We start from the raw sequence: 122,762 nt of genomic DNA, 5'->3' as shown, positions 1-122,762 counted from the left end.
ATCTCCAAGGGCCTTCTTTTGTCAATGTGAAATGTCAAGACCGTATTTCAGAACCCAGAGAGTAATAGGGACATCCTAGGTCCTTTCTTGATTTCTTGGTCAGTGTTGGCATTGCGGTAGCAAGAAGGGACTGCTTATCTTTCGGACATAAGATGCACTTTCCAGTTTGGCAGACAGTCAGACAACTTAGATTTTAGTCTTAGCTCAGTGAATCATCTGGAACAAATCGTATACCTCCCCTGCATCTAAACCTATCAGAAAGAGGTCACTGCAGCCTGGCTGGCTTCTTAAACAACAGCATTACTGTGAAGCCTACGTAAATGACAGGAAGTCTGGTGATTGTAAAAGAACAAAAGCTCCCTCAAATCAGACATACCTGAGTTCAAATCCTGCCTGACATTGTGTCTCCTTTGGGAAGTCAGATCACATAAGCTCAGTCTTTTCTGTAAAAGGCAGTAAGAATCTCACAAGATTATTGAAAGGATTAAATACGGTGATATAAGTAAAATGTTTAGCACATAGACCCTCAATTAATGTAACCATATTTGCCTGTGCCCAACATACTTTTGCCCACATGTATGTAAACATTACCCTGTTTCTATATACCCCTATTATGACAGGAAGCCAAGAGAAGATGTAAAATAATGGACTGACTTAACTGCAAACAGAAGTTCATATTATCTCACTGCTGCTCCAGGATTCAATATTTACATGAATGAAATAATTTTTGCCTCTGAAAACTTTCAAACTACTTTTAAACCAGTTTTAAAATAAGTACGATGAGTACAGACTTTTCCCCACAAAAATTTCACTGTGTAATGGAGGTGGTATCATTGTCTTGTGCATTTAACACATTGTCAAATGTGGGTAGTTTAGCTCATTGGTCCTTCTCTCAGCCCTGCCTGCCCCCTTCACACTTTTGGATGATGACAGGTATTAGTCCCACTTTCTAAAATGGAGAAATAAAAGCAAAAGAAGTGCCTGATCTGAGGTCATAAGAGTATGTGACTAGGGGAGCTGGGAGTAATGGGGAGATGATGAAAGAATTGAAGGGACTAGAGATGTCTAGTTTGAAATGCAGAATATTCATGGACTACAGTAGCTGTATTTTGGCAACCACTGTCCCGGGTCACTATTTTCTGCAGAGCCTCTTCTTCTAGGCCTCTATACAGGAACTCTATAGGGCAAACTGCTTCTTCTAGACCTTTAAGGGAGGAGAGAGGGGACCAATAGGCAGAGGCACTCTAGCTTCCCTACCAAGAAACACAGGCATCACTCTCTGCCTAGGCCTTGATTCCATCACAGAGACAGGCCCTAAGCCAGAAAATACCATCTAATCCTAAAACTACAACCTATAGTCCAGACGATGGACTGGAAAGCCCGTGACAAAAACTCAGCACAGTCTGAGAAACTTGTTCCTATGGATAGAATGCACTTGTGGTTCTCAATCCTGCCTGAGCAACAGTATCACATAGGGATTAAAAACAGGGGTTTCCTGGGCCCCACTCCAGAATCTGTATTTTAAACAAATGCCTCAGGTGTGCAGCCAGAGATCAGAAGCCCTTAATCCAGTAGTTCTCAAGTTTGAACATGAGTCTGAATCACCTGAAAGGCATTTCAAAATATAGATTGCTGGGCCCCACCGCCAGAGTTTTAGATTCATTTGGTCTGGAGAGGGGCCCAAGAATTTAAATTTTTCCCAAGTTCCTAGGTAGTGTTTATGTTACTGGTCCAGGGACCACAGTCTGTGAACAACTGTCATTGCCTGCTTATCTGAGTTTGGCCTCTATATCAAAAAATTCCCATGGCCTCTTCCTCAGTTTACCCCTGCACCAAATAATTGCTGAGGAAAATGGAACCAGCCCCAACCTGCAGTTATCAAGTCAATCTCTACTTATCCTGTGTATCACTGCAGAAACAATCAGCTCACAACCCTGCCAAGGTCTCCTAGGCTAAGAAGAGAATGACACACATGCACGCACCTCAAGCCACCTGCTTCATAATGTAAAATTTCCCCCCAACGACGCCTGGACCCTGAAAGGCAGGACTGGCCCAGCAGGGAACAGCAGTCTCGGACGTCGCTGTCTTGTGGGGGTCCACCTAATACAGAGTGCAACTTGGGGACCTGAGACTCAGTGCAAATATGTCAGCGCCCAAATCAAGACATTTCCCAGCAGGAGATATGTGTAACTCCGAGAACAGAAGACAAATCTTGTCACATTTACAAGGGTTATCATACCTCAGGAGGACCCTTGAGGTTCTTTTCCAAGGCTGATGACCACATTGTGTTTCACCACCGTGTCCTTCAGAGACATTCCTAAGCTTGTATAAGGGGGTAGGGACTAAAGGACATTTCCCTGTAACATGTGGAGAAAGTCCTGGTGAGGGTTTTTAGAAAACACGGTTTCATGACTCACACAGAACCTGAGAGTATGACACTCCTTCAAATAACACTCCACATCATCTGCAAAAAGGCACTTTAACAGTCTTGGTTGAAAGTTTGCCACAAATTAAAGTGTTCATAGCTTGTTATTACTATTATTTTGTTAATATTCTATGCTTTCTCTGTGAAATTGGGAAGAGTGGATGTTTTTATTTCTACTCTTGGAAGTTTCTTGACAGTGCTATTATTTGAAAATTCAGCTGAGGATAGGGGAGATGAGAGAGGAGGTGATCCACAGTGCATGCTCTAGTCTGAGGGGTCTTTGGGCTTGATGCCCAGAAAAGACACCTTGGAATTACTTAGCACTTTCCAATTTACTATCCTGTCACATAATTCTCTGTGAAGTTTTACAGAAGAGGAAGGAGGCCCAGACAAGTAGCATGACTTTGCACTCAGCTAGTAAATGGTTATGTATGATTGAGATTCAAATCCAGGCCTCTTGGTGTGGAGAAAAGAGAACCCTCCTTCCTACACTGTTGGGAATGTAAATTGGTGCAGCCACTATGGAGAACAGTATGGAGGTTCCTTTAAAAAGCTGAACTAGAATTACCATATGATCCTGCAATCCCACTCCTGGGCATATATCTGGAGAAAACTCTAATTCAAAAATATACATGCACCCCAATGTTCATAGCAGCACTATTCACAATAGCCAAGACATGGAAACAACCTAAATGTCCATCAACAGATGAATGGATGAAGAAGATGTGAGATATATATATATTATATATATATAATATATATATACATATATTATATATATATAATATATATATATATATACATATACAATGAAATACTAGTCAGCCATAAAAAAGAATGAAATAATGTCATTTGCAGCAACATGGATGGACCTAGAGATTATCATACTAAGTGAAGTAAGTCAGACAGAGAAAGACAAATATCATATGATATCACTTATATGTGGAATCTAAAAAAATGATACAAATGAACTTATTTACGAAACAGAAAGAAACTCACAGACATAGAAAGCAACCTTAGGGTGATCAAAGGGGAAGGGGGGAGGGATAAATTAGGAGTTTGGGATTAGCAGATACAAACTACTATATATAAAATAGATAAACAACAAGGTTCTACTGTATAGCACAGGGAACTATATTCAATATCTTGTAATAACCTGTAATGGAAGAGAATATTAAAAAGAATATATATATATATATATATATATATATATATATATACATGTATAACTGACTCCCTTTGCTGTACTCCAGAAACTAACACAATGATATAAATCAACTATACTTCAATAAATAAATAAATAAAACAAATCCAGGTCTCTTCACCTCCAATCCAGTGCTGTTACCACCTCAGCACAGGTGATGCAAACAGAGATCTTGACGTCTTCTCCCCAAGTGCTACTGCAGGGACTGTGGGTAATGTGGGCTCAGAGTGCTATCTAGGATTCTCCTCCGTCCTTCTAACTGCTTATTCTTGGTACTTCTGAGGTGTGGTGAAACCCAATCAAGAATCACTGCGGGATGTACAGAATGGACCTGAGGACACAGTGGGGCAAGGGGAAGTGGGACAGAGTGAGAGAGTAGCATTGACATATATACACTACCAAATGTAAAATGGATGGCTAGTGGGAAGCTGATGCATAGCACAGGGAGATCAGCTCGGTGCTTTGTGACCACCTAGAGGGGTGGGATAAGGAGGGTGGGAGGGAGGCTCAAGAGGGAGGGGATATGGGGATATATGTATACATAGAGCTGATTCACTTTGTTGTACAGCAGAAACTAACACAATGTTATAAAGCAATTATGTGCCAATAAAGATACTAAAAGAAAAAAAAAAGAATCACTGCGGGGCTTCCCTGGTGGCACAGTGGTTAAGAATCCACCTGCCAATGTAGGGGACACGGGTTCGAGCCCTGGTCTGGGAAGATCCCACATGCCGCGGAGCAGCTAAGCTCGTGCACCACAACTACTGAGCCCGCGTGTCACAATTACTGAAGCCCGTGCACCCAGAACCCGTGCTCCGCAATGAAGAGTAACCCCCGCTCACCACAACTAGAGAAAGCCTGCACGCAGCAACAAAGATCCAATGCAGCAAAAAAAAAATTTTTTTTAATTAAAAAAAATATCCAACTTGCTATAAAGAAATGGAAACAAACATACAATAAATGCTTTAAAAAAAAAAAAGAATCACTGCGGTGGTCAAAATGAAAATTAGCTCTAAACTTAAATATGTTATCTTAGAGAGTTTATTAGACTGAGAGCAGAAGTGCATTTTTAAAGCACTATGATACTTTGCACAGCATATTCTGCCCAGCAGTCATAGCAGCACCTAATTTAGGATGTACTTGGGGATCCCAAATTCTTTTCTTTTTCCAGTTTTATTGTGATATAATTGACATATAACATTGTGTAAGATTAAGGTGTACAACACAATGATGTGATATTTGTCTATGCTGCAAAATGATTACCACAATAAATTTAGCTAACATCCATCACCTCACATAGTTACAAATTTTTTTTTCCTTGTGATGAGAACTGTTCAGACCTCTCTCTTAGCAACTTTCAAATATACAAAACAGTACTTTTAGCTATAGTCACCATGCTGTACATTAGATCCCCAGAACTTATAACTGGAAGCTTGTACCTTTTGACCACCTTCGCCCAATTCCTCTCCCCCACCCCCTGCCCCTGGCAACCACAAATCTGATCTCTGTTTCTATTAGTTTGTTTTTGTTAGATTCCACATATAAGCGAGCTCATACAGTACTTGTCTGTCTCTGTCTGACTTAGTCCACTTAGCATAAAGCCCTCAATGTCTATCCATGTTGTTGCAAGTGGCAAGATCTCCCTATTATTTATGGCTGAGTTTTATTCCATGCGTATACATACCGCATTTTCTTTAACCATTCATCTGCTGTTGGACACTTAGGTTATTTCTAGATCTTGGCTATTGTGAATAGTGCTGCAATGAACATGGGGGTGCAGATATTTCTTCAGATCCCAAATTCTTAGAGGCTCTTAGGTCATTGGGTACAGGTAGAAAGGTGTAAGCAGTAGGGAATAAGGCTTGTTGGGTGATATGAAAAGAAATGCTATGCCACCTCCACGTAATAATACCACTGTCTATGGTGGAATTTGTGAATGAATTACTTTAAGAAAACATTATTTTCTTGAGCCCTCAGTCTCTAATAATGCCGTCTATCTCTTGCTACCATTCTGGGAAAGGATTTCTTCCCATAATTCCTTGTATATTGCTGGGATACAAAAAAAAAAAAAAAAAAAGAGAGATGAGATCCGAAGAGGAAGAAAATGTTTTCTGCTTTTGGTCACATGTCCTAAGATCTCAGTAATCATCTTGAGGTTTTTATTTATTTATTTATTTATTTGCGGTTCGCGGGCCTCTCACTGTTGTGGCCTCTCCCTTTACGGAGCACAGGCTCCGGACGTGCAGGCTCAAAGGCCACGGCTCATGGGCCTAGCCGCTCCGCGGCATGTGGGATCTTCCCGGACCGGGGCACGAACCCGTGTCCCCTGCATCGGCAGGGGGACTCTCAACCACTGCACCACCAGGGAAGCCCCATCTTGAGGTTTTTAAGATTCACAAGAGAGCAGTTTTTTTTTATTTTAGAGAAATCGACTACAGAAAGATGAGCAGCAGGAACATGTACCAAGAGCTTCTCACAGGTATGTTGTTTCCTTTGACCCTTGACTGCATCCCAGCAATATACAAGGAATTATGGGAAGAAATATATGCACCCCCACGTTCATTGCAGCACTATTCACAATAGCCAAGATCTAGAAATAACTGAGGGAGTTTCAAATCCTGCTTGGCATGTGTTGTGAAACAAACAGGTTTTCAGTGAGAAGATTTCACCTTTTTCCCATCACAAGCTCCTCCAGATTTCTTTGCTCCCTGGGAGCTCTTGGGGCTGCTCAGCTGGTTCCAGCCCTTTGTTGGCAGCAACTCCAGTCAATGCCTGGAATTGCATGTGTGGATTGGTAGGGAGCCCTCTCTTCCCCATTTTCCTCACTGGAACTGGTGCGCTTCCTCTTCATCTAGATCCTAGCTGTGTCTGAGCACTGTGGTCAGATGTAGAGAACAAACGTTTGGACACCAAGGGGGGAAAGTGGTGGCGGGGTGGTGGTGGTGGTGGTGTGATGAAGTGGGAGATTGGGATTGACATATATACACTAATGTGTATAAAATGGATAACTAAAAAGAACCTGCTGTATAAAAAAATAAATTAAATAACATTCAAAAATTTAAAAAATAATAAATAAACCTTGACCTTTGGGGAAAAAAATGAAAAATAAGATCTAGCTGAAAATAAGTATGCATTTAGTTACATATTCCATATTTCTTCTCTCAACATTGGTATGATACTTTGATGTGTAATCACCACGCTAAACTCAATGCTATGATCATATATGCTGCCGCATCCATGATTGCTGGACACTAAGCCAATCAGTCTGCTGTTGCTTCCTTGATATCTACAAATAGCCCTAATAGTTCGAAATTATAGTCAAGAAGTTTGGGGGTACTCTTGTTGCAATTGCCCTACTTAAACCCATAGTACCAAAGCTGCTTTGGGATCTTTTCCTGCGATATATTTTGCCTAATGGAACTGTGTCATGATAAACAAATGATGCTATTATTACTTTGTAGATTGTAGACATACCTCTATTGTTATATGAGGCTGGAAGAATGACCTTCCACCTCTTCCTATCAATGGTTAATAGGCACTGTAAGATTCTATAGGAAAAATTAGTGCAACTCTTTCCATAGCAATTGAAACACACATCTCAAGAAGGGATCACCCATCTAGAGACTGTCATACAAAGTGAAGTAAGTCAGAAAGAGAAAAACAAATATCGTATATTAACGCATATATGTGGAACCTAGAAAAATGGTAGAGATGAACCGGTTTGCAGGGCAGAAATTGAGACACACATGTAGAGAACAAACATATGGACACCAAGGGGGGAAAGCAGCGGGTGGTGGTGGTGGTGGTGTGATGAATTGGGAGATTGGGATTGACATATATACACTAATATGTATAAAATGGATAACTAATAAGAACCTGCTGTATAAAAAATAAATAAAATTCAAAAATAAAAAAGAATTAGTTAGCATAGCTGGAAGGAGTTTATATTAACTGGAGTTTAAACCAATATATAACATATAATGTATGTGTGTGTGTATATAATATGCAAACATCTATGTGTATATGTACATATGCAAACAACTGAAAAATTCTTTAAAATCTTAAGTTGTTTTTATCAGCCCGATACTTACATACTGATAAAAAAAAAGAATGAAATAATGCCATTTGCAGCAACATCGATGGGCCTAGAGATTATCATACTGAGTGGAGTAAACCAGACAGAGAAGGATAAGTATCATATGATATCACTTATATGTGGAATCTTAAAAAAATGATACAAATGAACTTATTTACAAAACAGAAACAGACCCACAGACATAGAAAACCAATTTTTGGTTACCAAAGAGGAAAGGGCAGGGGAGACATAGAAAACAAATTTATGGTTACCAAAGAGGAAAGGGCAGGGGAGGGATAAATCAGGAATATGAGATTAACATATACACATTACTACATATAAAACAGATAACCAACAAGGCCCTACTGTATACCACAGAAAAATATACTTAATACTCTGTAATAACTTACAATGGAAAAGAATCTTAAAAGGAATGGATACATGTATATGTGTAACTGAATCACTTTACTGTACACCTGAAACTAATACAACACTGTAAACCAACTATACTCCAATATAAAATAAAAATTAAATTTAAGAAAAGGATATGAAGTTTGTTGTAATCTGTTACAGCAGCAATAGGAAACTAATATAGTCACCAGCTGGTATGTGGCAGAACTGGAATTTTGCAGATAGGTCTGGTGGGCTCCAAAATCATTGCTCTTTCCATCACTATGGAGATGCGGTGCTTTTAAAGAAATGGTGGATGCGACAGTGGAAGGTAAAAAGCTGCAAGGAAGAGCTTAGGAGGGCTGATCCTGGGCTCTACCAAATAACCTCTTCCACATGGCCTGTTGTTTTTCATTTCAATAGTTATAAAGTTATTTGGATTTAAAAAATAATCTTTTCAAGTAATTGCTAGTACTTCTGGCTAGATCTAAAGGTCACTGGTACTTTAGGATGGATTAATCTCAGTTTTTTATTATGTGGTGATAATAACTGCAATGAAGAAATTGAAGTTTTGATTGGGTGAGGGTGAAGCAAGTAATGTTGAAGTAATGGCAGCACTTCAGTTTACAGACAGGCCTGGGGGCTGGGGGAAGGGTGCTGACAATGAAAAGCTGGGGGCCATTCGAGGACAACAGGTACAATATGCCAAAGACGACTCAGCCTATTTCAAACTTCTCCACGGAGAGAACTGCCTGCATGGAAGTTTTCAGATTTCTTAAATTGCATGAGATCCTATTTATACTAGCAATTTCACTTAAACCTTGTCCTTAAGAGCCTTGCCTTTCATACCTTACTCATAACTCATTTCCACAACTGGTGGTCACATCTATGAAAATGAAGCTGTTAAGCAAGTAGGGCTGGCTGGCCTGAGGTGAAATTTGTGAAAGAGGCAGCCTCACCTCTCTCATCTCTATTTGAATCTTAGCAAGGCCTTTAAAGCCTTCCCCAACTGGAAGGTTTCTGGCTTTTTGTTTAGTTTTTGTCTGGAAGGTTTTGAAACCTCACCTGGGATGTCACCATCACTGTACGTCCTTCTCAGAGGTTAGTCAAGGCGCCAATAGGAAAGGGAGGCTGGCCAGCTAAGTGGATACCTCAGTGATTTTACTATTATATTTCCATTTCTAATCCTATTTCAATACTCTGAATAATCCCGAAGTTTGGGAGGGAAGTAAAACTTCGTTTTTCCTTACAAATAGGTTTAAAACCCTTTCCTTAACTTGAAGCAGTGTTTGGGCACGGGGATGCATTTTGGGTGGGATCCTCATACACACTGTATATGGCTCCCCAAAGGCAAGAAAAGCTCTTGCCTCCATTTAGTTCATTTGGGGTAGACAATCTATAAAGAACGTATTATAGACTATAAAGGAAAGGAGGACAATTATATTCCTTTGTTTCTCATCCGCACTAAAAGATCCAGCAGGTGAAGTCTGAAGGAAAATAGATTTCTTCCCTCCCACTCTTACTGAATGTGTGGTGCTGCCTCCAATCCTGCCCCACCCTTGATTTAAAAAAAAAAACAAAATAAAACAGAACACAACACCTAAAAACACAGGGTAGTTTGGAACTGCTGGTAGAGGAGTTGGATGATTTAACAAAAGAGACACTGACAAAAAAAATCATTTTTTTTACAATACTATAATTATAAAGTTGAAGGCACATCCTTGGCAAATATATGTTCAATTACATGCTTATGGAAAAACAAACTACTGAATATCTTGACTATAGTAGATGATTATTGCACAACATCGTCCACTGCTGTTTTGGATATCAAACAATCAATGTTCAACAGTGGTTAGTTAAACACTTCTTTAACTAAAAGCATAAGTTTGAGACGCCTGGTTTTGGCTACAAAAGGCATTTACTATCAGTGCCATTAGAGAAGCTCTTTTAATTGAAGAACAAGAATTCATGCTTTTGTGCTTTATCTGGTTACTCATACCAGATAAACTTTCAGAAGGACTACAGAAAGTTAGCGTAAAAATAGCTAATAATTTGGCACGAATCTGCATTTTTTTATATTTGGTAAAATAATATTTTTAAAATAGAGAAAAGAAACAAAAATATCCAAAAGGAGTGATTCCAGGAATGTTTTTACCTTATTAAAACAACCAGTAACCAGATGCCTCAGCCAAAGAAAATAATAAAATAGAGTAAAATAAATACTAAGAAAAATAATTTTAAAGCAAGATCCATAAGTAGTGGAAAAAATTCTCAATGAACATACATTCTTGATTTTCAGCTGTGTACATAAAAGATACGCACACTTAAATGTTTGGAAACATCTTGCCTACAATGCTATTTAAGCATTTTGAACAAAGAATACATTCAATAAAAGAATAACTTAAAAATTTGAAGCACAATATAAAATTATTTGTTCACAAGGCATCAAATCTAACACCTAAAACGTTGATACTAAACTATGAAAAATAACATTTCTATTTTCACAACTGACAACCATACTTCTTTAGACTATAACACTAAACAGTTATGTTTTAACCGTTGAAATTTAAAAGGCATCTTTGGATATTTAAGATAAAAGGTGCCCCTTAGTTGAGTCTGAACCAGCACTGGATATTAAAACATCCTTGTTATCTTCAGACTGAGGGCGTGGTTGCTGAGTGAATACAAAAGAGTGACAAAGGAACAACAAATAAAGAACTTCAAATATTCTAATATCAAATTCAAATATAAATCCATTTTCCTTCTATATGGGTAATATATGTATATGTGTATTATATGAATAAACACAGATGCATACACACACATTTATAAAATTTGTTCTCACTAGTAACTAATTACTTAAAGCTAGTTACTAACTGAAAGCAGTGTTTTTGATCTCCTCCATATGTCTCTCTCCCAGTGACTACAGCTGCTCTATGAAGCTAATGGGAGTTCAGAATTGCAAGAGACTTGTGGTAGAGAATTCAAAGATGGCTATAGATATTTAAAGCAGGATTCTTTATAAACAGCATGTTTTCTGTTCCTGTACTAAGGGCTGAAATTACATCCTTGATTTTTCCCAGATTATATAGGCTGCTCTTCTCATTGCCCTATGACATGTGGATCCCTTGGCATGTGAGGCCAAGTGGACAACTCTAACACACACAGAATAATAAAAGTAGTAACTGGCTATGTTCAAGTGCTTCAGAGAGATAGAAGAGTGAAAGTGAGGGGAAGGGGGAGGGGGAGGAAGGGAGGGAGGGAGAGAGAGAGACACAGAGAAAAGTGTTTCTTTTTCAAAAGTCTATATTATACCTTTGCCATATTAGCTATTTCTTCTAGAAGAAACAAGTTGTGGTATGACGGGCCACTGGAATTAAAATAAAAAACAAATATTAAAATTCAAATTGAAAGCATGGAAGATGGCACAGGCATTGGTCTAAAAAAGAGCCTAGACCTACAAACTCATTCATATTTCATTAAAATTGGTTTGCTTTTCTAGATTAATAGCACCTTCATCAAGTTTCAGCTCTGTCTTTAAGATAGCTGAGATAAAAATGAAATCTTTTCCAAATCTGAAAAGTCAGCATGGAATTATGTTGTAAACTTTTTTGAGTGCATATGAAAGAACAAGAGAAAAAGGAAGTTGGAAAGGAGGGAAGAACGCCATCCCCCACTCCCACCTGATTTTAGACTCTGCTCTGTAAAAGCGATTTTTGATATTTATCACTGACCTCAAGGGGAAATAAGAACTAACATTTACTGAGCACAAATCCTATGTGCTAGGAATTGTGCTAGCAGCTTTACATATGACAATGGGAATAGATGTTAGGAATTTACGTATGAGTTTTCTTCACTTACATATTCTGCATCTGAAATCCACCTTGCAGTTAACAAGTTAATTTAAATAGTGATACAAGTACCAGATCTCTGACCAGTGTATTAACTCCCAGGCACTCACAGGGGGATTTCTAAATTTATATGTTGATGAGAACAAGCCCGTGAATATGCCAACCACACTAACTAGCAAGTGCAAATGTTTTAAACTAGAGAAAAATATAGATTTAGCTAAAAGGTATCACAACCTAGGGAAATTCTCATTTCTGTATTACAATTTACTGTATTTCTTGGTAAAAGTGGCTTTGTGTAATAGCATTATTTTAAAGTCATTTTGAGAGATTATCTAAAACAATAAAAGACAATTAAAATCTATTAAATTATAAATATCAGCTAATGTCTTGCATTCTCTCCAGAAAAGGACAAATTTAGTGAATCCAGGTAATTTTATATGACCGGTACATGTTAAACATGGTAGTGTCAATCTTTGGAAAAAAATCAATTGTAGAAGTGGCTCAAAATCTTAAGTTTCTGAACTGAGGCTGATAGATGATACTAAGAACAACTTATAGCTGAACCCAGCAGGAGTGAACTGAAAGCTTGCACAGAGCTAGGGAGTCACTGAAGGAGGAATCTGATATATTTTTTACAACAATGGAAAGGTGGGAAGCAGGGAACCATATAGGTCCTGAAAGTCTTTTGAGCTACAAGATAAAGAAACAAACAAGTTACTGGAAAAGTTGTCAGTTATTTTTGTCAATGAGAAATCACCTACACTTAGCTCACTTGAAAGAACCTAATAAAAGAAAACACATTGGGGCATCTAAGAAAGCGACGGCTTTGTGACCACCTAGAGGGGTGGGATAGGGAGGGTGGGAGGGAGGGAGACGCAAGAGGGAAGAGATATGGGAACATATGTATACGTATAACTGATTCACTTTGTTATAAAGCAGAAACTAACACACCATTGTAAAGCAATTATACTCCAATAAAGCTGTAAAAAAAAAAAAAAAAGAAAGCAACGGCAAAGACAAAGATGCAGGGAGAAGAAGGGGGAAAGAAAGCCTGTAATAAATAGGCCTGTCTATTTTTAAACAGTTTCTACTATTTTGCTTCTAAAACAGGATTCTTTATACAGTGCTTTGAAAGCCATTACTCCCCAATCTAGCAGGGAGGAGGGCTCGAGAATCTCCTCAAGATTATGCGCTCAAATCTTCAAATTTTCAATGATCTTTTCTTGAACTTTTTTTTTTGGGTCAAATAAAAATTATCTATGACCTTAGCAGCAATTCAGTAATCTTCAGTTGTAGGACTTGTAAACCTCCCTGGTCTACCTTATCTGTTGCTAGTGAAAACAAAAAATACTGGAAATTCATTTTCAATAAAGCTAGGTTCCAAGCTGATGCCCTGAAAAAGATATTTTTGCCATTAGACAAATGCAATTCAAATAGATTCCCTAACATAAGAGCATGAGACCAACATAAAGCCCTGCAATATTTTAAAAAGCTAAGGTGACCATGAATGCTGTGTCAGTGCAGAACAACATCATCTAGCAGCACTCTCTGTGGCCTGTTACAACGCACTGTCGTCATCTTCCCTGCAGTCTCCCACCAGGAGTGAGTGCTTGTCAGGTTCACTAGTACCAACACTGTTCAGTGATCGTTTATCAGACAGCAGTGAGTTTATGGAGGCTCTGCTGTAATTAACAATCCGGTCCAGCAAACCCAGTTTAGGAGAATTTCTTGAGGTATCATCTATTCCAACATGAACACTTATTTCTGAAGGACTTTTCTGTCCCATCTGGCCTCGGGCATGTAGTTCATAATTCTCATAAGTTGGTTTCCTGTAACTGAAAAGATGCAAAAGTATACTAGTTTGAAATAATCAAACGCGAACTATCCGCTTGTTACATTCAAAAATGAAAAGAGATTAACCTGGTTTGAAATGTATAAAGGTGGTCAAAAGGAGTTGTGTGAGGTCACATGATCAGAAATCCTACTTCTGAGAGCCAGTGTACTAGATTTTACCCCACTCAGTGCTTGTGGTTGCTCTGTATATACTACATAAGGTGATAATTATGTAGTTAACATTTATTATTAAGAACAGTTTGGGCTTATCATTGACCAATACAAGAATAAAACCTAGCAAGACTGACTGTGGGTGAGAAGCGTGAGCGAGCTATCATACTTACAGTTTAAGGAGGAGTGAAGAAAGTACTACTGAAACAGATGAAGCAGCCATTGCAGCAGATCCCATCCAGGGCTGCAAAACCAAACCAATGGGCATAAAAACTCCTAGAAAACAATTTTGGATTAGTTAGACCAAACAGTACTAAACAGATTACCACTGTGTTCCTAATACATATATACAAATAATTTCCTTCTTTGATATTTATTCAGCAATTTATCCTCCTGTTGGTAGAGATTTATGTCGTTGCCAATTTTTCACTAATAGAGTGTTGCTGTGAACATTCTTGTACATGCCGCCCTGTGCATGTGCTTGAGAATTTCCCTAGGGTATATACCTAGAGGTGAAACAGCTAGATTATAACATAGGCACACCTTCAACTTTAGGTAGATATTTCTCAGTTGCTCTCCAAAGTGGCTGTACCAGATCACAAACCCTCCAATAGTGTATGAGAGTTCATATTCTACAAACTCATCCACACTTGGTTTTGACAGACATTTTAAAATTTGTGCATATGATGGGGATGAGACAGACTTACTGTACTTGTAATTTTTATGTGCTTATCTGTATTTTTTCTACTTTTTATACAGTGACCGTATATTACTTGTATAATTTTTAAAAAATAACTTGTTCCATGAATTAATCTCTCTGGACTTTGTTCTTTTACTCTTTGTCTCTCCATCTGTGTGTCCCTGTTGATAAACAGTTTTGTAATTGTTCTCATGTTATCTCATGTCCTTCTTTGGCTCTAAAACCAGAGAGAACAAGAAGAAAGTGATAACTATTTTTCTTATGTTATTACTAATACTAACATCTACCAAGCCCCTAAGTAATGGGGATGATCGGATGCTTATTAAATAATTCTAAACTGCCTTTTCTTGGTCGTATTCCTTTGTTCAATTTCTCTCTCTGTCTTTCTCACATCTGGTTCCCAAACTTTAAAAAAAACTGTTGGCTATTAGAACATTAAGAAAATTCTCTGCATGCTATAATTACAACAATGAAACAAGACAAAAACCAATACAGACTAAAAAAGATCAGAAAGATGTATACTAAAATACCAACAGTAGTTGTATTCGGGTAGTGAGATTAAAGCTAAATTTATTCTCTTCAGCAAAAACTAAATGAGTAAGCAAATAAGTACGTACGTGTGTGAGAGTATATGGAGAAAAAGATGAAGCAATGTGGCAAAATATTATTAACTGGTGAATTTCGGTGAAGGGTATTTTGTTTTATTGTATCATTTTTCTCCTTGTTTATGTACATTTGAAAATTTCAAAATACAAAGTTGAAGGTAAAAATAAGGTAAAAATAAAATAAACCTATCAGAAGGCTTATACATTCTAGGCCATAATGAACATGCTGAAAATTTAAATTATTGATTTTAATATTACCTCTCACCATACCAGCAGGCTACATACAAAACTGAGCTCAAAACTAATAATAAGAAGACTAAAACTTCCAATACGGTAGGCCTCTAATGACTTCATGAAAAAAGCAATACAAGTTAACTGTCACATACCAGCAGCTATGGGAATTCCAATCAGATTATAAATTAGAGCAAAGACAAAATTTATCCGAATCCTCTTGACTGTCTTCCTTGATAAATCAATACTTGCCACTACATCCAGAAGATCATTCTGAGAACAGAAATATTTGTGATATTAGCAAGAGACTGTAACTTGACCAGTAACTTGTATTTGATACTGTGTATACCGAAGATGATGTGTACCTTACGGTAATATGTGAATTAACTACAAATCTGAGATATTGCTAAAAATTTGAGGCTGTCTTGGAAGGGGGTTTTCAGGAATTTTTCTCAGGGTTCTGAAAATACTTTTAGGGTTGTATGCTGGTACAGGGACTAAATCCCACTAAAATAACCTCAGCAAGTATTTGTTGAAGATAAGAGTATCATACGTATATTCCCAAATCTAATGCTTCACTTTAGAAGCTTGTCATTCTCATTTGCTTCGCTGAAATGAGAAAGTCTGGAAGTAATTACTAAGACTTCTCATACTTCCATCTTGAACTCTCCCAGTCTCAATGGCTAGGAGCATGGGAATTCGAAGGGCACAATCATTTTGTTCAATATACAACACTATCCCTGACCATGTAGAGCAGTCTCACACTCCTCAAAGGTCAGACCATAGGACTTACCCGTATCAAAACCACATCGGCTGCTTCAATGGCTACATCTGTGCCTGTGCCAATGGCAATTCCAACATTAGCCATCGCCAGAGCTGGGGAGTCATTGATTCCATCTCCTACCATTGCTACCCGGTTCCCCTCCTCTTGGAGTTGCTTCACCTTAGCAACCTTGTGGGAAGGTAGAACTTCAGCAAACACCTTAGTAATGCCAACCTACATGGGCAAAAATAAACTCCATTCATTTCAAGAAATATTACTGAGTACCTGAAATATAACTCGGCAATGATGAGCCATCAGTTTCCACCTACCAAATGTCCAAATTGTAAGAGACTAATAATATCCAGGGATAGTAAGGATATGGGGAAATGAGCTCTCTTATATACTGTTGGTGGGTGTGTAAGTTGGTACTGTCTTTTTGGAGGGTACTTGGCAGCATCTATCAAAGTGTGCATGTCATTTGGTTCAGCAATTCCACCCCTAGCTATATTTTGGACATACCTGTACATGTATAAAAATAAGTATGTCCAAGGATGTATATTACTGCCTTATTTGTAAAACAAAATTTTCAAAACCACATAAATTATTTTTTTTATTAGAGGAATGGTTAAGTACATTGTGACGCATCCGTACTATGGAATTCAATGCAATGATGTAGAAAGAATGAAATAAGTTTATATGTTCAGACATGGACAAAGCTCCAAGGCATATATATATTGCTATCTGAAAGAAAGCAAACTGCTGAACAAGTTGTACAAAAATGATCCAATTTATGTTCAAAGTACCAGAACTATACATCTGTATATGAACATATAACCATATGAAAAAGTGTAAGGGCGTAGGGCTGGACAGGGAGGCTTGGGAAAATGGTGACTTAAACGTTCTACTTTACAGCCTTCTGTATTTTTTATACAAGAATGTATTTATATATTATCTTTATTATTTAATAGAAGATGGGAGAAGGCATTGCAAAATAGAAAAGCCTAATATGAGAAAAGTTTTAGAGGGAAGGCAAATGTGGGGGTGAGTAGCAGAAGAATGCTATGGAAGATGGTTCTATCAGTGGTATCCAGGATGGACTAGAGAGGAACGTGCGTGGAGCTACTGCTGTACTTTAGGCATGAGAGGATGAGAGCCTGGCTTAGGCTGGCAGCACCGGTGGAGACTATCAGCAACATTTCAAAGGAAGCATCAACAGAAACTGTGTACAATGTCACTCAAGCATCCCATGAACTAAGCAAATAGCTTTTTACTTATAACAGTTCCAGACAAAACCCAAAGTCCTTCCTGCATAGTATGCCAATTTTTCTTTAAGGAACCAGATATGGCTACTCGGGGATAATGAAAATAATAGTTAAATTACTTCTTTAGCAGCTGAAGGCAAGAAAGGAAATGTATGTGAAGAATGAGAAGTTACCACATACTCCCACCCCAACAACTAAGTAAACCCATTACCTGAGAAGCAATAGATCTAGCTGTTTTACTGTTGTCTCCAGTCATCAGAACTACTTCTAAGCCCATAGATTTCAGAATATGGACTGCCAATTCTGCTTCAGGCTTCACTGTATCAGCAATAGCTACCAAGCCGCACAGCTCATCTAATATAGGAGCACCAGAAGATAGAATTTGGAATATGGTGAAAGCAGAATAATATTCTGACTTAAAATTTCAGAAAGAAATGAATTTTGTTAAGTGAAGTTGTTCAGGACTTGGCTTAACTCAAAATATCTCCAAGACCACATAGACTTTATACCACAAACCCTGCAACAAGCCTCCATACTTGGTTGTGAAAATTTCAGAGTGAGGTAGGACTTACTAATGAAGGTAATGATAGGAAACTGAAGAGACTTTACTGGATACTAAAATACTTATTTTCTTTCTTTAGAGAAGTATTGGCCAATAGCCCCAAACACTTTAGCTAATTTAAAGGCAAATGAAACTGAAAACTCATACTTCACCCTTTTCAAGGTGAAGGGGTGGATGGAAACAAAACTGGCATTTTATACTGGGAAAAAATCACTACAAGTAGCTATTTTAAAAACAAAAATAAATGGTATTTTCTGCTTCTTCCTGGGCCTAAAAAGGCCATAGTAAGATAATGCCTTCATACTTAGCAAGGATTATAAATGTTGACTAATTAATCTCACAGCTAGAAATGTACCCTAAGAAATAATTTAACAAAATACCTAAAACCTCAAAGATGTTTACTGTGGTGTTACTTACAACAATAAAATATTAGGAGTAGCTTAAATTTCCAACAGGGGAATGATTAAGTTAGTCATAGTGTATAAGTATGACAAATGGTGCCACATTAAACTACGATTGGAAATATTTACTATTAAATAAAATAAGACAAAATAAAACAGTATGTGTACAAGGAATTTTAAATTTTTATTCAACTTTGAGGTAAAATTTACATACAATAAAATGCACCCATTTATAAACAGTATATGTACTAATATTGTAATTCTGTGTGATGTGTATGAATATATATCCAGAAATGTCAATTAAAACTGACATTGTGTTTAGATGATGAGATTATGAATATTCTTTTACTTTGCTATAATGTTATTTTTAGGTTTAAAAAAAAATCCTTGATTAGCTTTTTTTAAAACCACAGGCTACGGAGGAAAATAACAAAGCCAGGCAAATGCAAGAGAATTTTAAATTAATCAGTAACAATTATGTATTGCTGACATTTTTACTTTGCATTCAGGCTGCTTTTGAATAACCCTCATAGTTCAGATGTCTCTCAAAAATACACAGAAAACAAGTGAAATCATGACACTGAGTCATAGTGTACTTAAGGAAAACCTTACCATCAACTGCTACCAATACAGCAGTCCGACCTTTTCTCTCATGTTCAGTCATGGAATCGTTTACATCGTTATTAATGACAAGACCATTTCTAATCATCCACTCCCGGTTACCAATAAGAACTTTGTACTGCTGAGCATTAAGAGCATCTGAAGAAAGTACAGAAATGACATTTAGTGAACTTGTTTAATATTTATAACAACCCTTTAGGGACAGTCTTCCTCTCTAATCTTGCACAGTCACTACGTTGGTTTTTTGGTAGAAAACAGCCTACAACAGTGATTTCCAAATGTTCAAGGAACATACTCTGCTCTTCCATGCCTCTGGGCCTTTGCACATGAGGAGTGAGGACCACCTGGAGGTCCTCATCCCCCCTCTTCAAATACCAAACTGCATCATATATATTCTTTAAGAGCCATTTCAAACGTTACTTTCTTGGTGACGCTTTCCATGTGACCCTTCCTTATGATCTTCCATAGCAACTGAATTAAATTAAAAATATTTATTGTGCATCAGTACAACCATCAGTGTTGGACAAGAACACACAACCAACCATACTGATGTCTCATTTTAAACGTGTGACCACTAACTTTAAGTGGGCCCTTAGTGATGCCTGGCTATTCTACTACATTTCCCTAGTCCATTCATTCTCCATTCCTTCTAGATGGCTACTTTATACCTTCTCTTCTCCCATTCTCATACCAGATAATGACTCTGCTTCTTACTTCAGGAAGAAAATAAAAGCAATCAGAAGAGAACTTCCACAAGCTCTTATTGCCACATCTATCCAACTGCCTGTGCCTGTGTACATACTGATCTAGCCTCTCTTCTGTTATTATAAATGGCCCCTACTCCTATTTAAGGGCAACTTCTCCACTTGTGTACTAGATCCCCCTCCTTTGTCTATTTTATATTTATTTATTCGGCTGTGCCGGGTCTTAGTTGCAGCACACAGGATCTTCGTTGCAGCACGCAGAATCTTTAGTTGCAGCATGCGGGATCTAGTTCCCTGACCAGGGATCGAGCCCAGGCCCCCTGCATCGGGAGTGCGGAGTCTTAACCACTGGCCCACCAGGGAAGTCCCCCTTTGCCTATTTTAGAACGTCTCTCCAACAATTCTCCCCTCTCTCTCTTGCATAATCATATTTTCTACTTCTGCTGTACATAGTCCTATCTTTAAAAAAGAAAATGAAACAACCCTCTCTTGATCTCATTTACCTCTCTAGCTACTACCCCATTTCTCTGCTTCTGTTCATAGCAAAACTTCTCAAAAGTGTTGTCTCTATCGGCTGCCCTCCAATTCATACCTTCCCATTCTCTTGTGAACCCACTCAAATACAGCTTTTGTCTCTGTTACTCCAAAGAATTGTTCATACAGTACACCAGTGATCTTTAATAAATCTAATGGGTAATTCTTCATCCTCATCTTACTTGCCCTATTAGTAGCATTTTAACACAGTTGATCATTCCCGCCTTGAAATACTTTCTTCATTTGGCTTCTAGATCACCACATTCTTATGAGCTACCTCCTCACTCACCACTTCTTCTGTCTTCTTTGCTGATCCTTCCTCATCTCCCTGACCTCTTAATTTGTAGTGTTGCAGGGCTCAGTCCTTAAACCTCTTCAGGTTTAATCTCATTCCCCCTCTATCTACTCTCACTCCTTGATGATTTTTTTTCTTTTGGCCACACCTCGCGGCTTGTGGTAGCTTAGTTCCTCGACCAGGGATGGAACCCAGGCCCATGGCAGTGAAAGCGCCAAGCCCTAACCACTGGACCACAAGGGAATTCCCAACTCCTTGATGATTTTATCCAGTCTCATGGCTTTAAATACCATCTATATCAGCGCTGTCCAACAGAACTTTCTGTGATGATGGAAATGTTGTACATCTGCTCTGTTTAATACAGCAGCCACTAACAACATGAGGCTATTGAGCACTGAAATGTGACTAGTATGGCTGAAGGGCTGAATTTTAAATTAAATTAAATTTTAATTAATTTAAATTTAAATAGTCACACGTAACTAGTGGCTACCATATTGGCCAGCACAGATCTATAAGTGGATGACTCCCAAGTCTACATCTCCAACCCAGTTTGTTTCCTTGGAACTCCAGACTTGTGCAGCCACCTGCCTCCTTGATAGTTCCATTTATACGACATCTCCACTTGAATACCTAACAGGCACTCAAACTTAACATATCAAAAACTGATCTCTTGATCACTTTTCCTCAATATTGCCCCTCCTGTGATCTTCTCCATCTTGTTTAAATGGTAACTCCATCCTCCTAAATTGCTTAGGCCACAAACTTTGGCCTAATTCCCCATTTCCAATCTGTGAGATCTGTCAGCCAGCTCACATCCAGGGGAATTCCCTGGTGGTCCAGTGGTTAGGACTCCAAGTTTCTGTTGCAGGGAGCACGGGTTCGATTCCTGGTCAGGGACTAAAATCCCACAAGACATGTCACGCAGCCAAAAAAAAAAAAAGATATGTCCAGAATTTGACCACTTCTTAACGGCTTCTACTGTTATTATACTGGTCCAAGCCACCATTATCTTTCACCTGGATTATGGCAATAGCCCACTAACTTATCTCCCTGCTTCTGCCCTTCCCCCTACCCCCAGCAACAGTGTATTTTTCCCAGAGCAGCCCAAATAATACTTTTTAAACGTTAAGTCAGATTCTGTCATTCCTATGCTCAAAACTCTCCAACGGCTTTCCATCTCAGGGTAAAAACCAAAGTCCTTTCAATGTCCTTACCTCATCCCTTACGTCCTTCCCATTCATTTACTCTGTTCTGGCCACTTTGTTCCTTAAACTAGTCAAGCACACTCCTGACTCAAGGCTTTTGTACTTAACATTCCTCCTTCCTGGAATGCTCTCATCACAGATATTCACATAACTTTTTCCCTCCCCCTCCTCAGGTTTCTGCTCAAACACCATCTTCTCAATGAGGCCTACCCTGACCAGCCTATATCAACAGGACCTGCTACTCCCAGCATTCCTTATATCTCTTGCCCTTCTTCATTTTCTTCACAGCACTATCTCCATCAGACAGACTATATTTGCTTATTTATTTGCTCACTGTCTTGTGTTCTCCCACCAGGAATGTAAACTCCATGACATAGGGACTTCGTCTATTCTGCTCACTGCTCATTCTTTAGTGTCTTGAACAGTGCTTAATAAAACCTGTCAGGTGAATGAAATTACTGTGTGTCAGTGTGCTTGATACTGTGAGTTCACAGACAGATAATAAAAAAATCACAGTTTAGTAGAAACAGGCAGGCAAATAAAGAATTCTCATGCAGCGTGCCTAGCACATCTAGAGATTAAGTACAGTTATGACTAAAAAAGAAGAGCAAATATCTCTGCCTATGTATGTCAGTCAGTGAAGGCTTCACTAAAGAGAGATGTGAGCTAAGTCTTCAAAGATGAGAAAATAGCAAATGAGGTGATCTAATGAGCATGAAATGACACGATGTAAGGAGAAACTCTAAGTAGTTCCATATGGACAAAACACAGTGTACGTGGGTGACAGTGGAAAAAGACAAGATGGGTGGTGCAGGCAGGCAGGAGATGTATCATGGGGAACAGATCTTGAACAAAATCCACAGAGACTGGACTCTGTCCTGTCAGAGATGGAGAGCCTGTAAAGCCAGGGTCCTTAACAGATTTCCATGGAGGGGCTTTTGGATACATACAAACGTCCAAAACAGAAGTTTTCTGAGTGGTGGGCATAGCTTTTACCACCTTCCTCCAAAGGTTCATGATTCAAAAATAGGTTATAAACCACTGCAATAAAAGCTATTAGTCAGAAAGTGATATACTCAGGTTTGCATGTTAGAAAAATTACTCAAGCACAGATGGGTAGGGGGGGCTCCTGGCACACTTAGGTATGTATAGCATATTTTTGGTCAGATGGATAGACCAACAGGAAACTCGGGAAACTGGCCTTGGCTGCAGATATGGATTTTAGAGGAGCAGTGGAAACCTACAGGTGGTAGAATAAGTGATAAGCATGAACAAGACTGTACAGAGAGGACTTCCCTGGTGGCGCAGTGGTTGGGAATCTGCCTGCCAATGCAGGGGACATGGGTTCGAGCCGTGGTCCGGGAAGATCCCACAGGCCATGGAGCAACTAAGCCCGTGCGCCATAACTACTGAGCCTGCCCTCTGGAGCCCGCGAGCCACAACTACTGAAGCTCACATGCCTAGAGCCCGTGCTCTGCAGCAAAGAGAAGCCACCGCAATGAGAAGCCTGTGTACCACAACAAAGAGTAGCCCCCTGTTGCTGCAACTAGAGAAAGCCAGTGCACAGCAACGAAGACCCAACACAGCCAAAAAATAAATAAAATTTTTAAAAAAAGACTGTACAGAGAGAGTATGTAAAATGAACAAAAGACAAAGAACAAAACTCTGAGGACACCCAACATGTGAGAGCCAGGAGAAAAGAGGAATCAGAAGAGGATTAGAAAGAACAGCCAGGTAGGTGAGAGGAGAATCTAGAGAAAGCAGGGTCACGGAATCAAGGGAGAAAAACATTTTAGGAAAGAAGAAATGGTCAACATTGTCAAATGCCTTAGCGAGGTCATACAGCAATGAAGACTGAAAAGTGACCACTGGAGGGCTTCCCTGGTGGCGCAGTGGTTGAGAGTCCACCTGCCGATGCAGGGGACACGGGTTCATGCCCCAGTCCGGGAAGATCCCACATGCCGCGGAGCAGCTAGGCTCATGAGCCACCGTTGAGCCTGCGCGTCCGGAGCCTGTGCTCCGCAACAGGAGAGGCCAGAACAGTGAAAGGCCCACTTATCGCAAAAAAAAAAAAAAAAAAAAAAAGACCACTGGAGAGGGGACTAAATGAGATCACCAGTGGACTTAAAACAGTTTCACTAGTATGGATGGGGCAGAAGCCAAACTGTGCAGTGAAGAAGTGAATTCAGCCAGCCTAGACTACTCTTTCTAGAAGTCTGGATATTAAGGAAAAGAAAGGTAGGATAAAATCTAGATGGGAATACAGTGATTTTGATGGAAGAAATGTTTATATGTTTAGGAGAAGGAGCTACGACAGTGTGTTGGAAAAAAAAGAAACAAGGGGACATAACAGAGCATGAGGTTCCTGAGGAATCAAGAGAGGGTGGGATCTAGGGCAAAGATGAGGGGATTCATTAGGCAAGATGAGGGATACTTCTTTCCCTGAAAAAGGAAACATTCTGAGCAAAAAAACCTGAAAGAACACATGTCTGAGAACCTTAAATTTCTGTGTGAAAAATAAGCAGGACAATTTACTTAGGGAACTAGGGGGAAGGCCACAGGAGCTTGTGAAGGATACAAAAGGTTTGGAGCAGCTGTGGTGAGAAATAAAAGAAAGAAAGCTGAACTAAAAGATGGAAGATCAGCTAAGGCTAGACTTTATCACCCTCTACTGTAATCAAGGAGCACAGCTGAAAAATGTTCTTGAGTAACTGAGTAAAATAATTAGAAGGCCTACAGTGAAACTGATTTACAAAAATGAAACCATGACACCAATCTTGTTTCTTATATAACAGTTCAGATTATAAAGTTAGACATCTGTTAATAACTGTCCCATAATTGGTACTACAAAGAAAATTAGCTTACTTGAGAGCTGGGCATCAATAATCATGGAAGATGAAGTTGATGACTGTTCATTACTTGTATCTATTTGAACCAGGGATGCATTTTTAATATTATTTTCCTCTATCTTCCAGTTATCCTTGTGTAGCAAGCCTTCGATATTGGTGACTTTACAGCTAATACCACAGCCTGGCACAACCTGGAAATCTATGCAGGTACCCAAGGTTTCAGTGTCCAGCTCCTAACGGATAGAAACAGAAGGATTTCCTCTGCTGTTCTAATAATCCAAGGTCCTCATTAGCAAGATCAAAGATTACTGCTGGTTAATTCTAAATGTTTAGACACAATCTACATGCCTGGTTAATTCTGAATGTTTAGAATAAAACTATCACTTATCATTGCCTATTTGACAGTGGGTTTTTGATAAGGACGAAGGAACAGAGCATTGCGTATAATGTTCAAAGTTAGAGGAGAACCTCACAATACTTATTTTAAACCCCACTTTATAAGATTTATACCAACTTTAAGGAAAGAAAATGTGGAAGGTTTATCAATTTTCTCTGTCCTTTCCAGTAGAGAATTACAAGTTACATATTTAATTCTATTTTCAAGTCAGATTTTCTATTCGGTACAGGGAAAAGGGTAACAAAGAACAGGGCCTTCAGTTACCAGAGGGTCTCTCTAGTATGATTCTGTGTCCTTAGTGAGCCAAAGAATTCTGGTGACCATCACTGTTTCCTGTCTCTTTATATCTTCATCCTCTCTGTTATTTGATTTGGGTGTAAAGAAGCCAGGTCAGTAATAGTTAATAGGTAAAAAGGAAAGAACAAATAAAGAAATGGCAACACCAATGGTGAAACTGCCATGTTCTAACTGAAAAACTATGTGAGATAATTTACAAAGAACTTATACAAATCAATGAGAAAAAGGTAAACAATCTTATGAAAAAATAGGCAAAGGATACAAGCAAACAGGGTATAGAAAAAGAAATTCAAATGGCCAATACACATGTGAAAAGATGCTCAACCTTATTCATAATTAAAAAATGCAAAGTAAACCATCAATGAATAAATATTTTTTACTTATTGAATTGGAAAAAATAAACTGTTGGTGAGAATGTGGGGAAATGGGCATTCAACTTCTCGTGAAAATATAAACTGGTACACCTTTTTGTGTGGGTGTTGATAATATTTGTCATTTGAGCATTGGTAATATTCATCAGAATTTAACAGCATGTATCCTTTGATCTAGCAGTTGCATTGATAGGCATTGAACATTAGAGATAAATGTGCAAAAGCTGACAAGGATGTTAACTGTACACGGTAAGGGCCAAAAAACCAATCATACAATAGAATACAATATAGTCATTAAAAACAATGAGGCAGATCTATATGTCCTGATATGGAAAAATCATTTAATAAAGTCTTTTTAAAAGGTACCAAAGATTGGTCATTGTATCACCTTTCTATGTAAAGTTTAAAAAATAATAAATGCTGGTATATGAACTAAAAATGGTTAACAGATGCACACTTTTGTGAATATACTAAAAATTATTGAATTGTAACTTTACAAGGGTGAACTTTATGGTATGTGAATTTTACCTCAATAAAGCTGTTATTTAAAAAGACTGTTAACAGGTTAATACTTGTTAAACTTTGGAGAGAGGAATTATGGAAGGGGGCAGGGAATGAGGTTTTCCTTTTTCGTTATGTAATGCTGGACTATCTGAATTTTCCTACCATAAATATGTATTACTTCTATATTAAGTTTTTAGTTGACTGGGGTTATCTGTGTGGTAGGGTTATAGTTAATTTTTGGTTTTATCTTTATACTTTCCTGCATGAAGAAATTAAGACATACAAAATAAAATGAGAAAACATGAGTCTCTCTAGCTTCATACCAACTATATATATGTAAATCATGAATAAACAAGGGAAAAATTGTACCTGCTTGCAGTATTTGGTTATTGCTGCTCCTAGAGGGTGTTCACTGTTACTTTCAGCAGTTCCCACAATGGCCAGGATCTTATTGCATGACATTCTGTTACTTTCCACTAGAACCTTTACTTGATTCACTACTGGGGTTCCATGGGTTATGGTTCCAGTTTTATCAAATACCACTACCTTTACCTGTAAGAAAATCAAAATACAATGCACCTATATGGCTTGATAATTCTTAGTATCAGCTTTCCAGAAATGAGAAAAAGGTTTACTTTGACAAACACATTACTATCTTGTTTCATAATAAGCTGACCTCTGATTTAATTGGACTAAATAAACTGTCTTTGGGAGAATAAAAAGAAGGGAGAAAAAGGGAAGAAATATCCTTAGTTACACCTAATAGCCCTCCCTTGCAAATGTTCAACGTACTGTGGACATATGTTAAATAACTAGAACTACTTGTTAAGAGTTGACTGTTAATAGGTAATTAAGAGATGCCTCTAGTGCTTCTAGGGAAAGAGAAAGGCTTTCAGTACTAATGAATAGATCTGTAGGGGAAATCTGGGCAGTAGGCAAATGATTATAAGTAAGTAATTAAGTTGAAGTGTGCACCAGATAAGACCTTCTGGGTTGCTTTGACTTTATTGGGTCTAGATGAGAAGCCTGCCCTGAGAAGAGACAGCTCAGGGAACCAACGAGGGAAACTCAGACCAGGTAGGAAAAAGGAAGAGTCTGGAACTAAAGAACAGTCACCTCACAGTAAACTCGGATAATGAAACTTGAGAAATGAATAGCTTGAGGAACTGAGATGAAAAGAGATATGACAATTAAGTACAAAGCATGATTCTGGATGAAATTAAAAACAGCTATAAAGGATTATGGAGTCAGCTGAGGAAACTGGAATATGGACAACAGATTAAACAAGAGTATTATATCAATATCAACTTCTTGATTTTGATCTTTGTACTGTGGTATGTAAGAGACTGCCCTTGTTCTTAGGAAAGGGGCTTCATATCTGCAGTAAAGGGTATATGGGAGTTCTTTATACTATTCTTTCAACTTTTATTTAAGTTTGAAATCATATCAAAATTTAAAATTACTATAAAAATTAGTAGCCTGTATTCACTGGCTAGATGAGGTTCCAAATCTGTTCTAAGTTGTGTTCTGTGTTTACTACATGCATCTCTTTATAGTTTATATCCTCATAATAAGAACATACTAGAAGGAACATGGTTTTAGTTTAAGTCAAATAGCCTTGATTGAGATTGTGATGGAAATTCTAATAGGAGAGAGATCAGGGACAGGATTATATTCCTCAAGTCATAGTTGCAAACTGTCAGCTGGTGGCAGCAAAGGCAGAGGAACAGCAAGCCCTATCTAACGGCGAACAGCACAAACATGGAGCCACACACAAACGGGTTAGAAGCCTGATAGACTTGGGTAAATTGCCTGAGCAAATATCTATGGTGTCTTCCTGCCCTAAAGACCAGTCTAATCTGAGCTGGGATAGGACTCCAGGTTTTCCACACCAGGGTCTACTCTAAAGAGAGTAGGTCTGGAGTAGTTTTAGAAGTCTCATATAACTAAGGCCAATCCAGAGCAGAACCAAACTGACACCTTTCCTACCTCAACCCTCACGACAGTGCCAGAAGAGGCTCAGCTTATGGGCTATGTAGAAATAATTTAAGACTCTATTTTTCAATACGGGTGCTATTGCCAGTTTGAATGAGACAACTCTTAGTTCTGGGGAGTATCTTACCTTATGAGCCATCTCCAATGGCTCACCACCTTTGATTAGTATGCCATTTTGAGCGCCTACTCCTGTACCCACCATCACGGCAGTTGGAGTGGCCAATCCCAGTGAACAGGGGCATGCAATGCACAGAACTGTGATTGAGGCTTGGAAAGCAAAGCGTATTATTGTTTCTGTTCGGGAGATACTTCTGTTGTAGCCCTTGAGAAGAAATGCATGAATTTTGATTACTGATTCAGAGCTGGATAAAACAAAAGCAACAAAGCTTAACTCTATTTAAATAAAACCAAAATTTTGGAGTCACACATAATCCTGCTTAGCTACCAACATATGTTTTAGCTATTAGTAAGAAAACACTTTTTTTCTTTTATGAATATAAGATATTGTTGACATAACTGGTAAACAAGTTACAGTCCTAAAATCAAGATTTCAATTTTGCTGATTCCAGAGTTACAAACTATGGAGTGAATATAAGGAACAACTCCCCCCCCCATATTGATATAAGTCAACTCCCCCCCCCATATTGAGAGAATAAGTGTTTTATTAGGGACTTTCAAATATAGCTGCAAACATACGACCCAATTCTCAACATATTTGATCCTGAACAAAAATAATTCTGTACTTTTGTATACTAACACCATAAAGCTGTCTTTCACACTATTCTTTAAAGACAATGAAAAAAATCACCCAGTTTGCAAAGGTTGCTTCACCACATTTCAATAAAATTCTTTTGGACAAAACAACGTGAACTGAGTATATCTGGTAGTATAGCTCTTAGTGACATTGAGTATTTGCTTCTGTGGTTAAGTATGATCGATAGTATTAGGAGAAATCTCCTAAGGACTCCCTGAACTCATGAGAAAAATTCCTGAAGGAGACACGTTCCAAAATACTTCCCAGCAATCCTCTTGTTCAATGAGTACTCAACCAATATGAATCATTTAAAGAAACTTTTTAATATTATACTAATGACCATATCATGTAATAGATACATAGATGTTATGATTCTACCTGTTCTTTAATTGAAGGGAAAAACAGCATGAAACAGTGTACAGCATGGCATTTTTAAAAGAAACACAACAAAGTAAGACTTTCTTAGTAATAATGGTTTTACAGTGCTATGTTCTTACTAAGTTCTCAAATACTTAAACTAAGTGATCATCTAAGAGTTATATATATAGAGAGAGACAGAGTTGGAAGGGATTTTCATAGACATCTAAGCTTATGCTTTCATATATGTCATAAGTGTATGTTTTCACCTACACTAATTCCAACCCTGAAATTTAGGTATTATTATCACTATATTACAGATGACAAAACTGAAGATAAGAGAAATTCAGTGACTTAAAGGTTTTATCTCTAACATGAGGTACAGTCCAGCTCTACTTTACCACTTTATGACACCATACGTCAGAGAACATCATAGAACTAGAGAAAAGCAGACACTAATATTATATTTATAAAGCACTTAATAAATTACAAAGTGTGTCTAATATATATCATCTTATCTAACTTTTACAACTGCAAGTTATGTTGGATGAGCATTATTAAAATCTCACTTGAGAGATGAGGAAACCGAAGCTCAAAGAGAAATCAAGTTGACCTAAGATCACACTGATGGTATGTGGCAGAGCTAAGATCCCAAGATTTTCCTCAATATATCCATTGTCCTTTATGAAAGCAAAATCATGCTGGGACTCAGACTAAGTATAAAATGTGAAAGGTCACTATAGGCATACCTCGGAGATATTGTGGGTTCAGTTCTAGACCACCGAAATAAAGTGAGTCACAAGAATTCTTTGGTTTCCCAATGAATGTAAAAGTTATGTTTACACTATACCGTAGTCTACTAAATGTGCAACATCATTATGTCTCAAGAAACATGTACATACCTTAATTAAAAAATAATGCTGTTGGAAAAATGGCGTCGATAGACTTGCTCGACGCAGAGTTGCCACAAACCTTCAATTTGTAAAAAACACAATATCTGCAAAGCACGATAAAGCAAAGTGCAATAAAACGAGGTATGCCTGTACTTGCTTTTGGAAAATCACAAGTCATAATGAAAAAAACCTTTTATGTTTTCTTTTATATTTACAGAAATGCAAATGTTATTCTTATCACCCTCTCACTCCAGTCTGTTAAAGATACCAGTAATTATTATTTTCCAATTACTTACTTATGCAAAAGATTCACACAGTTTTACATATGAAAAAAGGTGTTATAAGTCACTCACAGGAAAGTAGGTTTCCACGATTTCAAAATTCAGAAATCCAATTATAATCCAAACCAAAAGGGTAGCAATGGAAACAATGACAATAAAAGGAACAAAGTAGCCACTGAGTTTGTCTGCAAACTGCTGGATAGGAGCCTAGAATTAAAAAAATAATAATGATATGTATATCAAAGTCTCCTTTTTTGATAATGAATACAGAGCATATTTGGTATTGAGCACAAATATTTTAATAAACTCCATATTAATACAGCTAGAATTAATCAAAGGAACACATAAAAACTAGATCAAGATTTATACTGAGTGGGCTTTCATGAAAATACTTTGTTTCTCCTAGGGAGTTAATTTACCTTTGATGTTTGTGCCTCCTCTACAAGTCTGACAATTTGAGAAAGGGTTGTGTCTGCTCCAACATGGGTTGCACGGATAAGGAGTGACCCATTCTGGTTAATGGAACCAGCAATCACTGTGCTGCCAGACTTCTTAGCCACAGGCATTGCCTCCCCTATATAAGGAGTAAAGATACATTTAGGGAGCATAAATAAATACTATCTTGAAATATACAGTTATTTGTCAATTGTCAATATCTAGAAAGGAGATTCTTATTTCCTGAAATAGAATCTGGACAAATGCCTAGCTGAAGGTTGCCCTCTCTTTTTCTTTATGTCAGTTCTGGGCCAAACCCAGGGATATATAATTTAAACTGGAAAAACCTACTGTGTTAACTCTTATTGGCAGGTACTTTTGGACTTCCACCCTAGTCTTAGATCATTGCTTCTCAACCTGTTCCCAAGGAGCCTTTATAAATGTAGGAGAGAGTTCTTGCCTGTAATAACTACAGGTGGAGCATGGGGTACTGCTACTCCAATTTAGTAGGTCAGGGTCACGGATATTAAATGTACCATGTGTAGGATAGTCAGTCAGAACTAAGAACTGTCCCATCCAAACTAGCAATAGCACCCCTACTGAGAAACACAGAATCCTAAATTATTTCCACACAATTCATAAACTGAGCCACTATCGTAAGGACTGAGGTAGGAAAGGTGTTATTTTGGTTCTGCTCTGTATTGGCCTTAGTTATCTAAGATCTCTAAAATTACTCCAGGCTTATTCTCTTTAGAGCTGACCCTGATGTGGAAAACCTGGAGTCCTATCCCAGCCCAGACTAGACCAGTCTTTAGGGCAGGAAGACCCAATAGGTATTTGCTCAGGAAACTTTGCCAAAGTCTACTGGGCTCTACAGCAGAATGTGACAACTTCCTCTGGTTATACATTCTAGTAATTAACAATCCTCAGTGAAAAGAGCCTTCAGTAGCATAAATAAAACCACAAAGAAAATCTGCAGAAACTGATTTAATACATTCTTTAAAAAACTCATATTCTCTTCGCTCATTATTTACTCGGTCCATAGTTTCTACAAAAAGTTCTTCACCTTTAATGTCTATTTTTTTAAACATCTTTATTGGAGTATAATTGCTTTACAGTGTTGTGTTAGTTTCTGCTGTATAACAAAATGAATCAGCTATAAGCATATGTATATCCCCATATTCCCTCCCTCTTGCATCTCCCTCCTGCCCTCCTTATCCCACATCTCTAGGTGTTCACAAAGCACTGAGTTGATCTCCCTGTGCCATGCAGCTGCTTCACACTAGCTATCTACCTTACATTTGGTAGTGTATATATGTCAATGCTATTCTCTCACTTCGTCCCAGCCTACCCTTCCCCTTCCCCGTGTTCTCATGTCCATTCTCTATGTCTGTGTCTTTCTTCCTGTCCTGCCCCTAGGTTCATCAGAACCTTTTGGGTTTTTTTTAGATTCCATATATATGTGTTAGCATATGTATTTGTTTTGCATTTTCTGACTTACTTCACTCTGTATGACAGACTCTAGGTCCATCCACCTCACTACAAATAACTCAATTTTGTTTCTTTTTATGGCTGAGTAATATCCCATTGTATATATGTGCCACATCTTCTTTATCCATTCATCCATCGATGGACACTTAGGTTGCTTCCATGTCCTGGCTATTGTAAATAGTGCTGCAATGAACATTATGGTACATGACTTTTTGAATTATGGTTTTCTGAGGTATATGCCCAGTAGTGGGATTGCTGGGTCATATGGTAGTTCTCTTTTTAGTTTTTTAAGGAACCTCCATACTGTTCTCCACAGTAGCTGTATCAATTTACATTCCCACCAACAGTGCAAGAGGGTTCCCTTTCCTCCACACCCTCTCCAGCATTTATTGTTTGCAGATTTTTTGATGATGGCCATTCTGACCGGTATGAGGTGATACCTCATTGTAGTTTTTTTTCTTTTTAACATCTTTATTGGAGTATAATTGCTTTACAATGGTGTGTTAGTTTCTGCTTTATAACAAAGTGAATCAGTTATACATATACATATGTTCCCATATCTCTTCCCTCTTGCATCTCCCTCCCTCCCACCCTCTCTATCCCACCCCTCTAGGTGCCACAAACCACCAAGCTGATCTCCCTGTGCTATGCGGCTGCTTCCCACTAGCTATCTATTTTACGTTTGATAGTGTATATATGTCCATGCCACTCTCTCACTTTGTCACAGCTTATCCTTCCCCCTCCCCATATCCTCAAGTCCATTCTCTAGTAGGTCTGTGTCTTTATTCCTGTCTTACCCCTAGGTTCTTCATGACCTTTTATTTTTTTTCCTTACATTTCAAATATATGTGTTAGCATACAGTATTTGTTTTTCTCTTTCTGACTTACTTCACTCTGTATGACAGACTCTAGGTCCATCCACCTCACTACAAATATCTCAATTTCGTTTCTTTTTATGGCTGAGTAATATTCCATTGTATATATGTGCCACATCTTCTTTATCCATTCATCTGATGATGGACACTTAGGTTGCTTCCATGTCCTGGCTATTGTAAATAGAGCTGCAATGAACATTGTGGTACATGACTCTTTATGAAATATAGTTTTCTCAGGGTATATGCCCAGTAGTGGGATTTCTGGGTCGTATGATACTTGTATTTGTAGTTTTTAAAGAAACCTCCATACTGTTCTCCATAGTGGCTGTATCAATTTACATTCCCACCAACAGTGCAAGAGTGTTCCCTTTTTTCCACACCCTCTCCAGCATTTATTGTTTCTAAATTTTTTGATGATGGCCATTCTGACTGGTGTGAGATGATATCTCACTTTAGTTTTGATCAGCAATTCTCTAAATATTAGTGATGTTGAGCATCCTTTCATGTGTTTGTTGGCAATCTGTATATCTTCTTTAGAGAAATGTCTATTTAGGTCTTCTGCCCATTTTTGGATTGGGTTCTTTGTTTTTTTGATATTGAGCTGCTTGTATATTTTGGAGATTAATCCTTTGTCGGTTGCTTCGTTGCAAATATTTTTTCCATTCCGAGGGTTGTCTTTTCGTCTTGTTTATGGTTTCCTTTGCTGTGCAAAAGCTTTTAAGTTTCATTAGGTCCCATTTTTAAATTTTTGTTTTTAATTCCATTTCTCTAGGAGGTGGGTCAAAAAGGATATTGATGTGACTTATGTGACAGAGTGTTCTGCCTCTGTTTTCCTCTAAGAGTTTAATAGTGTCTGGCCTTACATTTAGGTCTTTAATCCATTTTCAGTTTATTTTTTGTGTATGGTGTTAGGGAATGTTGTAATTTCATTCTTTTACATGTAGCTGTCCAGTTTTCTCAGCACCACTTATTGAAGAGGCTGTCCTTTCTCCATTGTATATTCTTGCATCCTTTATCAAAGATAAGGTGACCATAGGTGTGTGGGTTTATATCTGGGATTTCTATCCTGTTCCATTGATCTATCTTTCTGTTTTTGTGCCAGTACCATACTGCCTTGATTCCTGTAGCTTTGTAACATAGTCTGAAGTCCGGGAGCCTGATTCCTCCAGCTCCGTTTTTCTTTCTCGAGATTGTTTTGGCTATTCAGGGTCTTTTGTGTTTCTATACAAATTGGGCAATTTTTTGTTCTAGTTCTGTGAAAAATTTCATTGGTAGTTTGATAGGGATGACACTGAATCTGTAGATTGCTTTGGGCAGTATAGTCATTTTCACAATGTTGATTCTTCCTATCCAAGAACATAGTATATCTTTCCATATGTTTGTATCATCTTTAATTTCTTTAATCAGTGTCTCATAGTTTTCTGTATACAGGTCTTTTGTCTCCTTAGGTAGGTTTATTCCTGATATGTTATTCTCTTTGTTGCAATGGTAAATGGGAGTGTTTCCTTAACTTCTCTTTCAGATTTTTCATCATTAGTGTATAGGAATGCAAGAGATTTCTGGGCATTAATTTTATATCATGCAACTCTACCAAATTCATTGATTAGCTCTAGTAGTTTTCTGGTAGCATCTTTAGGGTTCTCTACGTAGAGTATCATGTCATCAGCAAACAGGGACAGTTTTACTTCTTCTCCAATTTATATTTCTTTTATTTCTTTTTCTTCTCTGATTGCCGTGGCTAAAACTTCCAAAACTTTGTTGAATGATAGTGGTGAGAGTGGACAACTTTTTCTTGTTCCTATCTTAGGGGTAATGGTTTCAGTTTTTCACAACTGAGAATGATGTTGGCTGTGGGTTTGTCATATATGGCCTTTATTATGTTGAGGTAGGTTCCCTATATGCCTACATTCTGGAGAGTTTCTATCATAAACGGGTGTTGAATCTTGTCAAAAGTTTTTTCTGCATCTATTGAAATGATCATATGGTTTTTCTCCTTCAATTTGTTAATATGGTGTATCACAATGATTGATATGTGTATATTGAAGAATCCGTGCATTCCTGGGATAAACCCCACTTGATCATGGTGTATGATCCTTTTAATGTGCAGTTGGATTCTGTTTGGTAGTATTTTGTTGAGGATTTTTGCATCTATGTTCATCAGAGATATCGGGCTGTAGTTTCTTTTGTGACATCCTTGTCTGGTTTTGCTATCAGGGTGACAGTGGCCTCATAGAATGAGTTTGGGAGTCTTCCTCCCTCTGTTGTATTTTGGAAGAGTTTGAGAAGGATAGGTGTTAGCTCTTCCCTAAATGCTTGACAGAATTCACCTGTGAAGCCACCTGGCCCTGGGCTTTTGCTTGTTGGAAGATTTTTTATCATAGTTTCAATTTCAGTGCTTGTGATGGGTCTGTTTATATTTTCTGCTTCTTCCTGGTTCAGTGTCAGAAGGTTGTGCTTTTCTAAGAATGTGTCCATTTCTTCCAGGTTGCCCATTTTATTGGCATAGACTTGCTTGTGGTAATCTCTCATGATCCACTGTATTTTTGCAGTATCAGTTTTTACTTCTCCTTTTTCATTTCTAATTCTGTTGATTTGAGTCTTCTCCCTTTTTTTCTTGATGAGTCTGGCTAATGATTTATCAATTTTGTTTATCTTCTCAAAGAACCAGCTTTTAGTTTTACTGATCTTTGCTACTGTTTCCTTCATTTCTTTTTCATTTATTTCTGATCTGATATTTAAGATTTATTTCCTTCTACTAACTTACAGGGTTTTTTTGTTCTTCTTTCTCTAATTGCTTTAGATGGAAGGTTAGTTTGTTTATTTGAGATTTTTCTTTTTTTTTGAGGTAGGACTGTATTGCTATAAACTTCCCTCTTAGAACTGCTTTTGCTGCATCCCATAGATTTTGGGTTGTTGTGTTTTCATTGTCATTTGTTTCCAGGTATTTTTTGATTTCCTCTTTGATTTCTTCAGTGATCTCTTCGTTATTTACTAGTGTATTGTTTAGCCTCCATGTGTTTGTATTTTTTACATTTTTTTCCCTGTAATTGATATCTAGTCTCACAGCACTGTGGTCAGAAAAGGTACTTGATACGATTTCAATTTTCTTCAATTTACCAAGGCTTGATTTGTTACCCAAGATATGATCTATCCTGGAGAATGTTCCATGAGCACTTGAGAAGAAAGTGAATTCTGTTGTTTTTGGATGGAATGTCCTATAAATATCAATTAAGTCCATCTTGTTTAATGTATCATTTGAAGCTTGTGTTTCCTTATTTATTTTCATTTTGGATGATGTGTCCATTGGTGAAAGTGGGGTGTTGAAGTCCCCTACTATGATTGTGTTACTGTCGATTTCCCCTTTTATGGCTGTTAGCATTTGCCTTATGCATTGAGGTGCTCCTATGTTGGGTGCATAAATATTTACAATTGTTATATATTCTTCTTGGATTGATTCCTTGATCATTATGTAGTGTCCTTCTTTGTCTCTTGTAATAGTCTTTATTATAAAGTCTATTTTGTCTGATATGAGAATTGCTACTCCAGCTTTCTTTTGATTTCCATTTGCATGGAATATCTTTTTCCATCCCCTCACTTTCAGTCTGTATGTGTCACTAGGTCTGAAGTGGGTCTCTTGTAGACAGCATATATATGGGTCCTGTTTTTGTATCCATTCAGCCAGTCTATGTCTTTTGGTTGGTGCGTTTAATCCATTTACATTTAAGGAAATTACTGATATGTATGTTCCTATTCCCATTTCTTAATTGTTTTGGGTTTGTTTTTGTAGGTCTTTTCCTTCTCTTTTTTTGCCTGCCTAGAGAAGTTCCTTTAGCATTTGTTGTAAAGCTGGTTTGGTGGTGCTGAATTCTCTGTACTTTTGCTTATGTGTAAAGGTTTTAATTAATCCATCAAAACTGAATGAGGGGGCTTCCCTGGTGGCACAGTGGTTTGAGAGTCCGCCTGCCGATGCAGGGGACACGCTTCGTGCCCTGGTCTGGGAAGGTCCCACATGCCGTGGAGCGGCTGGGCCCGTGAGCCATGGTCGCTGAGTCTGTGTGTCCGGAGCCTGTGCTCCACAAGAGGAGAGGCCACAACAGTGAGACGCCTGCGTACCACAAAAACAAAAGAAAAAAAAATGAATGAGATCTTTGCTGGGTAGAGTAATCTTGGTTGTAGTATTTTCCCTTTCATCACTTTGAATATGTCCTGCCACTCCCTTGTGGCTTGCAGAGTTTCTGCCAAAAAATCAGCTGTAAACCTTATGGAGATTCCCTCATATGTTATTTGTTGCTTTTTCCTTGCTGCTTTTAACATTTTTCTTTGTATTTAATTTTTGATAGTTATTTAATGTGTCTCAGCATGTTTCTCTTTGTGTTTATCCTGCATGGTACTCTCTGTGCTTCCTGGACTTGATTGACTATTTCCTTTCCCATGTTAGGGAAGTTTTCGACTATAATCTCTTCAAATATTTTCTAAGATCCTTTCTTTATCTCTTCTTCTTCAGGGACCCCTGTAATCCAAATGTTAGTGCATTTAATGTTGTCCCCAAAGTCTCTGAGACTGTCCTCAATTATTTTTATTCTGTTTTCTTCATTCTGCTCCCTGTCAGTTATTTCCACCATTTTATCTTCCAGGTCACTTATCCGTTCTGCTGCCTCAGTTATTCTGTTACTGATTCCTTCTAGAGTATTTTTAATTTCAGTAACTGTGTTGTTCATCACTGTTTGTTTCCTCTTTAGCTCCTCTTGATCCTTGTTAAATGTTTCTTGTATTTTCTTCATTCTGTTTCCAAGATTTTGGATCATCTTTACTATCATTTGTCTGAATTCTTTTCCAGGTAGGTTGCCTATTTCATCTTCATTTATTTGGTCTTGTAGTTTTTTACCTTGCTCCTTCATCTGTAACATATTTTTTTGTCATTTCATTTTTTTTTCTTTGATGGGTGGTGGTGTATTCCTGTCTTACTGGTAGTTTGGCCTGAGACATCCAGCACTGGAGTTTGCAGGCAGTTGGATAGAGCTGGGTCTTGGTGCTGATATGAGGACCTCCGGGAGGCCTCACTCCAATTGATATTCCCTGGGGTCTGAGGTTGTCTGTTAGTCCAGTGGCTTGGACTCTGAGCTCCCACCACAGGAGCTCAGGCCAAACCTCCAGCCTCGGAACCAAGATCCCGCAAGTTTTGTGGTGTGGTAAAAAAAGAAAAAAAAGGTAGAAAGAAAGAAAAAAGGAGCAGTACAATATCAACGAATAAAAAATAAAATAAAATTAGAAAGATAAAAATTGTATTAGGAAAAATAAAATTATAATTGAAACAACTGCAACAAGGTAAAATAAAACCACAACAGAAAAAAGAAAAAAAAACAAGGTGGGGGGCAGGGAAGAAGCCAAAAGGAGAGATCACTAACAAAGTATAAAGAATAAAATAAAATTACAAAAATAAAAGAAAAAAATAAAAAAGACTTGGCTATGGGGGTGGAGTTAAGGGGGGTGGAACTTAGGCAGGTGCAGGGTTTAGGGTGCGGCAGGACCTAGGCGGGTGGGGAAGTGACATTTGAGCGTGGGGTGGGGCCTAGACGGGGAGACATTCAAGCATGGGGAGGGGCCTCTGCTTAGGACCTGCGCTAAAGGGGACAGGCAGCACGTGGAAATGAGGGCCTCTGGAGTGTGGAGTTCCCGAGTTTGGAGGTAGGGCCCTGGGTGAGGGTGTGTGGGTGGGGTTTAGGCCCAGCTCATTGGAGGGGGTCTCCGAGTGTAGAGGTAGGGCCCTGGGTGGGGGTGGGGGGGCAGGGCTTGGGCTCTGTGTGGCAGGAGGGAGGCTCCAAGGGCAGAGGATTAGGCCTGGGAGCCCAACAGATGCCCCGGTGCCTAAGTGGACAGGGAAAGCACTGGCCCCTTCCCTTCCGTTCCTTCTTGCCCCTCCCCCACTGCCTCCCCCAGGGTCTCCCCTGTTCCTGATGGACTCCTAACGTGGGTGGGTCCCACTGGGTGTAGGAACGCCTCCCCTCCCCCAGCCACCCCTCAGGGGTGCCAGTCCCAGAGGTCCGGACTTTACTTTTGCTCCCCCTTCCCTCCCACTCCCTCAGGACCTGCACGGCTGGAGGGGGCCTAGGTGGGCAGAGAATCAGGCCCGGGATCTCAGGAGGTTCCAGGGCCCAAGTGAGCAGGGGAAGCCTGGCCATGCTCCTTTTTGATCCTCTGTCCTCCCAGTGGTTCCCTAATTTCCTCCTTCGGGTGTGGGATCCCTGCCCCTCAGGGGTGCCAGTCCCATCCCACCTCCACTTCTCCTCCCCCTTCACTCCCCCTATGCCCCATGTCCTACCCGGTGGCTGGGGGTTCCTCCCATCCCGTTAGGTGTCTGTGGTTCCCCACTGGTGCCTGGTAGGTGCCCTAGTTGTGAGGAGATGCGAATTCTGCATCCTCCTAGTATGCCATCTTTTGGACTTCTTTCATGCCTATTTTTAATTAACACTTTGGATTCACTTCACTTTCATGTCATGATCCTCTGAAAGAACATACCTGTGATGAGGGACTCATCTACCATAGAATGCCCTTCAATAACACGCCCATCCACTGGAAATTTGCCTCCTGGAACCACTTTAATGATGTCTCCACGTTGTACAAGCTCCACATCCACTTGCTCTTCACTGGATATGAGTTAAAATAAAAAGCACCATGACAGTATGCTTCTCCCCCTGATCTTTCCATGCAAGCTTTTTAGTTGACATCAAGCTTGTGGCCCCATAATTGCTACCAATGGAAGTTAAAACCAACATTTAAGTTAGGAACTACAGTGTCAGTCTTTTTCACTGTTGGAGAATAGCTCAGTAGCTAGCACAAAGAAGCACTCTAAATATTTGTTGAATAGTCATTGAACTAATAAATGAAAGCTTTAGAAAGAATGTAATGGGTTTTACTGAACAAAAGAACTAATTTATTGTATGCATTTGCCTAAATAATTTTATGAGGAAAGGAATGAGAAATACAAAAGAATGAAATCTAATCAAGTCTTTAGCTCTAACTTCCAGTTTACAGGTAATATAGGAGTTATAGAACAAGTTAAATGATTCCAGACAGAAACAGAGACAAATTTGGACTGTGGGATTTTCTAAAGGACTACTGATAGATGTTTCTTTACCAAGTCAAATGTATGGAGAGGGAGGAGCAGGGAGGAACAAGGGAGGGAGAACTGGAGAGAGGAGCTATTCTACATTAAAACAAACATGTCAGGAGAAAGACAAATACTGTATGATGTCACTTATATGTGCAATCTAAAAAATACAACAAACTAGTAAGTACAACAAAAAAGAAGCAGACTCACAGATGTAGAGAAATAACTAGTGGTTACCAGTGGGAAAAGGGAACGGTGAAGAACAATATAGGGTAGAGGATTAAGAGGTACAAACTACTATGTATAAAATAAATAAGTGACAAGGATATATTGTACAACATGGGGAATATGGCCAATATTTTATAATAGCTATAAATGGAGTATAATCTTTAAAAATTGTGAATCACTACATTGTACACTTGTAACTTATATACTATTGTACATGAACTACAACTCAATTAAAAAATCAAAAAAAACCCAAACAGGGGCTTCCCTGGTGGCGCAGTGGTTAAGAATCTGCCTGACAATGCAGGGGACACGGGTTCGATCCCTGGTCCGGGAAGATTGCACATGCTGTGGAGCAACTAGGCCCGTGCGCCACAACTACTGAGCCTGCGAGCCACAACTACCGAGCCCATGCACCACAACTACTGAAGCCTGTGCACCTAGAGCCCGTGCTCTGCAACAAGAGAAGCCACCACCATGAGAAGCCCGTGCACTGTAGCGAAGAGTAGCCCCTGCTCGCTGAAACCAGAGACAGCCCGCACACAGCAATGAAGACCCAACACAGCCAAAACAAAACAAAACAAAACAAAAAACTCAAAACTTAAAACAAACAAACATATCAGTCAAATGCAGTGACACATGGACCTTTTCTGAATTCCATTTCAAACAAAGAAACTTAAAACAGTTTGGAGACAACAGGAGAAATGTTAATATGGACTGTGTATTAGATCACATTAAAGAATAATTGTTCATTTTGTTAGATGCAGTATGGGCATTATGATTATATAAGACTATGTCCTTTTTTAGAAATACAACAGGAATATCTGCAGTAAAACCATATAACCATATAACCATATAACTGGGATTTACTTTAAAATTCTCCTGCAACAACAGAAAGAAAAATAGATTGTATAGACGAAGTAAAGTGTGGCAAAATGTGAATAATTGTTAAATCTGGGAGATAGATTATGTGAGTTCATTATACCTTTCTCTCTACTTCTGTGTATATTTGATATTTTTCCTAAGAAGTTAAAAAGAGAAGGAAGAATAATGAAGGTAAATACCTCAAGACGATATTATCAGAGTCGAGAGTTACAATAGTTGCTTCTGTAGCTTGTAGTGAAATTAGTTTGGCAAGAGCCTCTGATGTTTTGCCCTATAAATTAAAACACATACGTTAACAATGCTAAGGAAGAAAAAAGTCTTATGTAAAATAAAGGCATAATCTTTAACATTTACTTAAAAGACAGCTTTAGGAATGTTAATTAATTCAAATCAGAAAATGTTTCACTTTGAAAATATGAAGTACACAAAATATAAAATGTATTATTAGGTATAATTTATAAATAAATAATGTAAATTAATAAGAAAAACATCAGAACCCAATAGGTACATGAGCAAAGGACATAAATAGGCAATTCATTTAAGAAGAAATATAATACCTGCTGTGTAGAAAATGTTTACCTCTGCTATTAATGGAAGAAATGCAAACTAAAGCAACTCTATGATACCATTTAATGCCTACTAACTTAGCAAAAATTTAGATAGGAGTCAGTGCTGATGAAGTTGTAGTAAAACTACTTCATTAACATACCCTTGATGGCAAAAATTGTTAAGATTAGTAGCATGAGCCATAGAAAGATTTATGCCCTTTAATCATATCCTTTGTAATTTATCCTAAGATAGTAATTCAGTAGAAATAACTATTAACCATGTTTAATGCAGGATTACCTAAAATTAAACTCTGGAAACAATCTAATTGAGAATAAAATCAGAATGGTTTAGTAAATTATAGCACATTGATTTAAGAGAATATTATTCAGAAACACTGAGTAATTATCTAGACTGCAAAAATGGGGAAAAAACTTTAAAGTGTTAAGGGCACAAAGTGGTATGGATACCACGTTTGCCACACCGTAAAATATAAACGTATGTAGAACAGGATTAGAAAGTGATTTCCGTTATACCATGGGATTGTGGGTGAATTTTTTTCCATCATTATTTTAAATCTGTGGTCGCATCAATTTTTCCATTAATAATGTGATATAAGTAAAATAAGTACTCTTAAATGTCTCTTAAAATAAACAAGGACACACTATATTATCTAAAGTATTAATTCCATAAATTTGGTAAATCTTCTAAAGGAATATTTAACCTAAAATACTGCCAAAACAAAAATACTTCTTTTAGTACATCGTTAACTACATAAATCAATGTATATTTCCAATAATTGGTCTAGAAAATATTATGGTCATTTACCCACCCAAGATTTTAATAAATGTCACCCTTTCTTACTTTACCTTTGCTACATGTTCCAGCCACCGGCCTAGTGCAATAAACACAAATAGCATAGGAGGTGTGTCAAAGAAAGTAACAGGGTTCACTGTGGCTCTCTCATACATTGCAACCAGAAGAATAACCAAAGAATAAGCAAATGCAATGGTAGTTGCCAGCACAATCAGTACGTCCATATTTGCAGTTTTATGTTTCAGTGCTTTGTAGGCCTGAATGTAGAAGTGCCAGCCTCCAAAAAACTGTAATATAGAAACAGTGATTAGTGCTTTTACAAAAAGCTGAAATTCACATATATACCTCAATAACTAAGATATAGTATCAATGTTAATTTCCTTTGGCTTTTATTTAATCCATAAACAACTAAGGAGAGATTATTTTTTTTGGCTGCACCATGCGGCCTGCAGGATCTTAGTTCCTCAACCAGGGATCGAACCTGGGCCATGGGAAATTCCCCTAAGGAGAGTTTTTTTTTTTTTTTTTAAGCTGAAACAATAGTGCTTGTATTTTAGCAGATACGTGTGTGTGTGCGTGTGGGGGGGTGGATTCAAATTGCTGTACAAGCCCTTGGCAGCTCTCTGCTATGATCCAATGGATATTCCATAATATAAAGAAAGTCAAGTGGTTCTCGGATTCTTCTTTTTGAAGCCAACAAAAACAAGAACCAGGAAAAGAATTACATTCTTTTGAGAATGATTTTTTATATAAAACTCACCTCCCTCTTTTCAAATTCAACCTATCACAAGCTATTGGATCTGTCCACTGTTTTCGTTAGGAAACATAACCGAAAAGCTTATTGTTCATTAGTATAGAGAAACATACTAAGATGTTTTAAAAATACTTATTGCTTTTTATAAGGATCAGAAAAAGGAATAGATCTATTAGATGGAAGTGTTCCACAGTAAAAGTTTATCTCAAAAGAAGAGTTGAAAAGTCCAAAGAAGACATACAGATGGCCAAGAAACACATGAAAAGATTTTCAACATCACTAATTACTTGAGAAATGCAAATCAAAACTACAATGAGGTATCACCTCACAGCGGTCAGAATAGCCATCATCAGAAAATCTACAAACAATAAATGCTGGAGTGGCTGTGGAGAAAAGGGAACCCTCTTGCACTGCTGGTGGGAATGTAAATTGATACAGCCTCTACGGAGAACAGTATTGAGGTTCCTCAAGAAACAAAATAGAATTACCATATGACCCAGCAATCCCACTACTGGGCATATACCCAGAGAAAACCATAATTCAAAAAGACACATGCACCCAATGTTCATTGCAGCACTATTTACAATAGCCAGGTCATGGAAGCAACCTAAATGGCCACTGACAGACGAATGGGTAAAGAAGATGTGGTACATATATACAATGGAATATTACTCAGCCATAAAAGAGAATGAAATTGGATTATTTGTAGAGACATGGATGGACCTAGAGACTGTCAAACAGAGTAAAGTAAGTCATAAAAAGAAAAACAAATATCGTATATTAACGCATATATGTGGAATCTAGAAAAATGGTACAGATGAACCGGTTTGCAAGGCAGAAACGGAGACACAGATGTAGAGAACAAACGTATGGACACCAAGGGGGAAAGTGGGGGCCAGGGGAGGATGATGAATTGGGAGATTGGGATTGACATATATACACTAATATGTATAAAATGGATAACTAATAAGAACCTGCTGTACAAAAAAAAGAAATAAAATAAAATTAAAAAAAAAACATACAGAGAGTAATGAACTTAAGTGCCATGGAGAAATAATATAACTATTATGATTATTTTACAGAATAAATTAATAATAAATATATTAAAATAAAATATATTTAATATAATTTATATAAAGAGAATTTTAATGCATTTAATATAAAATATAAATATAAAGAAATAAAATACAACATTTTATCAATTCTTTTCCAACTTAGGTTGTTACAGAATATTGAGCAGACAATGTTATGTGGCAGCCTGGATGGAAGGGGAATCTGGGGGAGAATGGATACATGTATATGTATGGCTGAGTCACTTTGCTGTGCACCTGAAACTATCACAACGTTGTTTATCGGCTACACTCCAATATAAAATAAAAAGTTAAAAAAAAAAGAATATTGAGCAGTTCCCTGTGCTATACAGTAGGTCCTTGTTGGCCATTATCCATTTTAAATATAGCAGCATGTACATGTCAATCCCAGACTTCCTACATGCATATGTATAACTGAATCACTTTGTTGTACACCTGAAACTAACACAACATTATTAATCTATTGTACTCCAATATAAAATAAAAAGTTAAAAAAAGACAATAAAAATAAAATAAAGTATAACATTTTATTATTATAATAACTTTAAATATAAAGTTACATACAATAGCAGATATGAATACCAAATTCATAACTGAAGATGAATTGAACTCTTATTCTCTGCTTTGTCATTAAACAGTATCCTTCAGGGTTAAAATGGAATTTATTATTATCTACTTTAACCACTCAGTTTAAGATTATTTTTGTAAAACATCCAGCATAAAATGATCGTACTTCTGGCCAATATTTGTTGTACGATTGAAAATAGCCTCACCTATCACATTTTGGCTATTTTTCATTATTAACAAATATACTTGCTAACATTTCACTTGCCTGTACAGGTACACACAATAAAAAAGATAGCAAATTCATAATGGACAATCCTGGCAGGATCTGGCGCTCCAGGAACGTAGAAGAATGAATGCTAATCATTTCTTCTTGGCTCATGTTCTGATTATGGTGAAGAGTTGCAAGGTGGTGGTCCATAACCATCATATATATCATCAGCCCCATTACAGGAATACAGAAAAACAGGCTCACAAGAAAGGCCCGTCGCCATCTAATATAGAAGAGAAAAATCATTTGAGTAAATAGGTAATGGTTAAAGATTCTATGCACTATAAGGAAATGTAACTTGTGACCAATTCCCACCCAGTGTAAGGATGATATTGAAAAAACTGACATGCTAACAGTTTATTAAATTTGTAAAGAGGAATCAAAATCTGTTTTTCACTGACATTCCAAAAGTACTTACTGTCTTATCTCTCGCTTATGGTCTAGGTGGCTTGCTGACCGGTCCTTCTTGACCAAAGAAGCTTCAAAACCTAAGCTCTAAGGAAATTCATGAGAAAACAATTATTTCACTGAATGTATAAATATTACCTACAGAAATTCTAAGCTGTGGTATTGTCATTAAGAACAACTCAATTCAATTACTAAGTGCAAGTCATTCTGGGGAATATAAAGATGAAGATGTGCTTCCTTCTCTTAATTACCTTTGTTTCTAATCTTTCATCAAAGAAATGAGTATTTTCTCAATTCTATTTGATGTCTATCCTACTGTTCTCAAACTACTGATTTAACTCAAGTGCAGTTGTCCTCAGTAGAGGTTCTTATATCAAGAAGTCAACTAAAGCCTCCAATAAGTAATTTTGGAAAAAAGCAGAATCTATTACTTGGTCAGGCCGACAGAGTGTATGATGACCTAATAAAGACAGAATTGAGATATATACACTACTATGTATAAAATAGATAACTAATAAGAACCTACTGTATAGCACAGGGAACTCTACTCAATATTCTGTAATGATCTATATGGGAATAGAATCTAAAAAAGAGTGGAGGGCTTCCCTGGTGGCGCAGTGGTTGAGAGTCTGCCTGCCGATGCAGGGGACATGGGTTCGTGCCCTGGTCCAGGAAGATCCCACATGCCGCGGAGCGGCTAGGCCCATGAGCCATGGCCACTGAGCCTGCGCATCCGGAGCCTGTGCTCCGCAATGGGAGAGGCCACAACAGTGAGAGGCCCGCGTACCGCAAAAAAAAAAAAAGAGAGTGGATATATGTATAACTGATTCACTTTGCTGTACAGCAGAAACTAACACAACATTGTAAAGCAACTATACTCCAATAAAAAGAAGAGAATTCAGCAGTAAAATCATAAATCGTACACTTAGACAAGCATCTACTAGTACTGATGTATATTAATCACTTTATTTTTAATTTTAGCTTTGACATCTATCAAGTCATTGATCCATCCATCCCCTGAAAGTACAGAAAACTGAATAATAGGCCACAAAAGCTAGCACCATACTAAACATATTATTCAAGGGTTTGCATATGCAGTCTTTATTCTTGTTGTACCCGAAAAAAGAACACGAACGAAAATTTTCCGCAATAAAATAAAGTACTGAAAGAAAATTACACCTAAGTAAGACTCATATGAACATAGACAGTAACATACACTATATTTCGAACTGCTAGGGAAAATGCTGCCATCTTACATTTCTTGGCAGTATAACACAGTGAAAAGAGCAAGCATGAGCATTGGAGTCAGAAAGATTAGGCTCAAATCCCAGCTATGACACTTACTACCTATGTGACTTTGAGGAAGTAACATCTCATAACCTGAGTTTCCTCACTTCCAAAATGAAGATGACAGCACTGTTGTGAGAATTAAATCAAGAGTTGAAGCTTTGCAATTTTGGTAACTGGCACATAGTAGATACTCAATAATGCTAGCTTCACAAAGATGTTAATGGTGTTACTATCTACATTAACAGGATCTTACCTGAATGATTAATATGCTTTTTAGATCATTAGAACACCAATGCTAGACCACAGTGAAACTTCTAAAGCACTTTAACATGTATTACCACTTAAGATTTACTGAAGACTGCAGGATGAATTTGTCACAGAGAAAAAGGTTTGGTCTTTTAAATTTCTTACTTTAACTATGATATCATTTGCTTTGACCTAACAAACAATACAGCATCTAGCAAGATGCTTCACTTTCTTAGTGATTAACATGAATTTTACTCATAACAAATTGTACTTTGCTTACATTTTCTAAATATTTTTAAATGATCTATGGTTCTGCCTTAAGTCTGCTCCTGATTAATAGTGCCAATGTGCCTTTACCTAATTCTTCCTGACGAAGACCAAAAAAAAAAAAAGAAAGAAAAAGGCAGACACTCTTACATTAAATTTTGAGACAGACGTTGTCTATAGAGGTAAACAAAGAAATCAGATTTTTCTCATCATCTCTATCTGATACAAACCAGAAGTGATTCAAGGTAGTGCTGACTAACTAGATAGGTAAGAACACAGAAATGCAAAGTCTTGGCACTTACTTCAATTGTATGAATAATATCTCTGGGACCAATAATTTCTGGATCATATTTAATATGTGCTTTGTTGGTTGCCAGGGCCACAGAGCAGTAGAAGATCCCTCCATGTTTTGTGAGGGTAGACTCTATTTTATGTACACAGGAGGCACATGTCATTCCTCTCACCTGTTAAAGACAAAGGCTTTGTTATTCAGAAATATACTTTTTTCCTCCATTAAATGTGTGTTGTTACTTTAAACTAAAAGAACTCTTGTAACAAGAGATTAACACACAAGATCCTATCTGCACTATTAATATGTTTTAGATTATGATCATTAGATCACTGTCTTTATATCACATTGAACAAAGATATGGTCCCAGCTGCAACATTAAGGATCTCATTAAGTCTCCGGTCTTCCTGTTATTACTCAGTGATAGAGGATTTGACAACTATCATTGCTTCTTGTATTCAATGTCTTGCTTCCCTCTAGATTTTTTTCACCCTGCTAATGTATATAAGTATGTATGTGTGTATATATATATCCTTTAGTATTACTTCTAGTGAAGGTTAATGGATAACAAAAGTGTTCTACCTTTGTCCAAAAATGTATTTTGCCCTATGTCTTGAGTGAGGTTATACTTTAGTTGGGTATTAAATTCTAAAATGGAGGGGCAGGACTTCTGGAATGACTGTGTGAGAAGCTCAGCAAATCCTTTCCCCAAAGAGCAATGATATAACTGGACAAAAGTTTCAAAAACCAACCACTGAAAGATTATGGGAAGTAACCAAAAAGAGTACACAACAAATTACAAAGTACTTATTCAAGAATATCCACCAAAAGAATATCATTAATAGTGGAGTGAGGATTTCTGAAAATTCTCTCCTCCACAAAAGCAATTAGAAAACTGGCAAAAGTTGGAACCACCTTTTTCAGAAAAGTTGGAAAAAAGGGAACCCTTGTATACTGTTGGTGGGAATGTAAATTGCTGCAGCCACTATAGAAAATGGTATGGGTGTTCCTCAAAAAACTGAAAATAGAACTACCATATGACCCAGCAATTCCACTCCTGTGTATATATCCAAAGAAAGCAAAAACACTAATTAAAACGATACATGTACCTTAATGCTCATAGCAGCATTATTTATAATAGCCAAGATATGGAAGCAACCTAAGTTCCATCAATAGATGAATGGATAAAGTAGATGTGATACACACACACACACACACACACACACACACACACACACGATGGAATACTACTCAGCTATAAAAAAGAATGAAATTTGCAACAACATGGATAGACTTGGAGGGTATTATACTTAGTGAAATAAGTCAGACAGAGAAAGACAAATACTGTATCTTATCATCTATATGTGGAATCTAAACAATATAACAAAGAAATGAATATAATAAACAGAAACCTACACATAGAGAACAAGCTAGTGGTTACCAATGGGGAAAGGGAAAGGGGTTGGGGCAAGATAGGGGTAGGGATTAAAAGGTACAAACTACTTTGTACAAAATAAATAAGCTATGAGGATATATTGTACAGAACAGGATATACAGCCAATATTTTACAATAACTTTAAATGGAGTATATATAATCTGTAAGAATTTTGAATCACTATGCTGTACACCTGAAACTAATATTGTAAATCATCTAAACCTCAATTTAAAAAACTGATTAAAAAAGAAATCTGAAAATTAAACAAAAGCTTACAGCAATGCAGGAAGCATTTATTCAAGAAAATCAGATAAATTCCAATAAAACGTCAAGCTATATGGCATTACAGTTTGCCATATTCCCATCCCCTCTCCTCCAGCTCTGGGGTAGCCATGAAGACCGATAGGCCACAATCATGGTGAAAAACAGCATCAGGAAAGCTACCAGAGAGGACAGAAAAGGATTGGAGTACCTTCAAAGCCTCCTTCCCAGACAACTGTCATTATTTGGCCTGTCTGATGGTTCTCTGAAATATCCCACTTGCAAAGATGTCTGTTTTTCCTGATGACCCAGTGAATATAAAAAGCCTTTTCCCCAGGAGAATTTGTCAGAAACAATTAGAGGAAATTATTTAACCTTGTGGCTGCCTGAGCCAATGGATAACAGTTGGAGCAAACAACAGACTAACAAAAAAGCCTAAAAAGGAAAGCCAGGAAGCAAGACATCCATAAGCGCTGCATCTAGAAGGCCATGCACATGCATAGGGTTATGCATATGTCCAGGGCTGTGTTATGCACATGCACATGCATATGCACATGCATAGGGTTATGCATATGTCCAGGGCTGTGTGTATGTTCAAAAAAGAACTGAAAAGGCCCTAACTTCTCACCTCAGGCTGACCTTTAGGCTCCATAGAAGCAGGAGTCGAAGGGTAAGGCAAAACTGACAGCTGCATGGCTAAGTGTTCAAGGCATGCCCCAACATTTACAAAGAGCTCTTTAGCAAAGACTGGGAGACTTATTGATTCCAGATATTTAAGGCAATCACTGTCTGATCATTAGCTGACAACTGCGCTAACCAAACAGAGATTTCAGTGGCCACACACAACAAAGAACACAGACTTTATAGAATTAGTTCAGAAGTCACTGAACAAACAATAACAATGACAAACAGCAACAAATAACAAACCCTGAGGAGAGGGGAAGAATCTTATTTCCAGAGTTACTACATTATATTTTCAACAAAAACTGTCAGACATACAATGAAACAAGAAAGTATGGCCTATACACAGGAAAAAACTTTCCCTGATGAAGCCCAGACATTGGATTTACTAGGCAAAGATCTTGAATCAGCTATTTTAAATATATTCACTGAACTAAAGGAAATGATGTCTAAAAAATTAAAGGAAAGTATAAGACAATATCCCACCAAACAGAGTGTATCAATAAAGACAGAGATTATTAGAAAGGCCCAATGGAAGTTTGGAGTTGAAAAGTACAATAACTGAAATGAAATCAGTGCCTATAGTGAAATTTGTAAGTGCCAATATTTTAAAGTAAGAAAGATCTCAAATAAATAACCTAACTTTCTACCTTAAGACACTAGAAAAAGTAAAACAAACTAAACCTAAAGCAAACAGATGGAAGGAAATAACAAAGGTTAGAGTGAAAATTAACAAAAGAGAGAATAGAGAAAATCAACAAAACCAAAAGTTGGTTACTTGAAAAGATTGACAAAATTGACAAACTTTTGGCTGGAGTGATGAAGGAAAAAAAAAAAGGAAGACTCAAATGATTAATATCAAGAATGAGGACTGACTGCTAATAGGTATGGGGTTTCTTTTTTGGGGTGATGAAAATGTTTTGAAATTTGATAGTGGTGATTAGTTGTACAACTCTGAGAATATATTAAAAACCACTGAATTGTACACTTTAAAAGGGTGAGTTTTATGGTATGTAAATTATATTTCGATAAAGCTATTAATTTTTAGAAGTCTTTAAAAAGTACAAACCAACCCATTCTTTGTAATAGCTGCTTAGTATCCCATGGTATGGATGTATGTATCAGTCTCCAATGACCGACATTTAGTTTGTTTCCTATCTTTTGCTATTATAAAAATACTATAATAGGACTTCCCTGGTGGTCCAGTGGTTAAGACTCTGTGCTTCCAATGCAGGGGGTGCAGGTTCGATTCCTGGTCAGGGAACTAAGATCCCACATGCCACGTGTGGCATAGGCAAAAAAAGAAAATACTATAATGAACACCTTTGCGCACATATCATTTCATACATATCCAAATATGTCTGCTGGATAATTTCCTACAAGTGGAGCTTCTGAGGCAAAGGCTATGCGCAATTTTACTTTTGATAGATATTGCCAAATTCTTCTGTTGAGTCCTTGTCTCAATTGACATTCCACCAGCAATATATGAGAGATCAAACACAGTGTTAACAAAATTGCTTTTTATCTTTACCAATCTCACAGGTGGAAAATGGCATTTCAGTGCAGTTTTAATTTGCTTTACTCTTATTAAAAGTGACATCGAACATTTTTTCATTTAAAGAGGTATTGTTTTGGTTTTTCTGTGAACTGTTAGTTCATATCCTTTACCATCTTTCTTTTGGTTTGATGGCTCTTATTGATTTACAACACTTCTTCATATATTAAGGAAATTAACCTTCATTTATGATATGAATTACAATTATTTTACTTGCCTTTAGACTTTGTTTATGGTGTTTTTCTCCCAAGAAGAAATTTTTATGTACCTGAAGTTATCAACCTTGTCTTTTATGGATTTTGTATGATATTTAGAAAGACTCTTCCTACTCTAATATTATTTTTTAAATGATAGATTGGATGTTATCACTGGGAAAAGCTAGGTAGAGGCTACAGGGAAATCCTCTGTACTATTTTAGCAATTTCTTTGTGAGTTTAAAATTATTTCCACAATGGACTGATGGACTGATGTATGATAAAACAAATATAGTAAAATGTTAATTGTAGAATCTATGCAGTGTGTGTAAGAATGTTCAACTGTACAATTCTTTTGACTTTCCTGATGTCTGAAATTTTTAAAATAGAATATTGAAAAAAGCTCCAAATATTTCTTCTAGTAATTTCATGTAGGAATCATACTATATTTTAGAAGTTGATTTTCATTTATTCATTCAAACCCAATTCTTGTTTATTGGTTCTTAATAGAGATGATTATCTTTTTTTTTTTTTTTTTTTGGTGGTACGCGGGCCTCTCACTGTTGTGGCCTCTCCCATTGCAGAGCACAGGCTCCAGATGCACAGGCACAGCAGCCATGGCTCACGGGCCTAACCGCTCCACGGCATGTGGGATCTTCCCGGACCAGGGCACGAACCTGTGTCCCCTGCATTGGCAGGCGGACTCTCAACCACTGTGCCACCAGGGAAGCCTGAGATGATTATCTTTTACATTCTATGCTTGAAGGCCACCATTGTCATATCTTTCCAGTTTCCTTAATTTTCATTTTATGTTTTATTGTCCCCACATTTTAATTATTTTTCAAACTCTTTTCTGAATTCTTGCCAAGTTTTTCCTGCAAATTCTATTAACCACACAAAATGTCTTACTTACAACAAGTTCCAAAACACCATCCCCTTCATCAGCATTTTCTATCACAGTGGCTCCAAATCCAAGCTCTCGGATTAACTCGGCTATCATCGGGGGTTGTATGACAGCAGGGTTATATCTTACTTCTGCCTTCCCAGCCATCAGAGCCACAAGTACAGAATATATTCCTAGGAATATTGATAAGAAAAACAATTCAGATAACATTTCTCATAAAAATAATAATCTTATAATAGTTTTTTTTTCATTTAACTGTGAAAGGATTAAGTGAATCTGGAGAAATTTATTTCTTAACTTTTATACAGTATTGAGCCAAAATCAAACCTATTTTAAAAGAAGGCTTCATTTTAAAAAACTTTTTAGTATGGAAATTTTCAAATACATACACACACACACAAAAGAGAAAACATAATAAACTTGATGTACCCATCTCTCAGCTTCAGTAATTATCAGTAACACTGGGCTGCTCTTGTTTCATATATATTCCTACCCACTCACTCTCTGCCCTTTACCCTGATTATTTTGAAGCAAATCCCAGATGTCGTATCATATGTAAATATTTAAATACATATAACTAAAAGATAAGACTCTTTTCTTTAAAAAAGAACCATAATACCATTATCAAACCTAAAATAATTCCTCAATATCATCAAATATCCAGGCAATGTTCACATTTCCACAACTGTCTTATAACTGTTTAACACTCTTTGTTTGTTTGCTTGAATTGGGATCCAAATAATGCCCATGAATTGTAATCCATTAAGACCTTATCATGTAAATATAAAGTATTTTTAGAAACTCGTAAGACAGAGTCCTAGAGAAAGGAATTCGTGTACTTAGGAAATGACTGCAGTTGTAGCAAAGAACCCAAGAATATACCAACATACACATTACAATATTGCCAAATAACAGTAATTTCTTTCTCAAGTTTTATTGTCTGACATACACTAATCTAAAATGCTCTTATTCCTAAGAAAAAAAAAGTGCCACACAACTTAACAAAGAAGTTCATTTTATGGCAGTCATGCTGTTCTCTGGTGTAAGCATTTTGTTAACAACCATCCCACTTCTCTAGACCAGCTATTGCTGTAACTGCCAGGAAGAAAATTAATAACGTGAAGTAGAAACGGCAGTTCTTTCTAGGAATCAGCAACCCTTGGTGGCTACCAGACAGGGAATAGGGATCAACAGTCCATAGGTTAGATCTGGGTTTTGAAAAAAAGAAAAAATATCCAAATATTAATTTAATAATAGTTTTTAATAAGAAGACAAAGTATCTAATATAATCTAAGTTTTCTGTATAAAAGTGGTTAAAAAATAAAATACTATTCTTTTCTTTGGAAAAAATAATGGTTACACACTGGGTTTTGTGGGTACCAAATAATTCAGAAGATCAGATCACAGGAAAGTATCAGTAATAAGAGAAGGGTGTAGAGAAAGTAGGAAAAAAATTTTCTTGCTTCAGTTGAATGTAATCTACAGCCAAAGAGAAAGAGAAAATCTGGTTTTTCAAGTTTCAAAAACATGTTTCATACTTATATAAATTATGGAAAATTTTTAAAATTCTTACTTCAAAATATAATTAGAACTCTATCAATTCATTTTTAAAAATATAATGCAGATGAAACTGAGGGAAGACCAGTGTCACTTAATTAAAAAAACAAAAGTGAATGTAGTGACCCCAGCTAGGGCAACGGTATGCCTAACTGGGTTAGGAGGAAGTAAAGGGGTAGTAGAAGGTAACTGGAAGTATCAGCTTAATGGATTAAAGAAGAAAAAAGATCTGTAACTGTAATTTGTAACAGGCATTGCTTGTCTCATGAGAAAGGCTATTTCTGAACTGCCCCAAAAGAGTTTGTTCTAAAATTAAACAGACCCCTTGAAAAATTCTTTTTGCTTTCATTTGCTTGCAACTTCCCTCCTGTTCTTTTTTAATCACTCAAAGTGTAATTTAGCCCTGACTGCATTATAATTAGATATAATGGAGGCTGAAATGAAGGACGCAGAAATGAAAGAATGCAAACAAGATAATATTGAACTGAAGATGACTCTAGTGTATAACATACATTTTGTTACAATAATGTTCTGGCCTTTACATATAAGGTGATTCCACTGGCTACAGAATTCTATTATTACAGTGTATACTTTGAGTTATTTCCCCAATAGTGGGGATAAGCTTATAATAATCATATTTATTCAGCCCTTCTGAGTAACAGCATGTATCATTAAGACATCTTGGGCGAGGGCTGTTTGAGTACCAAACCTATGACTTCAGGCTCATTAAACATACTCATGTATCTCTACGGTTAACAAATCTACTATGCATACTGCGAAGTCCATTAATGTGAGTGCAAAATTTTAAGCTAAAACATCTGAGTGTGACTGATTAAAAACCAATATTGTAGAATGGCTTGAAGATGGTGGACAAGAAGGACCTGCCCTCACTCCCTCCTGTGAAAGCACCAGAATCACAACTAACTGCTGAACAATCATCAACAGGAAGACACGGGAACTCACCAAAAAGATACCCCACATCCAAAGACAAAGGAGAATCCACAATGAGACAGTAGGAGGGGAGCAATCACAATAAAATCAAATCCCATAACTGCTGCGTGGGTGACTCACAAACTGGAGAACACTTATACCACAGAAGTCCATCCACTGGAGTGAAGGTTCTGAGCCCCATGTCAGGCTTCCCATCCTGGGGGTCCGGCAGTGGGAAGAGGAATTCCTTGAGAATCAGACTTTGAAGGCTGGCGGGATTTGATTGCAGGACTTTGACAGGACTGGGGGAAACAGAGACTCCACCCTTGGAGGGCACACATAAAATAGTGTATGCATCGGGACTCGGGGGAAGGAGCAGTGAACCCATAGGAGACTGAACCAGACCTATCTGCTACTGTTGAAGGGTCTCCTGCAGAGGCAGGGGGTAGCTGTGTCTCACAGCGAGGACAAGGACACTGGCAGCAGAAGTTCTGGGAAGTGCTGCTTGGTGTGAGCCCTAGCAGAGTCCGCCATTGCTCCCACCAAAGAGCCCAGTAGACTCAAGGGTTGGGTCGCCTCAGGCCAAACAACCAACAGGGAGGGAACGAAGCCCCACCCATCAGCAGACAAGGGAATTAAAGTTTAACTGAGCTCTGCCCACCAGAGCAGCACCCAGCTCTACCCACCACCACTCCCTCCCATCAGAAAACTTGCTCAAGCCTCTTAGATAGCCTCATCCACCAGAGGGCAGACAACAGAAGCAAGAAGAACTACAATCCTGCAGCCTGTGGAACAAAAACCACATTCACAGAAACACAGACAAGATGAAAAGGCAGAGGACTATGTACTAGATGAAGGAACAAGATAAAATCCCAGAAAAACAACTAAATGAAGTGGAGATAGGCAACCTTCCAGAAACAGAATTCAGAATAATGATAGTGAAGATGATCCAGGATCTTGGAAAAAGAATGGAGGCACAGATCGAGAAGACACAAGAAATGTTTAACATACACCGAGAAGAATTAAAGAACAAACACCTAGAAGAATTAAAGAACAAACAAACAAAGATGAACAATACAATAACTGAAATGAAAATTACACTAGAAGGAATCAATAGCAGAATAACTGAGGCAGAAGAACAGATAAGTGACCTGGAGGACAGAATGATGGAAATCACTGCCATGGAACAGAATAAAGAAAAAAGAATGAAAAGAAATGAAGACAGCCTAAGAGACCTCTGGGACAACATTAAGCTCAACAACATTTGCATTAAACGGGTCCCAGAAGGAGAAGAAAGAGAGAAGGACCCAAGAAAATATTTGAAGAGATTGTAGTCAAAAACATTCCTAACATGGGAAAGGAAAGAGCCACCCAAGTCCAGGAAGCACAGACAGTCCCATATAGGATAAACCCAAAGAGAAACACGCCGAGACACATAGTAATCAAACTATCAAAAATTAAAGACAAAGAAAAATTATTGAAAGCAGCAAGGGGAAAATGACAAATAACATACAAGGGAACTCCCATAAGGATAACAGCTGATTTCTCAGCAGAAACTCTACAAGCCAGAAGGGAATGGCATGATATACTTAAAGTGATGAAAGGGAAAAACCTACAACCAAGATTACTCTACCCAGCAAGGATCTCATTCAGATTGGATGGAGAAATCAAAAGCTTTACAGACAACCAAAAGCTAAGAGAATTCAGCACCACCAAACCAGCTCTACAACAAATGCTAAAGGAAATTCTCTAAGTGGGAACCATAAGAGAAGAAAAGGACCTACAAAAACAAACCCAGAACGATTAAGAAAATGGTAAAAGGAACATACATATTGATAATTACCTTAAACGTGAATGGATTAAATGCTCCAACCAAAAGACACAGGCTCATTGAATGGATACAAAAACAAGACCCATACATATGCTGTCTACAAGAGACCCACTTAAGACCTAGGGACACATACAGACTGAGAGTGAGGGGATGGAAAAAGATATTCCATGCAAATGGAAATCAAAAGAAAGCTGGAGTAGCAATACTCATATCACATAAAATAGACTTTAAAGTAAAGAAATGTTACAAGAGACAAGGAAGGACACTACATAATGATCAAGAAATCAAACCAAGGAGAAGAAAACAATTATAAATATATATGCACCCAACATAGGAACACCTCAATACATAAGGCAACTGCTAACAGCCAAAAAAGAGGAAATTGACAGTAACATACTAATAGTGGGGGAATTTAACACCTCACTTACACCAATGGACAGATCATCCAAACAGAAAATTAAAAAGGAAACAGAAACTTTAAATGACACAATAGACCAGATATATTTAATTGATATTTATAGGACATTGCCTCCAAAAACAGCAGATTACACTTCCTTCTCAAGTGCACATGGAACATACTCCAGGATTGATCACATCTCGGATCACAAATCAAGCCTCAGTAAATTTAAGAAAACTGAAATCATATCAAGCATCTTTTCTGACCACCACCCTATGAGATTAGAAATGAATTACAGGGAAAAAAACGTAAAAAATACAAACACATGGAGGGTAAACAATATGTTACTAACTAAGAGATCACTGAAGAAATCAAAGAGGAAACCAAAAAATACCTAGAGACAAATGACAATGAAAACACAATGACCCAAAACCTATGGGATGCAGCAAAAGCAGTTCTACAAGGGAAGTTTATAGCTATACAAGCCTACTTCAAGAAACAAGAAAAATCTCAAAGAAACAATCTAACCTTACACCTAAAGGAACTAGGGAAAGAAGAACAAACAAAATCCAAAGTTAGCAGAAGGAAAGGAATCATAAAGATCAGAGCAGAAATAAATGAAATAGAAACAAAGAAAACAATAGCAAAGATCAATAAAACTAAAAGCTGGCTCTCTGAAAAGATAAACAAAACTGATAAACCATTAGCCAGACTCATCAGGAAAAAGAGGGAGAGAACTCAAATCAATAAAATTAGAAATGAAAAATGAAAAGTTACAACAGACACCACAGAAATACAAAGCATCCTGAGAGACTACTACGAGCAACTCTGTGCCAATAAAATGGACGACCTGGAAGAAATGGACAAATTCTTAGAAAGGTATAACCTTCCAAGACTGAACCAGGAAGAAAGAGAAAATATGAACAGACCAATCACAAGTAATGAAATTGAAACTGTGACTAACAATCTTCCAAAAAACAAAAGTTCAGGACCAGATGGCTACACAGATGAATTTATCAAACATTTAGAGAAGAGCTAACACCCATCCTTCTCAAACTCTTCCAAAAATGTACAGGGGAAGGAACATTCCCAAACTCATTCTATGAGGCCACCATCACCCTGATACCAAAATCAGACAAAGATGCTACAAAAAAAGAAAATTACACACCAGTATCACTCATGAATATACATGCAAACATCCTCAACAAAATACTAGCAAACAGAATCCAACAACACATTAAAAGGATCACATACCATGATCAAGTGGGATTTATCTCAGGGATGCAAGGATTCTTCAATATATGCAAATCAATCAATGTGATACACCATATTAACAAATTGAAAAATAAAAACCATAGGATCATCTCAATGGATGCAGAAAAAGCTTTTGACAAAATTCAACACCCATTTAGGACAAAAACTCTCCAGAAAGTGGGCAGAGAGGGAACCTACCTCAACATAATAAAGGCCATATACGACAAACCCACAGCAAACATCATTCTCAATGGTGAAAAACTGAAACCATTTCCTCTAAGATCAGGAACAAGAGAAGGATGACCGCTCTTGCCACTATTATTCAACACAGTTTTGGAAGTCCTAGCCACGGCAATCAGAGAAGAAAAAGAAATAAAAGGAATATAAATTGGAAAAGAAGAAGTAAAACTGTCACTGTTTGCCAATGACATGATACTCTACATAGAGAATCCTAAAGATGCTACCAGAAAACTACTAGAGCTAAACAATGAATTTGGTAAAGTAGCAGGATACAAAATTAATGGACAGAAATCTCTTGCATTCCTATACACTGACAACAAAAGATCAGAAAGATAAATTGAGGAGACACTCCCATTTACCATTGCAAGAAAAAGAATAGAATACCTAGGAATAAACCTACCTAGGGAAACAAAAGACCTGTATGCAGAAAACTATAAGACAGTGATGAAAGAAATTAAAGATGATACAAACAGATGGACAGATACACCATGTTCTTGGATTGGAAGAATCAATATTGTGAAAATGACTATACTACCCAAAGTAATCTACAGATTCAATGCAATCTCTATCAAATAATCAATAGCATTTTTTTACAGAACTAGAACAAAAAATCTTAAAATTTGTATGGAGACACAAAAGACCCCTTATAGCCAAAGTAGTCTTGAGGGAAAAAAACGGAGCTGGAGGAATCGGGCTCCTTGACTTCAGACTATACTATAAAGGGACAGTAATCAAGACAATATGGTACTGGCACAAAAACATAAATATAGATCAATGGAACAGGATAGAAAGCCCAGAGATAAACCCACACACCTATGGTTAACTAATCTATGACAAAGGAGACAAGGATATACAGTGGAGAAAAGACAGTGTCTTCAATAATTGGTGCTGGGAAAACTGGACAGCTACATGTAAAAGAATGAAACTAGAACACTCCCTAACACCATACACAAAAATAAACTCAAAATGGATTAAAGACCTAAATGTAAGACCAGATACTATAAAACTCTTAGAGGAAAACACAGGAAGAACACTCTTTGACATAAATCGCAGCAAGATCTTTTTTGATCCACCTCTTAGAGTAATGGAAATAAAAACAAAAATAAACAAATGGGACCGAATGATAGTTAAAAGCTTTTGCAAATCAAAGGAAACTACAAACAAGACACAAAGACAACCCTCAGAATGGGAGAAAATATTTGCAAACGAAGCAAGTGACAAAGGATTAATCTCCGAAATATACAAGCAGCTCATGCAGCTCAGTATCAAGAAAAACAGGGCTTCCCTGGTGGCACAGTGGTTGAGAGTCCGCCTGTCGATGCAGGGGACACAGGTTCGTGCCCCAGTCCGGGAGGATCCCAAATGCCACGGAGTGGCTAGGCCCGTGAGCCATGGCCACTGAGCCTGCACGTCCAGAGCCTGTGCTCCACAACGGAAGAGGCCGCAGCAGTGAGAGGTCCGCGTACCGCAAAAAAAAAAAAAAAAAAAAAAATCAAGAAAAACAAAGAACCCAATCCAAAAATGGGCAGAAGACCTAAATAGACATTTCTCCAAAGAAGATATACAGATGGCCAACAAACACATGAGAGGATGTTCAATATCACTAATCATCAGAGAAATGTAAATCAAAACTACAATGAGGTAACACTTCACACCAGTCAGAATGGCCATCATCAAAAAATCTAGAAACAATAAGTGCTGGAGAGGCTGTGGAGAAAAGGGAACCCTCTTGCACTGTTGGTGGGAATGTAAATTGATACAGCCACTATGGAGAACAGTATGGAGGTTCCTTAAAAAACTAAAAATAGAATGCCATATGACCCAGCAATCCCACTACTGGGCATATACACAGAGAAAACCATAATTCAAAAAGACACATGCACCCCAATGTTCATTGCAGCACTATTTACAATAGCCAGGTCATGGAAGCAACCTAAATGCCTATCGACAGACAAATGGATAAAGAAGATGTGGTACATATATACAAGGGAATATTACTCAGCCATAAAAAGGAATGAAATCGGGTCATTTGTAGAGACGTGGATGGATGTAGAGGCTGTCAAGCACAGTGAAGTAAGTCAGAAAGAGAAAAACAAATATCGTATATTAATGCATATATGTGGAACCTAGAAAAATGGTGCAGATGAACCAGTTTGCAGGGCAGAAGTTGAGACACAGATGCAGAGAACAACGTATGGACACCAAGGACGGAAAGTGGTGAGGGGGTGGTGGTGTGATGAATTGAGAGACTGGGATTGACATATATACACTAATATGTATAAAATGGATAACTAATAAGCACCTGCTGTATAAAAAAAATAAAATAAAATTCAAAAATTAAATATATATATGTATTATAGCTATTCTAAGAATTTGTAACCTAAAATGACAACTTGTACACAATATTAAGTAACTTTTGAACACTTTTACTGCAAGCAAAGATCAGTGATCAAATTGTTGGAAGAGAACAATTCTAAACAAACTTGGCTTTGGTCCAGTGCTTGGCCTGGATATAGTAATATTGAAACTTATGGATTGTAGTTGTTAGTCTTAAGCATAACTTTATCAGAAAATTCATGTTTCTTAACATCCATTGCAGCCAAGGTCCATAAAGAATAGTAATCTTATGTATTTCCTTTTGCTATTTGACTACAAACTTCATTGGTATTAAAATGTGGCCATGAGGTAAACAAGACAGGAACTATATCTAAGGGAACAAAACACTAACAAAAACTGGTTGTCAGGAAGTCAAGGTTGTCCTGAAAATCACTGATAGTCTTTATGAGGCCTTGGCAAGAGTCATAAACATGGTTACAAAACACATAAGAGGACAAAAAGGACAGAGTCCTCAAACTAATACATAAAACAACAGGCTTTAAGAGTGTCTTACCTTCTTCTCGTCTTAAATTCCGTTCAATGTTTGCTACACAGGAAGCACAAGTCATACCAGTGACCTGTATGTAACACTTAGATGAAGTCTTTGCCTCCTCTTTGTCATGAATTGGTGTCATCATTTTGGTATGAAGTTCATTAGTTGAGGTCAAAAGTGGCATTTCCGATGAGGACTGAGCTATTACTACCAGTGGCTCATTTGTATCTGGTGGACAGGAAAAGATTCTTTTCATTTGAGGTATTCTCCAGCTGCATCCTCGTCACTCATCACAATCCACACCACCTGGCACTGTCAATCCACTCCTTTAAAATTGTAATGGACCTAGAGCCCAGTGCAATGTTATCTCTACACTTTCTAGGAAGTGACTTCCAAGTTCAACACTGCCCATCCCATTTCTCGGGAAAATCTGAACTAACTGAATAAACAAAACTATACATCAATATCTTCAAGCCATTATCTCTACCCCAAACCCGAGTAGACAATGGTTTGTTAATAGATAGCTCTTATTTTTATCATGAATTTTTATCATTATGTTAACAATTTACATACTGGCAGTAAAGCAATTCGTGATATAGTAAGTGGAACCAAAAGCAGTCGGCAAAACAGCATTGAAGTATAATGTCATTTAAAAATTGTTAGTGTATATATGAGAACCTGCAAAAGAAAGCCTAGGAGGGTACATACCAAACTATTAATGGTGGCTCCTTCTGGGGAATGGGGTTAAAGCAGGAACAGAATAACAGACAGATGAACAAACTTCCTCTACAGACACTTCTGTATGTTTGAACTTTTAACACCAATATATCGTATTTTTAAAATTAAAATGCCTTTGTGGACAATGGAAGAAGAGGCAAAGAGTAAGTCAGCAGTAATATTCATTTTTTGCAAAGGAGTGTTCAGAGACTCTTTCCATAGAATGTTTATGGACTGTGAAACAGTGGAAAGCTTCTGTCATCCAAGAAGCTCCCCTGCAGTCTCAGAAAAGTTGTTATTCTGCTTTACTTTATCCACTGCAGTATTAATCACCTCCCAAGAAGGGAGAAAGTATTCCCTTTTGCACATCCATGTATCAATACATGCAAAAAAGCTAGAGTTTCTACTCTCCTGCACAGATAAGGAGGAAAAGAAGTGATGTGGAAATTTCCACTAACCTAACTTGTTATTTCTTCCCCTTGGGCAAAAAACTGGTTCAGGTCTGTTTGGCTAGCCGACAGAGGAAAGTTTGCATAGCAGAGTTGGTTTTTAGGGTGCTGAAGAAGGGCATCTTTTGAAGAAACTTTAACAAAAGTCTTTCCCTAATGAATAATGATCTAGACTTCTCAAATCAATTATAATAATGGCTCTTAAATTTTAACACACATACCATCACCTGGGAGATCTTGTTAAAATGCAGGTTCTGATTTAGTACATTTAGGGTGGGGCCTGAGACTCTACTTTTCCAACAAGCTTCCAGGTGATGGCAGTACTGTCAGTCTGAGTAGAGCAAAGGACACTCTGAATAGCAAAGGACAAGATTCTCCCAATTCCGAAATGAGTCAGTCTCTGGTCTTAAGTGGATCAGTTCAGAAAACGATATTCATTAAGATTACGAGAGTATTATTTAGAACAAAGAGGAAAAATTTACCAAATAGTACCAAAAATTCAAAAAGGAGGCTCATTTGCCCAAAGGAAATAGCTTTGGCTTTGAAAAAAAACATTATTTTAATCTAGCCAGGAGCTTATTCATTCTCTCATAATTATTACTATCAAGACTTAATTTTGAACTTGGACAATGAAAAAAAAAGTTTATACTACCAATTACTTTAAGTCTTGTTCCAGAGTAATTTAGTTCTTTCAGGTACCAGAAGTAACCTAAATACCATCTACAATTTTCACACTCTAGAAGTACAGTATTAAATTAAAATAAGTCATAGTGGTGACCCCCCCTTTTTTTTTTTTGGCTGCATTGGGTCTTTGTTGCTGTGCGTGGGCTTTCTCTAGTTGCGGTGAGCGGGGGCTACTCTTCGTTGCTGTGCGTGGGCTTCTCATTGCGGTGGCTTCTCTTGTTGTGGTTGTGGCTCACGGGCTCTAGAGCGCAGGCTCAATAGTTGTGGCCCACAGGCTTAGTTGCTCCGCGGCATGTGGGATCTTCCCGGACCAGGGCTCGAACCCATGTCCCCTGCACTGTCAGGCGGATTCTTAACCACTGCGCCACCAGGGAAGCCCCAAGGTGATCCCTTTTAGCTACATTGGCATGACTTCTCAACAAAGATTCATAAAATTGTGACCTTTACCCCAGTGAGTGTGGCAAGAAGAGCAAAACCTTCCATCTGCCACAGAGGCAGTACAGGTGTTAAAAAGCCACAATGAATTAAATGGCTAGTTTCTTTAAATTAGCTTTTCTATAAGCTGTAGCCACACTACTTATGCTTAAATGAATTCAAAAGGAAGGCTGACTCTCCTGCACTTGAGGCAACAATCAGAAAAGATTCCAAAAATTTCAAGAAAGGGTTTCCAATCTGATCCTCAAAACTGGCAGGTTCAGTCTAAAGTAATATGAAGAATAAATACATAATCAGAAAATGGCTTAAAAACAGTTATAAACATCATGTCTGCAACTTACTCTCAAATGATTCATAAAATGGTATATACGTGTGTGGGTAATGTGTGTTTGAATATATGTCTCTGTCTGTCGACAGAGAAAGAGAATGATAAAACAAATGTGGCAAAATATTAACAACTGTGGAATCTGAGTAAAATTGGTAAACAGGAATTCTTTGTACTATTCTTGTAGCTTTTCTGTAAGTTTGAAATTAAAGATAAAAAAGTTACAAAAAAGGAAAAGGAATTTGAGTATTGTGTTTGCTTTAATTGGTTAGTGAAGACAATTTCATATACTATGTCTTTTTAAGAGAATGATGAGATTGATGGTCATGATAAAAAAACACCTCCCATTTTTCTCACTACCTCCTTTAACATTTATGGCCCACCCAGGACTGGTATAACATGAAGGCAAAATGCACTGATCCCTGTACCTCTAGGAACAGGTCAGAGTGGCAGACTGTGAAGCCTGGATCAGCACTGACACTGGCATTCAGAAAATGGGTAGCCACAATTCTGGTGGTATCTTAAACTCTGATCTCTAGTAGAAACACACAATGCAGTCATTTGTTATCAACCAGATATATATATATATATATACATACATATATATATATATATATATTCTTTTTCAGATATATATCATCTTTTTCAGATTCTTTTCCATTATAGGGTATTACAAGATATTGAATATAGTTCCCTGTGCTATACAGGGGTCCTTGTTGTTTATCTATTTTATATACAGTAGTGTGTATCTGTTAATCCCAAATTCCTAATTTATCTCTCCCCCCATTTCCCCTTTGGTAGCCATAAGTTTGTTTTCTATGTCTGTGAGTCTGTTTCTGTTTTGTAAATAAATTCATTTGAATCATTTTTTTTAGATTCCACATAAAAATGATATATGATATTTGTCTTTGACTCACTTCACTTAGTATGATAATCTCTAGGTCCATCCATGTTGCTGCAAATTACATTATTTCATTTCTTATGGCTGAGTAGTATTCCAGTGTGCGCACATATTCGCGCATGTGTGTGTGTGTATCTTTTTTAAGGCACAAGAATCTTGGTCTTTTGAGATCTTCTTTATCAAAGTGAGACTTCTAAGTGAGAATATAAAATGGTGCAGCCATTTTGGAAAACAGCTTGGCAGTTACTGAAAAAGTTAAACATATTCACCATATGACCTAGAAATTCCACTCCTAGTATATACCCAGGAGAAATAAAAAAAATATATTCATGCAAAAACTTGTAACAAATGCTCATCACAACATTATTCATGATAGCCAAGGAGTGGAAACAACCCAAATCTCCATCAACTGATGAATGGAGAGACAAAATGAGGTATATGCATACAATGGTATACTATTCAGCAGTAAAAAGGAATGAAGTACTGATACATATCACAAACATGGATGAACGTTTGTTATCTTGAAAACATTATGCTAAGTGAAATACGTTAAATACAAAGGGACAAATATTCTGACTCCACTTATATGGTACTTAGAGTTGTCAAATTCATAAAGCCAGAAAACAGAACAGTAGATAAAAGGGGCTGGGCTAGGGGGAGGTGAAGGGGAAATGGGGAGTGACTGCTAACCAGTATGAGGTTTCTTTGGGAGGCTGATAAAAATGTTCTAAAATTACATAATGGTAATGGCTGCAAATTCCTATGAATATACTAATAACCACTGGATTGTGTACTTTAAAAGGGTGAATTTATGGTATGTGAACTACATCTTGACTTTAAGAAATGACAGTTCTATAATTTCTACCATTTGTCATGAACATGAAAATTAAGAATGCTTACATCTCTGGGTCCTTTTCCACTGACACTTATCTACCATAATAATTTGAGCATGTGACTAATTTTTTATGCTTCTCAGTTTTAGTGAGCTTGAAAAGAGAACACTGCTATTTGATATCTTTCATTCTGATCAGAAGAGCAAAGGTTAATGACATTGTCTAGAAATTAGTTATTCAACTTTTCCATTGTTATTTACAGCAAGAAATTTCATTTAGGGAATTTCCAGTTTAATTCAAGGTAAGGTTCAATTCTAGTTTAAAACAAGTTCACATGGGCAAATTCCATTGGATATACATCTTTGGTTTTAGTTCAAAGTAAGTGCTGCCAGGAAACAGGAAGACTTTGGGCCAGTTCTAGAGTCAGGTTCATTTGAATGCCTAAATTCAAAACTACAGTTAAAATTCTATTATTTATTTCTACTTTTTTCTTTTTAAAATAACATTTGCTTCTCCTATATTATATATACAAAAATACATACAAACAAACATACATACATCCTTGTCACACACACACACACAAACTTAAAATACATAAGAAAGCAAATTGAAAACAAAATATCACCTTTATCCTACCACTCACAAATAACTACACTCACAAATAACTACTGTTAAAATTTAGTTCATGTCCTACCAGGAATTTTATTCATTCATATACATAAATAACGTATACATGGTATAAATCCTTATACATGTGTTTATAAAATTTTGATCATACTGAACATACAGCTTTTTTGCTTGCTTTTTTTTCAGTTAACAAAATATCTCAGACACTTTCCCGTGGCATTAAGTATCTTCAATACCATAATTTTTTATGGCTGCTTAGCATTTCATCATATGAAGGTATCATGCTTTATTTAATGTTTCTAGTTTTTAAATATTATAAATAATTAGGCAAACATCCTTATGCATCCTTGTATACACTGCTGACTACTTCCATATGTCTTATTTCCAAAAAGTGGAATAGCAGTGCCTATTACTCATTTCTCATTGATAAACGCCAAAAGAACCAGCAAAGTGTTAATAAAAGAACATTAAAGGAATCAAAGAAAAAATGACATTACCTGACAAGGAAGCATCAAATCCCATGTCTTCTATTGCTTCTCTCAAGGTTTCTGGACAGGTTAGTAAAGGATCATACTCAACAGTCCCTTTGCCATTTGCAAGTGATACTCGTATGGATTTTACACCTGCCTTTTTTAATATGACACCCTCAATAGACTGCACACAAGAATTACAAGTCATGCCATCAATGTTTATCACGGTTTCTTGAGTCAGAGGTTGGCTAACTATGTTCAAAGGACTCTTTTGAAGAGATGAGCTGGAGGGAGAGTTTGAAGTACTCTCAATTTCATTTGTACTACTAACTCTATATTGCCCTGGTGATATGGCCTCTATTGCTCTTCTCAGAGTTTCTGGAGTGACTAAACTTGCCTTGTACTTTACTGTGGCAGTTCTATTCTCTAAAGAAACGACTACACTGCTTACATACTGGAGTGTAGATAAAGCACTTTCAATATTTGACACACATGATTTACAGTGCATGCCATCTATGATGAAAATGACTGTTGAATTATTGGTATATGATGGACTCCTTTGCTGTGATCCTTCTGAGGATTTGACTGGTGTGTTCTTTAGACGTTCTATATCAATAGCTCCCAGTTTGAGGTACTTGGGCTGTTTTTTGATGAATGCTGGAAAGCCCACAGCTTCAATCTGCTTTTTTATTTCCTCTGCTGTGATAAGATGAGGTTGATAAACAACAGTAGCTTCTTGATTGTCCAGGGAAACTAGTTAATAAAAGGAAAATAATTATTTACTTCAGTCATTCCTGGGCCACTTCAGAAAACATTCTGTCGACCAAATCAATACCATATACAACTGTTTCTCTCATTGTTCTCATTATCCTTTCTTAAAATAATTCTGTTCTTTTCAGAAAATGTTAATGATATGGAATAGTAAGAAAGTAAAAGATATGACCACTACATTTGTGTTCTCCAAGTTTCTGCATGCCTGAATAGAAACATATTAGAGGTCAAGAGGACCCTTGGCATGTTGTGTTAAGAACCCTGAACTTCATGAATCACCACCCTGGCTGCCTTTTACGCTAGTTCAAGATTCACATAACTTTTATTTATAACCATTAACTTTACCAACATTAATGCTGGGAATACACTGTACCTCAGACTTCAATGAAGCAGTAATATTCTAGTCCCACATATTTAAAACCCATGCTTAAAAAAAAAGCAAAAGTTAAAAAGGCCAAAACAGAAAACTAAGCCTCGCAAATCAATCAAACAAATAACATTAGGCATACTACCTTTAATTCGCTGAACACCTTGCAGTTTCCCAATTTTTCCTTCAATGGTGCTAGTACATGAATGGCAGGTCATCCCTTCCACCTTCATCTTCAGCATGACTTCGCCTGCTTGAGCCATACTGAAATCTTCGCAAATTCCTGACATTTTCTCCAGAGTTCCTGGATCTAAACTGAGAGCCGGAACCAGCTCTACTATCTGACTGGCATTCACTATAGAAGGGATTATTATCACCACTGCAGTTCTCTGCTGAGGGGAAATTTTAATGTCTGTCACACCCTTCGTCTTGAGCAATGTGCTTTGGATATGCTCCCATGGCGGAGCCAGTGAAGCAGTAACAGTCAGAAACAAGGTCTCAGTTAAAACAGGGAGCGGCTTAGGATTGTGCAGAACAGCATCAAAGCCCATGTCATCAATGGCTTCCTGTAGGGTCTTTGGAGTCTGCAGTTTAGGGTCATAAATAATGGCTGCATTTTTTTCTTCCAGTGAAACCTTTCAGAAGGAAATTTCAGAAGTCAGTTTAATTAAATTACATGACATGGAACTTAAAAATATCAATCATCTCACCACCGACAAGAATGAAACAAATAGATAGACAAGATGAAAAGGCAGAGGGCTATTTACCAGATGAAGGAACAAGATAAAACCCCAGAAAAACAACTAAATGAAGTGGAGATAGGCAACCTTCTAGAAAAAGAATTCAGAATAATGATAGTGAAGATAATCCAGGACCTCAAAAAAGAATGGAGGCAAAGATCGAGAAGATGCAAGAAGTGTTTAACAAAAACCTAGAAGAATTAAAAAACAAACAGAGATGAACAATACAATAATTGAAATGAAAATTACACTAGAAGGAATCAATAGCAGAATAACTGAGGCAGAAGAACAGATAAGTGACCTGGAGGACAGAATGATGGAAATCACTGCCATGGAACAGAATAAAGAAAAAAGAATGAAAAGAAATGAAGACAGCCTAAGAGATCTCTGGGACAACATTAAGCTCAACAACATTTGCATTATACGGGTCCCAGAAGGAGAAGAAAGAGAGAAGGACCCAAGAAAATATTTGAAGAGATTGTAGTCAAAAACATTCCTAACAAGGGAAAGGAAAGAGCCACCCAAGTCCAGGAAGCACAGACGGTCCCATACAGGATAAACCCAAAGAGAAACATGCGGAGACACATAGTAATCAAACTATCAAAAGTTAAAGACAAAGAAAAATTATTGAAAGCAGCAAGGGGAAAATGACAAATAACATACAAGGGAACTCCCATAAGGATAACAGCTGATTTCTCAGCAGAAACTCTACAAGCCAGAAGGGAATGGCATGATATACTTAAAGTGATGAAAGGGAAAAACCTACAACCAAGATTACTCTACCCAGTAAGGATCTCATTCAGATTCAATGGAGAAATCAAAAGCTTTACAGACAAGCAAAAGCTAAGAGAATTCAGCACCACCAAACCAGCTCTACAACAAATGCTAAAGGAACTTCTCTAAGTGCAAAACACAAGAGAAGAAAAGGACCTACAAAAACAAACCCAAAACGATTAAGAAAATGGTAATAGGAACATACATATTGATAGTTACCTTAAACATGAATGGATTAACTGCTCCAACCAAAAGACACAGGCTTGATGAATGGATACAAAAACAAGACCCATATATATGCTGTCTACAAGAGACCCACTTCAGACCTAGGGACACATACAGACTGAAAGTGAGGGGATGGAAAAAGATATTCCATGCAAATGGAAATCAAAAGAAAGCTGGAGTAGCAATACTCATATCAGATAAAATAGACTTTAAAATAGAGAATGTTACAAGAGACAAGGAAGGACACTACATAATGATCAAGGGATCAATCCAAGAAGAAGATATAACAATTATAAATATATATGTACCCAACATAGGAGCACCTCAATACATAAGGCAACTGCTAACAGCTATAAAAGAGGAAATCAACAGTGACACAATAATAGTGGGGGACTTTAACACCTCACTTACACCAATGGACAGATCATCCAAACAGAAAATTCATAAGGAAACACAAGCTTTAAATGACACAATAGACCAGATAGATTTAACTGATATTTATAGGGCATTACATTCAAAAACAGCAGATTACACTTTCTTCTCAAGTGCACATGGAACATTCTCCAGGATAGATCACATCCTGTGTCACAAATCAAGCCTCAGTAAATTTAAGAAAATTGAAATCATATCAAGCATCTTTTCTCACCCCAACACTATGAGATTAGAAATCAATTACAGGGAAAAAAACACAAACACATGGAGGTTAAACAATACATTACTAAATAACCAAGCGATCACTGAAGAAATCAAAGAGGAAATCAAAAAATACCTAGAGACAAATGACAATGAAAACACGACAAACCAAAACCTATGGGATGCAGCAAAAGCAGTTGTAAGAGGGAAGTTTATAGCTCTACAAGCCTACCTCAAGAAACAAGAAAAATCTCAAATAAACAATCTAACATTATACCTAAAGGAAGTAGAGAAAGAAGAACAAACAAAACCCAAAGTAAGCAGAAGGAAATAAATCATAAAAATCAGAGCAGAAATAAATGAAATAGAAACAAAGAAAACAATAGCAAAGATCAATAAAAGTAAAAGCTGGCTCTTTGAGAAGATAAACAAAATTGATAAACCATTTGCCAAACTCATCAAGAAAAAGAGGGAGAGGACTCAAATCAATAAAATTAGAAATGAAAAAGGAGAAGTTACAACAGACAGTGAAGAAATACAAAGCATCCTAAGAAACTACTACAAGCAACTCTATGCCAATAAAATGGACAACCTGGAAGAAATGGACAAATTCTTAGAAAGGTATAAACTTCCAAGACTGAACCAGGAAGAAAGAGAAAATATGAACAGACCAATCACAAGTAATGAAATTGAAACTGTAAATAAAAATCTCCCCAACAAACAAAAGTCCAGGACCAGATAGCTACACAGGTGAATTCTATCAAACATTTAGAGAAGAGCTAACACCCATCCTTCTCAAACTCTTCCAAAAACTTGCAGAGGAAGGAACACTCATTCTATGAGGCCACCATCACCCTGATACCAAAACCAGACATAGATACTACAGAAAAAGAAAATTACAGTCCAATATCACTGATGAATATAGATGCAAACATCCTCAACAAAATACTAGCAAACAGAATCCAACAACACATTAACAGGATCATACTCCATGATCAAGTGGGATTTATCCCAGGATGCAAGGATTCTTTAATATATGCAAATCAATAAATGTGATACACCATATTAACAAATTGAAGAATAAAAACCATATTAAAAAAAGGAACGAAACAAATAATTCAAATGGAGGTTCTCTAATAGTTCTTATCTTTACTATTCTTTTTGGAAAGAAACACAAAATGTCTTGTGTACCTACAGGAATGGTAAAGCTCTATGTAGGTATACGTGACTAATGTACTGATCAGGCATTTGAAATGTACATAGACAAAACGTGCCCTAGAATTTCATAACAGAGAACAAAGTACTCTTTCTTCCATCTCCTTTCACAACTTATTCCAACACTCCACACTCTACCAATTCAAAAGTTAATATAGGAAACAGGATCAGCTACAGAAAACAAATTTGATATTAAGTTTAAAGTTTTAAAATGTTCAATTAAGACAACTTTGTTGGCAAGAAAAGGTATAAACATGCTGGCAACATTCATAGGGTTTTGCAGCAAATATTTCTATAACCTTCTAAGTCACTACAGTCTAGTATTATTTTTGTTCAAAATAAGAACATCTTTATTGTTCTGCCTGATTTGATTATAAAAACAATGATTGTATTCTTAAAGCTCAGCAACTGTATATAAATTTAACTACTACCGGGACATCTTACCCTGCATCTCTTTTGCTAACAGGTTACAAAGATTTATGAAGTAGTCACACACACACACGCAAACTGGATTGGGAGTCAGAAGGTTTGAGCTCCAGTGTCAATTCGCCAATTAGTCAACCACACTCATTAGTTCTACAGTCTGAAAAATGAAGAAATGTGCCCTATTATCTTCCAGGGTTGTTATAAGGATCATATGAGTAAATAGACAGGAAAGTAGTTCTTTGCAGCAGCAAGTCATATAAAAGTAAACACTGAACAATGAATATTTATCAAGCATTTATTTATTTTTGGCTGCATTGGGTCTTCATTGCTGCGCACGGGCTTCCTCTAGTTGCAGCAAGTGGGGGCTACTCTTTGTTGCGATGAGCGGGCTTCTCACTGTGGTGGCTTCTCTTGTTGCGGAGCACAGGCTCTAGGTGCAAGGGTTTCAGTAGTTGTGGCACACAGGCTCAGTAGTTGTGGCTCGCGGGCTCTAGGGCACAGGCTCAGTAGTTGTGGAGCATGGGCTTAGTTGCTCTGCAGCATGTGGGATCTTCCTGGACCAGGGATCGAACCCGAGTCCCCTGCACTGGCAGGCAGATTCTTAACCACTGCACCACCAGGTAAGTTCCTATCAAGCACTTATTATATGTGCCAGGAACTGAGATTCTCATGATACAAAGCTGATCATGACACAGTCACAGGGAGCAATACTAGAATAGAGGATAGAGAAAACGGACACCCATTCATTCCTAGGAATATGTGTCAAAAAAGGCTTCTTAGAGGAGATAATACCTGAGTGTTAAAGGAAAACCAGAAATCAGCAAGGATACATGAAGCAGAGAATTTATGACAAATGGAAACACAAAAGTAGAGAAAGATGACAGGCTTGCAGAATTAGGCAACTGCTTTATTATGGGGCCTCTTGTATGCCAATAATAGTCTGTAATTTATCCTGTAGGTAATAGAGAGCCATGGAAAAGTTAAGCAGGGGAATGATATACTTATATTTGCATTTAGTGAAGAATCATTTTGGAGTGACGTGAGTGATGGAACTGTGCTGTCCTGGTTGTGGGGGTAGTTAAAAGAATCTATACATGTGTTAAAATTTACCAAACCTAAAAACAAACAAACAAAACTGATAGAACTATATACCAAAAAGAAGTCAATATTTTGGTATAATTTTAAAAACAAAAAAATTAAGAGATTAAAAATTCAGTTCCTCAATTGCATTAGCCACATTTCTAGCGTTCAGTGGCCAATGTAGCTGCCATATGGGACAGAGTAGATACAGAACATTATCATCATTACAGAATATTCCATTGGACAGTACTACTCTATGTACTACTATACTTTTTATGATAAATCGCCAAACTTTTAAAAAAGGGAAGGGGATTTTTTTCCCCTTTATGTTTAAATACATTGTATCTGGTATCTTTTAAACAAGACCTGGTTTTGAGCTTATCCTCCCCTCACAATTTCAATTTACCAACATACGCAATGAGAAAGTTTTTTTTTTAACATCTTTATTGGAGTATAATTGCTTTACATTGTTGTGTTAGTTTCTGCTTTATAACAAAGTGAATCAGCTATACATATACATATATCCCCATATCTCCTCCCTCTTGCGTCTCCATCCCACCCTCCCTACCCCACCCCTCTAGGTGCTCACAAAGCACAGAGCTGATCTCCCTGTGCTATGTGGCTGCTTCCCACTAGCTATGAGAAACTGTTCTTAAAGCTGATTTTTAAAGCAAAAATCACTTTGTCACTACATGGTTTGCTATACTTTCTACTGCTATAGCCCGTCTTCTATTTATAAAAGACATAAAAAAATAAGGAAACTATGTATATAAAATACTACACAAAAAAGTTGTATTATCCTATGTTGTTTTCATGCTGCAAACCAGAAAACACTTCCTTATTTAGTAGCTTCCATTTGTGTGTTTTAAAGCTGGATCGACCACACCTAGCACAAAAATGTTCCCCTTTGGGATAACAGCACTCAACTTTTCCTCTGAATTTTAGATATCAAAGAGATTGTTCAAGCCTAAGGTCTCAAAGGAAACAAAAACAGGCAGCACCTTTGCTTCTTTTAAGAGGAAATTCACATAGTGATTATCACAATACTGTTCTGGATGCCAAATCCTTGGGCAAGAAGCTAAAATAGCATTTATTTATTTAACAAATAGTTACTGAGTACCTATTATGTTCCCAGCACCGTGCTAGCTTGCTAGGGGTCCAACGGTGAGCAAAAGCAGGCACAGACTCCGTAGAGCCAGGAATTGCTGGCAGCAGTCTGTCTGATTCTGGGTCTGTGCCACTCTCCTTTCACATGATCCCCACCAATGTAAACCACTTTCGCCTATTCCCCACAGTGCTCGAAAGTTTCAACAGCTTCTCTTTCTCAGAATCTTTCATTAGGAATCAATGTTGTTGTTCTGTTTTTTTCCCCAGAGAAACTATTTTTCTATTTTATCAATAGTTCCTCTGAAAATAAACATCTAACAGTCTACAAGTTATGAATGTGGCTCCTATGAAGGACTCAAGATGGAGGACTGTTCACTATATTTAGATGAAGGTAGGAGTTGAAGAGAACAAATCAAACGTACTCTGTGGCCTCAATAGCATTAACAGTGGTGTAAAGGGTGCTCATTGTCCATAGGAATTGTAAAGATCCATTATTTTAATGGAGCTCTTTGTCTGCTGAAATGTCTAAACCTTGCAAGTCAAGCACCGTATACTTTATCTGCATGTGTTTTCTGTATACTTTTATAATTACAGATTATAAAAAGTGATCCAATTTCCTATCTGAAGGCTAGGAAACTGAATAAATTGCCCAAGAAACCCAGCAAGAAAACGAAAGAGCTAGGATTCAAACGTAGGTCGATTTAACTCCAAAGTCCATGTTCTCTCCATCTATAAATGGTGAGGCTAGATGATCTTCAATTTCCTTGAAAAACTAAAATTCTATGCCTATGCTTTGAGCAATGTGTGACATAAATAAAAACACCTGAAAAGTATGAAATATTTCTAGTGTGTGAACCAAATTTTAGTTCTATGTTTACTTTCCCCCCACACATTTCATGTCTACTCCCATACCAGTTTAAATAAAAAATAATTTAGAGAATATATTTCTTTGGGTTTTTAGCAGGATTTGACACTTACTACATTCTAACATTTCCCCATTTTCAAAAGCCACTTTGGGAAAGGTCCTTTGCTAAAGTTTCAGCACACTGAAATTCCTTTTTATCCTCCCAGGAATTAATTTATATGTCATCATAAATTCAGATTAGCATGCTACTCAGCCAGTGGGGGTGTCTTCAAAGGGTTTAAAGCCCACTTTCTAACATTTTCATAACAACTCAACATAGAGTGATTCAGAGGTTTTTGAGAGCTTGAAAGGATTCTGTCATTTTTCAGACTAAAGTCAGAAAAGTAAAATGATTTACAATAATCTTGACTTTCTAATATGTTTGATTCTCCTCCCAGAATTTTGACAACTAAAAACTATATAAAATACATAATAGGAATCTTATTTATATTACATATGTCTGAATACAAATTCTATTATTGTTTGTTGAAAAAATAATGTATATATATTAACACTCTACTTTGATGCTTCAATATAGCATACTGAAAATTAAAGTAAGATAAGAGTAAGCCATCAAGTTATATTAATATTTACCCTATTTGACCAACCTAAATAAAGGTTACCACTTAAAATTATTAAATCAATGTATGAACTAGCAAAAGACAATTTCTTAAGAGACTAAGAAAATAGCCCAAAACCAATCTAAAAATTTAAAAGCCAAATGCTTGAAAATGAAAAAGATGTGGAGATTTTGTTAGTTTAAGTTGTAGCATTGTTTTTCTGTAAACTGAGTGCTTTGTCAGAATTTTCATTGCTAATATAATTTTATTTTGCTTCAAAAATTATACAACTGGGACTTCCCCAGTGGTCCAGTGGGTAAGACTCCTCGCTCCCAATGCAGGGGGTCCAGGCTCGATCCCTGGTCAGGGAACTAGATCCCGCATGCATGCCGCAACTAAAAATCCCGCGTGCTGCAACTAAGACCTGGCGCAGCCAAAATAAATAAATAAATATGTTAATTTTTTAAAAAATTATACAACCAATGCATGATTATTCATTATAACAATTTAAATACAAAGAAAGGAAATAGTGAAAGTCCCTCTTTACATCATTCCTCCACTGCTAGTTTCTACCTTGGATTTGACATTTCTTTGATCCTTGGGATAAAGTTCAACTAAATCAGAAACATAAGCCTCTTTGAATAACTGTCTGCATCTTCATGGATGGACAAGTATTACCTAAGAATTTATATAAGGCAAAATGCCTATATTACTCTAACATGGTGTTTGAAAAAAGAAATGTTCAGTGTACCATCATCATTTGCCATAGCAAAAGTTAGGGGGAGAAAGTTCCAAATAGAAACAAAAAGATTGATTTCTATATGCTGATAGGGAACAGTATCTAAGATGTATTTGCTAAGTGAAAAAAGCAAAGTATAGAACAGTGTGTATATAGTATGCTTCCATTTATATAAAAAGGGGATACACACATACACAAACACACACACATATATACAGTTGACCCTTAAACAACAAGCAATTGGGGGAATTAAGGGCGCCCCACCCCTGAGGCTATTGAAAATCCGTGTATAACTTTACAGTTGGCCCTCTGTATCCTCAGTTCCACACCCTCGGATTCAACCAACCATCGATCATGTAGTACCAGTTCATATTTTTTGAAAAATATCCATGTATAAGTGGACCTGTGCAGTTCAAACCCGTGTTGTTCAAGGGTCAACTGTATAAACACACACATATAGATATATACATGTAAATCATTTTATATTCAGAGTCTATTTCTGGAAGAATCTATACATACTAAACTGATAACTGGTTTCTTTTGGGAAGGGGATTTTACTCTGGACATGTGTTATTTTTCCAATAATTTTTTTTAAAGTTACTTTTAAGGGGTTTTTTGGCAATGTTGTGCAGCTTGTGGGATCTTAGTTCCCTGACCAGGGATTGAACCCTGGCCCTCTGCAGTGAAAGTGCCAAGTCCTAACCACTGGACCACCAGGGAATTCCCTAGGTGGTCATTTTTTTAAAGGATAGTCTGTATTAGGAAAATGGACTGCAGCCTTTAACTGAGTAAAGGGAAAAAGCACTCAAAATGCAGTTAAATTTCAAGGACAAAGTAATTTATTAATAAGGCATTAACCTTTAGAGCCATTCAGTACTTATATCTAATTAAATTTATTTTACATTACCACTTTCAAAAGGCCAGACAATCCCAGAGAAAGACCTTCACATTATCTGCCCATTTTATTTTTCCCCTGAACAGACCACTGGGGTGATTAAATAAACCTTCAGGTTAATCCCTTTAAAGTCTACAGTCTTGACACTGGCAGAACAAGAGTATTACACTCATTTATAAACTTCACAATTTAAGACACAATTCCCAAAATGTATTTAAACGCTGAAACTGCAAAGACATATAATCATATTCATTCTACTTTTCCAAAATTAGAGACTTCTTGACTATTCAGTTTCCTTGAATTCTGTTAAAGCTCTAATCTGTTCCGCTGTAACATTTTTTAAATAAAGCAACCCCACTCAATTTAACATCACAATTACATTACTTCATATCAGAGTTTTATTCCAAACACTACAAGAGCTCCTTGACTTAGTCGAAACAATGTCCTATTCAAATCTGGTTTCTAAACTGACTGCACATTGGTCTTAATTATAATCTCACAAACTATGATCCAGAAATTTCAAACCTTAACAGTCCTTGAAAAGTGATCAATATTTATATATTAACATGTTAGGCTGCATTATGACTATAAATTATGTTTGGACAAGGACAATTTTCTTTCTTTTTTTTTTCTTTTTGGCCACGCTTCAGGGCATGAGGGATCCTAGTTCCCTGACCAGGGATTGAACCTGTGGCCCCCTGCAGTGGAAGCACAGATTCCTAACCACTGGACTGCCAGGGAAGTCCCAAGGACAATTTTCTATATGGTGCCTAGAAAGAGGTGAATCCACCTTTTGTGGACTTAATTAAAGGACTGTGGTCAAAATGTTTTACCTTTGCAAAAACAGATAACCATGTGAACACACTGCTAAGACTCTTTCCAGGGTCTCAGAACTGGTCAATGCCAGTGAGGGGCTCTGAAACCTAAACTTCATTAACATCACCATAAATCTGTCTCTGGGCCTAGAAGACAACACTCAGTAAAATACTTTTTAAAGGAATGAGAAAAGAGAAAAGATCACTAGTATACTCTATATCATGTGGGCTTTTGACTAAAGAAGGAGAGGCAGAGCTGGAAAAGGCAGAAAAAGTGTGTTTCCTTTCATTTTCAGCAAACAAATTATGACTGTGCCCTGGAAAGTATAGCCTTAAGTATCTGTCACTGCGATCCATATAAATCACTGTTGATAACACAAAGTGCTTTCATATTATATTTCTGCTACTCTTCCTTTACAACTTAATCCAATTTAATTGCATTTTTCTGACCTTAAATAGGTCATATTAAGCAGTGGTGAATTCTGGGAAGATGCGGTAAACATAGAAGCCTTACATATGAGTGGGGTGCAACAGTCTTTGGGGAAAATTTATACAGGAATGTACTTGCAAATGTCAAAACAGAATCTAGTCCTTTAGTTATACATAGATATGCTGGCAAAAAATTAATAATCAAAAATAGTTTGTCAGAGAGTTGGGGGTTTTGGAAAACGCATTAGTTGTCAGTAGACAATAAGAACCTAAATCACTTGGAGAAACTTTGTGAACTAGTTTCTGGATGGTTAAAACAGCTTTACTTCAATCAGCACAGACACTTAATTAGTAAGATTTAGCTTCTATTCTGGCCTTCAGCACCAGCCATGTTAGATCAAGCGGAGGAAGTTTAATTGGTTTCATTTGAGGATAAATCAAGTAGAAGTGCCATATTTATTATTCACTGAAATTAAATTATTCATTTTTAAAGTTTGGGACTGCAGGTTGCAGAACTACTTTGCCATCCTCTTTTCTAATTAGCAAATTGAAAAAACATCCATTTGATTTTCAGACAGTTACAATTAGTGAAAAAAATTACAAAATGTTTTTATAAATGTATTTTAAATATAAACACATTTGAGAAAACCTGCAGTATAGTTAATAAAAGTTACCTGTCATCTCTCAGCTTTTCCAACTTGGCTCTCTCCCCAAAGCAAATTAAAGGCAGGAGCATCCTTGGGGGGAGGAGGGGAGGAGGCAATGAGGAAGCCTCTGAAGTGTAGTTATGCCAAGGTAGATGGTGAATACAAAGGAAAATCCTACTTTTGGAGAACGTGAAAGGGAAAAATTCATATCCAATTATTCACATGGATGCCTACAGGACAGAAAACTTAGCAGAAGGCATATTACACTGTGTAAAGAAAGCTTTCCCTGCCACAACCATCAACCTAGTCTTAACTGACCAGAGTGTGTAGTTTAGTAAGCAAATGAGAAACACTGCTTTCCTCCCTCCCATACATGTAAAATGGATACAAAGTTTACTTTGTGCTCTCTGGCCAAGATGAATATGAAACTCAGACATGCAAAAAATCAAGAGTTTCAGATATAGAAAAGAATTGCCCACATATTGGCACCACACGTCACATGTGGTAAGAATCACTATGCGCCAATTAGCCAACGTTTTGTAATAAAAACAAGACAAACTGAAGCCAATCTGCTCAAGATCTCATGAGACGTCTGAATCACAGACGAGAATACCATAAGGAGGGGACTTCCCTGGGGGTCCAGTGGTTAAGACTCCACCCTTCCAAGGCAGGGGGCACGGGTTCGATCCCTGGTCGGGGAACTAAGATCCCACATGCCGTGCGGCACAGCCAAAAAAATTAAAAAAGAATACTGTAAGGACAAGAAAGCATGAATCCTGTACTTCACAGAAAAGCTAAAACCCATTTTGAAATCTCTGAAGAATAAACAGGTAAAAGATTAATGTTTAGATTAAGATTAAAAGACAGATCAAAAGTATTTGATCTGGAGATACACAAAATATTCTGCTTCCATGAAATTAAGCCGTATGAGCTGTTTGTAAATTCTGGAAATTAATCCCTTGTCGGTCACATCATTTACAAATATTTTCTCCCATTCTGTGGGCTGTCTTTTTGTTTTGTTTATGGTTTCCTTTGCTGTGAAAAAGCTTTTGAGTTTAATTAGGTCCCATTTGTTTATTTCTGTTTTTATTTCCATTACTCTTGGAGAGCGATCAAAAAAGATATTGCTGTTATTTATGTCAGAGAGGGTTTGGCCTATGTTTTCCTCTAAGAGTTTTATAGTGTCTGGTCTCATATTTAGGTCTATATCCATCTTGAGTTTATTTTTGTGCATGGTGTTAAAGAATGCTCTAATTTCTTTTTTTTACATGTAGCTGTCCAGTTTTGCCAGCACCATTTATTGAAGAGACTGTCTTTCCTCCATTGTATGGTCTTGCCTCCTTTGTCATAGATTAATTGACCATAAGTGTGTGGGTTTATTTCTGGGCTTTCTACCCTGTTCCTTTGATCTATATTTCTATTTTTGTGCCAGTACCATGTTGTTTTGATGACTGTGGCCTTGTAGTATAGTCTGAAGGCAGGGAGCCTGATTCCTCTGGCTCCGTTTTTCTTTCTCAAGATTGCTTTGGCTATTTGGGGCCTTTTGTGTCTCCATACAAATTTTAAGATTTTTTGTTCTAGTTCTGTGAAAAATGCCATTGGTAATTTGATAGGGATTTCAATGAATCTGTAGATTGCTCTGGACAGTATAGTCATTTTGACAATATTGATTCTTCCAATCCAAGAACATGATATATCTTTCCATCTGTTTGTGTTATCTTCAATTTCTTTCATCAGTGTCTTGTAGTTTTAAGAGTACAGGTCTTTTGTCTCCTTAGGTAGGTTTATTCCTAGGTATTTTATTCTCTTTGATGAGATGGCAAATGGGATTGTTTCTTGAATTTCTCTTTCGGATCTTTCATTGTTAGTGTACAGAAATGCAATCCAATCAAAAAATGGGCAGAAGACCTAAACAGACATCTCTCCAAAGATGACATACAAGATGGCCAAGAGGCACATGAAAAGATATTCAATATCACTAATTATTAGAGAAATGCAAATCAAAACTACAATGAAATACCACCTTACACCAGTCAGAATGGCTATCATCAAAAAATCCACAAACAGTAAATGCTGGAGAGGGTGTGAAGAGAAGGGAACCCTCCTACACTGTTGGTGGGAATGTAAATTGGTACAGCCACTATGGAGAACAGTATGGAGGTTCTTTAAAAAAACTAAAAATAGAGCTACCATATGATCCAGCAATCCCACTCCTGGGCATATATCTGGAGAAAAACATGGTCTGAAAGGATACATGCTCCCCAATGTTCATTGCAGCACTGTTTACAATGGACAAGACATGGAAGCAACCTAAACGTCCATTGACAGAGGAATGGAAAAAGAAGATATGGTACATATATACAATGGAATATTACTCAGCTATTAAAAAGAATGAAATAGTGCCATTTGCAGCAACATGGATGGACCTAGAGATTGTCATACTGAGTAAAGTAAGTCAGACAGAGAAAGAGAAACATTGCATAGTATCACTTGTCTGTGGATTCTAAAAATGAATGATAAAAATGAACTTATTGACAAAACAGAAACAGACTTACAGACTGAGAGAATGGAACTTATGGTTACCGGGGGTAAGGGTGGGGGGGATGAATAGTTAGGGAGTTTGGGACTGACATGTACACACTGCTATATTTTAAATGGATAACCCACAAGGACCTACTGTATAGCCCAGGGAACTCTGCTTAATATTATGTAACAACCTAAAGAATTTGAAAAAGAATAGATACATGTATATGTATAACTGAATCACTTTGCTATACACCTGAAACTAACACAACATTGTTAATCAACTATACTCCAATATAAAATAAAAAGTAAAAAAAAATTCTGTTTCAAATTTAATGATTCATGCACTTAAAATATATAATGAGCTTCTGATTATTAGAAAGAATCCATCAGATTCCTAATTTTAAATCCTGCACTAAATCTGATGTCCAGTTAGACAAAGCTCCCTTTAGAATATTAACATCTACTCTGGGCAGTGTGTCTAAAATTTATCTTTTACATGTGGATATGAACTAGTCAAAAGAAAAGCATTTTAGGACTGATGCAAGCTGATCAAATTCCAAAGTTGCATTAACTTTCCATCATCACTATAATGAATATTGTATAAAAGCAAAATTATAGAAAACTTCTGGTAAATATTATAGAACCACTGCCAATACAAAGTTGTTTTAATGATGCTGAAAACTTAAATATATTAAAATAATAAGTACATTATACAAATGAAGACACAAGCCAGTTAAAATTACACATTAACTCATTAAGCCCTGGCAGTGAAAATAAACATGCTGAAGAGTCAGCAATTCACAGTAAAATATTTAAGAAAAACCATTCATATATTACCATCATTATAGTAGAAATCCCCAATCTTTTGGCAAGGAGATATTGTTAATTTCTTTGGGCCCTTAGATACAAGTTGTGGAGAAATAGGAGAGAACAGGTGGGGAACCAAACTGAATGAAGCATGGGAAAGAGTGCTGTGCTCCAAACAGTGCTGAGAATCCTGAAGAGTGACAAGGAAAACGGTGGGCAGGGGGCAGCAAAAAGGCTTGGAAACGGCATGGAGATATACTAGGAAATTCCAATTCACTAGTCAAAAAGTACAACAGGTAGGAAGGTCCAGATCAACTCTTAAAAGCATCAGCAAAATACATTATCAAATTCAAATGATGAGAATGTCATGAAAATAAGTAGCAAGGATATCATGAAAATAAGTAGCAAGGGTGACAGGTACAGGGAGGTTCCTTGTACTAGGTCTTCACTTCTGTGTATGTTTGAAATTTTTCATTAAAAGTATTCTTTGACCAAGTGGGGCTTATCCTGGGAATGCATGGCTAGTATAACATTTGAAAATCAATCAGTGTAATTCACCATATTAACAGCCTTAAAGAAGAAAAATAATATGATCATATCGAGATGCAGAAAAAGCACTTGAAAAAATGCAACATCTATTCGTGATTACAAATAAAAGCTCTCAGAAAACCAGGAAGAGAAAGGAATTTCCTTAACCTGATACAGGGCATCTACAAAAACCCTCTACTAACACAATACTTAATGGTGAAGGACTGAATGTTTTCCCCCTACGACCAGTAACAAGACGTAGATGTTCACTGTTACCACTCCTATTCCAAATTGTAATGGAGGTTCTAGACAGAAAAGAAATAAGACATACAGACTAGAAAGGAAGAAATAAAACTATTTTTATGCCCTGATGACATAACTGCTTATGTAGAAAATCCCAAAGAATCTACAAAAAGAGCTAATAGAGCTAATGTCAGTTTAGCAAAGTTCAGGATACAAAGTCAACATACAAAAACCAACTGCATTTCTGTATGTTTGTAATGAACAACTGAAATTTAAATTAAAAAAAAAAGTACCGGGTCTTCCCTGGTGGCGCAGTGGTTGAGAGTCCGCCTGCTGATGCAGGGAACACGGGTTCGTGCCCCGGTCCGGGAAGATCCCACATGCCGCGGAGCGGCTAGGCCCGTTAGCCATGGCCGCTGAGCCTGCGCGTCTGGAGCCTGTGCTCCGCAATGGGAGAGGCCACAACGGTGAGAGGCCCGCGTACCGCAAAAAAAAAAAAAAAAAAAAAAGTACCATTTAAACATCATCTAAAAACAGAAAATACTTGAATATAAGCCTAACAAAATATATGCAGAATCTGAAGACTGAAAATTATAGATCCCTGATAAAAGAAATCAAGAAATACCTAAATAGAGAGATGTAGCATGTGCACAGGGTTGAATACGCAATATTAAGATGTTAATTCTATCCAAATGGATCTACAGAATCAACACAATCGCAATCAAAATCCCAGCAAATATTTTTGTAGAAACCTATATAATGATTCTAAAATGTATATGTAAACGGAAAGAAAATAGAACAGCCAAAACAATTTTGAAAAAGAACAAAGTTGAGAAATTACACTACCTGATTTTAAGATTTATCATAGGCTGCTCTCACCTTTTGAGACAGACCGCATTCTGTCTGTGGAATGTGTATCTCTCTAAGTAAATCCACTTCTTACCTATCACTTTATCTCTCACTGAAATCTTTCTGTGACAAGACGTAAAGAACCTGAGCTTCATTAAGTCCTGAGACCAGGAACTAAGGCCTCCACCCAGGTGGAAGATGCTAACTTCAGGCTGAATACGAGATTCCTGGAGCACCATCCTGTTACTTCACCACCCACCAATCAGAAGAAAGTCACACACCCTGCAGCCCTCACCCCAAATTTTTCCTATTAAAAACTTCCCCCTGAAAACCATTAGGGACTTAAGGAGGTTTTTCAATCATGAGCCACCCATTCTCCTTGCTTGGCCCTGCAATAAATCTTTCTCTGCTCCAAAAAAAAGAAAAGATTTATTATAAAGCTACAATAATCAAGACTCTGTGGTATTTATTGGCCAAAGGACAGACATACAGATCAATGGAATAGGACAGAGCATACAAAAATATACCCATAAATATATGGTAAATTGATTTTCAACAAAGGTGCAAAGGCAATTCAATGGAGAAAGAATAAACTTTTCAACAAATAGAGCTGCCTGGAAAACTGGACATCCATATTAAAAAAAATTAACCTCAACCCATACCTCATAATGTATTCACATTAATTCAAAATGGATAATAGATCTAAATGCAAAACCTAAAATGAAAGAACTTTTAGAAGACATAGGAGAAAAATCTTTGTGATCCTGGGTGAGGCCAAGATTTCTTAGCTATGACACCAAAAGCATGCTCCATAAAGGAAAAAAAGTAGGTAAAGTGGAATTCATCAAAAGTAAAAACTGCTGCTCTGGGAAAGATACTTTTTTTTTTTTTTTGAGGTACGTGGGCCTCTCACCGTTGTGGCATCTCCCGTTGGAGAGCACAGGCTCGGAACGTGCAGGCTCAGCGGCCATGGCTCACGGGCCCAGCCGCTCCGCGGCATGTGGGCTCCTCCCGGACCAGGGCACGAACCCGTGTCCCCTGCATCGGCACGTGGACTCTCAACCACTGTGCCACCAGGGAAGCCCTGGGAAAGATACTTTTAAGAGATTAAAAAGACAAGCCACAGACTGGAAAAATTATTTGCAAAACACATACCTAAAAGAAGACAATTCAGAACACATAGAAAACAATCAAAATTGAATAATAAGAAAACGAAACACCCAGCTAAAAATTTCACAAAAGGTTTGACAGACACTTTACCAAAAAGGGTATACAAATGCCTAATGAACACATGAAAAGATGCTCAATATCATTAGCTATTAAGGGAATGCGAATTAGTGAGATACCACTACATACTCACTAGAATGTCTATAACTAAAAAGACTGTTAATACAAAGTGTTGGAGAGAATGTGAGAAAAGTGGAATCCTCAAACATTGCTGGTGGGAAGATAAAATAGTACAGCCACTGTGGTAAATCAATTGTCAGTGTCTCAAAAAGTTAAACATACACTTATCATATGATGGAACAAATCAAATCCTAGGAATTTGCCCAAGAGATATTAAAACTTATGTCCACACAAAGACTTGGATGTGAACATTCAGAGCACTGCTTTTCATAATCACAAAAGAAAGTATAAACAATCCAATGTCTCTCAAAAGGTGAATGGGTAAACAAACTTTGGTACATCCACACAATGGAATACTCCTCAGCAATGAAAAGGAAAGAACCAGTGATACATGCAAGAACATGGACAAATCTCAAATGCATGATGCTAAGTGAAAGAAGCCAGACTCAAAAGGCTATATAACATATGATTCCATTTACATGGCAGTTTTTAAAAAGCAAAACTTACAGGAACAAAAAGTAAAAGTAAAGGGGAAGGATGATTTCAAAGAAGGGTTACCAGATTTAGCAAATAAAAATACAGGACAGACCCAGTTAAATTTAAATTTCAGATAAATGATAAATAATCTTCAGTGTAAGTATAGCTCATGCAATATAATGGTTCTTAAACTGTGGTCCCAGGACCAGCACCTTTAGAGTTACCTGGGTACTTATTAGGCATGCAAATTCTCAGGCCCCATTCAGATCTACTAAAACAGAAACTCTGGGCATGGAACCAGCAATTTATGTTTTACAAGCCCTCCAGGTGATTCTCATGGTATGGTTTGAGAACCACTGTTCACTATACCTCTAACTGGCAAAAAAAAGAACCATAAGAAGCTAATATGAAGAGAAAGGGGCACATGAGCCTGTTTGATATATCAATTCACCATCATCAAATATTAACTGAACAGACAAAGGGTGTACAGTAGGTTCTCTGAGAAGGGACTACAGAAGTGATCCTCAACTGAGGGCAATTTCACCCCTAGGAGACACTGGCAATGTCTGGAGACATTTTTGGTTGTCACAAGTGGGAGGAGAGGCTACTGGCATCTGGTGGGTAGAGGCCAGGGATGCTGCTAAACATCATAGAAAGCACAGAACAGCCCCCCCAAAACAAAGAATTATCCAGCCCAAAATGTCAATAGTGCTGAGGCTGAGAAAGCTGGACTTAATCAAAACATACTTTTTTAACCCCAAAGGCTTTAAAATCAAAGACATTTTTACGAACACGGAAATAAAAAGATTAAAAAGGTAGTGACAAATAAAATATAATTCAAGGTGTCTCATACTAAAAATACTAGAACTATTCTGAGGAGAATTTATAGAGACTAGTGATACAGAGCTAAAACAGCAATTTGGTGGTAGGAGGCACCTTTATGATGAAAATACCAGGTTCCTTTATTTTTAGAAGTTATGTGAAAGAATAAATTGGAGATCACAAGTTTGAGAACCATATACAAATTAAACTGCATCTGTAGACACTGTATGACCACGAAACATACTGGCCCAGGAATCATGGAACTTGAGTTCTAGTTTTGTTTGGTATTAGGTAGCTGTGTAACTTAGCACAGGTCACTTCCTTATCTGGGCTTCAATCTGTTGATCTGTAAAATGAGGGGGCTAGACGACTTAAGTCATATCTAAGACCCCTTGCAGCTTTAACATACTATGTCTATGTCAAAAAAATGAGCACAGGACACATTCAAATACATTTTTTACAGGATATGAGGGGGCACAGTATCATTTTGTTCCCTTTGGGGTAGTTTTGTGTTGACTTTAGTACTTTTGGCTTTTGTGTTTAGAAGGCGCTAAACAAAGTTTAGGTTTTCTTATTTATTTATAACAATTGTATTAACAATTCATGTTCATTGCAGAAAAATTAGAATATACAAATAAACCACTCTTTTCCACTAAGTAGGATTCTGAGATGAATTATAGCAGGAATGTGTTAAGATAGTCTAACAAAAGTCAATTTCATTTTTGCAATTAAAAACTGAAGTGAACTCAAATCCCTACCACCTTTCTCAGTCCTGGGCTCTGCCCAGGGAGGCTTCTACACAGTCTTTTTTGGCAGTTTGTCTCTGGGAAATGGAGAGGCTCCCTTTCCCCCTGCTTTGCCCCAGGATAGCCAGCAGGATCTCCCTGATCTCCTGTTGTCCTCCCTCCCCAACAGAGAGTTTCTATCCTCTTTGATAAAAGCTCAGAGTTTTTATGGATCAGGAGAAAATGCAGGCCCTGAGAAACCTATCCCTGCAGAAAGGTTCCCTTGGGCCATGCTTTGGGTTTTCTGGCTCTTTATATTTTTATTTTACTCTCCATTTTTCTGCCCTCCCCCTGCCCTAAGTCTAAGCTCAGCAAAGACGGAGTGCTCAGGGCAGCTCCTAGGCCTGGACAGCTCTCAGGGAGGAATTAGATAAATGTTCAGCATGCCCGTGCCTAGCCCATCTAGTTTCATTCTTTAGTTACCCAGGCCATTAGCTTCGGGTTATCCCCTCTTATATTTGCAAACCCAATGCTTGGAGCAGCAGCATAGGGCTCTAACAGGTGATACCCCTCTCTTTCATTTCAGAATTTGCCAACTTAGGGGCCTGGCTCTGGAAGGCAGTTTTCTTAAAGGGGACTGCATCCTGGGTGACCCAAAGTCTCCAGACCTAGAGGGACAACTGTGCCCTCCCTTCTCTCCTTCATGTTCTCTGGCTGGATTGATTCAGCTGTAGAAACCATTTGGTCTGTTGCACTCCAACATACCACTAGGTTCCTTCCAGAGTCACTGTGTCACATTAGCTTCCTTTTGGAGGGAGGGTGATGTGGTTGAATACTCAGAGAGCAGAGGCAGTGGGTGCACGTCTTTAGTTCCCCATCTTCCAGTTTCACCTACGGCCTTCCCCTTGCCCTAAACCTGAGCGCACCATGCCAGGCCTCACTCATACAGGATGGTGTCAGCTCACTCCTCAGCAGTAATCTAGGGTGTGTGGGAAGCTTAGGGCTCTGGGGAAGAACAGAATCGAAGAGGGGAGTGATGTGGGTGGAGGCACCAGTTTTATATCACACCCCCTTTGTAAGCCGGTGAGCTGGGCTTCAGTTTTCCCCAGACCATACACACTTTTAATTTATTTGCGAGAAACTAATTGTATTTTCACTGCAGTATCTTGTTATTTTTTATTTGTGATTTAAGAAATGTGAAGAGAAAATACACAGACACATAATGGTTAACAGTGTTTCTTTCATTCCTTGTTCTAGAGCTAACCACTCTAAAACTGTTTGGTAATGTCACTTAATGTAATTAATTGTAACGTATTCTTTTAAATAAAATGATTTATTGATTAAATAACATTGAAGTGAAAATGTTTAGAAAATTAGTTACACTTTGTATGCATGCTCTTAGAGAAGACTACATTATTACTAAACATAGTAACTGTCATGCTATAAAAGAGAAAGAAACCTCACAATCCTTTCTCTGAGAACATATATTTTAGATCAACATGAGATTAAGAGTAATAAAAATTATATCAGCATCTATATACTTATAAAATATATATTGATAAATATACAAACATTAACATCCAGATTCCATCTTCAGATGTTTTTAAATTTTAAAAATGTATTATTTCTTATTTTTTAACAAAAAAATAAGTTAATGGGCTGAAGAAAACTTATTCAGCTTCAAGGTTAAAAGTGTGATAGTCTTTATGTCGTACGTGTCAGTGTGTCTGCATCTGTCTCAGTGTTAGAAGTAATTTCCCAGAAGAATTCCAGTCAACAGCATTTGACTTCACTGATTTCCAAGGAGTAACTTACTTTAATGTGATGTACACCGTTCAGTTTTCCAATGCGCTGTTCAATGGTCCAAACACAGGAACTACATGTCATCCCCTCAACAGAGATGGTGACAGAATTCACACTCATACTTGGATCCATTTTGATTTCTTCTTTATATTCCTATTAGAAACAATGAACTTGTTAATTTCAGCCATGGAAATAATCCTTCCTCTGACATGCACTCCAATGTTCACTGCAGTGCTGTTTACAATAGCCAAGACATGGAAACAACTTAAATGTCCATCAACAGAGGAATGGATAAAGAAGATGTAGTACATATATACAATGGAATACTACTCAGCCATAAAAAAGAATGAAATAATGCCATTTGCAGCAACATGGATAGACCTAGAGACTATCATACTAAGTGAAGTCAAACAGAGAAAGATAAATATCACATGATATTGCTTATATGTGGAATCTAAAAAAAATGATACAAATGAACTTATTTACAAAACAGAAATAGACTCACAGACTTAGAGAACGAACTTATGGTTACCAGGAGGGAAGGGCAGGGGGGGATAGATTGGAAGTTTGGGGCTGACATGTACATAATACTATATTTAAAATAGATAAACTGGTCTTCCCTGGTGACGCAGTGGTTGAGAGTCCACCTGCCGATGCAAGGGACACGGGTTTGTGCCCTGGTCTGGGAAGATCCCACATGCCGCGGAGCGGCTAGGCCCGTGAGCCATGGCCACTGAGCCTGCGCGTCTGGGGCCTGTGCTCCGCAACGGGAGAGGCCACAACAGTGAGAGGCCTGCATACCGCAAAAAAAAAAAAAAAAAAAAGATAACCAAGAAGTACCTACTGTATAGCACAGGGAACTCTGCTCAAAACACTGTAATAACCTAAATGGGAAAACAGTTTGAAAAAGAATAGATACATGTATATGTATAACTCAATCACTTAGCTGTAGACCTCAAACTAATACAACATTGTTAATCAACTATGCTCCAATATAAAATAAAAACTTAAAAACCGAAAAACAACAAAAAACTTTAAGTTAAAAAAAATAAATTATCCTTCCTCAACTTTCCCACCTCCCCAGCTGAAAATACTCTACTAATAAAATATGGCTAACATTCTTTTCTCTCACCTCATTTTACCCCCACCACAGGGCCTTTGGGTTAGCTATTCCCTTGATTTAGGACTTTCTTCTCTTAGATATTTGCTTAGCTAACTTCCTCATCTCTTTCAAGTCTACTCAAATCTAACCTTACTAATGAGTCTTTCAATGACCACACTGTTGAAAATTGCATCCCACACCCCTTCCACACACAGATACTCTGATTCCCATTACCTTTGCTCTATTTTTTTCTTATTTTCATAGAACTTATAACCTTCTAATAAACTCCATAATTTACTTACTATGTTTATTGCATATTACCTGTCTTCCTGTGGTGGTTTTAAAATATGTTCACAAATTCTTTGCTACTCCTTTCCTTCAAGAGGTGGAATTTAACTCCTTTCTCTTTGAGTGTGGCCTGGACTCAGTGACTTGCTTCCAAGTCAATAGTGGAAGTGACGAAGTGTGACTTCCAAGATTGGTCATAAAAGGCACTGCAGGAGGGGAAAAAAGTCACTGTGGCTTCCTCCTTGTCCTCTCTCTTGAATCACCCCATCTAGGGGAAGCTACCCGCCATGGCATGAGGATACTCAAGCAGCCTTTTGGAGAGGTTCACATGGTGAGAAATTGAGGCCTCCTGTCAATAACCAGCAAAGACATAAGGCCTCCTACTAGGTGAGTTAACTGCCTTGAAAGCTGATCCTTCAGACTCAGTTGTCTTTAGATGCGTGTAGCCTCAGCTGACATATAGACTTACAACCTCACGACAGACCTTGAGCCAGAACCACCCAGCTAAACCACTCCCAAATTCATGACCCACAGAAACTGTGAGATAATAATTGTTGGTTGTTTTAAGCCACTAAATTTTGGAATAATTTGTTACACTGCAATACACTTCCCACTAAAATGAAAATTCCATGAAGGCAGGAATCTTTGTTTTTTTCACTGATAATTAGTTTGAATCACATGAAACTGCCATTTTATTGAGATATAATTGACATATAATATTGTATTAGTTTTAGGTATACAATATAATGATTTGATATATGTATATATTGCAAAATTACCACCATAAGTTTAGTTAACATCCATCACTATACATAGTTACATTTTTTTTTCCTGTGATGAGAAATTTTAAGATCTACTCTCTTAGCAGCCTTCAAATATACAATATTGTTAATTATAGTCACCATGCTGTACATTATATCCTCAGGAATTATTTACCTTATAACTGGAAGTTTATACTTTTTAACGACCTTCATCCATTTTGCCCACTCCCTACCCCCCACCTCTGGTAACCAACCCATCAATCTGTTCTCTGTGTCTATGAGTTCAGGTTTTTTCAGATTCCACGTATAGGTGAGCTCATACAGTATTTGTCTGTCTCTGTGTGACTTATTTCACTTAGCATAATGCCCTCAAGGTCCATCCATGTTGTCACAAGTGGCAGGATTTCCTTCATTTTTACGGCTGAAGAATGTGTATATGTATATCACACTTTCTTTATCTATTCATCTATCAATGGACATTGGTTATTTCCATGTCTTGGCTATTGTAAATAATGCTTCAATGAATAGAGGGGTGCAAATATCTTTGTGATAGTGATTTCATTTCCCTTGGATAAATACCCAGAAGTGGAATTGCTGGATCACATGATAGTTCTGTTTTTTAATTTTTTTCAAGAACCTCCATACTGTTTTCCATATCCATTTTTAAAATGTAAAAATCTTAGAAAAGTTGAAAGAAAAATTCATCCCTAGGTGCATCAGTCTCAGTCTTAACTTCAAATGCATTAATTATGGAACAACTGTAACTTATAGTGTGATTTGATCTGAAATAGACTCATAATTATTAGTCTATTTTTGTTATTTACTTTTAAAGTTAGATCTAAAGTTATTCCAAATGCAACACTTAACAATTCAGTTATGTCCACTGATTCTTCTTATGAAATTACTATTAAATTACTGTCTATTTTTACAGAGAGACTTACAATATATATTCAATATAAAAGAATACATTTTGTCTAACTTTTGATTTTAATGACTTGAAACAGCCTTTATTCAAAGTCAAAAAAAATGATTCTAATGAACCACACTGCCAAAGATTTTCACATTCTGGTAAACTATGACTTACAATCTATATGTAAAAATAAGCTGTTGTTGCCCTGAGAAACTCTTCCTTCCTCTAGCCAGAGCAGCTGCTGTCAATAAGACAATATGTGAATCTTTGAATGAATGATAAGTGGAATAGGGAAGAAGTAGTAAAAAATGAAGTTCTCCATATTGCCTGAATTCTCCATTGCATGAAATTTTACAATCTAAAGAATATTATACTAATGAACAGCTTCCCTGTTTTCCAAATCTTTACTATGAAAATTTTCAACCACACATAAAAGGTGAATAATACAATGAACATCTATCTGTATACCCTCTGCATGAATTCAACAATTGTTAACATTTTGCTATACTTGCTCTATTTTTCCTAAACTATTTTTAAGTTTTAGAGATCATAATACTTCAGCATGCATATCCAAACAATAAGAATTCCTATAAAACCACAATACTATGATCACAGCTAAGAAAATTAATCATTGTACATCCTTTAATATAAGTTCTCTATTTAAATTGTCCTAAATGTCCCAAGAATATCCCTTACAGCTTTTATTTTTTTCCAAACCAGGATCCAGACAAGGTTCACACTCTGCATTTGGTTATGTCTCCTTTGTCTCATTTAATCTAAAACAGCCTCTCTCCTTTATCTCTTTTCCCCCAAGTAACTTTTTGAAGAATCTAGGTCAGTTGTCTTAATAGACATTGTATCCTCTTTTTAAAATACAAACTCCTCTTTGATAGGTTAAGGGGCTGATAGCTGGCATTACACCTCCTAATATCTAGGTATGATCAGTTACTACAATAGAACAGAAGCCCAAATGGGACAGGAAACGCAGGTAATTGTGAGCAAAGGATCCTTGGGATGTAAGAACTCACAGGTCTAGGTGAAAAGTCCAAGGCAGGGTACTTAAGGCAAGCATGAAGGCATTAGGGGCTCTAACTAGGGAGAGGGTCACTGGGAAGCAGTAATGAGTATGAAAAGGGAAGGTGATAATGTCTAAAACAAACAGATCCTATCAATATTTTGTCTACTGTTAGCCCTGTGCCTAAAAAAGGAGTTGCTTCCTCTTTCCTCTTGTAGCACATGGCTGCCTGCCTCAAGGTCAGAACATTCAAACTTAGTACCCATATGGCTCAAATATGTTATGGGTCAAAATGGGGCTTTTGAGGGTTGACTCAGGTACATTACCAAAACTGACTAAATTGTTTTATAAGAAACTGTCAAGTTCAAAAAACAGAATTGGTAACAAACTTTTGGAATACAATACACTCAACAGATGAAGGCTAGTTTACCTGGTGAGTTAGGAATGTAAAACTGAACTACAGTTTTATTATCGGGTATGCTCCAGACCAAAGTATTGGAGCATCTCTCAGGCTTACTGAGGAACTGAAAAAGACTAGTTAAGCAGAAAGGCACTTTTTTTTTTTTTTTTTTTTGCTGTATGCGGGCCTCTTACTGTTGTGGCCTCTCCCATTGCGGAGCACAAGCTCTGGACGCGCAGGCCCAGCGGCCATGGCTCACGGGACTAACTGCTCCGTGGCATGTGGGATCCTCCCGGACCGGGGCACGAACCTGTGTCCCCTGCATCGGGAGACGGACTCTCAACCACTGCGCCACGAGGGAAGCCCCTGAAAGGCACTTTTAAAGTGAGTGGATAATTCACCCTGGAAATATGTATTAGGGAGGAAAGAAATTCTGAGCATGAATGAAAATTACATTAATACAGCTACTTTTCCCATTACATCCTAATTTAAGCATGTCAGATCAACTATGAATAATATGTATTTCTTCTGCCCTCATAATTTGCCTGTATTTTTTCTTCAAAACTATACTTAAATTGGACCTTACACTCAAAACCTCAGAGGAATTCCATTCCCCTCATACTACTCTATTTTACATATATTATTTATATATATATATTTTTCTATATAAAATATAACACACACAACTCTAATTGATTTTATAATATATGTATAACCATCTTTTGAATCTTAAATGTCTCAAAGATAGGTACAAAGTCAAGAACAGTTTTTGTAATCTCCCACTGCATTTAGCAAAATGACTAAGAAAACAGAGTAAGAGTGTAAATAATTTCATACGGTGAGGAAAAAAATGTATGTTTATGGGAGATGACAATATCAGAGAAACAAATCTGGCATGCAGCTATTAGCAATGAGGTGACTCTGAGAAAAAGAGCATCCAACAACACTGAGGGAAATAACTTCCAGTTATTAAAGTATTTTGAGCCACTCCCTAAACACAGATGGTAATCACCATCAGTAATAACATTTTCTAAGAGGAAGAACAGTATTATGACTAGATCATCATCTCTGATTTGGAAACAGAAACTGCGTAAGTTGAGTACAAACAAACATGACACATACGAAGTCTGACTGCACAAAACCACTTCTTAAAGCTGATCAAAGAAGCTCAAACATTATTTTTATTTTTTATTAGTATTTTAAATTTATTTATTTTATTAATTGATTTTTGGCTGTGTTGGGTCTTTGTTGCTGCATGCAGCCTCTCTCTAGTGGTGGCGAGTGGGGGCTACTCTTCGTTGCAGCGTGCAGGCTTCTCATTGCGGTGGCTTCTGTTGTAGCAGAGCACAGGCTCTAGGCGTTCAGGCTTCAGTAGTTGCAGCACGCAGGCTCAGCAGTTGTGGCTCACGGGCTATAGAGTGCAGGCTCAGTAGCTGTGGTGCTCGGGCTTTGTTGCTCCATGGCCCATGGGATCTTCCCGGACCAGGGATTGAACCCACGTTATCTGCACTGGCAGGCAGATTCTCAACCAGTGCCACAGGGAAGCCCTCAAACATTATTTTTAAATCACCCTAAAATAATGAGGCCTCATAATTTGAGAAAGGTTTCTGGATTCTTAATATATTATATGGTAAAATTTAATTCTTTTTTTGGATACAGCTCTACATGGATAATTTTTGATCACTACAGTAATCAAGAAAATGCAAATTAAAACCACAATGAATATCACTTACTCCCATCAGGTAAACAAAACTTTCAAAATATGACAATACCAAGTGTTAATGAGAATGTGGAGCAACAGGATCTCCCGTATTCAGCTGGTGAGAACATAAATTAGTACAACCATTATGGAACCTGTTCGGTAATATCTGGCAGAGTTCAAGATATGCATATACTAGAACTCAACATTTTCACTCCTAGGCATATTACCCTAGAGAAAATCTCACATGTGTACAAGGACACATGAACAAGAATGCCCATTGCAAAAAAACCCAAAACAACAACAACAACAAAAACCCAACACTTTGGAAATAATCTAAAAGTCTATCAACTGGAAAATGAAAAAATAAGTGGGGATATATACATCATGGAGCATGACACAGTACTTAAAATGAATGAACTAAAATAGTGGTTCTCAGAGGACTGGTTCAAGATGGTGGAGTAGAAAGACATGCACTCACTCCCTCTTGCGAGAGCACCAGAATCACAACTAACTGAACAATCATCGACAAGAAGACACTGGAACTCACCAAAAAGGATACCCCACATGCAAAGACAAAGGATAAGCCACAATGAGATGGTAGGAGGGGTGCAATCACAATAAAATCAAATCCCATAACTGCTGGGTGGTGACTCACAAACTGCAGAACACATCCCACAGAAGTCCACCCACTGGAGTAAAGGTTCTGAGCCCCACGTCAGGCTTCCCAACCTGGGGGTCTGGCAACGGGAGGAGGAATTCCTAGACAATCAGACTTTGAAGGCTAGCGGGATTTGATTGCAGGACTTTGACAGGACTGAGGGAAACAGACACTCCATTCTTGGAGGACACACACAAAGTAGTGTGCACATTGGGACCCAGGGAAAGGAGCAATGACCCCATAGGAGACTGAACCAGACCTACCTACTAGTGCTGAAGGGTCTCCTGCAGAGGAAGGGGATGGTTGTGGCTCACCGTGAGGACAAGGACACCAGTAGCAGAAGTTCTGGGAAGTACTCCTTGGCGTGAGCCCTCCCAGAGTCCAACATTAGTCCCACCAAAGAGCCGGGTAGGCGCCAGTGTTGGGTCCCCTCAGGCCAAACAACCAACAGGGAGGGAACCTAGCCCCACCCATCAGCAGACAAACGGATTAAAGTTTTACCCAGCTCTGCCCACCAGAGCAACACCCAGCTCTACCTATCACCAGTATCTCCCATCAGGAAGCTTGCACAAGCCTCTCAGATAGACTCATCCACCAGAGGGCAGACAGCAGAAGCAAGAACTACAATCCTGCAGCCTGTGGAACAAGACCACATTCACAGAAAGATAGACAAAATGAAAAGGCAGAGAGCTATGTACCAGTTGAAGGAACAAGATAAAATCCCAGAAAAACAACTAAATGAAGTGGAGATAGGCAACGTTCCAGAAAAAGAATTCAGAATAATGATAGTGAAGATGATCCAGGACCTCCGAAAAAGAACGGAGGCAAAGATCGAGAAGATGCAAGAAATGTTAAACAAAGACCTAGAAGAATTGAAGAACAAACAGATGAACAATACAATACCTGAAATGAAAACTACACTAGAAGGAATCAATAGCAGAATAACTGAGGCAGAAGAACAGATAAATGACCTGGAAGATAGAATGGTGGAATTCACTGCTGCAGAACAGAATAAAGACAAACGAATGAAAAGAAATGAAGACAGCCTAAGAGACCTCTTGGACAACATTTAAAAAAACATCATTTGCATTATAGGGGTCCCAGAAGAAGAAGAGAGAGAGAAAGGACCCAAGAAAATATTTGAAGAGATTATAGTCAAAAACTTTCCTAACATGGGAAAGGAAAGAGCCACCCAAGTCCAGGAAGCACAGAGAGTACCAGGCAGGATAAACCCAAGGAGAAACACGCCAAGACACATAGTAATCAAACTGACAAAAAATAAAGACAAAGAAAAATTATGGAAAGCAACAAGAGAAAAATGACAACTAACATACCAGGGAATCCCATAAGGTTAACAGCTGATTTCTCAGCAGAAACTCCACAAACCAGAAGGGAGTGGCATGATATATTTAAAGTGATGAAAGGGGAGAACCTACAACCAAGATTACTCTACCCAGCAAGGATCTCATTCAGATTCGATGGAGAAATCAAAAGAGTTACAAACAAGCAAAAGCTAAGAGAATTCAGCACCACCAAACCAGCTCTACAACTAATGCTAAGGGAACTTCTCTAAGTGGTAAACACAAGAGAAGAAAAGGACTTACAAAACCAAACCCATAACAATTAAGAAAATGGTAAAAGGAACATACATATTGATAACTACCTTAAACATGAATGGATTAAATGCTCCAGCCAAAAGACACAGGCTCACTGAATGGATACAAAAATAAGACCCATATATATGCTGTCTACAAGAGACCCACTTCAGACCTAGGGACACATACAGACTAAAAGTGAGGGGATGGAAAAAGATATTCCAAGCAAATGGAAATCAAAAGAAAGCTGGAGTAGCAATACTCATATCAGATAAAATAGACTTTAAAATAGAGAATGTTACAAGAGACAAGGAAGGACACTACATAATGATCAAGGGATCAATCCAAGAAGAAGATATAACAGTTATAAACATATAGGCACCCAACATAGGAGCACCTCAATACATAAGACAACTGCTAACAGCCATAAAATAAAATCAACAGTACACAATAATAGTGGGGGACTTTAACACCTCACTTACACCAATGGACAGATCATCCAAACAGAAAATTAATAAGGAAACACAAGCATTAAATGACACATTAGACCAGATAGATTTAATTGATATTTATAGGACATTCCATCCAAAAACAACAGATTACAGTTTCTTCTCACATGCACACAGAACATTCTCCAGGATTGATCACATCTTGGGTCACAGATCAGGCCTCAGTAAATTTAAAAAAATTGAAATCATATCAAGCATCTTTTCCAAACACAATGCTATGAGATTAGAAATCCATTACAGGGAAAAAACGTACAAACACATGGAGGCTACACAATACGTTACTAAATAACCAAGAGATCACTGAAGAAATCAAAGAGGAAATAGAAAAATACCCAGAGACAAATGACAATGAAAACACGACGATTCAAAACCTATGGGATGCAGTAAAAGCAGTTGTAAGAGGGAAGTTTATAGCAATACAAGTCTACCTCAAGAAACAAGAAAAATCTCAAATAAACAATCTAACCTTACACCTAAATGAAGTAGAGAAAGAAGAACAAACAAAACCTAAAGTTAGTAGAAGGAAAGAAATCATAAAGATCAGAGCAGAAATAAATGAAATAGAAACAAAACAATAGCAAAGATCAATAAAACTAAAAGATGGTTCTTTGAGAAGATAAACAAAACTGATAAACCTTTAGCCAGACTCATCAAGAAATAGAGGGAGAGGACTCATATCAATAAAATTAGAAATGAAACAGGAGAAGTTACAACAAAAGCTGCAGAAATACAAAGCATCCTAAGAGACTACTACAAGCAACTCTATGCCAATATAATGGACAACCTGGAAGAAATGGACAAATTCTCAGAAAGGTATAACCTTCCAAGACTGAACCAGGAAAAAAGAGAAAATATGAACAGACCAATCACAAGTAATGGAATTGGAACTTTGATTAAAAATCTTCCAACAAACAAAAGTCCAGGACCAGATGACTTCACAGGTGAATTCAATCAAACATTTAGAGAAGAGTTAACACCCATCCTTCTCAAACTCTTCCAAAAAATTGCAGAGGAAGGAACTTTCCCAAACTCATTCTATGAGGCCACCATCACCCTGATACCAAAACCAAAGATACTACAAAAACAGAAAATTACAGACCAATATCACTGATGAATATAGATGAAAAAATTCTCAACAAAATACTAGCAAACAGGGGCTTCCCTGATGGCGCAGTGGTTGAGGGTTCACCTGCCGATGCAGGGGACACAGATTCGTGCCCTGGTCTGGGAGGATCCCACATGCCGTGGAGCGGCTGGGACCATGGGCCATGGCCGCTGAGCCTGCGCATCCGAAGCCTGTGCTCTGCAATGGGAGAGGCCACAGCAGTGAGAGGCCCGCGTACCGCAAAAAAAAAAAAAAAAAAAAAAAATACTAACAAACAGAATCCAACAACAGATTAAAAGGATCATACCCCATGATCAAGTGGGATCTATCCCACGGATGCAAGGATTCTTCAATCTATGCAAATCAACCAATGAGATACACCATATTAACAAACTGAAGAACAAAAACCATATGATCATCTCAATAGATGTAGAAAAAGCTTTTGACAAAATTCAACACCCATTTAGGATAAAAACTCTCCAGAAAGTGGGCAGAGAGGGAACCTACCTCAACATAATAAAGGCCATATATGACAAACCCACAGCAAACATCACTCTCAATGGTGAAAAACTGAAACCATTTCCTCTAAGATTAGGAACAAAACAAGGTCGTCCACTCTTGTCACTATTATTCAACATAGTTTTGGAAGTCCTAGCCACGGCAATCAGAGAAGAAAAAGAAATAAAAGGAATATAAATTGGAAAAGAAGAAGTAAAACTGTCACTGTTTGCAGATGACATGATATTATACATAGAAAATCCTAAAGATGCTACCAGAAAATTATTAGAGCTAAACAATGAATTTGGTAAAGTTGCAGGATACAAAATTAATGCACAGAAATCTCTTGCATTCCTATACACTAGCAACTAAAGATCAGAAAGAGAAATTAAAGAATAAAGAATAAAATACCTAGGAAATAACCTACCTAAAGAGGTAAAACACCTGTACTCAGAAAACTGTAGGACACTGATGAAAGAGATCAAAGATGACACAAACAGATGGAGAGATATACCATGTTCTTGGATTGGAAGAATCAATATTGTGAAAATGACTATACTACCCAAAGCAATCTACAGATTCAATGCAATCCCTATCAAATTACCAGTGGCATTTTTTTCAGAACTACAACAAAAAATCTTAAAATTTGTATTCAGACACAAAAGACCCCGAATAGCCAAGGCAGTCTTGAGAGAAAAAAAACGGAGCTGGAGGAATCAGATTCCGTGACTTCAGATGATACTACAAAAGCTACAGTAACCAAGACAATATGGTACTGGCACAAAAACCAAAATATGGATCAATGGAACAGGATAGAACGCCCAGAGATAAATCCACGCACCTATGCTCAACTAACCTATGACAAAGGAGGCAGGGATATACAATGGAGAAAAGACAGTCTTCTCAATAAGTGGTGCTGGGAAAACTGGACAACTCCATGTAAAAGAATGAAATTAGAACACTACCTAACACCATACACAAAAATAAACTCAAAATGGATTAGAGACCTAAATGTAAGATCCGACACTATAAAACTCTTAGAGGAAAACATAGGAAGAACACTCTTTGACATAAATTACAGCAAGATCTTTTTGGATCCACCTCCTAGAGTAATGGAAGTAAAAACAAAAATAAACAAATGGGACCTAATGAAGCTTTTGCACAGCAAAGGAAACCATAAACAAGACGAAAAGACAACCCTCAGTATGGGAGAAAATATTTGCAAATGAATCAACAGACAAAGGATCAATCTCCAAAATATATAAACAGCTCATGCAGCTCAATATTAAAAAACAAACAACCCAATCTAAAACTGGGCAGAAGATCTAAATGGACATTTCTCCAAAGAAGAGATACAGATGGCCAAGAAGCACATGAAAAGCTGCTCAACATCACTAATTATTAGAGAAATGCAAATCAAAACTACAACGAGGTATCACCTCACACCAGTTAGAATGGGCATCATCAGAAAATCTACAAACAACAATCCTGGAGAGGGTGTGGAGAAAAGGGAACCCCCTTGCACTGTTGGTGGGAATATAAATTGACACAGCCACTATGGAGAACGGTATGGAGGTTCCTTAAAAAACTAAAAATAGAATTACCATATGACCCAGCCATCCCACTACTGGGCATATACCCTGAGAAAACCATAATTCAAAAAGACACATACACCCCAATGTTCATTGCAGCACTATTTACAATAACCAGGTCATGGAAGCAACCTAAATGCCCATCAATAGACAAATGGATAAAGAAGATGTGGTGCATATATACAATGGAATATTACTCGGCCATAAAAAGGAACAAAATTGGGTCATTTGTAGAGATGTGGATGGATCTAGAGATGGTCATACAGAGTGAATTAAGTCAGAAAGAGAAAAGCAAATATCATATATTAACGCCTATATGTGGAACCTAGAAAAATGGTACAGATGAACCAGTTTGCAGGGCAGAAATAGAGACAGAGATGTAGAGAACAAACATGTGGACACCATGGGGGGAAAGTGGCAGGAGGGGGTGATGGGTGGTGGGATGAACTGGGAGATTGGGGTTGACATATATAGACTAATATGTATAAAATAGATAACTAATAAGAACCTGCTGTATAAAAAATAAAATAAAAATTTAATAAATAAATAAAATTGTGGTTCTTACTGGGAGGAGGGGAGATTTCACCATGAAAGGGATATCAGGCAACGTCTGGAGACATTTTTGGTTATCACAACGTGGGGTGTGGGGTGGAGGGGAAAGTGCTACTGGGATATCACTAAACATCCTATAATGGACAACAAAGCTCCTCACAGCAAAGAATATCTGGCCCCAAATGTCAACAAAACAGAGGTTGAGAAACTCCAAACTAGGGCTACAGGTAGCAACATGGATAAATCTCACAAACATAGTTGAGGAAATAAAAAGTTTCAGAAGGATACAAAATTCTAAAAATGTAAAACAATACCATATGGTTTTTTTTGTATGCACACATATGTAGTAGTAAAATAAAATTTAAAAATATAAAATATATATAAATATATATAAAATATAAAAATATGCATGGGAATAATAAACTCCAAATTCAGGAGTTTGGCGAGGGAGGAAAGGATGCAACTGGAACATAAATGGAAACTTCAACTATATATGTAATGTTTAATTTCTTAGGCTGAGTAGTGGATGCACAAATATGTTATAGGGTTCCCTATACTCTTTGTAGACCTTAGTTATTTCACTGTAAGAATTTTTAAAAGGAAAATAAACGAATGAACCTGGAGGACATTATTCTAAGTGAAATAAGCCAGACATGGAAAGACAAAAACTGCATGATCTCACTTATATGTGGAATCTAAAGTTGAACTCTTAGAGACTAGAAGGGTGGTTATCAGGGCCTGGGGAGTGGGGGAAATGGGGAAATGTTGGTTAAAGGGTACAGAGTTTCAATTATGAAGGATGAATAAACTCTGGAAATCTAATGTATGCATGATGACTACAGTTAATAATTGTTTACTTAAAACTTGCTAAAAGAGATGTTAATTGTCCTCAACAGCAACAAAAAATGGTAACTATGTAAGGTGATGAATATGTTCATGAGTTTGATTGCAGTAATCATATCACAATGTATATGTACATCAAAATATCACGTTTTACAACTTAAATATATACTACTTCTATTTGTCAATTATACCTCGATAAAGATGGAGGAAAAAAGATTTTTAAGAAACACAGTCCACTTTAGGGGGAAATAAAGAAGAAAAATATATAGGGAATGTGCAGAAATTAAGAGACAAGTTACCAAAATTGAAATAATTCAATAAGTGAGACCAATGATAAACTCAAACATATAAAGAGACAAAAATCACCCAGTCTATTACACCAGGGCTATAAAAACACCCCTGTTTTGTCAATCAAATTAATAATTTCTAGCTATGCACTCAACTAGTTGCCTTCAGAGTATATATATTTCCAAATCAATTTAATTTTTTAAAAGTTTTAATTTTTTTAGTTTTTTCCTACCCATTTGCTTTTATTTAAAATCTACCACCTCTGAATTGAAAACAAAAGGGGAAAGCATTAGCTTCTTTATTATTTTACATAAAACATCTCGTTTAAATTGTGTGAACCTTTAAAATGAACACTGATCTTATTCCTTAACTTGTTTTCAAAATACTGAGTGTCTAACCTCTTTCATCACACAACTGTCACTATACAAACAGAAGACTAAGATTTCAGATGAAACAGCTGGAGTAGACTAGTGTATGTTTCAAAACATAATTGTTCTTTTCGTTTGACCATTCCCAAAAGATTAGGAGTCAGTACTTCAGACATATTAGTAAGGTCAAAAAAGACCAGAACACTCAAATTAGGAAAAGGCTGTGTGTTTTGCTGGCCATTTTTGTGACTCCTTGACTAATCACCGCTTCTTACAAAAGAGCTGTCCTTGTGATAACTACAGATATTTCAGATTCCTATAGCATTTCATATACATAATTTCACAACAATCCTGCAATATAAATGAGGTACTTGCCTCCTTTTAAAATTAAGGAAGCTAACACTCAGACTTACCTCTGCTCATACAGCCAATTCAAGCTGAAGTCTAGAGCTAACAATAGCCTCAAAGGGATTGACTTAATAGGGCAATGTTTGCAAAACGTATCAAAGAAAACCAGCCAGGGCTTCCCTGGTGGCGCAGTGGTTGAGAGTCCGCCTGCGGATGCAAGGGACACGGGTTCATGCCCCTGTCTGGGAAGATCCCACATGCCGCGGAGTGGCTGGGCCCGTGAGCCATGGCCTCTGAGCCTGCGCTCCGCAACGGGAGAGGCCAGAACAGTGAGAAGCCCGCGTACCGCAAAAAAAAAAAAAAAAAAAAAAAAAAAAAGAATAGACAGATCCTTTGCAATGGAACAGAAAGTCCCAGAAACAGACATATATGTATATATAAGAATTTAGTTGCATAGCACAGGGAGATCAGCTCGGTGCTTTGTGACCACCTAGAGGGGTGGGATAGGGAGGGTGGGAGGGAGACACAAGAGGGAGGAGATATGGGGATATATGTGTACATATAGCTGATTCACTTTTTTATAAAGCAGAAACTAACACACCAGTGTAAAGCAATTATACTCCAATAAAGATGTTAAAAAAAAGAATTTAGTATATAATAAGGGAAGTATTTCAAATCAGTGGGGAAATAAATAAGTGGTGTTGCCATAATGTGCTAACCATGTGAGGTAAACACGTTTAAATCCCACCTTACTCCAAAATTAATTCTAAATGAGTTAAAGACTGAAATGTAAAAAAAAAAATGTTTAATGCTATAAAAGTGGATAATTAACAAAAACAGCAACAACAAAACTTGGGATGGAGAAGGCCTAGAAAGGCCTTTTTTGGCCTAAGCCAAAAGCAGAAACGATAAAAGAAAAGATCTTTAAATTTAATTTTTATGCATTTTTAAAATGTCATGTGCCATAAAAAACCCACGTAAGCAAATTACAAAAATATATATGCATATGGAGTTTCCTTCTGGGGTGATGAGATGTTCTGGAATTAGATAGTAGTAATGGTTGCACAAGTCTGCGAATACACTAAAAACCCCTGAATTACATAAAATTATACTGAATTTTATGACATGTAAATTATATCTCAAAAAACTCCATATATGTAATATATATATGTCAATTGACAAAATAAGAAATCCAAAATTCCAATAAACATAAAACTTTACATTTAAAGTTATAAATTAAAACGACTAAAATACAATGTTTTCCCCCTACTAGATTAGTAAAACGTGTCTATTACCACATAGCTTAAAACAACAAAACAGGAAACAACCTACATTTTTTACAGTAGGGCACTGGTTAAATAAACTCCAGTAGATCCACACTTTTACAGATAGTTGTCATATTTTTTGGCTACCCAGCATCCGAACACACAGCTTAGGTTAAGGAAATCCCCTGCTGTGAGTGAGCTTCTTGGTAATAGGCAGTAGGACCCACCCCCACTACTGAAGCCAAAGTGGAAGGAGGAGGTATTCCCTTTCCCTTCATCCTTCAAGGTAAGATGCTAAGTGATTCTAGATCTGGCTGGGCAGATACCTCTGCCCAGGTTTTTGAATTCTGAGAAAGTGACACAAATACACAGTGAGAGTTAAAGAGAATTCGCAGCAGCTTCAGCAACAGTCAAGATGCCAGCAGTGGTGGTGGCAAAAGTCCTGAGAAAGCCAGTGCCACTGGAGAGGTCCTCACCAGACTGTACATGGGGGGTGTGACCTTGACTGTTTTAGCCTCTCTGGGTTCCTGCCCATTTTTCCAAGCCTGGCTGACCATCTTTCCTGTTGACTCTATAAACAATCTTCATAGCGTACCAATAAATTCCTTGTCTGGGTAAGTGAGCTGAACTGCTTTATGTTGTTTGCAAGCAAAAACTCAGCATAATACATGTATAATAAATACCATGTGGCCATTAAAAACAATGATGTAGATCTCCATTTACTCACGGGGAAAATATTCAGGATACATTAAGTAAGAAAAAGCAAATTTTCACTGCAAGAAGTTCTCTAAACCCACCACCAATGGGTTAACTAATGGTCTCCATTCTATCACCCAAATATTCAGATGCCCACAGCATGCTTAAGTGCACTCTTTGTCCCACCAGTAGTGTGTTGACATACTTAGTTTCATCTGTGTTTGCTCCCAAGCCTCTTTATGCCCACTGAACTTCTTTTAATCGTGTGATTTAATTAAATATTATGTAAACTGATGAAACATGAGTATAAAAGAGAGTTACTATTTCTGTGAAAACAAAGGTGAATGCTTTAGAAAGATTCAATAAAGGTGAGCAGTAAACTGCTGAAATAGCTGCACATAAGCAACTTTAACAGAATGGGGGGAGAGAAATCATAAAAAACTAAAAATTCTATTCTCTACTTTCATGAAAGCAAACTAGAAATTGGAAATCTGGAAACCTGGAATGAAACAATATGGATGTGGTTTATACAGAAAGAAAAGGAGGAATTTCAAAGGACCCATATACAAGGAAAAGGCCTTGGCCCTACATATAAATATTGGAGAATGAATGAATATATGTTCTAGGTTTTTACAGAATGAATAGGCTACATATAGTTATTATGGCTCCTTTCTTCAACTGACCAACCACTGGATGGTGCAGGAGAGTTTCTACCATGTTTCCATCTTCTATGAAGGAAGACTCTAGAATATACCACAGAACAAAGAGGAAAAAAATACCTGATTTCATTTTGTTTTAAAGGGCCCTGATAATTTACATTTTCAGCCTTGACTAAAACCTGTCATAAGCCAACTTTTATAAATAGTTGGATTGAGAATGTGTATTCCTAACAAGGACATCATTGAAATTTACACTTTAATGAATTTTCTTCCCTTCATTGAATTTCCTGTTTGTCCTATAAAGCCATGAAATGTTGCAATGGCCTATTACAATGGCTATGTCCAATACTTTATGCTATTTTTTAAGTTGTTTCCATTCAGAATCCTCAGTAGAATTCAGAGATGATTCTCCTCACATAGTTTTATAGGACATTTCTTCTTCCTCTAAAAGTATTTATGGGCTTAGGAAGACTATTATTTCCTGAGAAAGGCAGGTACTTTGTAAAAGTTTGTGTGTGTGGGGTGTGTGTGTAAAATACACATAACATAAAATTAATCATTTTAACTATTTTTTTAATTAAAGTATAGTTGACTTACAGTATTACATTAGCTTCAGGTATACAACATAGTAATTCAGTATTTTCACAGAATATATTCCATAAAAATTTGTCATAAAATATTGACTGTGTTCCCTGTGCTGTGCATTACATCTTTGTAACCTATTTATTTTATAGCTAGTAGTTTGTACCTCTTAATCCCCTTCAGCTATTTTGCCCCTCGTCCCACCCTTTTCCCCTCTGGTAAACACTAGTTTGTTCTCTATATCTGTGCATCTGTTTCTGTTCTATTTGTTCATGTGCTTTATTTTTTGGATTCCACATATAAGTAAAAATATATAATATTTGTCTTTCTCTCTGAGTTATTTCACTAAGCATAATACCCAGGTCTATATATATATGGTCTATATATATATATATCTTTTAATATTGGTGTTTTCATTTTCTTTGGATAAACACCTACAAGTGGCACTGCTGGATCACATGGTAGTCCTGTTTTTAATGTTCTGAGGAACTTTTATATTGTTTTCCATAGTGGCTGTACCAATTTACATTTCCACCAGCAGTGCACGAGGGTTCCCTTTTCTCCACATCCTAGCCAATACTTGTTATTTCTTGTCTTTTTGATGATAGCCATTATGACAGGTGTGAGGTGGTATCTCACTGTGGTTTTGATATGCATTTCCCTGATGGTTAGTGATGCTGAGCATCTTTTCATATGTCTGTTGGCCGTCTGCATGTCTTCTTTGGGAAAAATGACTATTCAAGTCCTCTGCCCATTTTTTAATTGAATTGATTTTTTAAAATATTGATTTGTATGAGTTCTTTATATATTTTGGATTTGACCCCTTATCGGACATATTGTTTGCAAATGTCTTCTCCCATTCAAGGCTGTCTCTTCATTTTGTTCATGGTTTCCTTCTCTGTGCAAAAGTTTTTAAGTTTGATTAGTTCCCATCTTTAAATTTTTGCTTTTGTTTCCCTTGCCTGAGAAGAGAGATACAAAAACTATTCATAAGACCAATGTCAAAGAGAATACTGCCTATACTTTCTTTTAGGAGTTTTATGGTTTTAGATCTTACATTTAGGTCTTTAATCCATTTTGAGTTTATTTTTGTATATGGTGTAAGGAAATGTTCGAGTTTCATCTCCTTTATGTAGCTGTCCAGTTTTCCCAACACCATTTACTGAAGAAACTATCTTTTCCCCATTGTATATTCCTGCCTCCTTTGCCATAGATTAACTGACCATATAACTGGATTTATTTCTGGGCTCTCTATTCTGTTCCATTGATCTGCTTGTCTGTTTTGTGCCAGTACCATACTGTTTGGATTACTGTAGCTTTGTAGTATTGTCTGAAGTCAGGGAGTATGGTATGTCCAGCTTTGTTCTTGGTTTCACTGATCTTTTGTTGTTTCTTTGGTCTTTATTTTATTTATTTCCACTCTCATCTTTATTATTAGCTTCCTTCTGCTGACTTTGGGCTTTGTTTGCTCTTTTTCTAATTCCTTTAGAATTAGAGGGCTGGAGCCAGATATGAGCCAGGACCGTTTTAACCATTTTTAAAGTGTACAGTTTAGTAGCATTAAGTACATTCACACTGTTGTGCAACCATCACCACCATCCATCTCCAGAACTTGCTCATCTTCCTAAACTGAAACTATACTCATTAAACACCAATTACCCATTTCACCTCTACCCAACCCCTAGTAACCATCATTCTACTTTCTGACTCTATGAATTTGACTATTCTAGGTTCCTCATATAAGTAGAATCATTTGTCCTTTTTTGTCTGGTGTATTTCACTTAGCATAATATCTTAAAGGTTTACCCATGTTGTATCACATGTCAGAATGTTATTCCTTCTTTTTTAAAAAAAAAAAGTGTGTGTGTCCGTGTGTGTGTATGCACACACGTGTATATGGCCTTTTATTTGTTTTTCCTTTTATAAATTTATTTATTTATTTACTGGCTGAGTTGGGTCTTCGTTGCTACACATGGGTTTCCTCTAGTTGCGTCGAGTTGGGGCTACTCTTTGCTGTGGTGTGCAGGCTTCTCTTGTTGCGGACCACGGGCTCTAGGCATGCAGGCTTCAGTAGTTGTGGCACGTGGGCTCAGTAGCTGTGGCTCGAGGGCTCTAGAGCACAGACTCGGTAGTTGAGGTGCACAAGTTTAGTTGCTCCACAGCATGTGGGATCTTCCCAGACCAGGGCTCAAACCCGTGTCTCCTGCATTGGCAGGTGGATTCTTAACCACTGCACCATCAGGGAAGCCCGGAATGTTATTCCTTCTTAAGGCTGAATAATATTGCATTGTATGTATATACCATATTTTGTTTATCTACTCATCTTCTAATACACCTTTGGGTTGCTTCTATCTTTGTGCTACCGTGAATAATGCTGTTATAACCACTGTTATACAAATATCTGTTTAAGTCCCTGCTTTTAATTCTTTTGGGTATATACTTAGACTTGGAATTTCTGGATCATTTGGTAATTCCACATTTAATTTTTTTAGGAATCACCGTACTGTTTTCCATAGCAACTGTACCATTTTTCATTCCTACCAACAATGCACAAGGGTTTCAATTTCTCTACATCCTCACCAACACTTGTTATTATTTTCTGTTTTTAAAAAAATAATAGCTATCCTAATGGGTGTGAAGTGGTAACACACTTTTCTACATCTCAGAAATTTCAATAAAGAATTAGTGAATTAAAGCTAAAATATGAGATAGATGGAAAGCCATAACCTTTCGTTATTAGCCATTTCACTGTTACTTTATTTCATTTACAATGTATTCTTACAATTTTTCTTGACAATTTCTTCTATATTTGGATTTTATGGTAAGAACTTGTTACAATATATACTTTAAATGTGAAACAGTATGTTTTCAGCTCTATTTTAGGTATGATTAGTTTAACAGGTTAGCACAAGAACTTGGAATGAGTTCAAAGGGATCAGGATAAGAAGATGTAGGAATTCCCTGGTGGTCCAGTGGTTAGAACACAGTGCTTTTTCACTGGGGTGGGCCGGGTTCAATCCCTGGTCGGGGAACAGAGATCCTGAAAGCTGCGCAGCACCGCCAAAAAAAACCATGTAAATGTTCTTGGCTCAACATGTGCTTATTTTTAAAGTGGATATAAAAGAGGAATTGTTGTGAATTTCATTTACATCAGTTCTTCAGAAACTTACCTTTCAGATTTAAGCACATTTCTCTAACTTTTTTCCTAAAGCTAGTAAGAGTATACTAAAGGGGTAGAGTATACTAAAGGGTACAATATTGTGCTTTCAGCACTATAAATGAATAGCCAAATAATAATGAAGCAATACTAGCCATAATTACTATAACAAAGTAGACTGACCAGTAAAGATGATGTGGGCAATATCTAGACCCTAGGAACATATTACTCAATCACCCTGAACAACTTGTTTGTTCTACCTACTTTGGAAAGTAATAGCAGAGGAACTGAACTCTATCATTAAAAGTTACTTATTCAGGGACTTCCCTGGTAGTCTAGTGGTTAAGACTCTGAGCTTCCACTGCAGGGGGCACAGGTTCAAGATCCTGCATGTCACACAGTGAAGTTATTTATTCAAATACTTGTCCTCAACTCACCTAAGCGTTTATATAAATGTCTCCCACACAAGAATAAAATAATTTGTAATATATTTAGGACCAATGAAACTGCATGAAATCTCAGGAAAATTTAAATAGGAAATTATGCCTATTTTAAACTAGGCAAATGTACATAAACAGCAACCTAGTACTAGTTATTGCTATATAAGTGTTACTTATAGTTACATAGTAAGTATTATTACTATACAATAAAAACTCAGAGATTAACGGCATGAGCCAAAATCACATATACTTACCCAAACACTGATCCAAAGATAATCACATTTTTGCTTCTCCATAGGGACTCCAACGAGTGGCAGATAAGGCTACAGCATAAACATGTGCCTCAACTTTTTTCCCTCTTACTTAGATGAAAACAATCTATTTCAAATATTCCAAAAATGAACTGGGGAGAAAACCGACTGGAAGGAGAGACACCCAAAGAGAGAAAGAGATACCCAAAGCAGTTGTTCAATAAACATTTTTTTGTTGTTGGGTGGATGGTCAGTTGACTGGATGGACAGACAAACCAACTCTGAATTCTCCTGCTAGATAAGAAAGCTGAAAGGGGGAAAGTGATTTCTTCTTGGTCAGAAGACCAAAAATGGTGGGAAACTACTAACATTCTAAGATATTTTCCAGATATTCTTTACTTTTCCCTTGACTGCTAAATGAAAACTCAAAGGAGCAAGTCCACCTTAGCTCAGTGATCAATATTAGTATCACTGTACTTCCCTGGTGGTGCAGTGGTTAAGAATCCACCTGCCAATGTAGGGGACACGGGTTCGAGCCCTGGTCCGGGAAGATCCCACATGTCACGGAGCAACTAAGCCCATGTGCCACAACTACTGAGCCTGTGCTCTAAAGTCTGCGAGCCACAACTACTGAAGCCCACGTGCCTAGAGCCCGTGCTCTGAAACAAGAGAAGCCACCGCAACGAGAAGCCCATGCAGTGCAGCAAAGAGTAGCCCCTGCTCGCCACAACTAGAAAGCCCACGTGCAGCAACGAAGACCTAATACAGCCAAAATTAAATAAATTTAAATAAATAATTTTTTAAAAAGACAATAACTTGTATATATTAAGTTAACTAAAATATATAATTAAAATTAATTTCCCATTTCCTTTTTTTATTGTGGCTATTAGGAAAATTTAAATTACATGTGTGGCTCACATTTTATTTCTATTGGACAGTGCTGTTCTAGAGTCATTATTTTATCTTTTAAAGTTACGTCTATGATCCACCTGGAACTACATTTTGTATACAGTATGAGGTAGGAGGCAAGGCTCATTTTCCCCCATATGGATACTGAATTGACCTGCTACCACTTATTGAAAGAGATTTTCCTTACATGTAATGTTCTTGTCAGATTGTTATAAAGGTTACACTTATTCCATAAAAAAAGTTGGAGAGTATTATTTTTCAGTTCTCTATTAAAGATTGGTGTTAGATTGGTGTTAGCTCTTTACTAACTGGAAAAATTCACCAGAGAAGCCACTTGGACCTCAAGTTTTCCTTGTGGAAAGGCTGTTATATCAGTTATTGAGAGAGGTGTATTAAAATCTCCAACTACAATTATGGACCTATTTCGCCTTTTAGTTCTCCATTTTTTGTCTCATACATTTTTAGGCTATGCAATTACCTACATAAAAAGTTAGGAATATTATGTCTATCTGTTGAATTAATCGTTTCATTATTATGAATTATTCTCCTCTCCAGTAGTATGGCCACACCAGTTATCTTTTGGAAGTATTTGCATAAAATATTTTTAATACATTTATTTTCAACTTTTCTATGAATGACATATAGTTGTATGTTATATCTGGGAATAGCACTTAGTTGTTTTTTAATTTATTTATTTTATTTATTTTATTTTTGGCTTCATTGGGTCTTCATTGTTGAGCATGGGCTTTCTCTAGTTGCGGTGAGCGGGGGCTACTCTTCATTGCAGTGTGTGGGCTTCTCATTGAGGTGGCTTCTCTTGCTGCGGAGCATGGACTCTAGGTGCGTGGGCTTCAGTAGTTGTGGCCACAGGCTCAGTAGTTGTGGCTCACGGGCTCTAGAGCACAAGCTCAGTAGTTGTGGTACACAGGCTTACTTGCTCCATGGCACGTGGGATCTTCCCCGACCAGGGCTCAAACCCATGTCCCCTGCATTGGCAGGTGGATTCTTAACCACTGTGTCACCAGGGAAGCCCTAGCTATTTTTTTTTAATCCTTCTTACAAGCTCTGCTCTGAACTGTAATATTGGGTGCATTTACATTTAATAAAATTACTAATATTTTGGGGTTTATGCCTATCTTCTCGATGTTTTCCTATTTGGCCCAAGTATTCTTTGAGGCTTTTTCTCCTTCCTTGCTTTATTTTGCATTAATCAAATACCTTTCATTATTCCCCTTTTCTCATGTAATAGCTTGTTATAGTTTTTAAACATCACTCTTTTAGTACCCTAGAGATTACAACATGTCTTTATTTATTACAGTCTATCTTAAATTAGAACTTTTATCTCTGCCTGGATAGTGGAAAAACTTTTAAAACATGTTAACTCCATTTAACATCTCCCTTTTATCAGTTTCCTATTGCTGCTATAACAAATTGCCACAAATGCAAATGTATTATCTTACAATTCTGGAGGTCAGTAACCCAAAATAGGTCTCACTGGGTGAAGTGGAGTGAAGGGAGCAAAGTCCATCTTGACTCAGTGATCAGTATTAGTATTATGATAATGCCATCTGCAGCAACATGGATGGACCTAGAGATTATCATACTGAGTGAAGTAAATCAGACAGAGAAAGACAATTATCATATGATATCGCTTATATGTGGAATCTAAAGAAAAAGGGTACAAATGAACTTATCTACAAAACAGAAACAAGAATTACAGATGTAGAAAACAAACTCATGATTACCAGGGGGTAATCAGGGGGAGGGATAAATTGGGAGATTGGGATTGACATATACACACTACTATATATAAAATAGATAGCTAATAAGGACCTACTGTATAGCACAAGGAACTCTACTCAATACTCTGTAATGGGCTATATGGGAAAAGAATCTAAAAAAGAGTGGATATATGTACATATATAACTGATTCACTCTGCTGTACACCTAAAACTAACAGAACATTGTAAATCAATATACTCCAATAAAAAATTTTTAAAAATTAGAATCATGAATATTATGCACCACCTATGAAACATTTTCAACAAAAATCTTTAACATGTATCTAATCAAGGTTTTAGAGCTAACTTCCAACATACAGGAAATAATAGGAACTAAATGATACCGCCTTGTAGCCAAGGGAAAACAAAGGATCAAGGTATTGACAGGCTGTATCTTATCTGGAGGCTCTAGGGGAGAATCCACCTCTCTGATTTTTCAGCTGCCTACATTCCTTGACTCCAGCCCCCAACTGCACAACTCTGACCTCTGCTTCTACCTGCACATCTCATTCTCTGACTCTCCTGACACTCTTTTACTTTACAAGGACTTTTGTGATCGTATTGGACCCAACCAGATAATCCTGGATGCTTCCACCTCAAGGTCGACCCTATCGCATCTGCAAAGTCCTTTTTTCCTTGTAAGGAAGTCAGAGGTTTCAGGGATTCAGACATAGACATCTCTGTGGGGCTATCATTCTGTGTACCACACCTCTCCTATATTTTGTGTTAGTGGTGACACATATTTTAATTCAATATGTTTACAAACACTTCAGAAAGGAAAGCTCTACCTCTCAGAATGCCAAGAGACATAGACAAAATAATGAAGTTAGAAAATCACCATTTGGCACCATTATTACCTCAATCATGGTAATAACTGATTGAGGAAGAAATCATTCATGAATGCTAATACTAGTGAAAAAAAGCTTGATGAGAAAGAGGACACTTACATTATTGCAAAGTACCACCCTACAAAATACTTACCAATTAGCAATAAATAAGTATAAAAGACTCCTTAATTAACCTTATAGTAAATAAATCTTTTAAAGAGACAATACAAATTATCATCACAATTAATGAGACAAATTGACATACCATGCTAACTCTATTCAAAAGAAAGCTAAGAGGCTATATTAATACATAAGTATATTTCAGAGCAAAGGCTATAAAGCAGAGATAAAGAAAGGCATTTCATAACGATAAAGGGGCCAATTAATGAAGACATAATAATTCTAAATGTTTATGTAGTTAATGACAGAGCTTTAAAATTCATGAAGCAAAAAGTGAAAGAACTGCAAGGAGAAATAGAAAAACCTGCAAGTATAGTCAGACATCTAAATACCCCTCTCTAAATGACTGATAAAAAAAAAGTAGGCAGAAAGCCAGCAAGGACAGAGTAGATTTGATCAACACCACCAACCAATTTCACTAGACTGACAAGCACAGAATAGTCCACCTAACATCAGCAGAATTACACTTTCCTCTCAAGTGCAGATAGAACCTTAACTAAGATAGACCAAATTCTGAGTTACAGAATAAGTTTCACTAAATTCAAAAGGATGCAAGTCAAAGAAAGTAGGTTCTCTGGCCACAATGGAATTATAGTAGAAATAAAAAAATAGAAAGATCTCTGGAAAACCCACAATTCTTTGGAAGCCAACTACACACTTCTAAATAACCTATGGGTCAAAGACGAAATCAAAAAGGAAATTAAAAACTATTTTGAACAGAATTAAAATGTGACATAGCAGAATTCGTAGTATGACAGTAAAGCAGTAGTCATGGGAAATTTTATGGTACTAAATGTTTATATGAGAAAAGAAGAAAGGTTTCAAATCAATGACCTCAGGTACCACATCCAAAATCTAGAAAAAGAAGAGCAATTAAATCCAAAGTAAGCAGAAGAAAAGAAATAATAAAGATGACTACAAAAATCAATAAAAGAAAAAGCAGAAAAACAACAGAGAAAACAAAGAGAAGTAAATGCTGGTTCTTTGAGAATATCAGTAAAATTGATAAATCTCTTTCCAGACTTATAAGGAAAAATAAGAGAGACAACACAAATTACCATTATCAGAAACAGGAGAGGTGACATCATTAGATTCTACAGACATTAGAAAGACAATAAGGTAGTAGTGTAAACAACTTTATGTCAATGAACTCAACATTTAAATGAAATGGACCACTTCATTGAAAGACACAAGCTCATCCAAGAAGAAAAAAACAGTCTTAAATGTCCTAATCTATTAAAGGAATCAAAATTACAGTAAAAACAAAACACAACTTTTCTCAGAAAAACTCCAGGTCCACCACAGCTTCATTAGTAAAGTCTACCAAACATTTAAGGAAGAAATTTCACAAACGCTTTTAGAAAATAGGAGAAGAGGGAACTTCCTAACTAAGTCTATGAGCTAATGTTAGCCTGATACAAAAATCAGATAAAGGTACCACAAGTAATGAAAACTACAGACCAACATCTGCAAGAATGTAGACAGAAAAATCATCTAAAAAATGCTCGTAATCCAAATCCAGCAACATATAAAAAGGATTATACACCATAACCAAGTAGAATTTATCATGCAAATGCAAAGTTGGTTCAACATACAAAAATCAATCAGTGACATATACCATGGTATTAGAATAAAGGACAACAAACACAAGTATCTCAATCGATGCAGAAGCATTTGATATGTTCAACACACTTTCATGATTAAAAAAAAAAAGCTCAGAAAATGGAAAACTGAAGGAAACTACTTCAATCTGATAAAGGGTATTTGTGAAAACTCCACAAGTAACATCATACTTAAATGGTAAAACACTGGAAAACTTTTTCTCTAAGGACAGGATTAAGACAAGGATGCTGACCCTAGACACTTCTGTTTCACATAGCACTAGAAATCCTAGCCAGAGTAAATAGGCAGGAAAAAGAAAAAAAGGCATCCAAATTGGAAAAGGAAAAGGAAAATGATCTCTGTTCACAGATGACATGATCTTATATCCCTAAAGACCCCACACCAAAAAAAAAAAAAAAGTTAGAATTAATAAAGAATTCAGCAGTGACTTCCCTGGTGGTGCACTGGTTGGAACTCCACACTCCCAATGCAGGGGGCCCATATTCGATCCCTGGTCAGGGAACCGGATCTTGCCTGCCGCAACTAGGAGCCCACATGCTGCAACTAGGAGCCCGCATGCCACAACTGAAGATCCCTCATGCCACAGCTGAGGATCCTGCATGCCGCAACTAGAGATCCCACATGCCACAGCTGGGGATCCTGCATGCCACAACTAAAAGATCTTGCATGCCGCAGCAAAGAGCTCACATGTGGCGGCAAGGATCCTGTGTGCTGCAGCTACAATGCAGTACAGCCAAATAAATAAATAACAAATATTTTAAAAAATTAAAGAATTCAGCAATGTTCCAGGGTAAAAAATCAACATGCAAAAATCAGTGTGCCTGGAACTTTTCTCTGAGTTACCTTTCTGTCAAGTAATCCTCTTGACACTATTCTCCCAATCATATGTAACCAAAAACTGTTATGTCCATCTTATTTTTAGAGTTATACATTACATATTTAAACTTCACTCTGTGAACTATGCTTGCATTTTGAAATGCACGTTTCTTCATAAAATACATATGAATAAACTTAACCAATGAGATGAAAGACTGGCATACCAAAAACTACAAAACATTGTTAAAAGCAATTAAAGAAGATACCAAAAAATAGAAAGACATCCTGTGTTCACAGACTGGAAGACATAATATTGTTAAGATGCTAATACTATCCAAGACAACCTACAGATTGAATGCAATCCCTATAAAAACCCAAAGGTATTTTTACAGAAATAGAAAAACTCATCCTAAAATTAATATGGAATCTCAAGGGAACCTAAGTAGCCAAACAATCTGGAAAAAGAAAAAAAATTAGAAGTCTCATACTTCCTGGTTTCAAAAAATATTACAATGCTATGTAATCAAAACAATGCAGTGAGCAGAAGCAAGAACTACAATCCTGCAGCCTGTGGAACAATAACCACATTCACAGAAAGACAGACAAGATGAAAACGCAGAGGGCTATGTACCAGATGAAGGAACAAGATAAAAGCCCAGAAAAACAACTAAATGAAGTGGAGATAGGCAACGTTCCAGAAAAAGAATTCAGAATAATGATAGTGAAGATGATCCAGGACCTCCGAAAAAGAATGGAGGCAAAGATCGAGAAGATGCAAGAAATGTTTAACAAAGACTTAGAAGAATTAAAGAACAAACAAACAGAGATGAACAATACAATAACTGAAATGAAAAATACACTAGAAGGAATCAAGAGCAGAATAAATGAGGCAGAAGAATGGATAAGTGACCTGGAAGACAGAATGGTGGAATTCAGTGCTGCAGAACAGAATAAAGAAAAAAGAATGAAAAGAAATGAAAACAGCCTAAGACACCTCTGGGACAACATTAAATGCAACAACATTTGCATTATAGGAGTCCCAGAAGGAGAAGAGAGAGAGAAAGGACCCAAGAAAATATTTGAAGAGATTATAGTCAAAAACTTCCCTAACATGGGAAAGGAAATAGCCACTCAAGTCCAGGAAGTGCAGACAGTACCATACAGGATAAATCCAAGGAGAAACACACTGAGACACATAGTAATCAGATTGGCAAAAATTATAGACAAAGAAAAATTATTGAAAGCAGCAATGGAAAAATGACAAATAAAATACAAGGGAACTCCCATAAGGTTAACAGCTGATTTCTCAGCAGAAACTCTACAAGCTAGAAGGGAGTGGCATGACATATTTAAAGTGATGAAAGGGAAGAACCTACAACCAAGATTACTCTACCCAGCAAGGATCTCATTCAGATTCAATGGAGAAATCAAAAGCTTTACAGACAAGCAAAAGCTAAGAGAATTCAGCACCACCAAATCAGCTCTACAACAAATGCTAAAGGAACTTCCCTAAGTGCAAAACACAAGAGAAGAAAAGGACCTACAAAAACAAACCCAAAACGATTAAGAAAATGGTAATAGGAACATACATATTGATAATTACCTTAAACATGAATGGATTAAATGCTCCAATCAAAAGACACAGGCTCGCTGAATGGATACAAAAACAAGACCCATATATATGCTGTCTACAAGAGACCTAGGGACACACAGACTGAAAATGAGGCGATGAAAAAGATATTCCATGCAAATGGAAATCAAAAGAAAGCTGGAGTAGCAATACTCATATCAGATAAAATAGACTTTAAAATAGAGAATGTTACAAGAGACAAGGAAGGACACTACATAATGATCAAGGGATCAATCCAAGAAGAAGATATAACAGTTATAAACATATAGGCACCCAACATAGGAGCACCTCAATACATAAGACAACTGCTAACAGCTATAAGAGAGGAAATCTACAGTAACACAGTAATAGTGGGGGACTTTAACACCTCACTTACACCAATGGACAGATCATCCAGACAGAAAATTAATAAGGAAACACAAGCATTAAATGACACAATAGACCAGATAGATTTAATTAATATTTATAGGACATTCCATCCAAAAACAACAGATTACACTTTCTTCTCAAGTGCGCATGGAACATTCTCCAGGATAGATCACATCTTGGGTCACAAATCAAGCTCAGGAAATTTAAGAAAACTGAAATCATATAAAGCAACTTTTCCGACCACAACGCTATGAGATTAGAAATCAATTACAGGGGGGAAAACGTAAAAAACACAAACACATGGAGGCTAAACAATACGTGACTAAGTAACCAAGAGATCACTGAAGAAATCAAAGAGGAAATCAAAAAATACCTAGAGACAAATGACAATGAAAACACGACGATCCAAAACCTATAGGATGCAGCAAAAGCAGTTCTAAGAGGGAAATTTATAGCTATACAAGCCTACCTCAAGAAACAAGAAAAATCTCAAATAAACAATCTAACATTACACCTAAAGGAACTAGGGAAAGAAGAACAAACAAAACCCAAAGTTAGCAGAAGGAAATAAATCATAAAGATCAGAGCAGAAATAAATGAAATAGAAACAAATAAAACAATAGCAAACATCAATAAAACTAAAAGCTGGTTCCTTGAGAAGATAAACAAAATTGATACACCATTAGCCAGGCTCATCAAGAAATAGAGGGAGAGGATTTATATCAATAAAATTAGAAATGAAAAAGGAAAAGTTAGAACAGACAGCACAGAAATACAAAGCATCCTTAGAGACTACTACAAGCAACTCTATGCCAATATAATGGACAACCTGGAAGAAATGGACAAATTCTTAGAAAGGTATAACCTTCCAAGACTGAACCAGGAAGAAGGAGAAAATATGAACAGACCAATCACAAGTAATGAAATTGAAACTGTGATTAAAAATCTTCCAACAAACAAAAGTCCAGGACCAGATAGCTTCACAGGTGAATTCTATCAAGTATTTAGAGAAGAATTAACACCCATACTTCTCAAATTCTTCCAAAAAATTGCAGAGGAAGGAACACTCCCAAACTCATTCTATGAGGCCACCATCAGCCTGATACCCAAATCAGACAAAGATACTACAAAAAAAGAAAATTACAGACCAATATCACTGATGAATACTAGCAAACAGAATCCAACAACACATTAAAAGGATCATACACAATGATCAAGTTGGATTTATCCCAGGGATGCAAGGATTCTTCAATATATGCAAATCAATCAATGTGATAAACCATATTAACAAACTGAAGAAGAAAAACCATATGATCATCTCAACAGATGCAGAAAAAGCTTTTGACAAAAGTCAACACCCATTTAGGACAAAAACTCTCCAGAAAGTGGGCAGAGAGGGAACCTACCTCAACATAATAAAGGTCATATACGACAAACCCACAGCAAACATCATTCTCAATGGTGAAAAACTGAAACCATTTCCTCTAAGATCAGGAACAAGACAAGGATGACCACTCTTGCCACTATTATTCAACACAGTTTTGGAAGTCCTAGCCATGGCAACCAGAGAAGAAAAAGAAATAAAAGGAATACAAATTGGAAAAGAAGAAGTAAAACTGTCACTGTTTGCAAATGACATGATACTATACACAGAGAATCCTAAGGATGCCACCAGAAAACTACTAGAGCTAATGAATGAATTTGGTAAAGTTGCAGGATACAAAATTAATGCACAGAAATCTCTTGCATTCCTATTCACTAATGATGAAAAATCTGAAAGAGAAATTAAGGAAACACTCTCATTTACCACTGCAACACAAAGAACAAAATACCTAGGACTAAACCTACCTAGGGAGACAAAAGACCTGTATGCAGAAAACTATAAGACACTGATGAAAGTAATTAAAGATAATACAGACCGATGGAGAGATATATCATGTTCTTCGATTGGAAGAATCAATATTGTGAAAATGACTATACTACCCAAAGCAATATACAAATTCAATGCAATCCCTATTAAATTATCAATGGCATTTTTTACAAAACTAGCACAAAAAATCTTAAAATTTGTATGGAAACACAAAAGACCCTGAACAGCCAAAGCAGTCTTGCAGGAAAAAAACTGAGCTGGAGGAATCAGACTCCCTGACTTGAGACAATACTACAAAGCTACAGTAATCTAGACAATATGGTACTGGCACAAAAACAGAAATATAGATCAATGGAACAGGACAGAACGCCCAGAGATAAACCCATGTACCTATGGTCAACTAATCTACGACAAAGGGGGCAGGGATATACAATGGAGAAAAGACAGTCTCTTCAGTAAGTGGTCCTGGGAAAACTGTACAGCTACATGTAAAAGAATGAAATTAGAACACTCCGTAACACCATACACAAAAATAAACTCAAAATGGATTAGAGACCTAAATGTAAGACCGGACACTATAAAACTCTTAGAGGAAAACATAGGAAGAACACTCTTTGACATAAATCACAGCAAGTTCTTTTTTGATCCACCTTCTAGAGTAACAGAAATAAAAACAGAAATAAACAAATGGGACTTAATGAAACTTCAAAGCTTTCACAAAGCAAAGGAAACTACAAACAAGACGAAAAGACAACCCTCAGAATGGGAGAAAATATTTGCAAATGAATCCACCAACAAGGATTAATCTCCAAAATATATAAACACCTCATGCAGCTCAATATTAAAAAAGCAAACAACCCAATCCAAAAATGGGCAGAAGACCTAAATAGACATTTCTCCAAAGAAGACATACAGATGGCCAAGAAGCACATGAAAAGCTGCTCAACATAACTAAGTATTAGAGAAATGTAAATTAAAACTACAATGTGGTATCACCTCATATCATATGCCCACCAGTTAGAATGGGCATGATCAGAAAATCTACAAACAACAAATGCTGGAGAGGGTGTGGAGAAAAG

General features: G+C 37.2%; 1 protein-coding gene across 1 annotated transcript; it reads right to left on the bottom strand.

The window, feature by feature from the left end:
• Positions 1 to 12,899: 12,899 nt before the first annotated feature.
• ATP7A (ATPase copper transporting alpha) lies at positions 12,900 to 90,243 on the bottom strand. Its single transcript, XM_082681292.1, has 22 exons — positions 90,107 to 90,243; positions 68,924 to 69,413; positions 67,668 to 68,393; positions 62,221 to 62,427; positions 53,131 to 53,294; positions 48,105 to 48,266; positions 46,010 to 46,086; positions 45,589 to 45,814; positions 42,965 to 43,198; positions 41,729 to 41,820; positions 39,848 to 39,975; positions 30,950 to 31,104; positions 30,603 to 30,737; positions 28,373 to 28,567; positions 26,620 to 26,802; positions 24,698 to 24,914; positions 19,086 to 19,232; positions 17,722 to 17,864; positions 16,279 to 16,482; positions 15,641 to 15,758; positions 14,123 to 14,225; positions 12,900 to 13,780 (listed from the first exon to the last, which is right to left on the bottom strand). Exons 1-22 carry the CDS (start codon positions 90,224 to 90,226, stop codon positions 13,504 to 13,506), a joined length of 4,503 nt encoding a protein of 1,500 aa, XP_082537418.1. The 5' UTR covers positions 90,227 to 90,243; the 3' UTR covers positions 12,900 to 13,503.
• Positions 90,244 to 122,762: the final 32,519 nt, after the last annotated feature.

The sequence above is a fragment of the Grampus griseus genome, assembly GCF_964374135.1.
Source record: "Grampus griseus genome assembly, chromosome: X".
NCBI lineage: Eukaryota > Metazoa > Chordata > Mammalia > Artiodactyla > Delphinidae > Grampus > Grampus griseus.
This window is presented reverse-complemented; position numbering and strand designations above follow the sequence as displayed.

Coding starts and splice junctions, on each gene's coding strand:
- ATP7A (XM_082681292.1), bottom strand. CDS start 90,226: ATGGATCCAAGTATGAGTGTGAATTCTGTCACCATCTCTGTTGAGGGG. Junction 17,865..19,085: donor TGTATTGGTAGCAGTTGATG/GTAAGGTTTTCC, acceptor CTCCTATATTAG/ATGAGCTGTGCGGCTTGGTA. Junction 16,483..17,721: donor CTAGATCTATTGCTTCTCAG/GTAATGGGTTTA, acceptor TTGCCCATGTAG/GTTGGCATTACTAAGGTGTT.